The sequence below is a fragment of the Ranitomeya variabilis genome, chromosome 3 (genome assembly GCF_051348905.1).
Source record: "Ranitomeya variabilis isolate aRanVar5 chromosome 3, aRanVar5.hap1, whole genome shotgun sequence".
NCBI classification, from domain to species: domain Eukaryota; kingdom Metazoa; phylum Chordata; class Amphibia; order Anura; family Dendrobatidae; genus Ranitomeya; species Ranitomeya variabilis.
The window spans coordinates 628,567,036-628,711,214 of NC_135234.1; the positions used below are offsets into that span (position 1 = coordinate 628,567,036).

At 44.4% G+C, this 144,179-nt stretch overlaps 1 protein-coding gene across 1 annotated transcript; it reads right to left on the bottom strand.

The window, feature by feature from the left end:
* Positions 1–13,841: 13,841 nt before the first annotated feature.
* Positions 13,842–90,787, bottom strand: LMBR1L (limb development membrane protein 1 like). Its single transcript, XM_077297482.1, has 17 exons — positions 90,544–90,787; positions 61,573–61,657; positions 57,802–57,835; positions 34,111–34,250; positions 30,845–30,948; positions 30,545–30,671; positions 29,376–29,444; positions 29,109–29,173; positions 28,913–28,985; positions 28,735–28,818; positions 23,207–23,283; positions 22,501–22,578; positions 22,344–22,417; positions 22,085–22,175; positions 20,920–20,986; positions 16,849–17,010; positions 13,842–15,398 (listed from the first exon to the last, which is right to left on the bottom strand). Exons 1-17 carry the CDS (start codon positions 90,607–90,609, stop codon positions 15,343–15,345), a joined length of 1,452 nt encoding a protein of 483 aa, XP_077153597.1. The 5' UTR covers positions 90,610–90,787; the 3' UTR covers positions 13,842–15,342.
* Between the last annotated feature and the right edge of the window lie 53,392 nt (positions 90,788–144,179).

Consider the following 144,179-nt stretch of genomic DNA (forward strand, 5'->3'; position numbering starts at 1 on the left):
TGGGGATAGACAGAATATACCAGCCGCCAAGAGGAGGAGATTGGGATAGAAACATCCTACAAAGAGAAAGTAAATGGATATTCAGGCTACAAACTATTGCACCACAGGGTCTCAATGACCAACTCAGCTTTTCTTCCTTCTTATAGGAATGAGGTATCAATAGGGCATCTAGCTTACAGGGAGAGCCGTCGCCGAGTGGGGGCGCCAATGCGCAGGAATAGGTGTCAACCTCCGCGTGAGGCAGGGAAGAGCTGAGAAAGGGTAAAATAGGGCCAGAATAGTATGCACCCTAAGTCTATCATTCCTAATACATATAAGATCTGTCGTGTCACCATATTAGGAACTATTAAGCATCTATTAAGCACTCGATAAATAAAATGTCCTAGTTCATCCCGCTATATAATATAATCTAAAACTATCATGATAATATCTATAAGTAACCAAAGGCATGAAAAGGGAATATCACCATCTCATAGAAAGGCCAATGCATAGGAGGATTTATATAGGAGGCACGGGTATTACATCACTCGCGCACGATTTTTCATGGACCTGAGGGCCTATATATCGATAAGAAAAAGAGTGTCGGGAGATTAGGAACTACGAAGTACCCTTTAAATCTTTAACTTTATATATTAGGGTCCAACGTGCCATACAATTATAACTGGTTAAATGCTTTAGCTATAATTATAATCTTTACTAAGAATTCTGGTCTTTAAAGGTGACTTTCTGAATAGCATGATTTTGTAGAAAGGTTAGGGTCCATGATGGTGTATAGAAGATATGGATATTACTTTACCCGTACATACTTCCTATTGGCCTGAGGGTCTGAGTATTTACCCGACAGTTAATATAAAAAAAAGGAGAGTAAACCATGAAATGGGGTACCAGTAAATAGTGCCCAATAGGATATCTCCTAAATCAAGTCTTGCTGCAAAGATACCCGGCAAACCGGAAATGACGACGGACGCGTAGTAACAGCGTCTGGGTTGCCGGGGATACTATGCACGCAACAACATAGTGCACGTGCCATAGACACAGGAAATGTACAAGACTTACAGCGTGCACGCGCGTACACGAGCTACACGCGCGCGCGCGAATACCGGAAATGAAGCTGGCGTCCGGAAGTGCGCCGGCATAGAGACCGGTACCATTCTGCTATTTAAGGACGGCCACTAGTAAGTAAACTAGCGATTGCCCCAATAATGCCAACGATCCCCTGATGAACCCGCACAGGTAGAAACGCGTCGGGAGGCATAAGAAAAGCAGGAAAGCGTGAAGCGGATCCATGAGAGAACCGTGAAGGCATCCTGAAGTTACTCACCCTGCAAAGAAACTGCGACCGTAATGACGAGCAGTACAGGCAGATGAGTATACTGGGAATGGGTGGATATATCTTGCAAAACTGAGCAGGGGTCTGCTAACATGCGCACCTAGAGAAAGTACATATGGTATAAACGGTGTGACCATTAAAGCAGCCACTGCAACAGAGACACCCAACCCACCCAATATATAAAGCAGATAAGGTCCCTAGCAGATATATGTAATGAATGATATGAACTACACATTGCTAGAGGAGGAACCACTACTCACTGTATCCAAGACTCCCTGTATGGAAAGATTGTGATAGGTAATCTCAAGCACGTAGGAAAGAATTTTTGTGGTTGTTTTTGACGGAGGAACATTACTACATGAGTAACCGCTAAAGTGCTTAAAGAGATAGTTATATTCCTATATAGATAAATTACACATTAACCCCAAGAGGAGCAAGGACAGTGACGTTCCCTTTTATTAAGGTTGTAAGAGATTTATGTATTGTTCGTCAGCACCTGCACTTTATGTGACACCGTTTGTTATAGTTTTTAAACAAAGGAACTAAGTAAAAGTTATGTTTTAAGTGTAACATGATTTAAAAAAAGCCTGCTAATTGATAGTTATGAACCCTGAGGTTTTTTACATCTATTGAATACATAGAAGCCAAGCTGTTAGTATCTCTTTATAACCTTGCTCACTGATTCACAGCTTTCTGCCTATGCACAGTGTACACAGAAAGCTACCAGAGGTGTAGTTATATAGAACTCAGCATTCAAAGAACTGATAGATCTGCAGCAAAGAAAATTGTGATGTTGTAAAAAAAAATACAAAAAAAAGCCCATTAAAGCTTCGATAACATGGCAACTTTAAATGTCGAGCAACCACACTTTGCTAGGTGTTGTTGCATTGCGACCGAGTGTACTGCAGCAAGCAAGTGGTAAGAAGTCCAACATGGTATTTTTTGCTACTTTATGTCACAGTACCCTCAGGGTTACAATGCGACCTTATTCACTTGTATTGCACTGCAATGTAGCAGCGATACCTAGCACAATGTGGTCGTATGACAGCTTTTGGGGCCAAAGTAGCCGTAGTCTTAGTGATATATAGCTGGAATCAGGGTCTCTGCCGCTTGATTTCAGATCAGAAAAAACCTGATTGCAGATTCCCTTATTATTCTGCATTTCTTCTGAATAAACTGCTGAAACCTTCAGCATGGCCTTAAGGTGTCCATACACTTTAGATAGCTGTCGGACAATAGTAGAATACAACATAGTGGATGTGAACTACACCTGTAAAGGCTTCCAGGATATCATAATTTTGTGCATATTCTGTATATTTTGGGAATACAACTCTTTGAGCTGATTAATCTAAGAAGGAAAGGGTTACACTGACTAGAGTAACTTTCTATACAAAAAGAATCCACTATCTTAATCCAGATCTAGAAAACAATTACAACAAGGTTATTATGACCACTGATCAAAGTCTTGTTAGATAAGTGTTGGTTCTGTGTCCTGACCGAAGAAAAAGCCCAGTTCTTTCTGAAGGCAAGCAGGTCACAATGTCACAGGTCACTAAAACCAGCTGCTATGTACAAAGAGGTCACTGAAGCTGCTGCTGTGAACAAAGAGGTCACTAAAGCTGCTGCTGTGTACTAGGAGGTCACTACAGCTGCTCTGTACAAAGAGGTCACTAAAGCTGCTGCTGTGTACTAGGTCACTAAAGCTGTTGCTGTGTACTAGGTCACTAAAGCTGCTGCTGTGTACGAGGTCACTAAAGCTGCTGCTGTGTACTAGGAGGTCACTAAAGCTGCTGCTGTGCACTACGAGGTCACTAAAGCTGCTGCTGTGTACTACGAGGTCACTAAAGCTGCTGCTGTGCACAAAAAGGTCACTAAAGCTGCTGCAATGTACTAAGCGCTCTGCTCACTTATACAGCTCATTATAAAGCTGTGACTTTACCGCAGACTAGAAAAATAAAGAATATTATTTATTTATATAGCACATTGATTCCATGGTGCTGTACATGAGAAGGGGTTACATACAAATTACAGATATCACTTACATTATGCAAACTAACAATTACAGACTGATACAGAGGGGCGAGGACCCTGCCCTTGCGGGCTTACATTCTACAGGATGGTGGGGAAGGAGACAATAGGTTGAGGGTTGCAGGAGCTCCGGTGTTGGTGAGGCGGTAGCTTCAGTAGTGATGAGGAGGCAGCGGGGTCAGTGCAGGCTGTAGGCTTTCCTGAAGAGGTGGGTTTTCAGGTTCCGTCTGAAGGATCCGAATGTGGTTGATAGTCGGACATGTTGGGCAAAGAATTCCAGAGGATGGGGGATATTCGGGAGAAGTCTTGGAGGTGGTTGGGTGAGGAGCGAATAAGTGTGGAGAAGGATAGAATAGAACATATGGTATAGCAGAAAAAAGAAAACTATTTGAAGTTGCAATAAAAGCCACAAGTTGACGGATCAGAACCATGCTGATTATTTCCAGTTTCTTGTTGGCTGCACTGCTGCAGCCTAAATTTATCCAAGCTAGGATCTCGGTTACAGGAAAAGTGAACAAACGATGGTGCCAGTCAGTGAGGGGGATGCGGCTGGCATTTACAATTATTACGGCTGGTGAACAAACGAGGAGACCCTGCCAGGAGATTTCCACCAGAGGGAGGAATAAGACGCAGGGTCTGAGAGCGAGGCAAGATATTTTTCCCATTACATATGGTGTATGCAGGAAGGGGTGTAAATGATGCAAAGTATAACAGTATAACTCACGGGGAGCCGGATAATTCACGTATTCTTTTGTCCTGAGCTCTGCCACGTAACCAGTTATGTAATTTGGATTTCTCAAAAGCGAACACCGCAACTTATAAATGGAGAGGTCAAACTCGAATACACAGAGGGTCGAAATTAAAAACTTGGACAAAGTTGAGGGTAAACCTGGATATTAAAAAATATATATATATTTACCATTGAGAACATTTTTCCCTTATCAAATATAACAATGAACTTTTTCATATGGAAACAAACTTAAATGCTTTGTCCCACGAACAAATTATATTTTTATTAATAGATCTTAGAATAAAACAAACAATCACAAATGGGGCATACTGGAATAATAGAAAAAAAAGAAGGTTTATCTATGCAGTCCAGTTCGGAGCATGGATGGCGACTCTACATAGGCATGACAAGACTGTGATAAAGGAAGGATAATCCAGCCCCACAGACTTGCAACCTTCTTTATTAAGGGTGCTGCGGCATCTGAAACATGTAGATGTCATCTGTGATTTTAACATGAATGTTTTACCAGTCATCCTTTGTAAAATACTTACTTGAATAAAGAAGATTGCAGGTCTGTTGGGATGGATTATCCTTCCTATACTGGAATAATATATGTTATGTAAGAGTAATAAAAAAAAGTATATGGCATAATGGCCTAATTTAAACATGTATTTACAAAAGATAAAAAAACCCCTTGAATTAATAAATGATACACAAAGTATGATGCCAACAAAAGTTCCCCACAAACACAGAATGATACCCCCACACAGTATGATGAGCCTACTGTATGCCTCTCAGCAAAGTATGGCGACTCCAACACAGTATGATGCTTAAAGTGTGATCCCCACACACAGCTTTCTATACAGTATAATGGGTCCAACATAGTCCTCCATACAGTATAAGGACCCCACATAGTATTCCATACAGTATAATGGGCCCAACATAGTCCTCCATACAGTATAAGGACCTCACATAGTCCTCCATACAGTATAATGTGCCCAGTAGAGTCCTCTATGCAGTATAAGGACCCCACATAGTATTCCATACAGTATAATGGGCCCAACATAGTCCTCTATACAGTATAAGGACCTCACATAGTTCTTCATACAGTATAATGGGTCCAACATTGAGATTCCAATTATAATTATCAATCCAAAAATCAAAGTAAAACAATTTAATACAAGCAGATCCAGTTTGTGTGAATTTCATCACATCAACTCATAATGTGAGACAGTATAGTGTATGGCCCCCAATCTGCCTGATTGCTCTTCCAACAATGTCTGGGCATGCTCATGATGTCGAATAATATTCTGGGCAATCTCCTTCCAGATCTGGATCCCGTGCATTAGTGAAGCTCCTGGATAGTCTGTAGCACTACTTGATATACGTATACAGAATGTCCCAGAGTTTCTCAATTGGTTTCAGATCTGGGGTATGTGATGGTCAGTTGATGGCTATCATCCAGGAACAGCTAACACACTCTGGCCATTAAGGCTGAACATTGCCATACATCATGAGATCAGAACCCACTGTACCAGAGTAAGGACTGAAAATTAGTGATGAGGGAGTGTACTCGTTGCTCGGGTTTTCCCGAGCATGCTCGGCTGATCTCCAAGTATTTGTGACTGCTCGGAGATTTAGTTTTTGTTGACACAGCTGCATGATTTACAACTGCTAGCCAGCCTGAGTACATGTGGGAGTTGCCTGGTTGCTAGTGAATCCCCACATGTAATCAAGCTGTCTATCAGCTGTAATTCATGCAGCTGTGGCAAGGAAAACTAAATCTCCTAGCAGTCACAAATACTCGGAGGTCACTCGAGCGTGCTCTGGAAAACCCGAGCAACGAGTATACTCGCTCATCACTACTGACAATGTCTCTGAGGATTTTATCCTAATACCTAACAGCTGTCAGAGTACCGTGGGCCAACACTTGGAGATTTAATTGACCATCCAAGTATATGCTTCCCCACCAAACTAGCCAAGTTGGATGATTTTGCTGGCAGCATAAAGTGCACCATGGTGTTACCAGACTTTTTTTCACATCTGCTCTCATCTGTGAAAAGAAGTAGAAAATCTGGAAAGCAAAAAAAGTGCAAACAGAGTCTTAACTGGTTAAAGTGAACCTGTCAGCAGGATTGTGCACAGTAACCTACAGACAGTGTCAGGTTATACTTATTACAATGATACCTTGGGTGATGAAATCCGTCTTGTGGTTGTTGTTTAATCTTTATTTTCAGTTTTGAGTTGATATGCTCTTGCCCTGGGGCGGCTCCGATTAGGTTTTCATCTGTATGGCTTCTCACAGGTCACTGATCCCTTTGCCTACTCCACACTGATGAGGGGCAAATACCCCGAAACAGCTGTCTGTGGATGGATACCATGTTTTGGCATAGGTGGTTTTCCTTTATTGGATGCTGCCCTTCCCGTGGTTGTTCCTTCCTGGTGAAAGACCCGGCTATTCATTGCTTGTGTTGAGAAACACGTGGTGTCTCCGTGGCTTTTCTACATGCATTTGCATATTTCCCATCAGGGATGGGGGCAGTGTTCTGGATCACTGCGTTGAGAAACACGTGATGGTGTCTCCGCGGTGTTGGATGTTTTGATCTCCCCGAGGTCATTCACCCTTATGTTTATACTGATCCCTCACTGACCTGCACCCTATTTTACATAATGAACATCTGTACATACTGAAGAAAAAAAAAATTAAAAATGGTGCCCGCCGCACCTGCGCAGTAGCAGCTATCAGTGTATATAGGTGATCCGAGAGAGAGGTACGCTCACCTTGTTTAGTTGCAAGTAAGCAACATGTAAAACGCACGGATCAGCTGCTGCAGGACACGGGTCCAAAGACGGAGAATAATGGTGAAACCGGGTGTATGTGTCCAAATCTGGGCTGCTAATGATGGATGGCGGATGATATTCTTCAAAGCTTCATTTAAAATAAATTGTCAACGCGTTTCGAGGTCATGCAGGACCTCTTCCTCAGGACAAAACCTTACTAAAAAAGTTTTGTAAGGTTTTGTCCTCAGGAAGAGGTTCTGCATGACCTCGAAACACATCGACTATTAATGTTTGAAATAAAGCTCTGAAGAATATTGTCTGCCATCCATCTTTACCAACAGTGCAGATTTAGACACATACACCCGGTTTCACCCTCATCTGTGAAAAGAATGGGGAGCCAATGGCGGAGCTGACAATTCTGAGGTTATCTGGAAAATGCACAGTGCGGGGCTGTGAGCACAGTTCGCAATACAGAACATTCGGCTCTCATGGTGTTTTTTTTTTTTTTTAAACTAGTCAGAAACAAGCACATAAGCAGCCCACTGGTGGTCACTTTGTAGGAATTTGCCAGTGCTCAAAAGAACAAATAGCAATCTGTGGCCCTGTCTGGTTTTCCTCATGTAACGGCTGAGTTCTGGTATCTGCTCCATGTTCTTGAGACTCTGCTGGAAAACACAGCAAACCTTGTGATGCCATGTGAGCCATACTGGAAGGGCAGAGCTACCCATGCAACCTGATGCTACCAGGAATGACAAGGACCCCAGCAAAACTAGAGTAGAATCAGCCAGAAAGGATAAGGAGAATTACTATCTTTGGCTAGAATCTGCAAAACCATTCCATTGTGGGGTTTGTCCTGCTGTTACCTCTCCATACACCTGTTGTCACTTTCCATTGCACCAAAATAGGTGACATGACATTGAATCACAATCGCTTATGTTTCCTAACTTGACAGACTGATAACCCTGAAGTTTACCTGATTTAGGACAAATTCACACGTGTTTCATGGTCTGATACCCGACAGGCCACTGGTCTCCTGACCCAAACTCAACAACCTTATATATGCCTATAAGGCTGCTGCGTTCAAGTCAGGAGGCAGCGGGTGGTCTGTGCATCGCATTCTGTGACCTAATGGTTTGGCACTAGTGCTTGCCTCATGCATACACCATATAGTTATACAGAGCTGTAACATGGCACTGATACAACTGTATGAGCCCTTACTTTATCTCCATATGCCTCAGATTTCATCTGTAGGTGTATGAAAGGTTTTACCACCATCAGATCCCATTAAAAAGAAAATGGATTGTGCCTTAAACCTACCGGACTGCGTCCATATGCGGCAATGCTTCTAGGTGAGACTATCACTGTACATACAGAGGCAGAGGCCATTTGGCTTCATGCAGCCATAACTGCTCTCATTAGATGGCTCGGTCGAGGGCATCTGCTGTTAAGATTGTTTAGCACAAACTTCAGATTATCTTCTCATAATGACAGACCGGTATGAAACAGGCTCATGAATAAAGTCTGTGACCGGACAACATAATTAACTGATGACTTGGATGTATCCATGTTATCATTCCTTTTTCATTATTTATCCAGACCACATTTCATTTCATCTATGGAATACTAATTTTAAGTAAGAGGTTTGGCAGCAGCTGGGGCATACTATATCTTAGACTAAGCTGCTACTGGAAAACTTAATGAAAAGAAACAATCCTCTTGTGGACAGACAAGAGAAATCTAAATCAATAATTATTCATCATGTAATATCATCAGGGAGGCGTCTGATTAGCTCCAATTTTATTCTGCAGCAGGACGACCCTAAACATACAGCCACTGTCATTACGAACTATCTTCATGTGTCATGGACGTGACCATAAGGCCCCACAGAGCCCTGATCTCATCATAAAGTCTGTCTGGGATGACAGGAAGAAAAGGAAGGATTTGCACAGATCTGTGGTTAGTTCTCCAAGATGTTTGGAACAACCTCTGTGTTGAGTTCATTTGAAAAATTTGTGTAAGTGTATGAGAAGAAGTGATGCTGTTCTGATAGCAAAGAGCGGTCCCACCAAATACTGACTGGAATTAGATTTCGCTTTTGTTCCCTCGGTTTGCATTTTGCGAAATAAAAAAATAAACACCATTTATTTTTATTTTTGTAAAGCATTCTTACTTTTGCAGCATTTTTTTCCCCACACTTGCCAAAAAAAAGTTTGCCCAGCACTGTACATCTCATTGACCACTTTGATTCTTCAGACATAAAAAAATGAGCAACACCGCCATGTATAAAACAGGTGATTTAATTGGTTGAAAATAGTGTTTTATGCTTTTTACCAAAACAAAAACAAACATATATGAATACACACCCATACTATTTGCAGTATTCTCTACCTTAGGCATTTTCCAGCATGTTTAGCTCCTGGTGACTACAAATCCCAGCATGCTTTTCACATCACGTCTCTGTATAACAATTATATTGGTGTTAACATGTTTTGCACTTCAGTTGTATTTAATGCAATTTATTGCATCATAAAGGGAATCCTCAATGACTTTGCTTCTGGCCGTGCACCCCCCACTGCAAGGATTGGGTATCCTGAGGACATCTCTAAACCTAGATATGAAGTAGAGTAAAGTGACTGCAATATTCAGGTTTGGAAATTAACCTGTGACTTATTTTGGGAAACCCTGTACAGCATAGGTGCACAGCAAAAGGAAGTGCGAACGGAAACCCATTTAAGGTCTGGTACTATGCAATAAATACACTGCAGCCAAGAAAGGATAGACCCCAAGAGCCGGGTAGTCTGCAGACAGAGCTTTGGATATATCCAGATGGCCGACTCACCTATTTAAATATCCCACAGGCAGACATTGATACGTTGAGGACTACATATGTTTTTTTTTTTTCGTTTGCTTTTTTGTTAAATCGGAAATTGGTGCATAAAGGGTCTAAATCTGAATATATCCAAAGTCAGCAGAGGAGACATTTCTCATACAGCAATTTACAAGCAAACATTCTTCACATTTCACTGTACAGGAATATACATTCACATTCATCGCTACCTTATATCATCCAGACCTAACAGACTTGTCACGGAAGATCTTTCTGAGAATGGTAATACCAAGTTCATCCTTTCTGATTTTAGATTCTTTCTATTAAAAATAACAATTCTGTATAACTAAAAGATTTTAAAAAAATAGTTAATATGATTGTTTGACAAATCTTATTGCCAAAGGTGAATACACAGCCCTACAGCGTATGCCAGGCAGAAGTGAGGAATACACAGAGCACTGGTGGCAGGAAAACATTCCATGGACAGAAGATAAGCCAGGAAATGGATAGAGTGGTAGATCACATAAGATTGTTAGGTAAAGGGACAGTAATATGGAATTATAGGACCCCATTGGTAAGGGATAACATTTCTGACACGAATACAGGTGGCGCATTTAGTAACTTTTTGCACTTAAATCAAGATTTATCACAGTAGTGACTGGATCTGATAGTGAAATTTGTAGTTTACGCAAGAGATTGCAGTTAGCTAAAATCTCCACTAGAGGGCAGTAAGTAATCTTAAATTCCTGCTTGGATGCAAGCAATGATAGACAGCATATATCTCCACTGCTAACCAGCGCTGTCCACTACTGGACAATCCCTTATCAATTCAGGATCCCAATTAAAATAATTGCCACTCGCCTCAGCTAGTAGCGCCATTCCAGCGTTGTGCGAGCCGCTATTCTGGACAGGTGACGTGACATTGTTGTGTCATGTGGCCATTGTAGCCAATGAGCAGCCACTGATGGTCTGCAGCCTTAATTACTTTGCTGATGAAGACGTCCGCCCTGATGGTATATTGATGAGCTGCGGCAAAAAAGCATCCGCCCATTGGCTGCAGTAGGCACAACAATGTCACGTCACCTGCCGGGAATAGTGGCGCAGACATCCCTGGAACAGCACCATTGTACAAGGGGAGGATCAACTGCTTTTATTTGAATTGTGGACCTAAAATTGTCTAATAGTGGACAACCCCCATAAATACAACCTGATCTGTTAAAGAGTTACTAATTTTTTTTTTATAGACTTTTGTCCAGCATGGAAACATACTAAACTTTGCAAGACACTTTATTACGGAATCTTTTTTCACTTCTGTTAAAAGAAAAACTGTGTAAGAGGCGTCCACACACGGCTTCTCCCTGATCTCTCTGCCTTGGAGCTGCGTTGATACCAGAACGTGCTCATTTGGAGTACAGATGATGGAAGTGAAAGCGTCAGCTCAGCGCGTGTCTCAGTAAGGCTACTTTCACACTAGCGTCGTGTGACGCACGTCGCAATGCGTCGTTTTGGAGAAAAAACGCATCCTGCAAAGTTGCCCGCAGGATGCGTTTTTTCTCCATACACTTGCATTAGCGACGCATTGCGACACATGGCCACACGGTCGCATCCGTCGTGCGACGGATGCGTCGTGCTTTGGCGGACCGTCGGCACAAAAAAAGTTCCATGTAACTTTCTTTGCGCATCACATCTGCCATTTTTGACCTCGCATGCGCGGCCGAAACTCCGCCCCCTCCTCCCCGGACCTTACAATGGGGCAGCGGATGCGTTGAAAAACTGCATCCGCTGCCCCCGTTGTGCTTTTATTTCACAACGTGCGTCGGTACGTCGGGCCGACACATGGCGATGTCCCTGTACCGACGCTAGTGTGAAAGTAGCCAAACTCTGGAGGTAAACCTGCTGAGGAACATTGGACTGATGAGGTCAAAGGTCCTGACCCTTTCACTGCCATCATCTGTACTCCAAATGAGTATGTTCTGGTATCACTACAGCTAAACACAGGACAATAGACTGAGGAAATGCAGGGGTTTGGAAGCCACTTATATGCAACATATTTTTTTCCTTTTACAAGAAAAAAGACAAATCCCTAAAATAAAGTGATTTGCAAAGTTTCATAGCTTTCCATGCTGGACAATATGATGGTTTAGTTACTCATTAATAAATTAAAAATAAGCAAGAAATAAATGGATTCCGTATTGGATAGATAACAGTAAGATACATACAGGAGATGTAATCGGTTTTGTATATAGGAAGTAGTTTTTTTCTGCAGCACAATTTCTGTGCGCTACATTGTGACGAACAGAGCAAAGGCAAACTATTCTGCAATGATCAGTGTGAAAACCTGTGGAAGCAGGAGTCGGACTCCATAGATGTCGCTTACCAAATATAAAATTGTAAAAAGGACTATAGCAATGTAAAATGTCAACAGACAGAGGACATCTAAAAGATGCCCTGCTAAAGGGAAGCTAGTGGGTATCCTCGCACTAGTGCGTGGGAGCAGCTGGTAGAGGGATCACACTCATCCTCAGCAGTTACAACCACTTCCCTTCCCCTCTACGGACAGCTTTTGTATTCGTTGAGAGATAATCTTGTTCCTGTTATTCCTCCTAGAAATGTATCTTCCCATTTGCAAAGAGGAGATAGATTGCTTAATAAAGTTATACTTGAAAATAAAATTATCGAATAGCATGGTAAACTGCTTTGTAGCAAAAGAAAATACTCAGTGGCTTGAAAGAATATTAAAAAAGTAAAATATTAAACTCATCCGGTCTTCTGCCACCTTGTGGTGGAATGTGCAATGGTCTGATGGAAATGTTTTTTTTCTTTTTACAGAGATTAGTTGAAAGGGAACCTGACAGCTGATACAGGCTGCCCAATCCATGGGGAAAAAAAAACAGTTTAAAATTAGTCTGTGACCAATCCGTATAGGATACTAATGGGACAGGCGGGTTCCCAAAGGCTTCTCTCGCCCGCTGCCTTGGAGTGACAGTTCTCTCCCTGCGTGCGTGTGTAGCGAGTGATCTGCCACTCCAGGGCAGCGGGCAGGTAGAACACGGCTGTGGACCCGCCTGTCCGACTAGTATCCGTTGCGGATGGGTCCCCGGTGGTTTTTTTTATGTGACACCGCAATGTATCAGAATTAAATATATATGGCTGAAATCATACAGCCAGTATCTGACACATGCTGCTCGTAGATCGGGCAGCATGTATCAGCTGCCAGGTTCCCTTTAAGCATTACCTTTCACTTACCAAACGTTCTGCTTGAAAAATTGATAGATGAAATAAGAAGAAAAAATACTACGTTGTTTGCTAAAAAAAAGTTGCTTTCTAACATTGTCTACACAGAAGTCTCATCTCATAATGGCTTTTAGTTTATATGTCTCCTATCATCCTAACACTTATGTTTTATGCAAACGGCAACTTTTACTTAAGCTTTGTTTTTCCAGTAAACATTCATATATCGCAAACTCAGAATCTGACCTGAAAAGACAGACTAAACTAATACAATAAAATGAGAACAGTGGATTTACTAGAGCCCATAAAGAACTCTCTCTATTGTGGCATCTTGTCCCTGCTAACAAATAATATGGTGACAAGTGATGGGTACAGACGCCAGAGTGTGAACTACAGTCACAGATAGACTGCAACCCATGAAAACCTGTGTACGGCTATAGAAAGTGGACATCGTGACCTCCAGAAGTAGGATCTTCTGTAGGGTGATCAAAGGGCTGTCCGGTCTGAGAAGAAGAATCTGCAGTCACTTTGTGTGACTGCAGACTGATGTCTGGTGACAGTGTGTGATCGCACAGTGACACGATGCCCCTGTGTGCCCAGTGCCACGATGCCCCTGTGTGCCCAGTGCGAGGGCCAGTCACGTGTCCACGGCATTTGTGCTGCTCTCAATTCTCTTTCTATTGAGGAAAGCTGGATAAGAGAAGTCAATACATGTCTGCAACTATACAAATCACATACATGAGGTCTGGGTGTAAAAGGAGATCTTATGCAGAAAATGAGGAATACGGTGGTTCAGAGTCTGCGCTGCCCAAGGGTCAAAGGTGTAGTCACACACAAGGTTAAAGAATGAATGCGGTTTTTTTTGTATCAATGCGTTTCAATTGTGTTATCATTGTGGTTTGGTCCTGATGAAGAGGTTTGGAAACTTTGAAACAAATTGACAAAAAAAAAACAAAAAACGAATTGACGCTTTAACCTTGTGTGTGACTACACCTTTAAACCTTTGGCAGCGTGGACTCAACCACAGTATTCCTTATTTTCAGCGTGGCATTGTGTCGGTGGTCCGGCTGCTGCCTTTACATGCTTTTATAGGAGTTTAACAAACAGCCATTCTTGCATGTAATGCGGCTGTCGAACAGCGGTGAGACATGCAGCCGCGGGGACTAGAACATATTATTCAAGCACGCCCAAGACACCCGGTTAGCACCCGAGAGGGCCCGAATAACGCCTTATGAGAGCACGTTCGCTCATCACTATTTATCAGATAAGACCGTATTCGCGCTGTCTCTCCAGCTTTATTATTTGATTTAAAAGGGAATCTTGGGTGGTCACACAGGATTCAGCGTTCTTGTCTTTTGACACCGGACAGCCCACATAAGCATCTAAATGAGGGTAAGAGGTGGCAGGCAGCGATTTTAGGTATATTTTATGATAGTTACTGTGCATCAAGTGTTTAGTAGGTTCGTCCTTAACAAACATGGAGCATAGACTTTCTGTACTGCAAGTCCTGAACATCCTAAGAGGGATTGTGGCGCTAATAAATAGAGAAGGACGCAGCATGGGAAACACTCACAGGTTCACACTAACACAGCTATAGACAGAAGACGCGGGCTCCCTGGTATATTACACACATTCAGAACGGACGAGACCCAGGAAAAAACACATACAAATCTCAATGAAATGAGTAGAAAAGACACAGAAGACAATAAAGGAGCTGATCCCTCTTCACATGAGGGGCTGGAGCTTCTTGGTTTATGGGCTTCATAAAAAGCTGGTGAACTCTTATTAGTGAGTGGCACCAGCATCTGATGAGATGGCAACGAGACCCTTACGGGCAGGAGTGGCGTCCATGTAAACAAGCACAAGTGGAACGAAGGAGACTTCCGGCAGTTTCCTCCATCGGAGATGATATCATTGGTGTGCAAAACGTTCCAGCGATTATTCATCTTACAGAATAAACCCTCCAAGGCTCTTACTACAACCAAACAGAGGTGGCCCATGGCGTAATGCTGGGGCTGCATGTATCTCATCAATGAACAAACCCTGATAAGAAAATTAGATCTGTAAAAAAAGAAAAAAAAAAGGAAAACCAACACAAAGTCTATCTGTACTCCTTTCCTACTCTTTAGCAGCAGAAATCATATTCAAGCAACGTAAAGGGGCAGACTTCACCCCTGCAAGAACTGGCTCAGATTACTGTGGAACATTAGTTCCTCATCCTGATCAGGAGCTGGCAAGAAACTGCTAACAATCTCCTCCTGATAAATCCATTGCTCCTGTCCCATGAAGTCCATTCACGAGACGTCGTCCATCAAAGCTAGAATCGCCATCTGAGCGGACTGTCTGACCATCCATGATGCAAGGACCTGGATACCAGGTGCTCGGCACCCTGTAAGACAATTCCTTGGAGGTAAATCACGCCTTTCCTTGACTGCGAATCCTGTTCACAGGCAGAGATAATCTGTCTAGTCCTAGAAGGAGAACAAATAGGGGAATCAGACAAGAGCGTATATAGCAGAGCCATCTTCCATATTATATAGAAATAAGTCATGTATGTTTCCCACAGGTTTGCAAATAATGTTAAATGGCTGCCGTTTACAAAGGGTCTTCATATCTGTTTGATCTCTGCTTTTATGAAAGGTGTATGTTAGTGGGAATCAGTCAGGCTGCACATGCGCTCCGATCTGTGGATAGCACGATATAGAGAAGCGGAGCAGAAGGATATATAGGTTTGTGGGAAATGATTCAGTATAACTTGCATTTCAGTCATTGAAATCCAGTCCAGTGGGTGGTCCTATTCAGTGGCTGAGCTATATCTGCATGCAGGGAAGGCTGTCAATCACTGAACAGGACCGCCCACTGGACTCATACAAACACCAGGGACTTCACTGCACAAAATGCAAGGTCTGTAGAGAGCAGCTTGTAGAGACCTCTGGAGGAGGATTACCTCCCATGAGAACAAATAATAGGGCATATGCTCTCCTCCTGCGCTCCGATAGTGCTGCTATGGACAAGTCTGGAAATCCTTCTACACATCAGATGAAGGGCTCATCATGATAACGTTTCAAATTCAACTTTATTGTGATTTGTCCAATTTGAGTTTCCCTGTGGTTGTTATTTAATTGCTACAAACACAATGTATAATGATATAGTAGTTTATGATTGAAACAAGTGGCTGCAAAATAATATTGGAGCAGTAAAGAACTTCAGCAGTTACATGGAGATTAGGAAGGACAAGGTACAAGGACAAGGCACATAATATAAAGTTGCCCTTCAACTTATGAGGTTACGCCAGAGATAAATACAATTAACAAAATGCCTGATATCCTTACAGAATATAATCGTTAATGAGCAATGCTGACTAAAGGGTTATTCGCATCTTCATCTTTTACAATTTACTACACATTAGAATTGGCAGACGTTCATAACCTCTTTCATTTACAACTTGTTGTCTATGAGAACGTTCACTGCTGATGTCTAACTAGTAATCGTTGCGCTGAAGCTGGCCGGGATCTAGCGGTAACCGTGTGCTTCAGCGATCCGGGCCAGCTTCACAACGGTTACAAGCTCAATAGAAAAGAGCATATTCCTTTGTCTCATGGCAGTGGTCGGTCTCCAAGACAACAGGTGGTAAAACAAAAAAGGAAACTTAATATCTCAACAACGGGTGAAAATTTTAATAAGCAGTAAACTGCAAAACTACTTGTATTTACAAACCCTACGCAACATTCCCATCTGTAAAGATGGGAATAACCCTTTTCTGGAAAGTGGCAGGCACAAAAAATAAATTCTGGGTAATTTCCCGATGTACACAATAGGCCATAAAAATGCTAATGCTTACTCTAAGTTATTTTAAGTATTTCTAACGGCTATAAAATGGACATATTTCAAATCCAGTTCTTTTCCAGACATCACCCTTACCGAATGCACGGATAAGCTCAGCTTGCATGGCCCAGGTAAACTTCTTTACTAGGCAAAGTGTGGTGAGACCGGCAAACAAGATGTTGTACAGGAAGATCAGGTAAAAATTTCCCAGCCAGTTGGAACGCCCAAAGTCTCCCAGAAGGTCAAATCTAGTAATACCTAAATGTTACATGGCACAAAAAATCATAGACATATAAATAATCTAGTAATAATGACAGAAGAATGTTACATATCAAACACTGATTAGTATCCAATATCCTCTATAATCTCTTCTCTCCAGCTAGATGTCCATTTTTGAGTTTTTCACCAGTGATTTTGACATCAGTTCCCATGAATAAAACACATCCCAGGTCAATCCGCAAAACATACAGTAATAAGACACAATCAACCAGATGGAAATCGGCTTTGGCTTTTTAAAATATTTGTCAGGGAATGGATTTTTCTGTATTTTCATGACTATGAAAAATTATTTTAAAATCCGAACTGTTGGTCTACTGAAATGTATGTTCAGTAAATGCACTCAATACTTGGTCAGGGCTCCTTTGGCATCAATTACTGCATCAGTGCGGCATGGCATGGAGGCGATCAGTCTGTTGCACTGCTGAGGTGTTATGGAAGCCCAGGTTGCTTTGATAGCAGCCTACAGCTCGTCTTCATTGTTGGGTCTGGTGTCTCTCATCTTCCAATTAACAATACCCCATAGATTCTCTATTGGGTTAAGGTCAGGCGAGTTTGCAGGCCAATCAAGCACAGTGATACTGGTGTTTCTAAACCAGGTATTGGTACTTTTGGCAGTGTGGACAGGTGCCAAGTCCTGCTGGAGAATGAAATTTCCATCTCCAAAAAGCTTGTCGGCAGAGGGAAGCATGAAGTGCTCTAAAATTTCCTGGTAGACGGCTGCGCTGCCTTTGATCTCCATAAAACACAGTGGACCTACACCAGCAGATGACGTGGCTCCCAAACCATCACTGATTGTGGATAATTCACACCAGTAGTAAAGAAGCAATTTCTTAAAAAAATTAAAAAAAAAAAAAAAAAAAAGCAGGTTTTGCATTTTAATTTTATTGTGCATGCTGACAAAGTTTAGTGGGCAACTTCCTTAAAATTTTGGCACCAAACACCTGATATCTGCATTTTTGCGACATTTTTGCACTTACCATTACTTTCTATGGGTGAAAAAACACTGCAAAAACACTGAAAGAAGTAACATGCTGCAGTTTGCAAAAACACAGCAGTTTTCCAAATCAGTCAGAAAAAAAAAATGTGTGCATGAGATTTCAGAAATCTCATAGCTTTTCCCGGTACTGTAAAACGCAGCTTAAAATTTGCATAAAAAATGGCTGAGACCCCTACTGATATTAAGCATGGGACTTTGAAGACCCCATGGTAATGAAGCAGCGGTAAAAAATGTGCATTTCCCCTTCATTCACTGTCTCCGGCAGTTCCATAGGGTATGAATGGAGCCGAGATGCCCATGATCAACCTCCACTTCATTCAAGCGGGGCTCTTCACAGCCCATTTCTCCACATCGGTGATGGTCCCAGTGTTTGGAACCCAGAGATCAATAAAATTTCCTGTATCCTATTGAGGCAACCCTTTTATAGCAGAACTTATCTTCAATTGTTAAATTATAAATGTCTAATCTATGATTCTGTGAAAAAAAAGATTGTCCTGCAAGGACGAACGATGCTTTAGGCTGGATTCACACTTGCGTTTTGATCTGCAGCGTTTTTACAGAAAAAACGCATGCGTTTTTTTTCCCTATGTTTAACATTAAAAACGCATGCTTTTTTTGTACGCGTTTTGCCGCGTTTAACTACGCATGCGTTTTTTTGCTGCATGCGTTCATTCGCAGAAATGCAACATGTAGTAATTTCTAGAGGCGTTTTTTTTGCGGCAAAAAAAGTATTGTAGTCTATGTAAACGCATGCGTTTTTAAGCACATGCGTTTGCTTGCGTTAAAAACGCATGCGTTTTTATAGAAAAAAACAAGAATACACCCTGATAAGCCACCCCCCACCATCAAGGTGATAAAGGGATCCAAACCCTAACCCTAACCCTGACAAGCCACCCCCCACCATCAAGGTGATAAAGGGATCCAAACCCTAACCCTACCCCTAACCCTAACACTATGACAGTCAATACTCTACGAGTTTATATTTTTAGTACTCTATAGCAATACTGTATATCTTGGGGTGTCCACATTGAACAAAGCTTTTTATTAGAAAAATGTCCTGATCACCAGGTCAACATAATAGCCAATTCCTATGGATCCCTAGGGTTAGGGGTAGGGTTTGGATCCCTAGGGTTAGGGGTAGGGTTAGGGTTTGGTGTAGGGGTAGGATCCCTAGGGTTAGGGTTTGGATCCCTAGGGTTAGGGGTAGGGTTTGATCCCTAGGGTTAGGGTTTGGATCCCTTTATCACCTTGATGGTGGGGGTGGCTTATCAGTGACCTGGTGACCAGGACATTCTTCTAATAAAAAGCTACCCCTAACCCTAGGGATCCAAACCCTAACCCTACCCCTAACACTAACCCTAACCCTACTCCTAGGGATCCTAACCCTAACCCTAGCTATTTCTATTTATAGTGGGTTTTCTAGTTGATTTTGATGATTGGCATCTGTCACACACTTCTCTGTATGCGTTTCAAAAACGCAAACGCATGAAAAAACGCATGTAAGGCTGGTTTCACACTTGCGTTTTTGTCTGCAGCGTTTTTTGCACAAAAAACGCATGCGTTTTTTTTTCCTATATTTAACATTGAAAACGCATGCGTTTTTTTGCACATGCGTTTGGTCGCGTTTTCAAACGCATGCGTTTTTTGTCTGCATGCGTTCATTTTCAAAAATGCTACCTGCAGTATTTTCTTGCGCGTTTTTTTGCCGCGAAAAAAACGCATGCGTTTTTTCGCGGCAAAAAAAATGCATTGCTGTCTATGTAAACGCATGCGTTTTTAAGCACATGCGTTTGTTTGCGCTAAAAACGCATGCGTTTTTATAGAAAAAAACCAGAAAACACACTGAAAAGCCACCCACCACCATCAAGGTGATAAAGGGATCCAAACCCTAACCCTAACTCTACCCCTAACCTCACCCCTAACCGTTTAATGAACATTTTCTGACAGTCATATTGCCACGTATTTAAGTGCCACGTATCACGTATTTCAGTGCCACGTATGCCACGTGCCACGTATTTAAGTGCCACGTGCCACATATTTAAGTGCCACGTGCCACGTATTAAAGTGCCACGTGCCACGTATTTAAGTGCCACGTATTTAAGTACCACATATTTAAGTGCCACGTGCCACGTATTTAAGTGCCACGTGCCACGTATTAAAGTGCCACATGCCACGTATTTAAGTGCCACGTATTTCAGTACCACATATTTAAGTGCCACGTATTTAAGTGCCACGTATTTAAGTGCCACGTATTTAAGTGCCACGTGCCACGTATTTAAGTGCCACGTATTAAAGTGCCACGTATTTAAGTACCACATATTTAAGTGCCACGTGCCACGTATTTAAGTGCCACGTATTTAAGTGCCACGTGCCACGTATTTAAGTGCCACGTGCCACGTATTTAAGTGCCACGTATTTAAGTGCCACGTGCCACGTATTTAAGTGCCACATGCCACGTATTTAAGTGCCACGTGCCACGTATTTAAGTGCCACGTATTTAAGTACCACGTATTTCAGTTGCACGTATTTCAGTGCCACGTATTTCAGTCACGTTTAGGGTTAGGGTTTTCTTGTTTTTTCTTGTGTTTTCTTGTGTTTTTCTATAAAAACGCATGCGTCTAAAAAACGCATGCGTTTTACCGCGTTTACATGCGTTTTTCACACATGCGTTTTTTTTAAAAAACGCATGCAGATAAAAACGCAAGTGTGAAACCAGCCTAAACGCGTCAAAACGCCGTGTTTTTTTTACCGCATGCGTCTAAAAAACGCAGCGTTTGAACGCGTTTACATGCGTTTTTTCACCACATGCGTGTTTTTTTAAAACGCTGAAGATCAAAACGCAAGTGTGAAACCAGCCTTAGATAAAATCCATTTGCAGCTATAAGTCTTACCCAACGTTCTTGAGAAGACTGGGAGGGCAGAGCTGAGAACAAGCAAGGACACACAGTTTCCAATGATCTAGGAGAGAAAGCAAATGTCATTTGCGATGCAAATAATGTTCTTCTCTTTTTTTCCTGTTACAGTGCTATATCAATTGTTAGCAATTATATCAGAGGTAACCACGAAATGTTAAATGATCCTGTAGTGTCACAGCTGGAGGCAGAAAACATTACAAAAGTAATAAATCAATAAGATCGCCCTATGTAAGAGAAATCCTCCTCTGCCAACTCAAAAAAAATTGTATTTAAAAATGGTGTTTCTGGACTAACGAACCCTTTTAAGAACTAGATGAGTCAAGTACTATAATCAAGATTTTATCAGAACTTGAAAAAGCTGAACTTATTTTTTTTCGTTGATGACACGATGTACCCACAAAGGCTCAGATTCATCACCACCAGCGTTGTTCTGCACAGTCTTGATGAGGCGGAGGGATGTAGTATGAGGCACATGCCTCTTAATGAATCAAGCTAGGCGTGAAGTGACGTGTGCCTCAGTAAACGTCTCACCACAATTCTTACTCCAGTCATGGACTGGCGCAAGGAACACAACCGCTTGCAATGAATTTGATGAGCAGGAATCACCATACCCCAACACGACCCCGTCCCATGAACTCAGAGCAGAGTGGAAATGGCAAAAAAAAGCCAAAACTCATGAAATATACACGGCTTGACATTGTGCTAAAAATATGCAACCTACCAAAGCTTTCACATAGTTTTATGGTGTAAAAGCTTGGATGAATCAGGGACTAAATGAAGGACAGCACCCATCCTTTTCCCCCTCCGATGTCAATATAAATATATTACCATCAACTAGGGACACCGTTACACAACCCGAGCACCCATAGGTGATAAGCGTATTACTGTGGAGAAAATGATTACTGTAAAACCTGGCGTTCACAACACAAAGTCTTCAGGACATCATTTCTACCCTGCCAAGTTATAATCATCCTTTTTTGTATACAAAGGGCCCACACGGATTTCAGTTTGCATTGTGCGATGCCTTATTAACCCCAGTGCTAATAACGGCTGATCAGAATGGGCTTTCAGCTTTTGGCCAAGCCATTTTCTACAGACTGCAGTTACAGGAGGGATATGGCTACTTTATAGAACGTCATACTTTGGTCATGGTTGTGTTATGTTTCTGGGGCAGGAGGCGTATGAAGAATGGAGAGCTGTAAAACCCAACGACTGACGCGGCCATCAGGTAGCTGGTGAGAAGCTAAGGATTCATGTCCATCAACATTGCAATTTTATACTAAACCCCAGGAGCTGAGAATATTCATATTCAGCTTTTCCCTAGTTGGTATCTTACAATGTCACAGATACATGTAACCATCTATACATCTTCACAGATTTTACTTCCAAGCAAAGGATACAATATGAGGACGACTTGCACGGCTGCTCCAAAGGGCCCGAAGACCGAGAAAGAAACCTTCCCAAGGCGCGAGTCCTGTGAAACAACGCCAATTACTTCAGTTAATAAGACCCAGGGAAATAATAGTAACATTTCAGCTGTACTTTATATACAAGTACCTGCATTCCTTTTGGCATGGCGGCATCATCGATGAGAAGTTCCAAGATGTGGAAGCAGACGATCAGCACAGAGATGCCCTTGAGGAAAATGAATCGTCAATGTCACAGCAAGGTGGCATTTGTGTTGATACGTATCGTATTGTAGTTGAAATAATGGCAATCTATTGTTCAGCTTTGACTTGTAAAAATAAAACTTGTAAAATAGGAAAAAAAAGAACCTTAACAAAAACTATTGTTCCAGGTCCATCACCATCAGCAGCTAAGAGGGCTGTCCAGACCACTGCACATTGCTGCATCCTAACAATGCGGAATATTGCAGTGGACTGGACAACCAACTTTATCCCCTTTCCTGCCAGGACAATTTGTAGACTTTTGACATACCAGAAAAAAATCTGAATTTCACGTTAAAACAAAACCATATTATATTCCCATAACCATATATTTTCTAGCACATTGTGGAAATGCCGCCCCACAATTTATTGTCCTATATTTAACAGATATCTGAACTATATCTTCGCCCTAAACCTTATATTATATTCTCATTGTTTTATAATTATGGTGTAATTTGCCAGTAAAACAACTTTAAGGTGACGGCACAATACAAGGGCATGCATTTTACTGGTAACTAATATAAGCTAACCAGGTCAGTCATTTTACTGTATATAATGTCTGATTTGCAGTATCTTCCAATTTACCGGTCACCTACCGTGAGTGCGAGCAGCAGCAACATGGCCAAGGGGTAGACCAAATTACGCTGCCATGGTGAGGCTTTCCTTCTCATCTCTAAAATAAATAAAATTGTGATTTAAAGAAATAAAGTTATTTTAGTTAGTCTTGTGAAAAGCAGATTCAGAGATCTTATGGGAATTTCCTTAGCCATTTTTTACCACTTCAGACATATCAAGGGTTGCCACTAGATGGCGACGTTTCATTGTAACTCTTGGACTACTTGGCTTTATTCCTGTCTTTTGATGGGTTTCTGCTGGTTTTAGGAGTAAAATGATATTAAGGAGGATGCTGTCATTAACCCCTTTACCCCCATGGGTGGTTTGCACGTTAATCACAGGCCAATTGTTACAATTCTGACCACTGTCCCTTCATGAGGTAATAACTCTGGAACGCTTCAACGGAGCCTGATGATTCTGACACTGTTTTCTCGTGACATATTTTACTTCACGTTAGTGGTAAAATTTCTTTGCTATGACTTGCATTTATTTGTTTAAAAAAAAAAAACTAAACAAATTTGGTGAAAATTTTAAATATTTAGTAATTTTTCAACTTTGAATTTTCATGCCCTTAAATCAGATATGTCATAGAAAATACTTAAAGGGCCACTGTCACCCCCTCCAGCCGTTATAAACTAAAAGAGCCACCTTGTGCAGCAGTAATGCTGCAGTCTAACAAGGTGGCTCTTTTAGTTTTTGATTCATTTATTACCTCAAAAAAGCGTTTTAAAAATTGGCCACACATACCAGATATTATACCTGGAGGCGGTCCGAAGCGTCCTGTATGAATCCCCCAACTGCCGTCACTCATCTCTTCAGGGCCGATGGTCCCCGCCCCCTGAGCGCTGTTATCGTCTGAAATCCGGCGCCTGCGCTGTGCGTGCCTGCCTGGGGCCTGCGCAGTGTTCATTGTCAGTGCGGCCACCCTGTTACTGAATCCCCGCCCCGCACTGTGTTATTCATTATGCACAGTGCGGGGCTGGGGTTCCTGGGCATGCGCACTGCGCTGTTTAGACGCTCCCCAGCTCCGACGCTCCCCCGCCTTCCCAGGAACCCCAGCCCCGCACTGTGCATAATGAATAACAGTGCGGGGCGGGGATTCAGTAACAGGGTGGCCGCACTGACAATGAACACTGCGCAGGCCCCAGGCAGGCACGCACAGCGCAGGCGCCGGATTTCAGAAGATAACAGCGCTCAGGGGGCGGCGACCATCGGCCCTGAAGAGAAGAGTGACGGCAGTTGGGGGATTCATACAGGACGCTTCGGACCGCATCCAGGTATAATATCTGGTATGTGTGGCCAATTTTTAAAACGCTTTTTTGAGGTAATAAATGAATCAAAAACTATAAGAGCCACCTTGTTAGACTGCAGCATTACTGCTGCACAAGGTGGCTCTTTTAGTTTATAACGGCTGGGGGGGGTGACAGTGGCCCTTTAATAAGTAACATTTCCCACAAGTCTACTTTACATCAGCACAATTTTGGAACCAACAATTTTTTTTTTTGTTAGGAAGTTATAAGGGTTAAAAGTTGACCAGCAATTTCTCATTTTTACACCATTTTTCTTTTAAGGACATCATCACATTTGAAGTCACTTTGAGGGGTCTATATGATAGAAAATACCCAAGTGTGACACCATTCTAAAAACTGCACCCCCCTCAAGGTGCTCAAAACCACATTCAAGAAGTTTATTAACCCTTCAGGTGCTTCACAGGAATTTTTGGCATGTTTAAAAAAAAATTATTAACATTTAACTTTTTTTTTTTTTTTCACAAAAAATTACTTTAGGTCCAATTTTTTTATTTTACCCAAAGGTGTCAGGAGAAATTGGACCCCAAAAGTTGTTGTCCTGAGTATGCTGATACCCCTTATGTGGGGGTGAACCACTGTTTGGTCGCATGGCAGAGCTTGGAAGGGAAGTAGCGCCGTTTGACTTTTCAATGCAAAATTGACTGGAATTGAGATGGGACGCCGTGTCACTTTTGGAGGGCCCCTGATGTGCCTAAACAGTGGAAACCCCCAAAATTGACACCATTGTGGAAACTAGACCCCCTAAGGAACTTATCTAGATGTGTGGTGAGCACTTTGAACCCCCAAGTGCTTCACAGAAGCTTATAACGTAGAGCCATAAAAATAAAAATTATAATTTTTTTTTTTTTTTTTTCACAAAAATGATCTTTTGCCCCCAGTTTTTTATTTTCACAAGGGTAACAGGAGAAATTGAACCCCAAAAGTTGTTGTCCAATTTGTCCCGAGTATGTTGATAACCTACATGTGGGGGTAAATCACTGTTTGGGTGCACAGCAGAGCTCGGAAGGGAAGGAGCGCCGTTTGACTTTTTGAACGTAAAATTGGCTGGAATTGAGATTGGATGCCATTTCGCGTCTGGCGAGCCCCTGATGTGCCTAAACAGTGGAAACCCCCCAATTCTAACCCCAACACACCCCTAACGCTAATCCCAGCCTTAACCACAAATCTAACTCTAACACACTCCTAACCCAAACCCTAACCCTAACTTTAGCCCCAACCCTAACTTTAGCCCTATCCCTAACTTTAGTTATTGCGGGCCTTTTTTGTGGAGCGCCGTTTTTCGGGTTTCCAATACTATGGAAGAAGTATTGGAAAAAAAACGGAAGTCACGGTGCACCACAATAACAAGCTTCAGTTGTTTTTGCAGCCCCATTGATTTTCAACAGGGGTTGTGTCCGTAAGCCGTGAAAAAAGATAGAGTAGATTCGATTTTTTTTCACGGCCGTAAATACGGCCCTCACAGCCATACGGCGCACAATGGAATTATTGAGGGCCGCAAAAAACGGGCCACAAAACCACGGTTAGTGTAAAAGAAGCCTAAGGGGGTGATAAAGGGGGTTTGATTTACTATTTATAGCGGGTTTGGCTGCTGTCACACGCTAAAAAACGCTTTTTATTGCAAAAAATAGTTTTTGCATCACAACATTTTGAGAGCTATCATTTTTCCATATTTTGTCCCACAGAGTCATGTGAGGTCTTGTTTTTTTGCGGGACGAGTTGACGTTTTTATTGGCACCATTTTCGGGCACATGACATTTTTTGATTGCTTTTTATTACGATTTTTGGGAGGCAGAATGAACAAAAACCAGCAATTCATGAATTTCTTTTAAGGGGGGGCGTTTTTACCGTTCTGCGTGTGGTAAAATTGATAAAGCAGTTTTATTCTTCGGGTCAGTACGATTACAGTGATACCTCATTTATATCTTTTTTTTATGTTTTGGCACTTTTATACAATAAAAACTATTTTATATAAAAAAATTATTTTTGCATCGCTTTATTCTGAGGGCTATAACTTATTTTTTCACTGATGAAGCTGTATGGCAGCTCGTTTTTTGCGGGACAAGATGACGTTTTCAGTGGTACCATGTTTATTCATGATCGCGTGTTATTCCACTTTTTGTTCGGCGGTATGATGATAAAGCATTGTTTTTTGACTCGTTTTTTATTTTTTATGGTGTTCACTGAAGGGGTTAACTAGTGTGACAGTTTTATAGGTCGGGTTGTTACGGACGCAGCGATACTAACACAGTGTTTTTTGGGTTTTTTTTACATTATACAGTGATATCCCACCCTGGGACAAAGTCAGATCGCTGATCTGACACTTTGCAGAGCACTGTGTCAGATCAGTGATCTAACAGGCAGTGCAGGAGGCTTGCCGCCTCTGCTCTCAGCAGGCACTGACAAGACACCTCCCTGCAGGACCCGGAAGGACCCCGCGGCCATCTTGGTTCCGGGGGTCTGCAGGCAGGGAGAACCTCAGAACAACACGATCACATTGCGTTATTCTGAGGGTCTAAGGGAAGCAAGCAGGGAGCCCCCTCCCTGCACGATGCTTCTCTATGCCGCCAGACCACAAACGATCAGGTTTGATCGCAGTGTTCCGGGGTTAAAGTGCTGTGAGCGGTCCGTGGCACTTAGTGCCGGGTGACAGCTGTGAGAATCAGCTGACACCCGGCCGCACTCCCCCCCCCCCCGTGAGCACGGCTGATCACCTATGATGTACTATTCCATCCATGGGAATTAAGTCCCAGGTCACATGGAAGGAACAGCACGTCGGATGGCAGAGAAGGGTTTACGAGTAATGTTGTTTGTTTTTTTCTTGAATCAACAGTACACATGAAAATAAACTTTGTAACATAGGTTACTTGGAGAAATCTGCTTTTCTCTCCTCCTTGGAGGACTTTCATTCTCAAAATTGTCAATTCATGGGTAAAATCTGCATTCAGTGAAGACAGAATGTTACATTACCGAGATAAGAGATGACAGCTGCTGCCCATAGACTTCTATGTAGAAGGGAAGGAGGAGGAGGCAGCAGCTCTGCCCTTCCCGTCCCTTTTACACAGAATCTTATCAGTAGTAGCTGCCATCTCCTATGTCAGAAATGAAACAATCTGTCATCACTGAATACAGTGTTTACCCATAAAATAACAATTTTGAGACTGAAAGATCAGTATGAGTAGAAAGAAGCACATTTCCGTGATAAGATACATTACAAGGTTGCTTATTTTCATGTGTACCATTTATGAAATAAAAACTAAAAGAACGATTACGATTTAAGTGAACAAACCCCAGCTCACATCGCCTTTACAGGTAATATAAATGTAATTCCCCTTACCCTTAATTTTGTGCCCATTACTACACAATGATACAGGATACATGAAGATATTTACTCTAAGGCTACTTTCACACTAGCGTCGTGCACTGCGCGCCGCTATGCGACATTGCAGCGCATCGACACTAGCGTTGAAAGCGCCGCACAACGGGGGCAGCGGATGCAGTTTTACATCGCATCCGCAGCCCCATTGTGAGGTGCGGGGAGGCGGGGGCGGAGTTCCGGCCGCGCATGCGCGGTCAGAAAAGACGGGAACGACGCACAAAAAACATTACATGTAACTTTTTTTGTGCCGACGGTCCGACGCATTGCCACACGTCGCACGACGGTTGCGACGTGTGGCAATGCGTCGCTAATACACGTCTATGGAGAAAAAAAACGCATCCTGCAAGCACTTTTGCAGGATGCGTTTTTTCTCCAGAACGACGCATAGCGACGTGCAGTGCACGACGCTAGTGTGAAAGTAGCCTAAGAAAGTGCGCGCAGCCCTTCCAGTGATACAATAAAAATCTATTTTAGAAATTGCATCCTTAAGCTGAACATGTGAATGAGATAACTGTCAGACAAACTGTCAGCTAAACAGACAGCTAATCCTCCAAACTGTCTCCATACACAGCCAGGTGTCCAAGTGTTTTCAATGGCCAAGGTGGAGAAAGACGCTGCCAGACACATCTGGCAGTAACTTTGCGCCCCTAAAAGCACAAGATTCAGATGGAAAATTTCAACTACCTAATGTTTCTCTTTCCCGACCATCATCTGTCAGGGAAGAGTCAGGTGACCCCATTGAAATCGCTGGGTTTAAATGACGTGCATATATAATGTGAAGAAAGGACTTTGGACAATTCGCACAAACTCGTAAAAATCTCACCTAATGTAATTCTGTGGCTCTTTATAGCCAATAGTCTTTTCTGTAGAGCCTCCATGTTTAGGTTCAGCCAACAAGATGCCTTAGCTGTAAAGTAAAAGGCCAAAAATAAGATGGGACAAAAAAAAACAAACAAGTGTTTGTAAACCAGAAAACCTAACTTCACAGATCAGGAACCTACTTGAGATTTTACGGGATATAGCGGCTTCTTCAAATGCCGTACAGCTCAGGTGTTCCTCCAAGTTCTCCAAGAGCTGTGAAGTCAAAAGACACGTGGCGTTAAGACAGGTAAAATTATTTTCTTTCCAACTGAAATAAATTGTGAATGTGAATATAAACACACAAAAAAATAACATATGATCTGGATTTAAACCCACCCGAGGTTTGACAAGCAGCTTTCCAGTAACTGAGAACATCCGTGACAGTCCTAATGGAGTGCAAACTGTATAGAAAAAAAATTAGTGACCGAAACACAATAACGCCATTCAATAGATAACTGGGAGGAAGACCATAAATACAGCACAATACAAAGTCTTCATGTGACACCAATCCAGCAATTATAAAAGGACATGGTTGTCCTGAACTATGGCTGCTATGGAGCTGAAAAGTACAACCAACTCCTTCCCTAGAGGAAACATACGTACATAATAGGAGCAGGACACCAAACAGAGAGATGCCGGAGTACAGGTACGGGAGGTAGTATTCCCACAGGTCTGAAAGAGAAGAGGAAACCTGTCACCTGTCCATTAGGTCAGAACTTATATCAGGGTATTGGACAGCTGGGTCCAAACCATGGAAAAGCCTTACAGCCGCCCGCGGTTTTCCCATCATTGCAGCAGTTTTGTGGCGCAGCTATTACCTCTGGCGTTTTACAGGTCAAACAGTGACTAGTAGAACTTAAGGCCAGCTTATAGAGGGTCTCTACCTGAAAAGGTTACGCTTCTGCTTAGCTGCAGGCAGGCTACCTCCAAAGGAGCCTTTTATCGGTTTGTCTAGCTGCTGTCTGGGTAAAAGACAATACACGAACCACGGATGACCCAGGTGCTAGTTCACAGGAACGCTTATTTCGCAAGGACCAAGTGATGAAATCTGCAGCATGCATAAATCTCATTTGTTTTCCAAAATAGATTCAGTGGTTAAATGATGCCGATATCATACTGACACCATTGCTATGGGATCGGTTTCTAATGGATACATTGAAAAAGTTTACAATGACAACCAATTGGGTCCTTTATAATCTTTATTTAGGTAAAAAAAAGAAGCTACGAATGTCAAAAAACAAACAGATGTAAAAAAAATAGACATAAAATACAATACAGATGAAAAATTGCCTATTTTTGTGGCTAAAAAAATATTTTTTATTCAGATGCTTGTCTGTACCCATCCTAAATTAGATATATTTCAAGCTTTGGTGATCATTCTAGCTTCTAATTTACTATTTAAGGCCAATTTAGTGTTATATGTGGAAATGGAATTCCTCTATAGAGAAAGCCATACTAATGTTATGCTGCATATTTACAGTCCGTGGTTTACAGATTAGCCGCAGGGGCTCCAGACCAGGAGCCGACAGCCGCACGGCGGGTGTGTGGATATCTAGTATTTACACCATATGACGAAACATGGAAAATAAGGCTGAGCCAAGAGAACAACCACAAAGCGACTGTTTGGCAACAAACTAACACTCATGTACAAGCATCTATTGTAGGGAGGGATGAAAGGTATAGTCCCATTATCAAACTGGATTCATAGGTGTGACCATAATAAAACCCGAACCGTCCAGCTACCATCTAACTAAAAACACAAAAACACATACCATAGAGAGATTCCCTCCCAGCAGCGTCGTCGTCTACAATTGCAGATGCCACCCAAAGAATGCCGAAGACCAGGAGGGTGAGAAGCAGAAGAACTACAGAGGTCTCATATACTCTGGACATCACTCCCTGGGAGCAAGAAAGAAAAACACTTATAAGAAAAAATGATCCCATATCGTGTATAATTACGAACAAAATGGCCGACATCCACATCACATTACTACATTTTATTAGAGGACTACTCCTCGCTGTTTCACATTTATTGTAGGGGACATAGATGACCAACAAAACTACAGTTTTACCTTTTTTGATCCCGCAAATCCTTCTGCCTCAGTGAAGAAATAAGCAAATGGCATCAGAAATATTAGAGAGAGATTTGAAAACAGAAAGACCAAGTTCCAAAGGCCTGTAAGTAGAGAATAAAGAGTTAATCGGGGACGGACAGCACACATGATTTATGAACTAAGAACTCCGCATCTATTTCTTACAGGGGTGTTCGCTCACATATTTCTCAGTATATCTACAATCATGACATGTAGCCAGTTATGGGTTTATGTACAATGACCGGAACAAGTTTCCTTAGAAGGCGACCTGTACCTGCAGACATAGGAATAACCTGCAGGGAGCAGACATGTAGGGCGAGGTGCATGATTTAGGCCAAACACAAGGGATCTCAACCTTGGCATATTAATAGTTAACACCCGCAGCACAGCAGTGAGGCTGTATAAAGGCTGGAGAAGAGAGAAATGCCTACAGTACTCTATTACACCCGGTATTAAAGGGGTCATCTGGTCACAAGATATCCTGATGACACATCCTTACAGGGGTTATCCACTACTAGAACAACCCCATCTCATTCCCCATACTTGGCTCCAACAAACTATAACAAATCTTATACACACCTCCCGTGCTGGCGCCATTCCTGCGGTGTCAGCACTCGCAGTCCCAGGGTTCTCATGAGGTTGTGATGACGTGAGTCCGGTGCCCAATCAGCTCTGGGGTCACTGTCTCCGTGTTTGGGGAACGCCACCGACACAGGAGTGGAGCATAGGCTTATTTTATTATTTTAATCAGGGCCAAGCGTGGGGAATAAGAAGGGGTTGTCCTAGTAGTGGACAACTCCTTTAAGATAGGTCATAAAAATCAGCTTGGTGGGAGTCCAAAACCCTGTACCACCCACCAATCAGCTGTTAGAAGCTCCGGCAATGGAATGACAAACATTGAGCAGAATTTACCTCCATCTGTGACCAGAATTGCCAGCAGCTCAACAGTGGGGCTGCTTGCTGTCGGACCCCCATTATTCTGATATTGATGTTCTATCTTAACGATAAGTCATCAATATTATATCCAAAGAACCCTTGTAAGTGATTTCCACCTATAGAGGCATGTACTGTATCTAACCCAATCAGGCTGCATGACTTGTAGTAAATAAATAAAGGACTACAACAGCCACACAGCTCCACTACAACATACATATACATGTTCATCCCAGGGATGCTACTTATTACATGACAATATCAAACCAATTTCCTCATCCAAAGTAAATGAAGAAAAACGAGGTTTTTAGCATTAATTTAAAATATATCTTTTTATTAACAATACATAAAATAATAAATATAACAGAAAAACCTCTTCATTAAAACAAAGCTGGGAGCAATCACTCAGTGCGAGAAATGCAAAAAATAAGCATTAAGCTATAAAGGCTAACTGTACCAATATGCACACCCACAGCACTTATACCAATAAGAATAATAAAGGATTGGGAATAATGAATAATATCAACGGACTATAGTGGAAACATAAAATCTCCTACACGTTCCATGGCTGTGTAAGCCTATGTGTGAATGTCCCAATACCTAGATTGAGCTAGATAGAGCTGGAAAAAAGTGCATTGTGCTTGTAAAAACTGGACAGTGCCCAAAAGTAACGCAAAATAGTATAACTTACATGAATGTAAACTCGCAACAGGGAGTGTTCCACAGCGACCCCGACAGCGCCGTTTCGCCTGACTGGCTTCCTCACATAAGGGGCGCCCCTTATGTGAGGAAGCCAGTCAGGCGAAACGGCGCTGTCGGGGTCGCTGTGGAACACTCCCTGTTGCGAGTTTACATTCATGTAAGTTATACTATTTTGCGTTACTTTTGGGCACTGTCCAGTTTTTACAAGCACAATGCACTTTTTTCCAGCTCTATCTAGCTCAATCTAGGTATTGGGACATTCACACATAGGCTTACACAGCCATGGAACGTGTAGGAGATTTTATGTTTCCACTATAGTCCGTTGATATTATTCATTATTCCCAATCCTTTATTATTCTTATTGGTATAAGTGCTGTGGGTGTGCATATTGGTACAGTTAGCCTTTATAGCTTAATGCTTATTTTTTGCATTTCTCGCACTGAGTGATTGCTCCCAGCTTTGTTTTAATGAAGAGGTTTTTCTGTTATATTTATTATTTTATGTATTGTTAATAAAAAGATATATTTTAAATTAATGCTAAAAACCTCGTTTTTCTTCATTTACTTTGGATGAGGAAATTGGTTTGATATGATTATCGTGAGGTATGCACTTTACTATTTATGGGCACTTGATAATATTATTACATGACAAGACAGGGCCTTCCGCTAGCCAGGACCTGCAGCATTTGTGGAGCTTTAGAGAGGAGCAGATTTTGGTGGCTTTCTCTCCTGCCCTACACTGCTCAGATACATCAGTGTCGGGCAACAGAAGAGAGCGCATTTCTCTCAGTGACCAATAAGGATGAATCGTCAGTGTTGTCCTTAAAGGAAACTGCCTCCAAACTGGTAAACAAAAACTTTTTAGCAAGATTTTTTTTCTTGCCGATAAGTGCTTCTTAGAGTTTAAAACCTGTGGCATGTACTTGCTCTTCCATTGTTAATATCTGATACATCAGTGTATGTCATCACAACAAGGCTGCAAAACTGAAAGACTAGATATAAGCAGTGAAATTTATTTTTACCACAACTACCATTAAGACTAGTGTGCTATTACCACCCAAAAATGCTCCTCCAACAACTCTAAACCAGTGATTAGAAGAAACAGTCATTACATAAGCTGGAAAATGGCTGGTCTCACATGGCCTTTCACTTGGAATCCGATGTCAACCATTCATAAACACTGAATGGAGGAGTCATGCGTACTTTCCTTATTTTCTCTTATGACAAGGAAGTTGGGAATTTTTTTTTGGCTCGCTGACAGTTTTGTTGGTCCATATTTGCAGTTTACTTTAGATGGGGCACTGTATGGACGCTCCAATCTACCAAGTGTCTGCATTGGTGACTGGTTGTCTTTAAAGGTTGTACATAATAAATGATACAAGAAAAATGGAAAATTAAAACCACGACCCATAAAACAGGTTGTGTTGTAGAAAGGTGCTGCTGGATATCTCATTACACACATTCCTAGGAGGATGGCATTCCGATTATTTCAGGTATGGAAATAGAGATGAAAATTGCAAGCAACTCATTAAAGTATTTCGCTCCAAGCCATATGCGTGCGTCATTTACATTTTGATGAGCCAGAGTGTGGAAGTTGTTGCTTGTACTCACCATGGATGAGGGATCCATTCAGCCACTGGATGTAGTAGTTGTGTGGCAGAGAGAGTAGCACCTCATTACTGATGATGGAGAAGGGCAGCAGGAGGACGGCCCCCAGAGACACCGCCAGCGTAAACGTGCACATCCATAGCCTGCACAGAAACACAGCAATATCCATTACTAAGGAGCACAGCTACTATAGATGTGTGTGTTATTCAGAGGCAAATCAGCAATAAAACGTCCACACTTCAGCGGTGTCAGAGGTGGCGACAAGTGTGATCCCGTCATCAGCGTTCTGTTCCAGAGACAATAATTACAACCACAGTCTGGTGACAATAAATGTTCCTTTAAAGCTTTGAAAAACTTTCCAACCAGTTGTGACGATCACTCATATAAAGTGCACGTTTGCTACCAATGGGCCAGCACGTGGCCATGTCTCCAGTCTCCGCCAAAAAACAGGGACAGACTGAGGACGTGACAAACAAACATCTGAATGAGGCATCACCGAGTCTTGCGGTACCCATTATGTCTATGGGGCTATTTACAAGGCCGTGTTTCTGAGGACAGCGTGCCTCTGATCAAGAGTCACAGAACAAAATCTCCCATACAAACCGACAGGTCCGTGAAAATCACAGACAGCCCCTGGATAGCAGCAGTCGGCAGCCTGTGTGCTGACCGTCATTTACACTGGAATGGATAGGAGAAGCTTTGCAAATTAGTTTTTTCTATTTTTCATACAAGAAAAATCATAGATGAAATGGATGGTAAAAACGGGTATGCTGAGCAAAGAAAGAAAATCAGATCTGATTGAGGCTTAGAGATACTTTTAAAGTAAGACCTTAGATTCCATGTTTTTCTCTTTAGCAGCACATACTGCACCTAATTATTAGGGCATCTTTTCCCATGGGAGATTACAGTATTCCGTGACTGCTCCATACACTTGAATGGGTCTTGCAGAAATTCAAGGACATAATGCAGAAACAACTGCAGTCACATATATGGAACAAAATTACTGCAACAAACCTGTTGTGTGTGAACAGACCCTTCTGAACATCATATACAGAAATGCCACTGTATACAGGTCTGCACCATGAACACGGCTCTTCATGTCTATAAAAATACGGCGTTCATTCTCTACCAGTAAAGCAGGGATGGTGGATTAGAGGATGAGCGTCTGACTCAGCGCTAATCCTTCGTTCAGCCTCTGACAATACAGGGTGCAGCCATTTTTAGATCACCATGGTCGTTTACCATAATTACTATTAAAGCCTCCACACCATTGTACAGACGATTAATATGGATAACACTGGAGTAAATCACAAACATTGGATACGCACCCAATAGGTGCCTTTCCTCCTCGCTAGCTCAGATTAGCTTTGTAATAGGCGTATTCCTAGATTTGTGATAATCACTAGAGCACAAAACAAACAACTACAGTCGACCAATACAATGTCTGACGTAAAGGCCGGGATAAAGGACGTGAGTAAAGGCGACGAGCACAGGCATGAGCATTCAGACAACTGGGAAACCAAATAGGTTATTAATTTCATGGATAAACATCAAAATTGTGCTTGAACTAAACATACGGCACAATAGTGCAGGCGTCATGCCCACGTCATATATCCAGCATCGCCACTGTGGGATGTAGTGTATTATCTATGTGCAATCCTGTGGGAAGCGTTTCATTTATGCTTGTGAAAATATCACTGTAGAGTTATTACTTCGTTGATTTGCCAGCCTTGTGGCCATTCCGAGAGGAATATTTGGCATCTCATGGAAAGACATCCTGGATATTACAGAGTATGGCTCATGGTATGCGACAAAGGAGCACGTGTCACGGAGGAGAGTGATGGTGTGTGACCAATGTAGGTGCCAAACATAACAGGAAATGGCGGCACGCTGCAGGTTCACGCTGGGTGTCATCTGTGGCCCCGGGGACATCAGGAATCAGGATATTTTCAGTGTGACGTAGGCAGTGCAAGTTCAAGTTAAACTAGTAAAAGCAGTTCTGGCAATGTGTAATAACCCAACAAAATATTCAGAGAGAGCACACTCCTACACTTCTAACAAAGACCTGTTAAAACCTAAAAAGCGAAAATGTTACCAGTTAGTCATGACTATACGCAATGTTTCTGAATACAGTGTTTGGATTCCTATTTACTGGCCAATAGGGAGGGACCAACGCTGCTCTTCTGCAGCGGGATTAAAGGGGCTCGGTCAGCACTAAATGACTGTTCAAACCAAGCTCAGGCACTTAATGCATCCTTGGCTTGGCTGAGCAATTCAGTACCCCTTCACACCTACTTTGTTTGTACCCATCTCTTCCCCCTATTTCTTGATTGACAGCTAAAACCTTAAAAGGAGCCAGAGGAGGGAAAAAAAGATAGAAAAAAAAGTAGGCAAATAGGTGCACTGAACGGCTCGGCCTCATCAAGGGGGCACTGAGCACCTGTGCATTATTTAACAAGTCCACCACTTCACCTTCCAGATATCCGGTTCTACAAACTTCAGGGACAATCTTCAGTATACTGTGCGGCTATGTGGTTAGCCTTGCATTAAAGACGTTCTGATTTGTCATTCATTAGCAGCATTCCTTTGACTCCAAAAATAATTGTTTGAATTAAAAAAAAAACCTTAAATACATTTCTTATATCCATCGGTTGTTCTTCAGTAGATATTACCTTTATTGGTGGCGTTTTACTTATGGCAATACTTCCATAAGGCACGGCTGTCACTAGAGTAGTCATTAAACTATGGCGGCTCCTTTACCAAAATTTCAGTGACAGCAATTTTCAGGAAAACAGTGTTTAAATGTTGTGTTCAGCGACAATTTGGGGGACTTCCAGAGAATATGGCATTAGGAACATGATTCTTTTATTATTATTATTATTTATTGTTATAGCGCCATTTATTCCATAGCGCTTTACATGTGAGGAGGGGTATACATAATAAAAACAAGTACAATAATCTTAAAAAATACAAGTCATAACTGGTACAGGAGGAGAGAGGACCCTGCCCGCGAGGGCTCACAATCTACAAGGGATGGGTGAGAATACAGTAGGCGAGGATAGAGCTGGTCATGCAGCGGTTTGGTCGATCGGTGGTTACTGCAGGTTGTAGGCTTGTCGGAAGAGGTGGGTCTTCAGGCTCTTTTTGAAGGTTTCGATGGTAGGCGAGAGTCTGATGTGTTGTGGTAGAGGGTTCCAGAGTAGGGGTGATGCGCGAGAGAAATCTTGTATACGATTGTGGGAAGAGGAGATAAGAGGGGAGTAGAGAAGGAGATCTTGTGAGGATCGGAGGTTGCATGTAGGTAAGTACTGGAAGACGAGGTCACAGATGTATGGAGGAGACAGGTTGTGGATGGCTTTGTACGTCATGGTTAGGGTTTTGTACTGGAGTCTCTGGGTAATGGGGAGCCAGTGAAGGGATTGACAGAGGGGAGAGGCCGGGGAATAGCGGGGGGACAGGTGGATTAGTCGGGCAGCGGAGCTTAGAATAGATTGGAGGGGTGCGAGAGTGTTAGAGGGGAGGCCACAGAGCAGGAGGTTGCAGTAGTCAAGGCAAGAGATGATGAGGGCATGGACTAGGGTTTTTGCAGATTCTTGGTTGAGGAATGTACGGATTCGTGAAATATTTTTGAGTTGAAGTCGTCAGGAAGTGGAAAGGGCTTGGATATGTGGTTTGAAGATCAGTGTCAAGGATTACCCCGAGGCAGCGAGCTTGTGGGGAGCTTGTGGGACTGGGGAGAGTGGGCAGCCATTTACTGTAATGGATAGGTTTGTTGGGGGGGTCGCGTGGGATGGGGGAAAGATGATGAATTCTGTTTTGTCCATGTTAAGTTTCAGAAATCTAGCGGAGAAGAAGGATGAAATAGCGGACAGACATTGAGGGATTCTGGTTAGTAGAGAGGTGATATCTGGTCCAGAGATGTAGATCTGTGTGTCATCAGCATAGAGGTGATACTGAAAGCCATGAGATTCTATGAGCTGTCCCAGGCCAAAGGTGTAAATGGAGAAGAGCAGGGGCCCTAGGACTGAACCTTGTGGGACTCCGACAGATAGGGGGCGAGGTGAGGAGGTGGTGTGTGAGTGGGAGATGCTGAATGTCCAGTTTGTTAGGTATGATGAGATCCAGGATAGGGCCACGTCTGTGATGCCAAGGGATGAGAGGGTCTGTAATAATAGGGAATGGTCCACTGTGTCAAAGGCAGCCAACAGGTCAAGGAGGAGGAGGAGGAGGACAGAGTAGTGTCGCTTGCTCTTGGCGGTTAAGAGGTCATTGGTGACCTTAGTTAGGGCAGTTTCAGTGGAATGGTGTGACCGGAAGCCAGATTGTAAGCGGTCAAAGAGGGAGCAAGAAGAGAGATGGGAGGATAGTTCAAGGTAGACGTGTTGTTCCAGTAGTTTGGAGGCATAGGGGAGAAGTGATATAGGGCGATAGCTAGATACAGAGGATGGGTCAAGAGAAGGCTTTTTGAGGATAGGTGTGATGGAGGCATGTTTAAAGCTTGAGGGGAGAACACCAGTTGTTAGTGATAGGTTGAAGAAATGGGTTAGGGTTGGGATGAAGACTGTGGTGAGGTTTGGGATGAAGTGGGATGGGAACGGGTCAAGTGCACAGGTGGTGAGATGCGATCTTGAGAGTAGAGTGGAGGGTTGATCTTCTGTAATGGTGGAGAAGTTGGTTTTGGAGGTGGAGGGCTGGGAAGTCGGGAGGAAGGGCTCTGGGGGTTGTTGACCAAAACTGTCTCTGAGGTTATCAATCTTCTGCTTGAAAAATGAGGCAAAGTCTTCAGCTGAGATAAGTGGGGAGGGAGGAGGTGCTGGGGGACGGAGGAGAGAATTGAAGGTGTTGAATAACTGTTTAGGGTTGTGAGACAGGGAGGATATGAGATGAGAAGTAAGTTTGTTTAGCTGTGGCGAGTGTGGTCTTGAAAGTGGTGAGGGACTGTTTGAATGCAATGAAGTGCTCATTGGAGTGGGATCTTTTCCATCTGCGCTCAGCAGCCCTGGAAGCTCGCCTCAGTTCTTTGGTCAGGCTGGTGTGCCAGGGCTGTCTGTTGATTTTGCGAGCTTTGGTATGTGTAAGTGCAGCAGCAGATTCCAAAGCTACAGCTATTGTGGTGTTATATAGAGCGGCAGCATCATCCGTATTGTGTAAGGAACTTATATCTGTGAGAGGGAGGAGGGATTCAGAGAATGAATGTAGGTCAAGATGTTTAAGATTTCTGCGAGGGTGTGAAAGTTTGTGGGGTGGGGATTGTAGACATGGAGTGGAGAGGGAAGAGAATGTGAGAAGGTTGTAGTCAGAGAGAGGAAGAGGTGAGTTAGAGAGGTTAGATAGGGAGCAGAGGCAGGTGAAGATGAGGTCCAGTGTGTGACCATCTTTGTGGGTGACTGTAGAAGACCATTGAGTGAGGCCGAAGGAGGAAGTGAGAGATAGAAGTTTGGTGGCAGCTGAGAGGGAAGTGTCAATGGGGATGTTGAAGTCACCCATGATGATAGTGGGGATGTCCGCGGAAAGGAAATGAAGTAGCCAGGTGGAGAAGTGGTCAAAGAAGGTGGTGGCTGGCCCTGGGGGGCAGTAACTGACAGCCAGTTGGAGGTTGGAGGGGGAGTAGATGCGCACAGAGTGCACCTCAAAGGAAGGGAGGGTAACAGTGGGTGGCAGTGGGATTGGGGTGAAGGAGCAGTTATCTGACAGGAGAAAACCAACTCCTCCGCCATGTTTGCTGCTGGGTCAATGCAACTTCATGTTAACATTGACATAAGGTCACAGTCACATGAGTTGGATGAGCCACAGATATTGGTATGGATTCTGCACAAAAATCCACATCAAATACAACAATAATCCGCAGCTTAAGCATGCAATTAGGGTTTCCGCAACCTCATCCACATACAGTGGAAAATTTGTTGCCAACACAAACACCACTTCAGGTCACCACACATCTGCAGATCAACAATAATACACGGCAGCTTGTGGGTGAAAGTGGTCAGGTACATAAGATGTCATTAGGCAAAAATAGCCAATAATCAGTGGAAAAAAATAATTGGTTTGGAATTTTTTAAAACGCAATCAGACAAAAAAGAACAAGTGGAGGACATGAATGAGACCTGTGACAGAGTGTTAGCTAACTGTTAAGTTACCGTAGCTATTCACACAACCAGTCAGTATTTGAGACTTTAAATGCCCCAATGTGCAACATAACTATTTATTTTTTTTTAATTACTCATTTGGCACTCTGAGCTCTCTCCTTACGCCATACTGTGACTTTATGTCACATAAGTGCTGCTGATGCGTGGCAACCTCCACAGCTCAGTCACAGGTGACCCAGTGACCTAATAGTTATCCTTTATTTGACAGATAGGGAATAACTTATATACTCAGCATAACCTCATTAAAATGAGCAGGACTATAGCTGCACTCATAATATGCTCATTTTAATATCAGGTTGGAAAAGTTTCAAAAAAGTATTATAAGCAGGCCTGTCAAGGAATTTAATTGCAAGTACTCTAGTCTTATCAGGTCCAAGATCTATTTATGAAACTATGCAGTTTATATTGTGAAATCTAGGGACAGATCTGCTTTAAAGGGGTGGCCACTTACCTCACAGACAGTCGCAGCTCCTCCACTGAGCCCTGTGTGTGTCCCCCTAGTGTTCACGTGACATTATGTCACAATGCCACCAATTGCTGACTGCCACAGAGCACAGTGTGGAGAGGAGCGGTGCTCACACGGGAGATTTTTAAAAATAATTAGTGTATGTACCACATCAGGGACACTCAAAAGCGGTTTTGGACAACCCAATAGTAGACAATTCCTTTAACATTAGCTTGGCAACGAGACATAAATTTACCTGGCCTTTCCCTTTGTATTTTAAGGTTATGTGAACACATTGCGGATTTGGCTGCGGATCCGCAACAGTTTTCCATGTGTTGTACAGTACCATGTAAACCTATGGAAAACCAAATCCGCAGTGCCCATGCTGTGGAAAATTCCACGCGGAAACGCTGCGGTTTATTTTCTGCAGCATGTCAATTCTTTGTGCGGATTCCGCAGCATTTTACACCTATTCCATAACAGGAATCCGCAGGTGTAAAACCGCAGGCAAAATCAGCACAAAAACTGCACCAAATCCGCAGTAAATTGGTGGGGAATCCGCAGGTAAAACGCAGGGCAGAATCCGCAACGTGTGCACATAGCCTAAGGGTCTTCTATGGAAGACTTGTGTTGTAGTTACAGGAGACAGACATGTTAATTGCTAGCATTATAAGAGAAACGGAGGACTCCGGGTATATTTACTGTGTATTGCCCAACTTAAATGGAATGTGGCAAACAGGTAACAAAAATGTAACACTAGTCTTACCTGTATGCATCGTATTAGCGGTCTTGTTGTTGATCAGCGCTGCTTTATTTTAATGGAGAAACGATCCAGAGACGGGTTTGAATGAATGATCGTTCATACAATTGTTTGATCCCAATCCTTCCATACAATTTACATTTTTAGCAGCAGGACAACCTGAATACATGAGGGGATGTGCTGCTGGTGAACAATGTCACAGAGGAGACCAAGAGCCGGCAAGTGTTTGCCATTTGATTGCTGGGCATGTATACTCTACGAAGTGATCATTGCATCTGGTAGATTGTGAGCCCTCGCGGGCAGGGCCCTCTCTCTTCCTGTACCAGTCGTGACTTACGGTATATTGTTTAATATTATTGTTCTTGTTTTTATTACGTGAACCCCTTTTCACATGTAAAGCTCCATGGAATAAATGGTGTTATAATAATAAATAATAATCATCATGTAGAAGGTAAAGTCTCTCATTACATTGAGTAACCAACAAATCAACACAACACGACTGACATATGGCAGTCAATAGCCCCATATGGCCGCCTTATGGCTTGTACACAACAGATGTCTGACTTAATGGCGTCACAGAGATATTTTTTTTGGAGTCCTCAGCTCTGCCAAGTGTTCAATAAGACAATTTTGTAAGCGTCCTCCACAGAGCCACACCAGCCTCCTCCGTGCAGCTATTACTGCAGAGCGGGTGACAGGGCAGCCATCGCATTTCATCACAGTCTTGTACATACTAAGGAAATGTAGCAACACAATTATGCCACTTTTTTGGTGTAATCTGATAGTAATATACATAAAAAATATGCATATATTAGAATATATACATATATATAATATAAAATATATTATGGGGATCCATCACTGTCAATCACCTAAGAGGTTCAAGTAAGAGGATGCCAGAACTATGTGAACCTATAACCTATCCGGCCCATTAACTTTGCCATTTCTCTACTCCCAGACCTTTGTTCCTTGCAGGGTGAAGTGAAGAAGATTGCAGGAACAGATCACATTTCAAAGGCATCATAAAAAGCCAAGAGCCAGTGAAAAGGATTCATGCAGAGGAGGATCAGGACAATGACAACTCAAGAAAGGATCACGGATCACAATGAAAGGGAACAAAGAAGAGGTGCCCTTTATATAAGCTACTAACAAATCCAGAAATAAATAGTTGTCTAGTGGCTGGTGATGGGAAGGCCAGAGGAATTATAGAAAGCACACAAAAAAAGCCAGAATTTCATAAGGGTATGTGCACACGCTGCGGATTTTGCTGCGGATCCGCAGCGGTTTCCCATGCATTTACAGTACCATGTAAACCTATGGGAAATGCAATCCGCAGTGCACATGCTGTGGAAAAAAACGCACGGAAACGCAGCGGTTTATTTTCCGCAGCATGTCAATTCTTTGTGCGGAATCCGCAGCGGTTTTACACCTGCTCCAATAGAAAACTGCAGGTGAAAACACACAGCGGAAATCGCAGTAGAAACCGCGATAAATCCGCAGGAAAAACTGCAGCGGTTTTGCACTGCGGATTTATCAAAACCGCTGCCGAAAATTCCGCAATGGAATCCGCAGCGTGTGCACATGGCCTAAGGGCGCATGTATAATACAGCCTTGCTGTGGGCAATATCGAAGCGTGATGTTTTAACACATGCCGTACCATGACGTATTTCTACCTTTCAGCATTGTTTCTAGAGAGAACAGGGTCTCGCATGTTGTTAGTGTTGACCTCTAAGGTGTGTTCACCCGTGACAAAAAAGAAACCTGGAGTTTGTTACAGATCCATAAAAGTAAAGTACGTAAAGTAACGTATGTGCCTTTCACCTTATGTACTGCCACAGTAAAATTCTGCAGATTTTATGAGGACCTGCCACCAGCCAGTTTCTGCTCTTTCATTACGATGCTCCACCCGGCATGCAGCTTTTTAAATCCGCCATATGGTTTTAAAGGTATGGGCTTTTTTCCCCCTTTTTTAAATTACTGCTGCTTTTGAATGTCTTTACTAAGGGGCCATTGCTCATAGTGTAATAATGCAGAGCTGCCAAAAGAGACGTCCCCAGAGAACCCTGTAAGCAGCACCCCACTGGTAAAGATCTCAAAAATTACCGCTAAATAAAGAGACCCAGATTTCTGGCAGCGCACTGCAGATTCTAAAATAACAAAAAAATTGAACACTTGGAAACAGCTTGAATAAAATAAGAGCAAAAACGGCCCACTTTTGTCCTGGCGACAGGTCCTCTGTGAGGAGCCACAATGCAGGTCAGTTTCTGTAAGTGAGATCTTTTTAAAATCTTGTTCCCTGTTGGTACTGTAGCCCCCTGCAGCTGCTATGCCCTAAATGTTGGAAGAAAATCTTCAAAATATGAGCAAACCTTAGGGTGAGGTCTTAGGACTGGCTGAAGTCCTGACACCGTGTGGAGTACACCTCAGCAACATGAAGGTTTGTAACAGATCAGCAGCATTTTTGATTTATTGATGAACTGCGTCTGCAAAGTCTTTGGGTAAGTTCACACTGGGCGTTTTTGCTGCTTTTTTATGCCACTTTTCAGCTGCTTTACACAGTACTAGCAAAGCCTATGAGATTTCAGAAATCTCATGCGCACACATTGGTCTTTTGTTTGATCAGTATTTTGTGCTTTGTTGTGTTTTTTGGACATGGAGCATGTCACTTTCAGCGTTTTTGCTGCGTTTCTTCACCCATTGACTTGAATGGGTGTTGAAAAAAACGTAGCAAAAACACCGGATTACGTACCGGTAATGCTCTTTTATAGAGCCACGACAGCACCCACTGAGAGAGGGGTTCCGCCCCTAGGAACAGGAAACCCTATGGAGAGATAAAAGGGGCGGTCCCCCTCGCTCCCACAGTTTGGGTTACAGAGATTGCGAGGAACCGCCCACCAGTATTAGTAGGCAATTATTATCATTTTATCTTAAACTACTAATATTTACAAGAACCAATCACCCTTATCCGTGCTCATATGCAAACTAATATATAAGGGAGGGAAGTGAAGGGGTGCTATCGTGGCTCTATAAAAGAGCATTACCGGTACGTAATCCGGTGTTTTCTCTTCGCCACGACAGCACCCACTGAGAGACTTTCAGAGATAGTCATTTGGGGGGGATTATTGTGTTAAGAACTGATCTACCGAAACACAGGTCAGTGGAGGCAGATAAATCTAGTCTATAGTGACTATAGAAGGTAGTAGGAGACGACCAGGTTGCGGCCTTACATATGAGTTCTATCGGAACCTCTGCTCACTCTGCCCAGGATGATGCTATCGCCCGAGTGGAATGTGCCTTTACAGTCTCAGGTGGATCTTCCCCTTTAGACGAATAGGCCAGGTATATCGCCTCCCGAATCCATCGGGATAATGTGCCTTTAGTAACACCAGCTCCTTTCCTTTGACCCTGGAAGGAAACAAAGAGAGCCCTGCTCTTCCTCCAGGGACTAGTCCTGTCTAGATAGGTTATCACAGCCCTTCTCACATCTAAAGTATGGTACTTTTCTTCTTCTTGATTTGTAGGGTTATTATAGAAGGTAGGAAGAAGAATTTCTTGAGATCTATGGAATTTAGTACACATTTTAGGCAAGTAGGAAGGGTCTGTTTTTAGGACAATCCTATCTGGCAATATTGACATGAATGGAGGATCTACTGATAGCGCCTGTATGTCACTTACCCTTCTTGCCGATACTAAGGCGACAAGAAGAGCAGTCTTGAGGGAGACATGTTTAATGTGAGCAGAATGTAGAGGCTCAAACAGGTGGTCTGTCAAGGCTTCAAGGACCAGATTAACATCCCAAGGAGGTGAGTGGGGAATTTGGACCGGTTCTTCTCTCTGGCAGGCTGAAATGAATCTGGATATCCACCTATCTCCCGCAACGTTGTGACTATACAAGGCCCCTAGTGCAGAAACTTGCACTTTTAAGGTATTAACCGAAAGGCCTAAGTCCCGTCCTTTCTGGAGAAATTCGAGAATGATAGAGACTGGAATTTCCTTTGACAGGGCTGAGGGATAGAGGCTTAAAAATTTTTTCCATACTTTTACATAGATCGATGTAGTGGATCTTTTCCTACTCAGCAGTAGGGTATCAATTACTCTATCAGAGAAGCCCCTTAGTTTTAATAGCTGCCTCTCAAATCCCAGGCTGTCAACCGCAGACCCTTCACATGAGGGTGGTTGAAGGGCCCCTGGAAAAGCAGATCTTGATTCTCTGGGAGAATCCATGGATCCGAGATGGACATGGCTCTGAGCAGAGAAAACCATGGTCTCTTTGGCCAGAACGGGGCAATTAAGATCACATTCGCTCTGTCCTCTCTTATCTTCCTGATTACTGTTGGAAGAAGAATCATCGGGGGAAAGGCATATGCTTTCTGAAATGTCCACGGAATCTGGAGGGCGTCGAGAACATCGGGGTTGTCGGCTCGGAACATTGAGGCGAATGTTTTTACTTGCCTGTTGTCTCTTGTAGCGAAGAGATCTATGTCAGGTACACCCCATTTTATAGTTATCATTTTGAATATCCGATGATTTAACACCCACTCCCCCTGATGGAGGGTATGACGACTGAGAAAGTCTGCTTTTGAGTTGTCTATCCCTCGGACATGTAGCGCTGATAAGGACAGAAGATGATTTTCGGCTATAGTCAAGATGTCTTCGGTTAAAGACATGAGAGTGCCTGATCTCGTTCCTCCTTGATGATTGACGTAAGCCACTGATGTCATATTGTCTGAGAGTACCCTGGTATGTGTTCCGTGTAGCTGTGGGAGGAATTTACATAGGGCATGATAGATGGCTTTTAGTTCTTTTTTATTAGACGAGTCGTCTAACTCCGTAACCGACAACCGCCCCTGGACAACCTGGTCCCTCAAATGTGCCCCCCAACCATGAGGGCTGGCATCCGTAAATATTATGTTTGAGGGTTTAACCTCCCAGGGAACCCCGATAACTAGATGGTCTGGTTGTAGCCACCAGGTTAGAGATTGGATTACGTCACTAGAAAGGGAAATTTAATCGCCCTTGTAATTTTATCTCCTCATGTAAAATTGCATACTGTAAGCACCTCGAGTGGAACTGGGCCCATGGAACCGCTGGGATACATGACGTGAAGGAGCCAAGTAAGGACATACCTTCCCGAAGGGAAATTATAGGTTTATCTAGTATAGATTGAACTTTATTCCTCACCGTTATCTGTTTAGATTCTGGGAGAAAACATTTTTGACTTATAGAATCTAATATAATCCCCAAAAATACTTGCCGAGTCGTTGGGATCAGCCTAGATTTTTCCCAATTTATTATCCATCCTAAGTTCTGCAAGGATGAAATCATGTGACTTAACCTTTGCTGACATTGTGAGGGGGATTTTCCTACCACTAAAAGGTCGTCTAGGTATGGGATTATGAGGGTGTCTTTTAATCTTAGATATGACATGACCTCTGACATTAGTTTAGTGAATACCCTTGGAGCAATTGATAGTCCAAAGGGCATTGCCGTGTACTGAAAGTGCCGTATATATCCTTTTATCACAACCGCCACGCGGAGATATTGTTGATGTTTTTTAAAGATTGGGAGATGGTAATACGCATCTTTCAAGTCCAGAACCGTCATAAAGCAATGGGGAAACAGGAGTTTTATGGTGGATCGGATAGACTCCATTTTAAAGGTTTGATTTTCTAAGAAGGTGTTTAATTTCTTAAGGTTTATAATGGTTCTGAATGATCCATCCGGTTTTGGTATTAGAAATAAAGGGGAGTAAAACCCTTTGCCCTCCTGAAGAAGTGGAACTTCCACCAAAACCCCCTTGGACAGAAGACTCATTACTTCCTGCTCCAATGCCTCCTGTTGTGATTGAGATTTTAATGAAGTCAATAGAAATGAGTCCGGAGGGACTCGGGAAAATCTTAATTTTAAGCCGGAGGTGACAAGATCATTTGCCCAACTATTTGATGTTATCAGCCGCCATTTATCTGAGAAGGAGGATAATCTACCTCCCACAGGTAGATCCGCTCTAACGGGGTTTGTCCTCAGGTTTGAAAGGGCGCTTCCCAAAGAATGCACCCCTTTGTTTGGTGGCTCTAGAGGCCCAGCGGTCTTGGTTTTTAAAATCTTTCCTTCTATTAAACACGGGCTTCCGGAATGCTCTCCTATAGGATGGAAGGTAATTAACGTTAGGGAAGCCCTTCTTCCTCTCTCCCGCTTTAGTTAAGATCTCGTCTAGTTTAGTACCAAACAGGTACTCACCCTGACATGGGAGGCCACACAATTTAGATTTTGTTTGGGGATCACCCTTCCATCCTTTAAGCCACAGGGCTCTGCGTGCTGCATTCGTGAGTCCTGCTGACTTAGCCGCCAAGCGTATAGAGTCAGCAGATGAGTCCGCCAGGAAGGCTGTAGCCCCTCTGATCAGGGGTATAGAGGACATTAATTTGTCTCTAGAGAGACCGCTTTTTAGTCCCTCCTCCAAATCATTTAGCCAGACTAGCATGGACCTAGCGGTGCATGTAGCCGATATTGCCGGCCTAAAGGCTCCCGTACATGACTCCCAGGCTCTTTTTAAAAGAGTCGGTTTTACGGTCCAGTGGGTCCTGCAATGAGCCCGAATCCTCCACGGGCAGTGAGGATTTTTTGGATGTGGATGCCACTGCTGCATCCACCTTCGGGGCTTTTGACCATAATGAGAACTCTTCATCATTGAAGGGATAACGTCTTTTTGAGGTTGGTGGTAAACCCCTTTGCCCCTGGCTTTCCCACTCTTTCTTGATTAGATCTTTTACCGCTGCTATTACAGGAAAGGAGGGCCTTCTCTTTTCCGACAGACCAGCAAACATTATATCCTGCTGCGTTTTAACAACCTTAGAATCTTCAATGCCCATGGTGTTGCAGACTGACTTTACCAGGTTATCAATGCTATCTGTGGGAAAGCACGTATCTTGATCCTCATCTGAGGAAACGTATTCACGGGAAATGTCAGAGTCTGCATTTTCTCTATCAGACGACTGGTCAGATATAGGGGAAACGTACCCCTTTTTCCCTTTAGTACGCGGCTCTTTGTCAGAACTATGTAAGGCTCGTAATTCTTCTCTAATCATGCCCCTAATGTCCTCTGATCTAACCGAGGCTTCTTCCCGTAAGGTAGAGTCAATACACGGTTTACAAAGCCTCTTTTTATGACTATCCGGAAGGGGCTGGAGACATAACGCACACTGTCTGTGTTTCGTTTTTTCAGTCCTTTTGGCCTAGGGTGTGAGGGAGAGGGAACAGTAATCAGCCTAAATAGGGTAGATATACACTCACCCAGTGAAGCTGTCTGTGAAGGTACCGGCTGATGATGAGGAGACTGAGACACAGGTTGAGGAATAGCACGATCCGACTTGCTCTTCCTAGAAGATCCGCTCTGCTTAGAGCGGCTGGTGCTGGCATGGCTGCGTGGAGTGGATGCGGTGGCTTCTAAGGAAGACATCACAGCGTCCTGCGCAGAATCCATAGTGGACGCCAGAGCGACATCGCCGGCGTCCTTTCATATGGGGGCCGCCATCTTCTTCCGGTTGTACCCGGAAGCGCTAGTCACTTCCGGGTCGCGGCCATATTGTATGCGCCTGCGCTGCCGCCGGTGTCAGCGCAGGCGCTGTCCTCCTCCTCCATCACCCCGGAAGTTTACCTGTACTTCCGGGGGAATACACTGGGGCTCCATGCTGTGTATGCGTCCGCCGAGGACGGCGCGACGCTGACCGCACTACAGCGCTGCTCCCGCAGACGAATCCGGCTGGTATCCCGTGAGCCAGCAACCACCCGTCCTGGCCTCACGGCGTCTGCCAGCAGAGGGGGGAAACTGAGCCAGGACCCCCGACGCTGCTTCCAGCCCTGGAGCCCTTGCCGTCCTCTAAGGTAAACCGCGCAAGCGGCATCCAGGCTGGGTATCCTCTTCTCTCCATGGATTCCCGTAGGAACAGGAAACCAAACTGTGGGAGCGAGGGGGACCGCCCCTTTTATCTCTCCATAGGGTTTCCTGTTCCTAGGGGCGGATCCCCTCTCTCAGTGGGTGCTGTCGTGGCGAAGAGAAAATACAGGTATCATTATTTGCTGCGTTTTTGCTGCTGAAAATCCAAGGACATTAGCCTGGACAAAGAGAAAAAAAAAAACACACCAAACACGCTACAAAAAACGCACCAAAATCGCACCTAAACCTGCATTTTTGACGCAGCTTCTATCCTGCCAAGAAGATCAGGTTTTGCTGCAGAAAAAGAAAGCAGCCAAAACGTCCTGTGTGAACTTACCCTTGGGCTTATGTTCACACACAGCATTTTTACAGCTTTTGTTTCGCTTTTTTATTCAGCTTTCTACAGTACCAGAAAAAGCTAAGAGACTTCAGAAATCTCATGTACTCGCAGAATGTGAGAACTGCAGCGATATTTAAATCTGCAGCAAGTCAATTCTTTCAGCATTTTTGCACCCATAGAAAGCAATGAGAAAGTGCAAAAACGCTGCAAAAAAATGAAACTTTTTTTTGCTGCAGTTTTGGTGACTAAAGGTACTGTTACACTAAACGACTTACCAACGATCACGACCAGCGATGCGATCGTTGGTAAGTCGTTGTGTGGTCGCTGGGGAGCTGTCACACAGACAGCTCTCTCCAGCGACCAACGATCAGGGGAACGACTTCGGCATAGTTGAAACTGTCTTCAACGATGCCGAAGTCCCCCTGCAGCACCCGGGTAAACATCGGGTTACTAAGCGCCGGGCCGCGCTTAGTAACCAGATATTTACCCTGGTTACAAGTGAACACATCGCTGGATCGGTGTCACACACACCGATCCAGCGATGACAGTGGGTGATCAGCGACGAAATAAAGTTCTGGACTTCTAGCTCCGACCAACGATATCACAGCGGGATCCAGATCGCTGCTGCGTGTCAAACACATCGAGATCGCTATCCAGGACGCTGCAACGTCACGGATCGTCGTCGTTCTCGCTGCAAAGTCGCTTAGTGTGAAGGTACCTTAAAGCTAACTTTATTAAACCTATAGTGTAGAGAGATGACATGTAATCTAAAACAAAAAGACAGCTAAAAACTAAAAAAAAAAAGCAGAAGAACCTGTCGAGAGCGTTTGCGCTACATAAAAAAAACACCACAAAAATGGTAGAGATATAGTCAATAACTCCGGTTTCATTTATTTCTCTACAACATCAACATGTCAAATAGCAAGTCAAGCAGTACGGTACCCCCAGAGGACCATATATTATTGGGCAACCTGTGCAGCTGCCCAGTTCTAAGAAAGTGAAGGGGCCCAATTACCGTACACCTCCAGAGCAGGTACCTTGATGCGTTGTTATTCTGCAGAGGGCCCACGCAATGTTTTTGCACAGGTCTCTCTACATGCAGCAAAGCATAGCTACTGTGTGTTAGAGGAGCAAAAACTGGATATTTATAGTTGTCATGTTAGGAGGTACATTCAGGGTTAATGTAACATCAGCTGGCTAAGGAGTGAAAAGAGAAGCCAAGCACAGCACAGCAGCCAGATGAAAGTCTAATCTAATCACCTAGCAAGTAAGGGTTGTGCCTGGGTCCTAGGACAGCGTGGCAGAGCAAAGGCCAGTCACACAGGAAAAGATCTCCAAATCTACTTGCTAAAACCACAGTCCATGATTGCATTGCAATACATAGTAATCTTTTGGATTTAACCCCTTAATGACCGCCAATACGTCTTTTAACTGACCAGAGATATAGGAGAATAGCCTCCCCATACAGGTGACAATCCAGCAGCTGTCGGCTGTACACTGTAGCTGACAATTTGCTGCATCAGCCACGATCGATGTTTGCACCGTCCAAATCTGTTTAACCCCTTGGATGCTGCTGTCAATAGTGACTACATCATATAAATGGTTAACAGAGTGTGGCTTCTTCCTCTTTATCCCAATTGGTGCCCTCAGATTATGATTGTGTGGTCCTGATGTTTGCCATGGCAATTCATAACCAAATAGCGGCCTTAGAGTCTGACGGCTGTTGTAACCTGTTCAGAAGTAAAGGCATTAAGGTGGTAAAAATACACATTTTCATTTCTGTCATGCCACTTTGTATTAATTCCTGAAAAGCACCTGAAGTGTTAATAAACTACCAGACAGCAGTTTTCAGTATGTCAGGGGGTGCCGTTTTTAAAATGTTATCACACATGGGGGTTTCCCAATATATGGGAACCCTAAAGTCACTTCAAATCTGGATAGGTCCCTAAAAAATAAATTTTGTACATTTCCTTGAAAAAATGAAAAAATTCCTGCTACAAAATGTTATTTATTAAAGTTTGTCTATGGTATGACTATCTGGATTAAAGGGATAATCATTAAAAGTTTGAAAATTGCTAATTTTGTAACATTTTTCTCAAATTTCTGATTTTTTTTTTTTTTATAAATAAAACACAAAACATATCGACCTAAATTTACCATTATCATAAAGTAAAATGTGTCACGAAAAAAGGGTCTCAAAATCAATGGGATTTGTTGAAGCGTTCCAGCGTTATTACCACATAAAGTGACACTGGTCACATTTCAAAAAATTGGCTCCGTCACTGAGGGGTTAAATTTGCTGTATTTTTGAGCGGAGTCAAATAAAAAAAAAATAAAAAAAGATTTACGGTAAGTGAGCAGTGTACCTCCTCTTCCCAATCCTTACAGAAACATTAAAAACCAAACAGCTATTAAACCTAAAGAACAGAATAATTAGGACAAACAGAACTTGTGTTTACGCCTATTGTGCACCATGGACAATACATACACACTGAGCAGGACACTACAAGCTGATCGTAAGATTATCGGTCATAATGACAATCCAACCACAGACATTGGAAAACTGCAGAGGACAAGACTGACGTCATTCCCAAAATAGAAGCGTAGTTGATTTGATGATAATTTAGTAAATGCTGTAGCTCCTCTCCGACCACTGGACACTCAGCGATACAGAGAACATGGCCCTGGAGCCCAGTAAGGGAGCGCAGCACAGCCTGCATCGATAGGAGTGAAGGCGCCATCGGACTTCTGGAGAAAGCACAGAACTGCGCTCAGCTATTTCTGGCAGTCAGACAGAATAAAGTGAAGGTACGCGCTAGTCAAGATGGCGCTCTACAGAGCCAGGACCTTTTGGATAGGGGATACCTTTTTATTCCAAAAACAATCCTACAAAAATGTTAAATCTTCCAGGAATCCAAAATGTCAGTCTTTATAAGCATAGTTAAAGATTTCTTATTTTTCATTAAAGCAGTTGTAAAGTCATATGCTATGTTAATATACGATGACCTGACAATCCCTTTATGAGATATCCAATTTGCCACCATGTGCCAGCAGTGATAATTCATAAATGTCTCTGGCATCACATGATGGGACAGAGTGACTTCTGTGTGTTGCCAGGCCAGAATAAGCCCTCCATAGCCAAACTGGTTCTTGGTGACGCAGAATGAATAGTAACGTTTTACTGTACAGCTGATGCACTAAGATAATTGATCGCAAGATTTCAACGTCTCGACTGCTCAGCAGTTGCAGCAGCTAATGTTCACTTCTGATGTATGGAGCTTTCATGTCATTAAATATCAATGACATACACGTGATTGATGAACTGTAATATCCTGTATTCCTAGAGGAGTTATGACTAATTAAAAATGGGTTACCAGGTATATGTGGGGTTTTTAATCTATAGGGTTGCAGCTGTTGAAAATAAAAGGCAGCATTCCTTGCCTTCCCCCATTTTCCCTAGGGTAGCCAACCATCCAGAAATAACCACTAATGATTTTAATGTCTTATTAAGGTTTTCCATTGTGTCCATTAAAAATATTGTCTGTCTGTGATACTTTGATAAACTGCCCCCAAAAAATAAAAATGTCAAGTCGGCAACCCTGCTTTCCCTGACAGGCTGCAATGGTGACATCGCCACTAGTGAGCTGCAGCTAATCACGGAGTGCAGAATCTCGTGCTATCTATTTGGTGTACCCACAGAGCATAATAAAAGAGGATCCTTTTCTTACAAATGTCAGGTAGAAGTGACGCAATGCATCCATCTGATCAACCACCATTTATATCAAACCTGTCAGGTGCCCCGTGCCCCCAGAACAAACAGCAGTTGGGTCTATATAGCCAAATCCCCTGCCCACCAGTCCCTTTATTACTTTACCCATATAAATAGATCTTTAGAGAAAGTATTTCTAAAATCCGTTCATGATATGTAAGCGACGGCTTTGACTAGTTTGGGGGAGTTCGTGTCCTCAGACTAGTCGGCCCATGATAACATGTGGGCATGATAACATTTTACTAACGTCATCGCTAGCGCCATACTTACATAGAGCATGCACGTGACCTCTTCCCCTGTCATTATTGATCCTCTGAAGACGGAGGGACGCGTGATGGCTTCATAGAGGCGCATAGCATATGATCAGAAGAGAGACGTCCGATCATGCACAGTGTGCCTCTCTGAAGCCAGCATACCTACACCGAGCTTCAGAGGACAAATGATGAGAGGGGAAGAAGCCACACGCATACGCGATGCAAGTATAGTGATAGCGATGATGCCAGCGTTTGTAAGTTATGTTATCATGCTAACTGAGGCGTGATAACATGCTTAGTGGGCCGAACAGCCTGGAGAAACCATTGCCTCCTCGACTAGACAAAGCTCTCATTTACATATCATAAACCAACTTTAAAAATGCTTTTTCTAAAAATCTATTGTATTTGTGTGTGTAATGTAACAGAGGGAATGTTACGCAGGGTGTTATATATATGCAGACAACTGCTGGTGGTTCAGGGGGCACAGGGGACCTGACAGGTTCCCTTTAAATCCTCATGGATTCTCATATTTATGACATCCTATAGCTGCAGGTGAGAATAGGACAATGTGAAGGAGGACAGCCACTTCACTCCGTGCAGCCATTTATGAGATACGTTGTGCTCAAAAGTTTACATTCCCTTGGCAGAATTTTTGCTTTCTTGGCCTTTTTTCAGAGAATATGAATGATAACACCAAAACTTTTTATCCATTCATGGTTAGTGGTTGGATGAAGCCATTTATTGTCAAACTATTGTGTTTTTCTCTTCTAGCAGTGGCCGGGCGGTCATGCATGCCCATTACTTAAGAGAAATGAATATTCACCTCTCTCCACTCGCATTGTCTTAAGTAGCGTTGACACGTGACCGCACAGCGGCTGCGACTGACACTGTGCGCGCTACTTAAAAGCAATGGATACTCACTGACCTCCACGCACATAGTCCTGGCATAGAGAGCAGTTAGTATTCCACAGCTCTGCTCTGACATCACTGCCATGCGTTGCTTACAAGCATAAATCAGCTGCATCAGAACAAGACGCAGAAGCTGCGAGGGAGCGCAGGAAGTGTAAGTAAGATGTTTTGGGTTTTTTTGCAATTATTTTTGATGGGAGCCGTGCATACCAGGATGGGGATGGGGATGAGGAGGCCGTGCATACCAGGATGGGGATGGGGATGAGGAGGCCGTGCATACCAGGATGGGGATGGGGATGAGGAGGCCGTGCATACCAGGATGGGGATGGGGATGAGGAGGCCGTGCATACCAGGATGGGGATGGGGATGAGGAGGCCGTGCATACCAGGATGGGGATGGGGATGAGGAGGCCGTGCATACCAGGATGGGGATGGGGATGAGGAGGCCGTGCATACCAGGATGGGGATGAGGAGGCCGTGCATACCAGGATGGGGATGAGGAGGCCGTGCATACCAGGATGGGGATGAGGAGGCCGTGCATACCAGGATGGGGATGAGGAGGCCGTGCATACCAGGAAGGGGATGAGGAGGCCGTGCATACCAGGATGGGGATGAGGAGGCCGTGCATACCAGGATGGGGATGAGGAGGCCGTGCATACCAGGATGGGGATGGGGATGAGGAGGCCGTGCATACCAGGATGGGGATGGGGATGAGGAGGCCGTGCATACCAGGATGGGGATGGGGATGAGGAGGCCGTGCATACCAGGATGGGGATGAGGAGGCCGTGCATACCAGGATGGGGATGGGGATGAGGAGGCCGTGCATACCAGGATGGGGATGGGGATGAGGAGGCCGTGCATACCAGGATGGGGATGGGGATGAGGAGGCCGTGCATACCAGGATGGGGATGAGGAGGCCGTGCATACCAGGATGGGGATGAGGAGGCCGTGCATACCAGGATGGGGATGAGGAGGCCGTGCATACCAGGATGGGGATGAGGAGGCCGTGCATACCAGGATGGGGATGAGGAGGCCGTGCATACCAGGATGGGGATGAGGAGGCCGTGCATACCAGGATGGGGATGGGGATGAGGAGGCCGTGCATACCAGGATGGGGATGGGGATGAGGAGGCCGTGCATACCAGGATGGGGATGAGGAGGCCGTGCATACCAGGATGGGGATGAGGAGGCCGTGCATACCAGGATGGGGATGAGGATGAGGAGGCCGTGCATACCAGGATGGGGATGGGGATGAGGAGGCCGTGCATACCAGGATGGGGATGGGGATGAGGAGGCCGTGCATACCAGGATGGGGATGGGGATGAGGAGGCCGTGCATACCAGGATGGGGATGGGGATGAGGAGGCCGTGCATACCAGGATGGGGATGGGGATGAGGAGGCCGTGCATACCAGGATGGGGATGAGGAGGCCGTGCATACCAGGATGGGGATGAGGAGGCCGTGCATACCAGGATGGGGATGAGGAGGCCGTGCATACCAGGATGGGGATGGGGAGGCCGTGCATACCAGGATGGGGATGGGGATGAGGAGGCCGTGCATACCAGGATGGGGATGGGGATGGGGATGAGGAGGCCGTGCATACCAGGATGGGGATGGGGATGAGGAGGCCGTGCATACCAGGATGGGGATGGGGATGAGGAGGCCGTGCATACCAGGATGGGGATGGGGATGAGGAGGCCGTGCATACCAGGATGGGGATGGGGATGAGGAGGCCGTGCATACCAAGATGGGGATGGGGATGAGGAGGCCGTGCATACCAGGATGGGGATGGGGATGAGGAGGCCGTGCATACCAGGATGGGGATGGGGATGAGGAGGCCGTGCATACCAGGATGGGGATGGGGATGAGGAGGCCGTGCATACCAGGATGGGGATGAGGAGGCCGTGCATACCAGGATGGGGATGAGGAGGCCGTGCATACCAGGATGGGGATGAGGGGGCCGTGCATACCAGGATGGGGATGAGGGGGCCGTGCATACCAGGATGGGGATGAGGGGGCCGTGCATACCAGGATGGGGATGAGGGGGCCGTGCATACCAGGATGGGGATGAGGGGGCCGTGCATACCAGGATGGGGATGAGGGGGCCGTGCATACCAGGATGGGGATGAGGGGGCCGTGCATACCAGGATGGGGATGAGGGGGCCGTGCATACCAGGATGGGGATGAGGGGGCCGTGCATACCAGGATGGGGATGAGGGGGCCGTGCATACCAGGATGGGGATGAGGGGGCCGTGCATACCAGGATGGGGATGAGGAGGCCGTGCACACCAGGATGGGGATGAGGAGGCCGTGCACACCAGGATGGGGATGAGGAGGCCGTGCATACCAGGATGGGGATGAGGGGGCCATGTATACCAGGATAGAGATGAGGGGGTCATGCATACTAGGATGGGGATGAGGAGGCCGTGCATACCAGGAAAGGGATTAGGGGACAATGCATACCCGACTTATACTCGAGTCAATACGTTTTCCCAGTTTTTCCTGGCTAAATTAGGCACCTCGGCTTATACTCGGGTTGGCTTATACTCGAGTATATAGAGTACTTGATTTTATATAAGTGAATGAAAATATATTTTTGATATATATCTATCTGTACAGAGTGAAACAGCCATCATCCTTCCCAAGGTCCTGTTCTCACCTGCAGCTGTAGGATGTCATAAATGTGAAAATCCACAAGGGTTAAATAGATATTCTTGGTGATCACTTCTATCTGGCATTTGTAAGAAAAGAATTATCAATATTTTATTATGTTTAGTACTAGTCCAGGTTGCCGTGCTGGCAGCGTGCTAGCCTTAGCAGTTTAGTATTTTTGTTTGGTGACTCAAGTTTCTGATAACTGCCCTCCAACACACAGGTCATTCTTTCTTATGGTCTGAAAAGTGAAATATATATTATATACACGCACAGATATGCCTCCAGCATTAAAATAACGCTGCGCCAACTATGTTATTGAGAGTCATGCTAAAACAAACAAAAAAAACTTGTCACACACACTTCTCTAGAAAGGGCAGACATTCATTAAACCACAGAAGACACTTTTGTAAATGTTTGATCAGAGTAAACATTACATATTAAGCATTATTGCAAACTCTTCATTAAAGAGTTAAAAAAGCACTTACGCAATTCTGTTAACGGCAGCATCTTCGAGATCAACTGTAAGAGAGCAAAAAGCAGTGATTAACCATAACGAAGCACTGATAGTCATAGGCACAGCTGAAGTTTACTTTCGAAAGGTTGGTGCTCTCCATGAGGCAGATGTTTCCTTGTGAGGCTGAAACAACATTGCGAAATATGTCTCTGGTAATGGGATGGATTTTTTATTTCAGTCCACTTTAGGGCATCTATCTAGAGTGAAACCCACCTCCATAAACATGTTTATAAAGTAGAGCAGTCCAAGTGACTAACACTGAGAACAGACATAATGGCAACAAAATACTGTCCGTTTGACCAATTACAAAAAATGGAAAATGTTTCATATCCGGTACATGGACATTACGGATTAAATGCAATTGTGAAGGAGGATCTATAAAGGGCTAGATTTCTGTACATTGTCATGTCGATAATGCAGATGTTATTGTGTCTACATGTAGTATACTGTACTCTATAGATATATGACATTTGTGCTGTAAGATCTGACTCACTGCTGATCTATAATAAGAAATGCTGAGCAAAACAATATCCAGCTCCGAATTACAACTGAAGGTAGAAGAGTCTCAGATGGAAGAACACGACTAATATTACTGGACCGCAATAAGTCAAACTCAAATACACAGAGGGACAAAATTAAAAACTTGGGACAAAAAGTCGCGTGCCAACCTTGATATTTATAAAAAAAAGTCTACAATTGAGGACGTTTTTCTATATCAAATATAACAATGAACCTTTTCATATGAAAACAAACTTTTCAAAAACAGATTGTCCCACGAACAAAGTACCGTATATACTCGAGCATAAGCCGTCCCGAGAATAAGCCAAGACCCCTAATTTTGCCACAAAAAAAACTGGGAAAACTAATTGACTCGAATATAAGCCTAGGGTGGGAAATGCAGCAGCTACTGGTAAATTTCAAAAATAAAAATAGATACCAATAAAAGTAAAATTGATTTAGACATCAGTAGGTTAAAGGTTTTTGAATATCCATATTGAATAAGGAGCCCCATATAAATGTTCCATACAGTTCATGATGGGCCCCATATAATGCTCCATACAAAATACGCCCCATATAATGCTGCGCAAAGGTTAATAATGGCTCCATAGAATAATATTCCCCTTATAATGCTGCACAAAGGGTAATGATGGCCCCATAAGATGTTCCATAGAATAATATGCCCCATATGCTGTTCCATAAAGGTTGATGGCTCCATAAGATGCTCCATAAAATAATATGCCCCATATGCTGCTGCGATTAAAAATATGGGGGTGCGCAATGGGGGCCAGGTTCAGGTGTCGCCGCTGGCTCAGGCCCCCAGCACTTGCGATATTCACCTGTCTCCGTTCCACCGCCGCTGTGTCTTCCGGCTCTCTGCAGTGACTCTTCATGCAGAGGGCGTGCACTAAACACGTCATCACGCCCTCTGACCTGAACGTCACAGTCAGAGGACGCGGAAGACACAGCGCGGCGGTGGAACAGGTGAATATCACATGGCTCGCCCTCTCCTGTCATACTCACCCCCTCCTGACGCATCTCTGCAAGTCCCTGCTTCTCCGGTGGTCTCCGGCGCGCGCCAGCAGCTTGTTCCTGTGTTCAGCGGTCACATGGTACCGCTCATGAAAGTAAGGAATATGCTCGCCATGCCTATGGGAGTGGAGGCGCGTCCATATTCATTACTTTAATGAGCGGTACCACGTGACCGCTGAACACAGGAAGAGCTGCAGGCACCAGAGACCATCTGAGAAGCAGGGACGTGCAGAGACCGCGCCGGGAGCAGGTGAGTATGATGTGACAGCTGCCACTCCTGCTGCTCCCCCGCCGACCCCTGAGACAATGACTCGAGTATAAGCCGAGCGGGGCACTTTTAGCCTAAAAAAATGGGCTGAAAATCTTGTCTTATACAGTATGTTCTATTTTATAGATCTTAGAATAAAATAAACACAATAGGGCATACTGGAATAATATAATATGTTATGCAAGAGTAAAAGCATACAGCCTAATGGTTTAATTTAAATATGTAATACAGAATAAAAACCTTGAATAATACATTTAAAGTGTGATGCCAATAAAAGTGCCCACCAAACATCGTAGATACCCCCACGTTACCCTCCACATGCACAGTATGATGACTCTATTGTAACCCTTCTCGGCAAAGTATGGTGACCCCCATCTCAGTAGGATTCCCCAACCTTGATCCCCAAAGTATAATGAGCCCCACAGAGTATAATAGGTCCATATAGTCCTCCATACAGTATAAAAGCTCAACATTAAAAAAAAAAAAAAACTCACCTCTCCCATTGCGGGCCATATACACTCACCCTGCGGGTCAGAGTTTCACATGTGTTTAACAAATGAATACAATTTATACCTAGCTCATCCAAGATGGCACATCAGTGCGAGCTGTAGCAAGAAGGTTTGCTGTGTCTGTCAGCGTAGTGTCCAGAGGCTGGAGGCGCTACCAGGAGACAGGCCAGTACACCAGGAGATGTGGAGGGGGCTGTAGGAGGACAACAACCCAGCAGGAGGACCGCTACCTCAGCCTTTGTGCAAGGAGGAACAGGAGGAGCACTGACAGAGCACTGCAAAATGACCTCCAGCAGGCCACAAATGTGCATGTGTCTGCACAAACGGTTAGAAACCGACTCCATGAGGATGGTCTCAGTGCCCGACGTCCAAAGATGGGGGTTGTGCTCACAGCCCAACACCGTGCAGGACGATTGGCATTTGCCACAGAACACCAGGATGGGCAAATTTGCCACTGGCGCCCTGTGCTCTTCACAGATGAAAGCAGGTTCACACTGAGCACATGTGACAGACGTGACAGAGTCTGGAGACGCCGTGGAGAGCTATCTGCTGCCTGCAACATTCAGCGTGACCGGTTTGGCAGTGGGTCAGTAATGGTGTGGGGTGGAATTTCTTTGAAGGGCCGCACAGCCCTCCATGTGCTCGCCAGAGGTAGCCTGACTGCCTTTAGGTACAGAGATGAGATCCTCAGACCCCTTGTGAGACCATATGCTGGTGCAATTAGCCCTGGGTTCCTCCTAATGCAGGACAATGCCAGACCTTATGTGGCTGGAGTGTGTCAGCAGTTCCTGCAAGATGAAGGCATTGAAGCTATGGACTGGCCCGCCCGTTCCCCAGACCGGAATCCGAATGAACACATCTGGGACATCATGTCTCGCACCATCCACCAACATCACGTTGCACCACAGACTGTCCAGGAGTTGGCGGATGCTTTAGTCCAGGTCTGGGAGGAGATCCTTCAGGAGACCATCCGCCGCCTTATCAGGAGCATGCCCAGGTGTTGTAGGGAGGTCATACAGGCACATGGAGGCCACACACACTACTGAGCATCATTTCCTTGTCTTGAGGCATTTTCACTGAATTGGATCAGACTGTAACTTCATTTTACACTTTGATTTTTAGCATCATTCCAACTCCAGACCTCCATAGGATATTAGTTGTGATTGACGTCGATCATTTTCAGGTTTTATGGTTCTCAACACATTCCATTATGTAATTAATAAAGATCTACAACTGGAATATTTCATTCAGTGATATCTAGGATGTGGGATTTTACTGTTCCATTTATTTTTTTGAGCAGTGTATATACTTTGAAGACTGTCTTATATTAGAACCTAGCATGTTAATAGATCATATGTATTGTCAGCCTTATTTCTCTGCACAGGTACAGAAACTAGACTCAGTTTTGCACGGATACCATGAGATTGTCACTCACCAGTGGTGAAATCAGCATGTTTCTTGAACTTGGTGATAATCATGTAGGAGATGAGGTAGAGGGCAGAGAAAAGCAGGGTGCAGATCTGAAAAAGAACAGGAAGAGGATGTTAAACTGTTTTCCTATTAGAGCGGGTAACTAAACACCATTCGTGCAAAACAGGATGCAAACGACCATACAGAACTGTAAAAGATATTCATCAGGTAGGCAGTTGCCTAGTTATTTATTTAGTATGCCCACTTGCACAGCATCCACATACCCTGCAGCACCATACATATATTGTAATCACTGTCCCCATTGGGGCTCACAATCTAAATTCTCTATAAGGTGGTCTTTGAAGTGTGTAATGAAACCCACGCAAACACAGGGACAACATATAAACTGCACGCAGCCATCGTGCTGGTTGAGAAGGCAGTAATTTGTGCTATTAGGATATTGTGCACAGGAACAACGACAAATATAACCAAATCATTCAACAGGATTGCAAACATACATATCCAGGAGTGCAGTGTTTCAAAGGAGAAGACTGTCCTTAGCTATTTGTAGGATGCTAAAAGGAAAATACAGAATCATATTATCTCGTAGCAGTGGGTGGCAAGGAAAGCTTGGGGAGCGAAAAACAATGGAAAGCAAACACCAAGCCTTGCTCCAACTTGATCTGTCCTTCCATATGATGATGTACTTTAGCCTGGTTTGTTTCTTACAGAGAAAATCAAGCCTGAGATTTAGTTTTACTACATTTTAAGTTAGCTTTTCAAACTAAAATTGGCTACATATCTTAAAAAAGCCAAAAGCCTGTTTATCTGACCGCTATTCCTCCCAACCCTCCAAAAAAACATGCGGTCTCTGCCGAGCCTACCTGTGTCCGTAATAGGGAGAGTGGAGAAAGCCACTGCCAGACAAATTTTGTTGCTTGTCTAACTGGAGAACAAAAGGATCACACACTGAAATGTAATAAGGCCCCTTTCACACATCAGTTTTTTGCCATCAGTCGCAATCCATCGAATTTTGAAAAAAAACGAATCCAGCGACTGATGCCGCAGAATCCGTTTTTTTCTCATAGACTTGTATTAGCAACAGATGGCCTCACGCTTCATCAGCCGCTTGCCGGGTCTGTCGAAAATTGTTTGTCCGGCGACCAGAGACAATGGATAAAGTAACTTTTTTGTCTCCATCGACAAAAAAGGACAGCGACAGATCCGTCGCCATCTGTCATTTGCTAGAATGAAAGCCTATGAGCGCTGGATCTGTCAAATGACGGATCCCGGAGACAGATTCTGTTTTTTGTTGTTTTTTTTTAACTGAGCATGCTGCGATTTTTTTTAGGATCCTATAGCCAGCCCCCCTAGTCAGATCCGTCGAAAAAACGGAACCGTCGCAGCAGTTTTTCACAATCTGTGACGGATCCGACGCAGCAGTTTTTTCACAATCTGTGACGGATCTGTCGCAGTAGTTTTTCACAATCTGTGACGGATCCGTCGAGCCAACGGATAGTGACTGACCGCAAAAAAGTGATGTGTGAAAGGGGTAACATGTCTGACCCTCCATTCTTCTGACACCACTGGCTGGCAGAGAATCAAGGAGGCCACAATACGCATAAGGTACTCTGCTCTAATGGGTATGGGCAGAGTAAGAGCATGTGCACAAGGGATTTGCCCCATATTTCACCCTTCGCATACCAAAATGTGGAGTTTGCAACATACATTTACATGCTGCAGATTTATCATCCAAAATGTTGCTACTGTAACACAGCAGATTCCAGTCTAAAGATCATCAAAATGGCCTCTGATGTAAGGCAGACAAGATGCAGGATAGCTTAGAACTACCGTACGTCTATACAATATAGGTAGAGTCTGATGGACATTAAAGTGGATGGGCATAAAATGAAGAAAATTGGTTGGAAGCTGCATAGGATCACTGATCGTTGATTTCTATCCATGCTAATTAGAATTATAATAATTTTATTTCTATAGCCACAACATATTCAGCAGCACTTTACAATCCAGAGGTGACATGTACAGAATATGAAGATATAACAGAGTAACAGATAATTCAACAGACACCAAGAGGAGTGAGGGCCCTGCTCGAGAGCGTAGAGGCTAATGAACTGCAGGAAAATTAGGAAGTATGAACTGGAGTTTATCCAAGATACACGAGGACCCTATTCCTAGCATAGTGTGTATCGCATCCCGTACAATGTAATACTGCAGCTACGTGCATCACAAAGTATCGGCTAAGTTCCACAAGATGTTTCCTTTTTCCTGGTACAGATGTGGAAACATGTTTTCCTATGGGAACAAGGCTTTTGTCTCATTGTTTTTACAAAAGACTCCAGCACCGTTATTGTCAGGAACAACATCAAAGAAAACTGACAGAAAATAAAATCCTAAATTGGATTATAATTGGAATTCTGCAGTAAGGGAACTTCCTCTTGCATGTTAGAAAATTGAATTGCAATATATCCACTCCACAGTAACTAAGGCGTTTATATGGATTTATCTTTTTTATTTATAGATTTCCCCTTTCACGCTTAAATAATAATAATAATAATAATAATTAAATACTGTTTAAATACTGACTTTATGAAAATATATGGTATCCTCTACAATAATCTAACCGGACAGTTGTTGGGAATCAATATTTTACTTTTCAGTTCCATGCATAATATTGACATATAGCTTTGTAAAGATTATATTAACCCAAACTATTGTAAAGATTGTTATCCGTATAAAAAACACAAAAAAAAACCCAAACTTGTAATGACCTGGAGAATCATAATGGCAGGTCAGTTTTAGCATTTCGTGAATATGGTTAAAAAAAAAAAAAAAAAAATTCTGGAATTGCACTTTTTATGCAATTTCACTGCACTTGGAATTTTTTTTCCTGTTTTCTAGTACAAAATATGGTGAAACCATTGGTGTTGTTCAAAAGTACAACTCGTCCACAAAACACAAGCTCTCTTACGGCTATATTGACAGAAAAATTTAAAAAAAAGTTATGACTCTGGGAAGCAAAAAACAAATGCAAAAACAAAAATGGTCTGCAGTATGAAGGGGTTAATCTAGATAGTCATACCACACAAACATTAATAAATAACATTTCCATCGTGTCTGCTTTACATCAGCACTATTTGTAAAATGTTCTTTTATTTTGTTACCATCTTAGAAAGTTTAAAAATGTTGCAGCAATTTCTTTTTTTTTTCCCAAGGAAATTTACAAAACTTATTTTGTTTAAGAGACCTGTTCAGTTTTGAAATGGCCTTAGGAGTCCTACATATTGGAAACCCCCAAAAGTGATACCATTTTAAAAACCGCACCCCTCATCGTATTCAGGCGATGTGCACACGTTGTGGATTAGGCTTAGGAATTTCTGGTGTGGATTCTGCATCTCTTGGCAGAAAACGCAGGTGCGGATTTGCTGCGTTTTTTACCCCTGCGGATTTCTATAATGGAATTGGTACAAAAACGCTGCAGATCCACAAAAAACAAGTGACAGGCTACTTCTTTTAATCCGCAGCGTTTCCGCACTGAATTTTCCGCACCATTAGCACAGCGTTTTTTTTTTTCATATTGAATTACATTGTACTGTAAATCACTTGCGGATTTGCAGCGTTTCTGCACCACAAAAAACGCTGCGGATCCGCAGGAAATCCGCAACGTGTGCACATACCCTCAAAATTGCTTTCGGGTAATTAACCCTTTGGGTACTTTTCAGGAATTAATGCAAAGTGGCATGACTTGAATGAAAGTTTCTTTTTACCACCTAAATTTTGATAACTATTGAACACACCACTACAGCTGGTAAACTTTAAAGGTACCGTCACATTAAGCAACGCTGCAGCGATATAGACAACGATGCTGATCGCTGCAGCGTCGCTGTTTCGTCGTTGTGTGGTCGCTGGAGAGCTGTCACACAGACAGCTCTCCAGTGACCAACGATGCCGAAGTCCCCTGGTAACCAGGGTAAACATCGGGTTACTAAGCGCAGGGCCGCGCTTAGTAACCCGATGTTTACCCTGGTTACCAGTGTAAATGTAAAAAAAAAACAAACACTACATACTTACATTCCGGTGTCTGTCGGGTCCCCCTGGCGTCCGCTTCCCTGCACTGTGTAAGCGCCGGCCCTAAAGCAGAGCGGTGACGTCACCGCTGTGCTCTGCTTTACGGCCGGCCGGCGCTGACAGTGCAGGGAAGCGGACGCGGGGGGACCCGACAGACACCGGAATGTAAGTATGTAGTGTTTGGGTTTTTTTTACATTTACTATGGTAACCAGGGTAAATATCGGGTTACTAAGCGCGGCCCTGCGCTTAGTAACCCGATGTTTACCCTGGTTACCAGTGAAGACATCGCTGAATCCGCGTCACAAAGACACCGATTCAGCGATGTCAGCGGGTGATCCAGCGACGAAATAAGGTGCTGGCCTTCTAGCTCCGACCAACGATGTCACAGCAGGATCCTGATCGCTGCTGCGTGTCAAACACATTGATATCGCTATCCAGGACGCTGCAACGTCACGGATCGCTGTCGTTATCGTTGTTAAGTTGTTCAGTGTGAAGGTACCTTAAGGCCATTATTTGCCTGTGAATTACCATGGCAAACATCAGGACCACACGATCAAGATATCAAAGTGCCAATGAGATTGAGGGTACCTTCACACTAAACGATATCGCTAGCGATCCGTGACGTTGCAGCGTCCTGGCTAGCGATATCGTTGTGTTTGACACGCAGCAGCGATCAGGATCCCGCTGTGAGATCGCTGGTCGTTGCTGAAAGTCCAGAACTCTATTTCGTCGCTGGATCTCCCGCTGACATCGTTGGATCGGTGTGTGTGACACCGATCCAGCGATGTCTTCACTGGTAACCAGGGTAAACATCGGGTTACTAAGCGCAGGGCCGCGCTTAGTAACCCGATGTTTACCCTGGTTACCATTGTAAAAGTTAAAAAAAAAAACACACTCACATTCTGGTGCCCGGCGTCCGCTTCCCTGCACTTCTCCTGCATCCTGTGTAAGTGCCGGCCGTAAAGCAGAGCGGTGACGTCACCGCTCTGCTCTGTGGGAGATGCCGGAGATGTTTGGCGCTGACACAGGATGCAGGAGGAGTGCAGGGAAGCGGACGCCGGGCACCGGAATGTGAGTATGTTTTTTTTTTTACTTTTACAATGGTAACCAGGGTAAACATCGGGTTACTAAGCGCGGCCCTGCGCTTAGTAACCCGATGTTTACCCTGGTTACCAGGGGACTTCGGCATCGTTGGTCGCTGGAGAGCCGTCTGTGTGACAGCTCTCCAGCGACCACACAACGACTAAACAGCGACGCTGCAGCGATCGGCATCGTTGTCTGTATCGCTGCAGCATCGCTTAGTGTGAAGGTACCTTAAGGAGGAAGCCCACACATTCTGCTAACCATCTAGATAACGTAGTCAATCTTGACAACAGTATTTAAGGGGTTTAAGTCTTTGCCAACACTGATTGTGGCTCATGCAGTACGTTGTCAGCTATAGTGTACAGCTGACAACTACAGGATTGTCACCAGTCGAGGTATGCTAGTCTATTACATTGCAGGTCAGTAAAAAGAAGTATTGGTGGTGTTAATCAGCATTTTGACATCAGTATGTGTAAGCCAAAACCAGCAGTGGAACAAATAGAGGAAAAGTGTAATAGAAACACGTCCCCACTTCTGTATTATCACACGCTTCTGATTTTGGCTTACACATACTGATGTAAAACACTGATCAAATATGGAATCTGTGAACGTGGCATATACACAGGGTGGGGGAGGTAGGGAATCAGGGCTGCTCATCTGTTGTGGAGAATCCCAGCAATCAGACATTTAGCACATATCCTGCATATAATGAGTCTCCAATATGATGCAAATCCTTTAAAATGGCTTTTATAGTATTGATATTGATGACCTATATCTAGAATAGGTTAATAATATTACATAAGTGGAATCCAACATCCAGCAACTTCCAACAGTTAAATGGTCCATCTCTGGCAGCAGCCAGATGTAAGTGAATGTAGCGGAACAGCACAGCTCAGTACCTGTGTACTAGCCGCTCCTGGGTCCTGCAGATCAGCTCCTAGTGAAAAAAATAGGAGCTGAACTAAGTGGAGTTATGCCGTTTCACTCCATATACTAACGGATATTGTAGCACTGTGTATGTATATATACGATATATTTATTTATATACATACACACATACATACATATTCTGGGACACAATATACTTAATACTGGAGAATTGTGGAAACATTGCTCAATCCGATTAAATTAAATTCTTGTCAGTTCACACTAATGCCAGGATTACAACAGAGAAAAAGACATATGTCAGCTCTTCTCATTAAGACAACGAGAGAGAGACATGGAAACACATGTATTTACAAATCTGAGAAATGGTGTCAGACAAGATGTATAATAACCACCACTTGTCAATAAAGCTGATGGGCGCGTATCAGTGGTTTGTGAATGATCTCTCTGCAAAAGAATGCAGCATATACAACACTGTGAAAGGTTTTAGGAAGGTGAGGGAAAAAAATGCTGCTAAGTAAAAGTGCTTGTCAGGGAGGTTGTCCCAAACATCTTGGAGAAGTAAACCACAAGTCTGTGGCTGTAGGCTCACACAAATCCTTCTGTCTTCATGTAATCCCAGACAAACTCAATGATGCTAAGATTTGGGCTCTGAGGGGTCATATACTCACTTCCAGAAAGTAACCACAACATGTCTATCATCTGCTGTAACAAGGTTACTTAGACAAGCACTGTGTCTACAGACTTGAACATTGTTAATTCCTTGATACTTCTTCACATCAGCTTAAACAGAATATCTGGAAAACCTTGTCTGCTTTGAAATCTTTGCCTGGGAGAGACCTTGATGATGCAGTATAACTACCTTGTGCCTTTTTGTGTGCTCAGTCTTGCCATGGTATGCATGAATATGACCTTCGATATGAAACGGCCTTCCACAACCTCCCCTTTGCAGCATGGAGTATGGCTGTTCCTCACCCATTTTTAACCCTCTTACACAGTAGTTTCCGATAATGACTGCTTACATCTACATATGACAATGATGATCATTGTCACCTGGTTGGTATATTTGGCTACTCGTACACATGACTATAATCCTACAAAATCCCTAACTGTGCAAGAGTACCTATGAGGGTATGTGCCCACACTGTGGATTCCATTGCGGAATATTCCGCAGCGGAATTGATTAAATCCGCAGTGCAAAAAGTACTGTGGATTTATCGCAGTTTTTTGTGCGGTTTCCACTGAGGTTTTAGACACCTGCGGTTTTTTGATATGGAGCAGGTGCCAAACCGCTGCGGATTCCGCACAAAGAATTGACATGCTGCGGAAAATAAACCTCAGCGTTTCCACGCGTTTTTTTCCGCAGCATGTGCACATCGTTTTTTTTTTCCATAGGTTAATATTGTACTGTACACCGCATGGAAAACTGCTGCGGATCCGCAGCGTCAAAAACGCCGCGGATCCGCAGCAAAAACCGCAACGTGTGCACATAGCCTAAAAGTACCGTCACACTCAGCGACGCTGTAGCGATATAGACAACGAGCCGACCTAAACTAGATCGCTGGAGCGTCGCTGTTTAGGTCGCTGTAGAGACGTCAAACACAGCAACTCCACAACGATGCAGGAGCGATCCTGTGACGTAACGGCGACTCACTTATCGTTCTCACAGGTCGTTAGCTCCATGTAAAACATTGCTGACATCGTTGCTTTTGCTGTCAAACACAACGATACACGTCGACCTGACGACCAAACAAAGTTCTGGACTTCTAGCTCTGACCAGCGATATCACAGCGGGATCCAGATCGCTGCTGCGTGTCAAACACAACGAGATCGCTATCCAGGACGCTGCAACGTCACGGATCGTTGTCGTTCTCGTTGGAAAGTTGCTGAGTGTGAAGGTACCTTAAGAATTGATGATAATTTGAAAGAAAAGGGCAGGAACACCAAATATTGATTACATAAACCACTAAATTACATTAAATTGACATCTATACATAAACTGCGCATAATAGTCAGAATTTAATCAGCCAGAAAATGTTAGGTTGCACACCGACTGCTATTATTGCTCAGATGGAGCAGTGATATGGTCATTGAAATTCAGGTCCATCACAGGCTGTCTTGGACTGTGAACACTTCAGAGGATTACAGCCAGGGAAGGAAAGTAGCAGATATGCGATGACCTCCAGCTAAGGCTACGTTCACATTTGCGTTGTGCGCCGCAGCGTCGGCGCCGCAACGCACAACGCAAATAAAAACGCAGCAAAACGCATGCACAACGCTGCGTTTTGCGCCGCATGCGTCGTTTTTTTCATTGAATTTGGACGCAGCAAAAATGCAACTTGCTGCGTCCTCTGCGCACCGACGCGGGCGCCGCAGCGACGCATGCGGCGCAAAACGCAAGTGCGCCGCATGTCCATGCGCCCCCATGTTAAATATAGGGGCGCATGACGCATGCGGCGCCGCTGCGGCGCCCGACGCTGCGGCGAGGACCGCAAATGTGAACGTAGCCTAACTGATAAGGGACACAGCAATGCAGCAAGGCAAAGACCAATGGGAAAATATACAGCTCTTCAGCTCCTTAACTGTATCTCTCCCTTCCCTATTCCGCCTACACATCATTCAGAAGGTTTTCTAAAAGGATTACTACTAAGGCGTTTCCCATTATTACTTAAAGGGGTATTCCCATCTCCAAGATCCTATCCCAATATGTAGTAGGTGTCATAATAATAATTATATTAGCATATACGGTACCTCCAATTAGAAACGTATAGTGCATCTTATTTCACTATGCCCATATGCAGGGCATTGCTGTAGGATACCGGTATTCATGGTTATGACCACTAAAAGCTAACTGTCATTATATAAGTGGTGGTAACCATAGATCCCTAAGCTACTGCAATGCCCGGCACATAGGGTAAGCACATAGTGAATCAGAATAACTATACTACAGTTGGAGGTATTTGCTATTACAGCTACTACATATGTGACTGTTCACATGTCCACAAAATAAAAACACAGAGACATGTCAGTTTTTGATCCTATTCATGGATCAAAAATCAACCTTACCAGTCTATGGTGCCATGAAAAACAGACAGCCCACTGATCCATTAGTGTGCATGCCATGTGCAGCCCATTTTCAACACTATGATGAGGAGAAACTTTGCCAAGCTGTTTACATGGCATATGAGAAATTGACTTTATAGATTAAAAGACACATTGAGCATACAAAGATGAAAATTGGTCTGTTTTTCACATATGAGAACTATAAACAAACAGGCATCTGGATAAGACTTAACAATCCAATGTTGCCCAAAATGTTCATGCAGGATTTCATACAGCAGGTTGGTGATGGTGCCCGGGCTTTTAAAACGGTCTATGTCTGCAATCTTATGCATAACAATTTAAGGTGTAAAATATTTACAGTTCCATTCATTTCAACGCGTTGAAACTGCATGTTTGTATACGTTCAGCACACAACTTTCAGTATGCGCTAAACACAACACATATAGGAATATTGGATGGCAGACACTAACACAGCAGGAAAAATTTGTGCTTGGACTGCATTGGCAAATGTATACTTTTTGTAATAAAGCAAAAGGTGAATCATAACCTTATTAAAAAGAAAAACAACATCCCACACAAACTAATGCTTTTTCACATATGAGATATCAGTCTCATAGGTACAGAAAACAGATACAATCAATTACAAAACTAAAGGTACCTTCACACGAAACGACTTTACAACGAGAACGACAACGATCCGATCGCTGCAGCGTCGCTGTTTACATCGCTGTAGAGACGTCAAACACAGCAGCTCCAGAACGACGCAGGAGCGATCCTGTGACGTAGCGGTGACGCACTTATCGTTCTCACAGGTCGTTAGCTCCATGTAAAACATTGCTGGCATCGTTGCTTTTGCTTTCAAACACGACGATACACGCCGATCTGACGACCAAATAAAGTTCTGAACTTTAATCAACGACCAGCGATATCACAGCGGGATCCAGATCGCTGCTGCGTGTCAAACACAACGATATCGCTATCCAGGACGCTGCAACGTCACGGATCGTTGTCGTTCTCGTTGTAAAGTCGTTTCGTGTGAAGGTACCTTTAGAAAAGGATTCAGGACTGAGACAGCACAAATGTGAAAACACAGTGTAACATGAAAGGTATGCAGAGAATGTGACAATTCAGCATGCATTATCCCACCAGTAATCTGATCTTCATGTCTGAACCACTGCCCATTACTTCATCAGTGAAACAAACAACCCAAGCAGATGGGACAGGAGAGGAGGCAAAGCTTGTAGGAAGGAGGTGAGATTCTGCGCCCACACAGCTGTACGTTGTATCTCGCATGTTCTGCTCTGGATGGACCATGATTTCGCCCATGCACTCCATGAAAGGGTCTAATTTTCTCTTACTGACTTATAAAGAACGAATGCAAAAAAAATATTCCAACAAGCATTCAGTACCAGCCTCATAATAGAACCTGCATAAATGTTCTGAGGTGTCTCGTAAACCATACTCAATAGATGGGGTCACTGCTATACCAGTTTTGTACGAGGTCGATTACTATACCGTTTACAGGGTTTTCACAACAAATCATCAATGTAAGTAGTGATAATGTGATATATTGTTCTGATGTCATCACTCTATAATAAATATCAGAGCTATAATTACAGGCACAAGACTCACAGCCAAAAAAACACCTGGGCACTTCCTCTTCTGCCAAGCGCCAGTAAACAATATTACAGGGCGTATACAGCTTGTGTACCACTGCCAGAGCTGACAAAAAATGCCACACTGCAGCCATCACAGATGTGAGTGCCCACAGATGAACAGCCGGAGATGCTCTGAGGAATCCTCATTTCTGCAGTAATTTATCCCATGGATTGAGACTTCTGGAGTGGAGAAAATGTTTCCTATACATTAGTAATAACTAATTTTCCTTTAGATGCACAGTCTACGCTTCTATTAATGGCTACTCTAAACAGGAGGACACACCAGGTCAGAGCTCACATCATCTCAAGCAGGTTATAAGAATGTAGCAACGAGTAAGACCCAGGATGTGGAAGGAAAATTGCAGTATGAACGTGTTGTCAACAAATCTGAAGCAACTATGTGATGGCAAGTCAAGATGGACTAGAATCTCTAGGAATATTTCCAGTGTCTTAGTTAAATCCATGACCCCAAAGAGCTGCCTTTTGTGCAGAGTACTCAAAACTTGAAAGGAAGCCTTGCCACATTCACACATTCAGTATTTGGTCAGTATTTTACCTCAGTATTTGTAAGCCAAAACCAGGAGTGGGTGACAAATACAGAAGTGGTGAGGTGTTTCTATTATACGTTTCCTCTGATTGTTCCACTCCTGGTTTTGGCTTACAAATACGGAAGTAAAATACTGAGCAAATACTGCTAGTGTGAAGATCTTCAGCTGCTTAAACTTACCACAAGTGGTGCTTATTTTGTCATGCTAAAAGGGTTGTTCATCCCGGCCCCTCTCTTTTGTGGTGCCAATAATATGTTGTGTGTACAGGTATGCACAATACAGAAGTGAGAGGGCCCAGACAACGCCTCTGAAGCGTTACATGCCTGTCCACCAACGCTTCTTAAACTGACAACTCAAAAGACTACACAGAGAGCAGAAATCCAGCCTGAGGCCTCATTCAGACGTACATTTTTTACATACTTGTTCTTCTAGCTAACTTGTGTTTTTCACAGAACGAATATGTAACTAATAATCTTATGTAGCTGTTCACATGTCCATGATATTTGGGGGACCAAAGTTCTTTAGTAAAAAAAGAAAAACGGAAACACATCAATCTTTGAAACTTGCTTAGGCCATTATGATCCTGGGCATTTTATGTAGCAGAGAGGTCTCAATCATATGTCAGTTTGTCACATAAGTGTCCTATCCTTGTTTTCTCTGATATATAATGCATGAGGCTGTTTACATTTAATTTTTTTTGAAGATCATGTGTCGGCAGAAAAAATTAAATAATCATCACAGAGACTTGTCAGTCATGGATTCAAATTACCCATACAAATGTATGGGTCTGAAAAATCCTAGACCGCTCACAGATGCCCTTTGGGTGCAAATTGTTTGCCATCAGTGAAGAATACTGTAGTGAAGGGGAGAAGATTAACAATATATTCATTTTTCTATACAAGAAAATTAGTGATGAATCACTGATTGTAAATACTGAAACACTGATGCAGGAAAGATATATATCTTGGTACCGTGTTAGCCAGTAGATAGAAAAATATTTAGAATTGAGAATTGAGTGTTTCAATTCTGAAACACTGATGAAAATCTGATACAAACCATAGATGAAACTCAGACCGATATTTTGTATACAAGAAAAATCATTTGACGCTTGAATAAAAACTGGGTTAGCCGTAAGGCTTCGTTCTGATGCCAGTGATGAAAATGTGTGCCACCAGTGATTTTGACGGACCCAAAGACTTGTGTGGGTAATATTGATCCATGTCTGCCCTAACTAAGGTCACCAATTACCTATTAACCGCCAAGAGCAAGTGACACTACTGTATCCTCCTCCTCCTGGACCTGTCCCTCTGCCTTTGACACAGTGAACCATTCCCTATTACTACAGACACTCTCATCCCTTGGCATCACAGACTTATCCCTTATGGCCCTATCCCGGATCTCGTCATACCTAACTGACCGAACATTCAGCGTCTCCCATTCACACACCACCTCCTCACCTCGCCCCCTATCTGTCGGAGTCCCGCAAGGTTCAGTTCTAGGGCCCCTGCTCTCCTCCATTTACACTTTTGGCCTGGGTCAGCTCATAGAATCTCAAGGCTTTCAGTATCATCTCTATACTGATGACACACGGATCTACATCTCTGGACCAGATATCACCACCCTACTAACCAGAATCCCTCAATGTCTATCCGCTATTTCATCCTTCTTCTCCGCTAGATTTCTAAAACTTAACATGGACAAAACAGAATTCATCATCTTTCCCCCATTTCACGCGACCCCACCAACGAACCTATCCATTACAGTAAATGGCTGCCCACTCTCCCCAGTCCCACAAGCTCGCTGCCTCGGGGTAATCCTTGACACTGATCTCTCCTTCAAACCGCATATCCAAGCCCTTTCCACTTCCTGCCGCCTTCAACTCAAAAATATTTCATGGATCCGTTCATTCCTAAACCAAGAATCTGCAAAAACCCTAGTCCATGCCCTCATCATCTCCCGTCTTGACTACTGTAACCTCCTGCTCTGTGGCCTCCCCTCGAACACTCTCGCACCCCTCCAATCTATTCTAAACTCAGCTGCCCAACTGATCCATCTGTCCCCCCGCTATTCTCCAGCCTCTCCCCTCTGTCAATCCCTTCACTGGCTCCCCATTACCCAGAGACTCCAGTACAAAAGCCTAACCATGACATACAAGGCCATCCACAACCTGTCTCCTCCATACATCTGTGACCTCGTCTCCCGGTACTTTCCTACACGCAACCACCGATCCTCACAAGATCTCCTTCTCTACTCCCCTCTTATCTCCTCTTTCCACAATCGCATACAAGATTTCTCTCGCGTATCACCCCTACTCTGGAACTCTCTACCACAACATATCAGACTCCCACCTACCATCGAAACCTTCAAAAAGAGCCTGAAGACCTACCTCTTCCGGCAAGCCTACAACCTGCAGTAACCACCGATAGACCAGACCAAACCACTGCACGACCAGCTCTGCCCTCACCTATTGTATCCTCACCCATCCCTTGTAGATTGCGAGCCCTCGCGGGCAGGGTCCTCTCCCCTCCTGTACCAGTTGTGACTTGTATTGTTCAAGATTATTGTACCTGCTTTTATTATGTATAACCCACACATGTAAAGCGCCATGGAATAAATGGCGCTATAATAATAAATAATAATAATGTCTCAGATAAAAACAAGAACATGTCTCCTTTTTTTTTTGGTACACATTGTCAGGAAAAATAGGGACTCATGAAGAGCCTCATACAGTATATCGGGTACCTGTGATATGTGAGAAAACACAGATAGAAAACTTATTTGAAAAAAATGGACGTCTGAATGAGGCCCAAGTGCTACACAAAATGACCAAGATAAGAATATCTTTTTCACAGTACAAGCAGGTTTCAAAGGTCAAGCGAATAAAGCACCCTGACCAGTGGAGGATTTCTTTGAAAATCATTACTCAGTTTGCAAATAGATTATAATAAGCTGATGCTAGAGGGCAAAAGTTCAATCTAATAAACCACACGGCAGCCACCAAGAATTAGAGGCCAAGGTGCAGAATACTGAGGACACGGTGTTGTGCAACCTCCCGTCCTCCTATATATAGAATTGCATGTAAACACAAGTATTGCCGTATCCTGAGCCGAACATTCAGGGATAATTTGGCTGCAATTTACAAAAATGCCATAGATTTTACATTTTGTTTGTTGAAACAAACAAAAAAATTACCTTCCGGTACATTTGTGCACACACATGTATCATAAAAGGCTGGTCACTGTACAGTACAACTAGGGTGAGCGCATCACCCAGAATTGAGCTTTCTGGGGTAAAGGGCTCCATAAACAAGAATATGGCCAGGATGCATTGTACAGTATATGTAAGGCTGGTTTCACACTAGCGTTCGGCAGGGCTGCGGATGCCAGCCTTCTTCCTCCGTTAAGCCCGCCCATTGCCACACCTCTTCAGCTCCGCCCATGTCTACATGCGTCCTGGGTACCCTATCTTTAACATTGGGTACGCAGGCCATGCGGATGTATGAGGATGCCTCCGCGTGCATCGTTTTGACGATGTGCTGAGCTGCGTCGAACGCAACATGTTGCATTTTGCTGCTGTCGGCGCAGCGTCAAAAAAACGCATACAGAGGCATCCGCATGGCCTGCATACCCAATGTTGAAGATAGGGTACGCAGGACGCATGCAGATGTAGGCGGAGCTGAAGAAAAAGGCGCGGCAGTGGGCGGGGCTTAACGGAGGAAGACGGCTTTCATCCGCAGCCCTGCCGAACGCAAGTCTGAAACCAGCCTAAATCAGTAAAAAAAAAGGCCAGGTTCAGACAGCTGTATTTCACAGTCTGTACATGGACCACAAAACGCCAGACCCAAACTTAGAATCTTGTATATACAGTTACATCCATATATATTTGGACAGAGACAACATTTTTCTCATTTTGGTTATAGACATTACCACAATGAATTTTAAACAAAACAATTCAGATGCAGTTGAAGTTCAGACTTTCAGCTTTCATTTGAGGGTATCCACATTAAAATTGGATGAAGGGTTTAGGAATTTCAGCTCCTTAACATGTGCCACCCTATTTTTAAAGGGACCAAAAGTAATTGGACAATTGACTCCAATGGACAGGTGTGGGCAATCCCTTCATTGTGTCATTCTCAGTTAAGCAAATAAAAGGCCTGGAGTTGATTTGAAGTGTGGTGCTTGCATTTGGAAGGTTTTGCTGTGAAGTAAACATGCGGTCAAAGGAGCTCCTCATGCAGGTGAAACAAGCCATCCTTAAGCTGCGAAAACAGAAAAAACCCATCCGAGAAATTGCTACAATATTAGGAGTGGCAAAATCTACAGTTTGGTTCATCCTGAGAAAGAAAGAAAGCACTGGTGAACTCATCAATGCAAAAAGACCTGGGTGCCCACGGAAGACAACAGCGGTGGATGATCACAGAATAATCTCTATGGTGAAGAGAAACCCCTTCACAACAGCCAACCAAGTGACCAACACTCTCCAGGAGGTAGGCGTATCAATATCCAAATCTACCATAAAGAGAAGACTGCAAGAAAGTAAATACAGAGGGTTCACTGCACGGTGCAAGCCACTCATAAGCATCAAGAATAAAAAGGCTAGACTGGACTTTGCTAAAAAAAAAAATATCTAAAAAAGCCAGCACAGTTCTGGAAGAACATTCTTTGGACAGATGAAACCAAGATCAAACTCTGCCAGAATGATGGAAAGAGAAAAGTATGGCGAAGGCGTGGTACAGCTCATTATCCAAAGCATACCACATCATCTGTAAAACACGGCGGAGGCAGTGTGATGGCTTGGGCATGCATGGCTGCCAGTGGCACTGGGTCACTAGTGTTTATTGATGATGTGACACAGGACAGAAGCAGCCAAATTAATTCTGAGGTATTCAGAGATATACTGTGTGCTCAGATCCAGCCAAATGCAGCCAAACTGATTGTCTATCTGTAGTGTGAAACGACGACCAATGACCCAAAACATAAAGCCAAAGCAACCCAGGAGTTTCTTAAAGCAAAGAAGTGAAATATTCTTGAATGGCCAAGTCAGTCACCTGATCTCAACCCAAATGAGCATGCATTTCACTTGTTAAAGACTAAACTTCAGACAGAAAGGCCCACAAACAAACAGCAACTGAAAACCACCGCAGTGAAGGCCTGGCAGAGCATCAAAAAGGAGGAAACACAGCGTCTGGTGATGTCCATGAGTTCAAGACTTCAGGCAGTCATTGCCAATAAAAGGTTTTCAACCAAGTACTAGAAATGAACATTTTATTGAAAATTATTGAATCTGTCCAATTACTTTTGGTCCCTTTAAAAACAGGGTGGCACATGTTAAGGAGTTGAAACTCCTAAACCCTTCATCCCTTTTTAATGTGGATACCCTCAAATGAAAGCTGAAAGTCAGAACTTCAACTGCATCTGAATTGTTTTGTTTAAAATTCATTGTGGTAATGTCTATAACCAAAATTAGAAAAAATGTTGTCTCTGTCCAAATATATATGGATGTAACTGTACTTATGAGGCTGTAAGTTTGGGTCAGGAGATTTGCGTGTCAAACCATGCTTAGCAGGCTAGTGAAACACGGCCGTCTGAACCCGGCCTTAAAGAGGACCTGTCATCAGGTCAAAGTAGCCAGTTCTTCCTCTCATTTTATTCCCATTGCTCTTACAATTATTTAATCTTTAAAAATAAAGTTGTTTCACAGATATGGGCCATCTTATAGAATGCTAATTGTTATGGTCTTTACCAAAAGAGAATTGCTCACAGGATTATCAGTGGGCATATGTCTAGGCTCCTCTGCATTATTACCTTTTGAGCCAAGCACCATTCATTAGTAAGGACTCTTTCACACATCCTGTTATTTCTGGCACTGGAAAAACCAGTAGCAGAGATATCCATGTCTGTATGACTGGGTGTTTAATACATGTGTAACACGTGTGCCGCATAGGTATCACACGTACCAGCGCCTGGGAATCAGCGGTACAGTTCACACTGTTCCCCAGCGTCGGTTGATGAAGACAACTCACATCACTGTCCCCTGCTCGAACTGTGATCAGCTCTAGCAGGGGAGAATGTAGAGAGATGTATTCAGCTGATAACAATGAGAGAAGATGGCGGCTGATGGTAGTATTCATCAGCCCCCACTATTTGTGGGGTTGAGGTCACCTTTCTATTGTCTGGTGACATATCAAGTCTACAGGTTAAGGTACCTTCACACGAAGCGACGCTGCAGCGATAGCGACAACGATGCCGATCGCTGCAGCGTCGCTGTTTGATCGCTGGAGAGCTGTCACACAGACCGCTCTCCAGCGACCAACGATGCCGAGGTCACCGGGTAACCAGGGTAAACATCGGGTTGCTAAGCGCAGGGCCGCGCTTAGTAACCCGATGTTTATCCTGGTTACCAGCGTAAAAGTAAAAAAAACCAAACAGCACATACTTACATATGCGTCCCCCAGCGTCTGCTTCCTGACACTGACTGAGCTCCGGCCCTAACAGCACAGCGGTGACGTCACCGCTGTGCTTTCACTTTCACTTTTAGGGCCGGCGCTCAGTAAGTGTCAGGAAGCAGACGCTGGGGGACGCATGTAAGTATGTGCTGTTTGTTTTTTTTACTTTTACGCTGGTAACCAGGGTAAACATCGGGTTACTAAGCGCGGCCCTGCGCTTGGTAACCCGATGTTTACCCTGGTTACCAGTGTAAAACATCGCTGGTATCGTTGCTTTTGCTTTCAAACACAACGATACACAGCGATCGGACGACCAAATAAAGTTCTGGACTTTATTCAGCGACCAGCGACATCACAGCAGGATCCTGATCGCTGCTGCGTGTCAAACGAAACGATATCGCTAGCCAGGACGCTGCAACGTCACGGATCGCTAGCGATGTCGTTTCGTGTGAAGGTACCTTTAGTAATGGAGACGCCTACCCATTACTAATCCTATAGTTGTATTGTAAATAAACACACAGCAAGTATAAAGGACTGTCATTTTTAGGCATGGGGGGCCCAATATCCATTGCCCCTTACCAGCCTGAGAATACCAGCCCCCAGCTGCCTGCTTTAACTTGGCTAGTTGTCAAAAATAGGGGGTGATCCCATGCTGCTTTTTTAAATTATTTACCGTAATTTTAATAATTTAAACATACTTGATAACCAGCCTTGCTAAAGCTGTCAGCTGAGGGTTGCAGCCCACAACTGTAAGTTTTGCCTGGCTGGTTATAAAAAAAAATATATAGAGGACCCCCACGTCATTTTTTTTTAATTTAATTTATTTATAGCGCAAGCGGCGGCTGATGAGCCATCTGCTCTCGCTGTTGGAATACAATTTTTCAACATTCTCCTGTGCGAACGCTGATCGCTGCGCGAGCAGGAGACAATGATGTGAGCTGTCTTCAACACCTGGCTTCAGAGAGCAGTGCGAACTGTACCGCTGATTCTCAGGCGCCGATACGTGTCACACTGATGACTCACATATGTCATCTATGTGTCATCAGTGTGCACATGTACGGGAAGATTGGCAGCCTGTGCTGCTGTTAAAAAAAAAAAACTGACATCTCAGCGTGCCCTGTTGGCGGACACACTGTCCGTGGAAACACACTGCCATGTCACAGACAGGTACAGGAAGAGAGAGGACCCTGCCCGCGAGGGCCAATTGCCTGCATCCTAGAATATGGGAGAGCTGATGACCGATTACGCATTCTGATTACTGATCTTTTCAGTCACCCCTCCAATTCATTCGGATGGCTGTCATAGTGTTAATCTCTTAGAACCCTATAAGTAGCTTATAAATTATTTCAAATCGGAAATTCCTCATTCTAATCTAAATGCAAATACTTTTATGCCCAAAAATGACAAAAGTATTCTAAGAGTCATACCTTTATTGGCTAGCCAGAAGAATTATGTTTGCAAACTTTTGGGCAGAGGCTTCTTCTTCAGGCAAGTTTACAAATGAATTACTGAGACAAGAGCACAACATTTCAGAGATATTACAATTTGGCATTTGTGCATAGGGTGGATGCTTAAAGGGAACCTGTCACCCCCAAAATCGATGGTGAGGTAATCTCACCGTCATCAGGGGCTTATCTACAGCATTACAGAATGCTGTAGATAAGCCCCTGATGCTGGTGGGCTTACCTCACCATCGATTTTGGGGGTGACAGGTTCCCTTTAAAATTAAAGTTTTTGCTACAAATGCAGGATGTTCAACTCTTTGACAATGGAACTTACCACATATATTCATTATTCATGTATAAGCCGAGTTTTTCAGTACATTTGTGTGTTGAATTCGCCCCCACGGCTTATACATGAGTCAATTGTCCCACAGGGCCGGCAGGGGAGGGGGATCGGCGGAACAGCAAGTCACAGGAGGCAGCGGGTGTCACTGTGCCCACAGCGACACTCACAGCCGCCGACTTCCTGAAGACATCTTACTCACCCTCCTGCGCGCCTCTCCATTCCCATAGGCGTGCATATTCATTACCTTAATGAGCAGGGCCACGCAGGAAGAGCTGATGGCGCCGGAACGAGATGCATCCAGGGCACAACCAGGTGAGTGGGATGTTTAGTTTTTTTTAATATGAAACATGCATCCAAGGACAGGGGAGCCATGCATACAACGACAGGGACCGGGGAGCCATGCATACAACTACATGGATCGGGGAGCCATGCATACAACTACATGGACCGGGGAGCCATGCATACAACTACATGGACCGGGGAGCCATGCATACAAGTACAGCGATGGGGGATAAGGAGCATGCAGACAAGGATAGGGACGGGGGAGCCATGTATACCATGACAGCGATGGGGGATAAGGAGTCATGCATACCAGGACAGGGTTTGGGGATAAGGAGCATGCAGACAAGGATAGGGATGGGGGAAACATGTATACCAGGACAGCGATGGGGGATAAGCAGCCATGCATACCAGGACAGCGATGGGGAATAAGGAGCCATGCAGAGAAGGATAGGGACGGGGGAGCCATGCAAACCAGGACAGGGATGAGGCGACAATGCATACCCAGCTTATACTCGAGACAATAAGTTTACCCAGTATTTTGTGGCAAAATTAGGTGCCTCGGCTTATACTCGAGTATATATGGTAATTTAACACCTGGATTTATGACTCACTACAAGGACACAGTTCACACCTCCAGCAGACCTACTCTACATCACTAAGCTGTCACTACCATCACCTGTCCATTTGCAATAAAAAAAAAACTCAATTTGATTTCCTTGGCTTATCTTTAGGAAGCATCACCCCATCCACCCTATGTACAAATGGCCTATTTTAATTTCTCTTGAATGTTGTTGTCTTGTTTCAGTAATTCATAAGTAAACCTGCCTGAGGAAGGAGCATCTGTGCTCTGAAAGATTGCAAAACTAGGTATCACTCCTAGGTTACTTTTGTGATTTTTGGCCATAAAAGTATTTACATTAGTGATGAGCGAATGTGTTCGGATAACGTTTTATCGGCGCATGCTCAGATGTTATCCAAGTATCTAACAAACAGGCAACTGTTTAACAGCCGCAAATCATGCAGCTGCAGGGACTCGAATATATTATCTGAGCACGCCCAAGATATCATGTTCTCCGAACACGTTCGCTCATCATTAATTTACGGAGATTTTTCTGGCTAACACGGTGCCACAATATAATTTTTTATTGTACATCCTTTTAATGTAAAGTAATTTAAAGATGATTTTCAGGTCTACTATATAAATTTGCTACAGAGATCCCTTGTGATGCAGATGGTGTTAGATTGATAAGGTGTTATACCTCTACTACTGCTAAAAATAAAATACTTTATCCCTGTATTTACATAGACAAGATAATAAACTGAAGACTGCAGGCCGACAACCCCGTCCTGAAGTAAGTTGTGAGGCTGAGTGACGTCTGTGGAACATTCCCAGCTGACTGACGGCAGACCCCTAACTACAGTAATAGTATAAGCATCCCACCAGCACAGAGCACTCAGATAAGATCCAGGAGGATACACAAGATTCAAATATATATATATATATATATATATATATATATATATATATATATATATATATATATATATATATATATATATATATATATATATATATATATATATATATATATATATATATATATTGGAGGAGGTCACAACATACACCAGGTACAGATCAGGGCTCTTTATCAAGATATATATGCAATTTGTTGTCTTTTTAAATCCTGGCATAATGGCTGAAATCCGACAGCCAATACTTCCGATCCCCCCCCACCATACACACTGAGCTAAGTATGCAGTGTGTTCTTGAAACAGAGGGAAGAAACCACAACAAGGCCCCACTGACAGCGGCTTATCTCCCTTGAGATATCCCATCCTCACAGATTCACTTACGGTACATTACATTGCGATATAGCTATGGTAATTTCAACTCCAATATCACCCCAGCCCATATTCCAAATGCTACATTATTTTCCCTGTACTTTATTTCTGCAGGTGTTTGCACCAAAATATGCAATGGCAATCTGCTTTGAATATTACGTTATTTTTATGCGTCTTAGCTGCAGATTTGACAGAAGTTAAACACGTTTTAATGCAGTAACGCCTAGATTGTACATCTTAGGGTACATTCTCATGAAAATATTTTTTTGATTAGAGAGAAGGGCATGTAAAAAATTCTGACATCACAAGGACAACTCACTAGGATCAATATGGGCTGTCCAGATGAATGTCTGTTTGTTTACACAGAAAAAAGACGCAGTATGCATTAGTCTCTTCCCAATTTCAGATACAGATAGGATCTCATGCCGATCAAAGGTAAAGCATCTGGTTTTAACAGATACATTGCCATTAGTAAGAGAGGAAACGATTTTTTTGGGGTCTTGTAAATTATATTCACAGCTGATGTATGAAAACAAAAGCCAAAGGATTTGGATATGTATGGCACATGAATTACCACAATGGTGAAAGTCATCTGATATTTCTGGATGAAAATCATGTGTTATGTGCTCATGTGAGCTTAGTTTTAAAAAGGGAATAGTGTTCCTTCTGCTATGTTTTTTTGTTGGGGGTGGGATGGGGGATTCAGCTGCTTAAGGCTATGTGCACACGTTAAGTAAATGGATGCTGAAATTTCTGCACCATTTCTGCATCTCTTGGAAGGAAAAATGTTTGTTTTTTTACTGATTTGAGTGAGGTCAATGGTGAAAAATGCAGAGAATTGACATGCTGTAGATTAGTTTCTGTACCAAATCTGCAAGTCAAAAATACTAAAAAACATATTAGGGTATGTGCACACATTGCGGATTTGGCTGTGGATCCGTAGCAGTTATCCGTGAGTTGTACAGTACCATGTAAACCTATGTAAAACCAAATCAGCAGTGCACATGCTGTGGAAAATTCCGCACTGAAACGCAGCGGTTTATTTTCCGCAGCATGTCAATTCTTTATGCAGATTCCGCAGCGTTTTTAACCTATTCCATTATAGGAATCCGCAGGTGTAAAAACGCAGGCGAAATCCGCAGGTCATTTTACCTGCGGATTCTGCAGAAAAATCTGCAATGGAATCCGCAACATGTGCACATAGCCTAAGAAGAAAAATAAGCATAAACCCTGCGGTAACTAAATAAATAAAAAACAAAAGTGCATCTAAATAATACAGGGTTCTTAGTAATACTGTTTTCGATCAAAAATAGCATAAAAGCCATCCCACTGTTGACAAGGTCAAAAATACTCAACATGTGCATGACACTCCAGGTTTCTCATTCACTTTGCTGGCATCAGGTTTTGCTAGCAAATCTGCATGAAAAAAACGCACCAAATCTGCAACGTGTGCACAAGCCCTCACAGTTCAAGCAAAGAGTATATGATGTCAAAACTCATGCTCACTGTGCAATTTAGATGACTTGTCAACAGGTCAAAACTGACCAGATTTTGCTCTTATTTTATTCTCGCTGCTCCTGAAAATTCATTTTTTTGTATTTTTTTTTACCTGGATCTTTTAAGTTAAGGTACCGTCACATTTAGCGACGCTGCAGCGATCTAGACAACGATGCCGATCGCTGCAGCGTCGCTGTGTGGTCGCTGGGGAGTTGTCACACAGACAGCTCTCCAGCGACCAACGATGCCGAAGTCCCGGGTAACCAGGGTAAACATCGGGTTACTAAGCGCAGGGCCGCACTTAGTAACCCGATGTTTACCCTGGTTACCAGTGTAAATGTAAAAAAAAAACTAACACTACATACTTACATTCCGGTGTCTTGTCGCGTTCCCCGGCGTCCGCTTCCCTGCACTGTAAGCGCCGGCCCTAAAGCAGAGCGGTGACGTCACCGCTGTGCTCTGCTTTACGGCCGGCCGGCGCTGACACAGTGCAGGGAAGCAGAACGCCGGGGGACGCGACAGACATCGGAATGTAAGTATGTAGTGTTTGATTTTTTTTACATTTACACTGGTAACCAGGGTAAACATCGGGTTACTAAGCGCGGCCCTGCGCTTAGTAACCCGATGTTTACCCTGGTTACCAGTGAAGACATCGCTGAATCCGCGTCACACACGCCGATTCAATGATGTCAGCGGGAGATCCAGCGACGAAATAAGGTGCTGGCCTTCTAGCTCCGACCAAAGATGTCACAGCACGATCCTGATCGCTGCTGCGTGTCAAACACAACGATATCGCTATCCAGGACGCTGCAACGTCACGGATCGCTATCGTTGTTAAGTTGTTCAGTGTGAAGGTACCTTTAGTGCAAGTTTTTACCGTTTTTATCAAGGAAGCGTTACTCACAGGGTAGCAATGTACAGTAGCCTAATGACATTTCCGCAGAGAATCTTGTGGATTATTTTTTCATGCCACATTATACTTAATGATAATAGTAAATTTAGGTAGATATGTTTTGTGCTTAATTACAAAAAAAAAAAAAATCTGAAATTTGACAAATGAAAAAAAAAAAATTAGCAATTTTCAAACTTTGAATGATTATCCCTTTAAGGGTCCCTTTCCACTTGCGAGAGAAAAAACGGTCTGTAATCTGGACCGAAAAAACGGATGTAACGTATGCGATTGTCATGCGAGTGCAATGCGATTTTTCATCGCATCATCCGTTTTTTGTAATCGCATCATCCGTATGACATCCGTATTGCTGTCCGATTTGTACGCACCGGTGTCCTTTGAAAAGCCATATTTTAATTAAATAAACACACAGGTTGTTGTAATATTTTATTGCTCTCTCAAGCCACCTGAAGACTCTTGCTTGGAAAAATAATAAACCAACAATATACATACCTTCCGTAGATCTGTGACGTCCCACGATGTAAATCCATCTGAAGGGGTTAAAATATTTTACAGGCAGGAGCTCTGCTAATGCAGCTGTGCTCCTGCCTGTAAACCCCGGGGAATGAAGGTGATGTAGGTCAATGACCTGTATTTACCTTCATTCGCGGTGAGGCGCCCCCTGCTGGATGTCCTCATGAACTGCAGCCTGGGAACTTTTTCCCACGCTCGACATCATATGAGGACATCCAGCAGGGGGCGCCTCACCGCGAATGAAGGTAACTACAGGTCATTGACCTACATTACCTTCATTCCCCGGGGTTTACAGGCAGGAGCACAGCTGCATTAGCAGAGCTCCTGCCTGTAAAATATTTTAACCCCTTCAGATGGATTTACATCGTGGGATGTGACAGATCATCTGAAGGTATGTATATTGTTGGTTTATTATTTTTCCAAGCGAGGGTCTTCAGGTGGATTGAGAGAGCAATAAAATATTACAACAACCTGTGTCTTTATTTCATTAAAATACTTTGCAATATTGTGTTTTTTTTAACCCTTTCATACAATTGGATTAATAATGGATAGGTGTCATAATTGACGCCTCTCCATTATTAATCTGGCTTAATGTCACCTTACAACAGCAAGGTGACATTAACCCTTCATTACCCCATATCCCACCGCTACACGGGAGTGGGAAGAGAGTGGCCAAGTGCCAGAATAGGCGCATCTTCCAGATGTGCCTTTTCTGGGGTGGCTGGGGGCAGATGTTTTTAGCCAGAGGGGGGGGTCCAATAACCATGGACCCTCTCTAGGCTATTAATATCTGCCCTCGGTCACTGGCTTTACAACTCTGGCGGAGAAAATTGCGCGGGAGCCCACGCCAATTTTTTCCGCGATTTAACCCTTTAATTTCATAGCTAGAGCCCCCAAATTTGACACACAGACACTTCTTACATTACTGAAGAGGAATATTATGTAATAACAGAAGGGATATGAGATGGTTTACTGTATGTAACCATGTCTCATATCCTGTCGGGTTTGTGAAGGAGAGAGCAAAAGCCGGCAATTGAATTAGCGGCTTTTATGCTATCTAGCGCTGCATTAAATATAAATATACATATATAGATGTCTCACTGACATATATATATGTATATATACACATTCTATGTGTATATATCTACTCTATTCTAACCTGTCAGTGTTATTTTACTGTACACCGCGCTGAATTACCGGCTTTTCAAAGGACACCGGTGCGTAAAAATCGGACAGAACTCGCATGGTGCGAGTGCTGTGCGATTTTTTTCTCGCACCCATTGACTTGCATTGGCGAGTCTCGTCCGAGAATCGCAGCAATACGCAGCATGCTGCGATTTTTTTCTCAGCCGATCCAGATTTTTCTCAGTCCAATTTCGGCTGAGAAAAAAACCGCAAATGAAAAGACACCTACTGAATAACATTGGTCCGAGTGCAATCCGATTTTTTTATCGGATTGCACTCGTCCGTTTTCCTCGCAAGTGGAAAGGGGCCCTAAAGGCCAGGATCACACATGCGAGAAATATGGGGCGAGTCTCGCATGTTACTACCCGGCATTGCCACCATCACTCAGGAGCGGAGCGTGCAGCCGCATAGCAATACATGGAGCCGCACGCTCCGCTCCTGAGTGACGGCGGCAATGCCGGGTATTAACATGCGAGACTCGGCCGTATTTCTCACATGTGATCCTGGCCTAATCCAGAAAGTCATACCACACAAAAACATTAATAAATAACATTTCCCTCATACCTGCTTTAAATCAGCACCATTTGTAAAATGTTATTTTATTTTGTTAGCATTTTAGGAGGTTTAAAAAAGTAGCGCCAATTTTTCATGGAAATTTTTTTTTTTTTTTTTTTAAAAAAAGAAAAGATGTTTAGAGACCTAACCAGGTTTGAAGAGACCTTACGGGTCTTATATATTGGAAAACCCCCAAAAGCGATACCATTTTAAAAAAATGCACCCCCTGACATACTGAAAACTGCTGTCAGGTAGTTTATTAACCCTTCAGGTGCTTTTCAGGAATTAATACAAAGTGGCATGACAGGAATGAAAAAAAAAAAATAAATTTTACCACCTAAATGTCGGTAACTTCTGAACAGGCCACTGTAGCCGGCAGGCTCTAAGCTGCTATTTGGCCGTGAACTGCCATGACAAACATTAGGGCCACACGATCATGATCTCAGGGTGCCCATGGGGAGAAAGAGGGAGCCCCCACACTCTGTTAACCATTTATATGATGTAGTCACTATTGACAGTAGCATCTAAGGGGTTAAACAGATATGGATGGTGCCGACACCGATTGTGGCTGATGCAGCAAGTTGTCAGCCCACAGCAGCTGTCACATGTATGGGGATGCTATTCTCCTACATCCCAGGTCATAAAGATACTGATGAACGGAGTTTTCCGTGTGCAGTTTTTCCATATAGGCTTCTATAGGGAGCCTGGATAAATGCATGTAATAAAAAAGCTATTGTGTTTTGTTAATGAACGATACCAGTATTTCTGCACACAAAATAAATTAAAAAAACCTGCACCAAAAATGAATTGAAAAAAAAAGGGGGGGGGGGGGGAGAATGCATAAATAGCTGTCAAAATTCAAGAATTAGAGCAGATTGCTGTTGTATATTTTAGTGAGACACCACAAAAAAAAAGCGTTGATGCACGTGGGAACATGGGCTAAAATGCAGTTGATTTTCTGCATTAGATAAAATGCATTTTTTACACTATGCGGGAACACGGCCTTAGGATATGTTACACGTATGTTGACATAAAGTGACAGCAGATTCAGATTTTGAAAATAGTGAATACAAATCCTACAAAAGAAATAAATTTGCAGATAATCATTGAGCAATAATTACATATCATGTACATAAAGCCAGAAAACAGTGAACGTGAACCTACATACACAGAACTTATTTCTGGACACAAAAAATGTATATACTGTTCTGGGTGAGTGAGGAGCTAAAAAGCCTGAAAATGGGAAAAAAATGCAATCGAGTCCAGACTCAGAGTGATCTGACCTAGTTTAACATCCCTCCCAACCAATCATAGCAGGTCAATGTAATCAGTGGAAAATTCTCCATACGTGGCGTCTTTCCGGGGTTAAAAGGACAGATGATTTTGTGCAACCTTCATTTTGATAATATCTCTACATGTAAAAATGACAGTTCAGACCATGAATAATGCCATAGAATAGGAAGCTCCTGGGCTTCTGTCTCTGCCTACCCCAGGGAGGCCAGGAGCCTAGCCTTCCTCAGCTTCAGAGATATTTGCCCAAGTCGGATTACGTCTACAGGAGAACCGAGCTGTCAAAGTAACTTGTCACACGTAATAGTGGCGTGGCACAACACTGACGGCTGGTAATGAGCCGGCAACAAGTGGAAGTAACCAGGATGTCAGAAGAAAGCCGTGTAGACATAGAAGTGACTGATGGTGGAGCAGAACCTGCAGGTTGTAGGTGCAGGGTATATCCATTCCTGGATTTGGCTTACAAATACTGATCAAATACTGAACGTCTGAACGTAGCTTTACACTCTCTGCTCCTGCAGCAGCAGGATCATCACTGGGTGAAGGTCATTGTGTTAGTAAACAACTATAGGGGGGATAGATGTCTCTGCTGCATAATATTACCAATAACAAAAGGCCAGAACATTATTTGGGGGAGACAAGTATTTCGTCATTTGCAAGCAATCATTCCATGTATATCAGATGAACTTCCTGATCACAGAGGACCCACCAGCCCGGTAGGACCCACCAGCCCGGTAGGACCCACCAGCCCGGTAGGACCCACCAGCCCGGAAGGACCCACCAGCCCGGAAGGACCCACCAGCCCGGAAGGACCCACCAGCCCGGAAGGACCCACCAGCCCGGAAGGACCCACCAGCCCGGAAGGACCCACCAGCCCGGAAGGACCCACCAGCCCGGAAGGACCCACCAGCCCGGAAGGACCCACCAGCCCGGTAGGACCCACCAGCCCGGAAGGACCCACCAGCCCGGTAGGACCCACCAGCCCGGTAGGACCCACCAGCCCGGTAGGACCCACCAGCCCGGTAGGACCCACCAGCCCGGTAGGACCCACCAGCCCGGTAGGACCCAGATTCTCAATCCCCCAATGCCCATTCTGCAGAAAATCAATAGGGCAGACCCTTCAGAGATTCATCAGTCACAGGCAGACACAGATCCTACCTGCTTACACCTTGACAGTAGGGTAATACCATGGAGAACTACAAGTCCCAGCATGCACTGGGTCTGAGGCTCCATGGAAGGGAAGCCACAGGTTTGACCGGTTAAGGAGGCAAAGCCTCAGTGACCCCCTCTGCACTCACAAACTGGGAGCTGAATGGGTTAACCCAAACCCCTCCCCCCGTTTAACCGTTTACAGCCCGCACTTACGATGCATTGCCGGACCCACTCGTGGAAAAGCTGCTCTCTAAGCGACACATCTTGATCAGCTTCCATCCTCCGGCAGCATGGCGCCCACCCAAGCTGGTTCCACACCCTACGGAGAATGACTAGAGGGAGGCCGGTGCTCCCCGTCCGCTGGCCGCACTTCGCCTCAGCGCGTCCGTGTCCCTGTGCCTGCACTGCCTGCAGCTGAGGGCCAGTATCTGGTTACATTGGATCTCCTGGAGGCTTCACACGCCCCGCCCATTTCTCCACCTATGGGATTACCCTGAGACTGGGAACTTCACCGTGATTGGTTGAGAAGTGCAGTGACGCAGTTAGTAACGGCTGAAACGCGAACATTCAGGTCGCCTCCAAAACCTGACAGGAATTTCAGTGGTTGTGTCTGTGGTGGCTGCGCTGTGCAGGCAGAAGTGACCTGCGGGCGGCGAGCATGGCGGAACCTGACAGAAACGGCCTCCAAATGTCTCCATTACCTTCCACATCTTCCAGGGCTTCTGTCCGGGCTACGAGGACCCTGAATATTCACTGAAATCATTAAGTGGGCGAGTGACTGTATAATGGGTCACTACTACAGCAGTAGCCTAGTCCCAGAAAGGGACACTGTGGCCGGGACATACTAAAAAGAATGAAGAAAAGGAATAAATAAAAAGAATGAACATAATAACTTATAGCTCCAAAGACATGGATAGGTGTTACAGATTTCTTATGCATCTTGTAGATGAAATGAACTTGAATTATATGTAGACAATTAGGAAATCAACATAGATTCCATATAAACAGGTGTATACTATATTTTCTGTGCTATATGGGTGGGGAATGAAGATGGAATACTTGTAGATAATAGAGTAATGAACACATATCCCATATAAACAGGTATATATTATATTCCCTGTGCCTGATAGGTGGGGAATGAACATGAAATATATGTAGAGAAGAGAGGAATGAACACATATCCCATATAAACAGGTGTATATTATATTCCCTGAGCCTGATAGGTGGGGAATGAAGATGAAATATATGTAGATAATAGAGGAATGAACACATATCCCATATAAACAGGTGTATATTATATTCCCTGTGCCTGATAGGTGGGGAATGAACATGAAATATATCTAGAGAATAGGGGAATGAACACATATCCCATATAAACAGGTGTATATTATATTCCCTGAGCCTGATAGGTGGGGAATGAACATGAAATATATGTAGAGAAGAGAGGAATGAACACATATCCCATATAAACAGGTGTATATTATATTCCCTGAGCCTGATAGGTGGGGAATGAAGATGAAATATATGTAGATAATAGAGGAATGAACACATATCCCATATAAACAGGTGTATATTATATTCCCTGTGCCTGATAGGTGGGGAATGAACATGAAATATATCTAGAGAATAGGGGAATGAACACATATCCCATATAAACAGGTGTATATTATATTCCCTGAGCCTGATAGGTGGGGAATGAACATGAAATATATGTAGAGAAGAGAGGAATGAACACATATCCCATATAAACAGGTGTATATTATATTCCCTGAGCCTGATAGGTGGGGAATGAAGATGAAATATATGTAGATAATAGAGGAATGAACACATATCCCATATAAACAGGTGTATATTATATTCCCTGTGCCTGATAGGTGGGGAATGAACATGAAATATATCTAGAGAATAGGGGAATGAACACATATCTCATATAAACAGGTGTATATTATATTCCCTGAGCCTGATAGGTGGGGAATGAACATGAAATATATCTAGAGAATAGGGGAATGAACACATATCCGATATAAACAGGTGTATATTATTTTCCCTGTGCCTGATAGGTGGGGAATGAACATGAAATATATGTAGATAATAGAGGAATGAACACATATCCCATATAAACAGGTGTATATTATATTCCCTGAGCCTGATAGGTGGGGAATGAACATGAAATATATGTAGATAATAGAGGAATGAACACATATCCCATATAAACAGGTGTATATTATATTCCCTGAGCCTGATAGGTGGGGAATGAACATGAAATATATGTAGATAATAGAGGAATGAACACATATCCCATATAAACAGGTGTATATTATATTCCCTGAGCCTGATAGGTGGGGAATGAACATGAAATATATGTAGAGAATAGAGGAATGAACACATATCTCATATAAACAGGTGTATATTATATTCCCTGAGCCTGATAGGTGGGGAATGAACATGAAATATATCTAGAGAATAGGGGAATGAACACATATCCGATATAAACAGGTGTATATTATTTTCCCTGTGCCTGATAGGTGGGGAATGAACATGAAATATATCTAGAGAATAGGGGAATGAACACATATCCTATATAAACAGGTGTATATTATTTTCCCTGTGCCTGATAGGTGGGGAATGAACATGAAATATATCTAGAGAATAGGGGAATGAACACATATCCTATATAAACAGGTGTATATTATATTCCCTAACACTGATAGGTGGGGAATGAAGATGAAATATATGTAGAGAATAGGGGAATGAACACATATCCCATATAAACAGGTGTACATTATATTCCCTGAGCCTGATAGGTGGGGAATGAACATGAAATATATGTAGAGAATAGGGGAATGAACACATATCCCATATAAACAGGTGTATATTATATTCCCTGTGCCTGATAGGTGGGGAATGAACATGAAATATATGTAGAGAATAGGGGAATGAACACATATCCCATATAAACAGGTGTATATTATATTCCCTGTGCCTGATAGGTGGGGAATGAACATGAAATATATGTAGATAATAGAGTAATGAACACATATCCCATATAAACAGGTGTATATTATTTTCCCTGTGCCTGATAGGTGGGGAATGAACATGAAATATATGTAGAGAATAGGGGAATGAACACATATCCCATATAAACAGGTGTATATTATATTCCCTGTGCCTGATAGGTGGGGAATGAACATGAAATATATGTAGATAATAGAGTAATGAACACATATCCCATATAAACAGGTGTATATTATATTCCCTGTGCCTCATAGGTGGGGAATGAACATGGAATATATGTAGAGAATAGGGGAATGAACAAAAATCCCAAATAAACAGGTGTATATTATATTCCCTGTGCCTGATAGGTGGGGAATGAACATGAAATATATGTAGAGAATAGAGGAATTAACACATATCCCATATAAACAGGTGTATATTATATTCCTTATGCATGATAGGTGGGAATGAACATGAAATATATGTAGAGAATAGGAGAATGAACACATATCCCATATAAACAGGTGTATATTATATTCCCTGAGCCTGATAGGTGTGGAATGAACATGAAATATATGTAGAGAATAGAGGAATGAACACATATCCCATATAAACAGGTGTATATTATTTTCCCTGTGCCTGATAGGTGGGGAATGAACATGAAATATATCTAGAGAATAGGGGAATGAACACATATCCTATATAAACAGGTGTATATTATTTTCCCTCTGCCTGATAGGTGGGGAATGAACATGAAATATATGTAGAGAATAGGGGAATGAACACATATTCCATATAAACAGGTGTACATTATATTCCCTGAGCCTGATAGGTGGGGAATGAACATGAAATATATGTAGAGAATAGGAGAATGAACACATATCCCATATAAACAGGTGCATATTATATTCCCTATGCATGATAGGTGGGGAATGAACATGAAATATATGTAGATAATAGGGGAATGAACACATATCCCATATAAACAGGTGTATATTATATTCCCTATGCATGATAGGTGGGGAATGAACATGAAATATATGTAGAGAATAGGAGAATGAACACATATCCCATATAAACAGGTGCATATTATATTCCCTGAGCGTGATAGGTGGGGAATGAACATGAAATATATGTAGAGAATAGGAGAATGAACACATATCCCATATAAACAGGTGTATAGTATATTCCCTGTGCCTGATAGGTGGGGAATGAACATGAAATATATGTAGATAATAGGAGAATGAACACATATCCCATATAAACAGGTGTATATTATATTCCCTGAGCGTGATAGGTGGGGAATGACCATGAAATATATGTAGAGAATAAGGGAATGAACACATATCCCATATAAATGGGTGCATATTATATTCCCTGAGCGTGATAGGTGGGGAATGAACATAAAATATATGTAGAGAATAGGAGAGTGAACTGTGACGGGGTGTACGGCAGAGCAAGAAGGGACAACAGGCCAAGGGATGATTCAACAGATTTATTATCAAGAACGCTGGAACAACACATGCAGGTAGATCTAGAGAGTCCACAATTAGTCCAACGGAACCGGTTCGGGGGCACCTACCGATAATCCTTGTGCCAGCTAACAAAACAATAGTCCACACGAGTCCAAGGGATCTCAAAACAATCCCACGAACGACGAGATATGTCCTCAACTCAATTCTCGCCCCGTTCGCTTCCGCAGTCCCAGATGGTCATGGGGTCTTGCCTCAGCTAAGAATTCCCACTCCTTCTCTTCCAGTCTCCAACACACATCTGATCTCAAAATAAGAATGTACTGTCTTGAGCTCCTGGGATCCGCCCCTGAAGGGGGTAGGGGTCACACCTTCTATTCAATGGCTGAGTCCACCAGAAGATTCTATTCTGGTCGGCTCCACTTAGTCTAGGTCGTATGTACATTTGACTAGCCCCCTGCTGAGAGGAAGAATGGCTATTCCTTCACTAGTGTTGAAAAAGCTTAATTACATTATAGGTTAGGGCTGCAAGTATTGGGGGAAGGAGACATTGTTACAGGTGACTCCCAGCACAAGAAAATACATATATTACAGCTAATAGAAACCAGAGAACAGTTACATACATCAAATGGCATATTATTCAAATACAGGACAGGGCAAAAGTACATATCATGACAATATTCCCTGAGCCTGATAGGTGGGGAATGAACATGAAATATATGTAGAGAATAGGAGAATGAACACATATCCCATATAAACAGGTGTGTATTATATTACCTAAACTTGATATCTCTTCAAATGTAACATGTTTGGCAAGAAAAAACACAATACGACATGCCAAATTATCCCCTGTGTATAATGGCCAAAGTAATGGCACCTAGCCCTTTTAAGATACAACACTAAAGGTACCTTCACACAAAAAGACATCGCTAGCGATCCGTGACGTTGCAGCGTCCTCGCTAGCGATATCGTTTCGTTTGACACGCAGCAGCGATCAGGATCCTGCTGTGATGTCGCTGGTCGCTGAATAAAGTCCAGAACTTTATTTGGTCGTCCGATCGCTGTGTATCGTTGTGTTTGAAAGCAAAAGCAACGATACCAGCGATGTTTTACCCTGGTAACCAGGGTAAACATCGGGTTACCAAGCGCAGGGCCGCGCTTAGTAACCCGATGTTTACCCTGGTTACCAGCGTAAAAGTAAAAAAAACAAACAGTACATACTCACCTGCGTGTCCCCTAGCCTCTGCTTCCTGACACTGACTGAGCGCCGGCCCTAAAGTGAAAGTGAAAGCACAGCGGTGACGTCACCGCTGTGCTGTTAGGGCCGGAGCTCAGTCAGTGTCAGGAAGCGGACGCTGGGGGACGCGCAGGTGAGCATGTACTGTTTGTTTTTTTTACTTTTACGCTGGTAACCAGGGTAAACATCGGGTTACTAAGCGCGGCCCTGCGCTTAGTAACCCGATGTTTACCCTGGTTACCCGGGGACCTCGGCATCGCTCCAGCGCCGTGATTAACGACGCTGGAGCGATAATCATACGACGCTGCGACGTCACGGATCGTGCCGTCGTAGCGTCCAAAGTGTCACTGTGTGACAGTACCCTTACAGTAGTGTTCAAAATTATAGATGAGCGAATATTTCAATGTTCGGTTCAGATAGCGCTTGCAAAATTTGCAATATACGCCGATAAATTCTTTGAATATTCGCTGAACATAGCCAAATGCCATTCGCGTCAGTGGCAGGCAAAAACAAACTCATGCACAACACATTAGAACGGCCCCAAGGACAGACACCAGGAAAGTGGCCTCAATTCACCCACAGTACAAATTGCAGCATGGAACTGCAGCAATCTGCCAGACATGAGGTATAAGATCTGGGATAACATTTAAAGCTTTCCAATGAAAGTAACAGTAAGACGAGGTGGGTGAGGGATTGGTGTAGGGCCCCTTTTCTGGGAGACCTGACACCACATTCATCACCTCAACCTGCTTTCATGCTAAGCCACACTCATGTGGACCAAATATCAGTTTTCTAGACTAACATTGTCAGAAAAATGTAAGGATAGTAACCAGGGTAGTTAAGTCCAAGGAAGTGGGGGCCTGACGGTCTTGGAGGCCTACTGCTACTTAAAAATGAGGGCTTGACACCACCGAAGTGGCATCAATTTCACCACAGTAGAAATAGTAGAATAGGAACCAACAGGTTTTTCTCTACACCCAATCCAGCAGATGGACGCTCAACCATGAGTGTTCACTAGTGATGAGCGAATATACTCAATGCTTGGGTTTTTCCATCGGGTGATCTCCATTTATTTGTTAGTGTTCGGAGATTAAGTTTTCATCGCGACAGCTGAATGATTTACAGCTACTAGCCTGCTTGATTACATGTGGGGATTCCCTAGCAACCAGGCAACCTCCACAAGTACTCATCCTGGCTAATAGCTGTAAATCATTCAGCTGAGGTGATGAAAACTTAATCTCCAAACACTAAAAAATACTCTGAGATCACCCGAGCATGCGCGGGAAAACCCGAGCAATGAGTATATTCGCTCATCAGTAGTGTTCACATTTCCAAAAATTATTGTCAGACACCACTCAGCTGTGTGCCTCTATGTTCACACCAACTGGGATTTAACACATCATCATCATCCCCTGGGTTATCACATTCCTTGCGATTGAAGTCACACTCCTCCTCTTCTTGCCCTGACAGCAGAGTACAGTCCGCGTGAGCCTCAGATATCTGAGTCTCATAAGGATCACACGCCCCCCAAGGGGTTAACGTCTGATGAGGAGGGTCAGGAGTCTGTTCGGACCGGACTTCTTCCTGCCCCGTATCCAAGCTAAAAAAAATTTAGGCATCGGTGCAGATTTCCTCCTCTTGACTCTGCAAAGCTTTTGTGTACACTTCTGATGAACATGGCATAGAATATGTGAACAGCTCTTCAGACTCACCCATCTGTGGCTCCGTACAGTCAGTTGAACGTTTTGATATTTGGGACGCAGGGGGAAGCAAGGGGAATTTGGGTGCCACATCTGTAGACTGTACTGGGTGTGATGTTGAGGTGGAGGAAGAGGAGGAGAGGCCACTTGAAGCTGCATTTGCCATCTATTCGAGTACATGCTCTTTTGGGGCATCATCGACATGGTGTACCGCTGTGTGCTTGCCAAAGAAAGGTAGTGGTGTAACCTGTCCAGTAACATAAGTTGTCAGTTTTCTTTGCATAGATGTTGCTTCTCTGGTGCTTTCACAAACATTACCATCTACCCCACGTTCAGCAAGCATAATTCCCCTTCCACCACGACCTTGCTTTTTCCCAGTCATGTTGATCAGATACTGTAGTTTGGTAGGAGCACAGTATTAACAACCAAAAATTATATTTTAACCCCTTCATGACCCAGCCTATTTTGACCTTAATGACCTGGCCATTTTTTGCTATTCTGACCAGTGTCCCTTTATGAGGTAATAACTCAGGACCGCTTCAACGGATCCTAGCGGTTCTTTTTTTCGTGAAATATCGGGCTTCATGTTAGTGATAAATTTAGGTAGATAATTTTTGCATTTATTTGTGAAAAGAATGGAAATTTGGCAAAAATTTTGAAAATTTCACAATTTTCAAATTTTGAATTTTTATTCTGTTAAACGAGAGTTATGTGACACAAAATAGTTAATAAATAACACTTCCCACATGTTAACTCTACATCAGCACAATTTTGGAAACAAAATTTATTTTTGCTAGGAAGTTATAAGGGTTAAAATTTGACCTGCGATTTCTCATTTTTACAACAATATTTACAAAACTATTTTTTTAGGGACCACCTCACATTTGAAGTCATTTTGAGGGGTCTATATGGCTGAAAATGCCAAAAAGTTACACCATTCTAAAAACTGCACCCCTCAAGCTGCTCAAAATCACATTCAAGAAGTTTATTAACCCTTCAGGTGCTTCACAGCAGAAGAAGCAACATGGAAGGAAAAAATGAACATATAACTTTTTAGTCACAAAAATGATCTTTTAGCAACAATTTTTTTATTTTTCCAAGGATAAAAGGAGAAACTGGATGGCAAAAGTTATTGTACAATTTGTCTTGAGTACACCGATACCCCATTTGTGGGGGGGAACCACTGTTTAGTCGCACGACAGGGTTCGGAAGGGAAGGAGCGCCATTTGAATTTTTCAATGAAAAATTGGCTCCAATCTTTAGCGGACACCATGTCGCGTTTGTAGAGCCCCTGTGTGCCTAAACATTGGCGCTCCCCCACAAGTGACCCCTTTTTTGGGGTAGCACACATGGTTGAGTCTGTAGAGCTGTTTACGCATACTATAGCCTGGGAATCAGAGGTGTGCTCCAGAGCTTCTGTGAATCCAGACGAGGAAATGATCTGCACTGATGCCCAGAATCTTTGTGAGTCTGATCCAGGCCCAGATGAAGAAGGTTCTGAGTATAATGTAGACCCTCGTTCCCAAACTGTAACTCCTGTTGGTGGAGACAATGAGGAAGATGATGATGAGACTGAGATACCTGATTGGAACGAAAACTTGACTTTTCGGTCGGGGCAGAAAGAGGTTGGCTCAGAGGACGACGGGTGTGAGAACACACAGGATGATGATGACGAGGTTGTAGACCCCACTTACTGTCAACCCCCAGTCTGCCAGTCCATGAGGTCAGCAGAGGAGGTGGAGGAGGATGCTAGTGACGAGTCTGACTACGAGGTAATGGTGCGCCTTCCTGGACAGAGACGGAGTACTGGAAGCACGTCAACAACTGCATCCTCAACCCCAGTTGTGCCTCAGACCAGAAGTCGTGGTGGCTCTTCAGGTCGCACGGGCTCAAAGCCTTGCATAGCCTGGGCATTTTTTGACATCGCAAAGGATGACCCAACTCATGTTGTCTGTAAGATTTGTCAACAAAATCTCAGTAGAGGCCAAAAAATCAGTATCTTGAGTACTTCATGCATGAACCGTCACATGGATATGAGGCATAACTTGCAGTGGGAAGCTCACTGTGCTACAATGTGGCCTAGTGGGCCGGGTCAACCACCGTCTGCCCCATCAAGTGCATCCGTGTCCTCTTCATCCTCCGTGACTGTGGGGACAGCAGTCGCACATGGTTTTGGAAGCAGACCTTCCACCTCTTTACCCACAACAGCCAGTGTGATTGGCAGGTCATCAGGACATTTGCAAGTGGAAACACCTGCTGGTGTTGAGCGCTCTCCGACATCGACACCACATTTTGATCAACGCAACAAAACATATCCGCCTGCACCTTCCTCACAGACCAGCAGTTTGCCAGGGACACCCTACTCAACTCCGTCTAAGCACGGCAGCCAGCCCTCAGATGTGGACAAGTAAAAGACCATTTCATCCTATCCATGACAAAGCTAAGAGATTGAATTTATCCATCTGCAAGCTGTTGGCTACAGAAAAGCTGCCTTTCCACCTGGTGGACACAGAGGATTTTTGAGACCTTATGTCCGTCGCAGTGCCCCAGTACCAGATGCCCAGTTGCCACTACTTCTCAAAGAAAGCTGTGCCTGCGCTACACCAGCATGTCGCACACAACATCACCGCTTCCTTGAGAAACTCTGTGTGTGACAGGGTGCATTTCACCACAGACACTTGGACAAGTAGACATGGACATGGGCGTTACATGTCGGTGACTGGGCACTGGGTAACTACGGCGACATCAGGAGAAGAGGCTGCTGTCCAAGTCTTGCCGTCCCCACGAGTTGCTCGTTGCTCATCGATCCTCTGTATCTAGAAGTTCCTCCACTGCTTCTGCCTCCTCAACCTCCTCTGCCACCCGCGTTGTAACTGCGCAGAAGGAATCCTGCACACCTCCTCACTATGCTGTTACCAGGGATCAACGGCATCAGGCAGTGTTTACATTGAAATGTCTGGGAAATGTGAGTCACACAGCTGAGGAGTTGTGGACAGCTCGGGAGACCGAGTTCCATCAATGGTTGTCTCCACTCAACCTGCAGCCAGGGAAGGCCGTGTGAGACAATGCTGCAAACCTGGGTGCGGCCCTTCGCCAGGACAATGTCACACATGTGCCTTGTATGGCTCACGTTCTGAATCTGGTTGTCCAGCAATTTTTATCCCACTATCCCGGACTAGATGGGCTTCTGCAGAGGGCACGGTCGCTATGTGCTCACTTCCGCCGTTCTCATCCCGCAGCTCGACGACTTGCAACTCTACAGAAGTCGTTGGGCCTGCCAGTTCACCAGCTGAAATGCGATGTACCCACACGGTGGAATTCGACTGTGCACATGTTGCAGCGACTGTGGCAGCACCGACGAGCCCTGGTGCAATACGTTATGACGTATAACCTGGGCCAACGAGATCAAGAGGTGGGGCAAATCACACTGCAGGAGTGGTCTCAGATCAGGGACCTATGCACCCTTCTGCACAGTTTTGAAATAGCAACGAAGATGTTTAGTCGTGATGATGCCATTATCAGCATCACCATTCCCGTGATTTACATGCTGGAGCACACCTTAGGCTGGTTTCACATTTGCGTTTGTGGCTGCAGCGTTTGTACCGCATATAAACGCATGCGTCGTGTATTCCTATATTTAACATTAAAAACGCATGCGTTTTTTTTTCGAGTTTTGCCGCGTTTGACGACGCATGCGTCGTCTCGTCGTTTGCGGCTTGGTGCGGAAATGCAACATGTAGTAATTTCTAGAGGCGTCTATTTGCCAGCAGGAAACGCATGCGTTCGATTGCGCAAGGATTGTGACAAAAAACGCATTGCTGTCAATGTAAACGCATGCGTTTTTAAGCACATGCGTTTTGTTGCGTTTTTGAACGCATGGGTTTCAATTGAGAAAAACATGTCTAGACACTGATAAGCCACCCCCCACCATCAAGGTGATAAAGGGAGGGTGTGGACAGTTGCAGGTCACTTCTCACCAGACTCTGAAGCAGACAAGACACAGGCTACATCTTGGAGGAAAACAAGACCCTGAACAATTTGAGTATATCCTAGCCAATGCCTTCATTTTCTATTTTCTGTCTCTACATGTCCTAATTTCTGCCATTTCTTTCTTTCTACATGCATCAGAATGTGTTCGGATTCTTCACCTGGTGAGGAGTTTCAGCCAGGACAGTCGGAAGTGGAGCATGTCAGTGAGGTGAGTATTTGCCTCGTCTGATTGGAAAGTATTCACTGTCACATCGACACATGTGACAATTTGATTTTTTCTTTTTTTTAGAGCCCTTCTACTGCGGCAGAGACAGGGCAGGAGCAGCAGAGTCAAGGTCCGGTGGAAAGACGGCAGCGGGTACGTATACAAGGCTGACTGTCCTCAATGTAATATTCTTGAATCTTCCTTTCTTTCCACTTGTATTTCTTTACTTTTTTCTTATGGAATCCTTTTGTATGTTGACTTTCCTATTCATGCCATTTCTCGGCATCTTTTTCTTTGTTTTCCTTATGTTAATTGAGCAAACTTTAATGACTTTCTTTAATTTTTATGTTTCACAACGGGAGGATGATCTGATAGAGAATGACCTCCTTATCACCCTGGATCAGGAGCGAGTCCCGTTGTGGGACACCCGGGATCCACTGCACTCGAACAACATCACGATCCGGCGGTTATGGAATGAGGTGGCCCAAGTGATGTGGGATGGCTGGGGCAACGCCCCGACACGGGTCCGAACTGCATTTGATAAGTATTGCACTGCAGTGTGAAGTAGCAGAGACCTTGGCCATGCTCACTCGACTGTGTGATGAAAGAAACTCTCTGGAGTTTCTGTCATCACACACAGTTGTGTGAGCACGGCCAAAAGTACTTTTTCTGATGAAAATTTTTTTTAAACAGTATCCAAAGTCAAAACACGTTGGCGTTCGATGAAGGACCGCTTCAACAAGGACCTGCGTCAAGAGAGCCGTGTTCCCAGTGGTTCAGGAGCAAGGATCAGACGCTACAAATACCATTGCGTTCTGTCATTTTTAAGACTGGTCCTTGCCCAGAGAACGTAAGTATTTATCACGTGCATTAGGTTGTATTGTATTGTCATAATCTGTATTTTTACATTCCACAGGATTTTGCGTCTGGTAAATTTTTAATAGTAATTTTCTTTTTCCTTTTTTCACAGCACATACAGCACTACTGTTGGCCCAGGTTCTGGAGCGGTCCTTCATCCGACAGCCACGGACCTTCCACACTAACTGGAGACCAGGGAGCTGGTCCATCAGGTCTTCCCCTTTCGCAGTCCTCTTCCACTGCCCCTTTTTTTTGGGCTCATCCCAGCAGCGGCAGAGGGCTTCAGACAGGTCACTCATGCCCGAGTTTTTGCACTTGAACTCGGTTTTACACGACACAATCAAGGATTTGGGTGACCGGATGGATGTTTCACATAACCTCTTAAATGCACGTATCCATGAGGTCAGCAAAAGCCTTGATCAAGTGAAAGCCGACCTCCAGAGTCCAGCAAATCATTTTTTTAATCAAATTGACCAGGGCATGTTGGAACACCTTACTCCTGATCTCCAGCTGAGTGTCATGCAGGCCTGCAATGCTGCTTACGTGCAGGCTATGCAGCAGAGTCGGTATTTCCAGCAGACAGTGGGGGCATATCCACTTGTGCCTTCACTGTCACGATTGACCTCAATGTCGACCTCTGCTGCATCCCACTGCACGGCCACCTCAATTCCTTCCACAGCCGGACACCACTACAGCACCACCACCATGCCGACTGCAGTTGGATATCCCACCGCCACCACCATGATATCCATTGCTCCTGCTTGGACCTCCTCCACTGACACCACGATGCAGCAGGACCCTGGCATGGCCTTCCGTACCGCCACCACCACGATGCAGCAGGACCCTGGCATGGCCTTCCGTACCGCCACCACCACGATGCAGCAGGACCCTGGCATGGCCTTCCGTACCGCCACCTCCACGATGTAGCAGGACCCTGGCATGGCCTTCCGTACCGCCACCTCCACGATGCAGAAGGACCCTGGCATGGCCTTCCGCTATACAAGCGCTATGGACTCTGGCATGGCTGCACGCTCTACGAGCGCTATGGACTCTGGCATGGCTGCATGCTCTACGAGCACTATGTACTCTGGCATGGCTGCATGCTCTACCACTGCTATGGACTCTGGCATAGCTGCATGCTCTACGAGCACAATGGACTCTGGCATGGCTGCACACTCTATGAGCACTATGGACTCTGGCACAGTGCAGCCGGACCCTGACAGGTCACCCGCCACAACGCCATATGAGCCCACCAAGACCTCCCACAACCAGGCAAACCAAAAAGAAATTACAAAAAACAAAACAAAACAGAGGACTCTTAGCATTCCTCCCCCTTCACCTCCCAATGTGTCTGTAATGTCAGGTTTGTCTCATCCTTCCAGTGCGTCTCAAGCCTCTCATGTGTCAAGCCCCATCCCCGAACTTCCAGACCCTTCTAGTTTCATTGCCCCTTCTCCGGCCACCTCTGCGTCGTCCACGGTTAGCCAGGTCTCAGTGCTTCACACCCCCCGTTTACATCACTCTACCCCAAGCCGGTGCAGTAAATAATATTTTGGGTTGTTACAAAATAAAAAAAGTTTGATTTGCCACAATTATGTTTGGTTTATTGTGTCTTCCGCCGCCGGCAACATACACCGTGCGCCAAGAAACTTCGCCACACACTTACTTTTTGGGCCACATCATATCTCCAGTAGTTAAAAATAAAAAGACTGCAGCTTTGTGTGTCTTTAGTATACATATATGAGGTGGGCCAAAAAATATTACATGTATCTCCATAATCTCTTTTTGTCTGTGCCTAGTGTGGCAGTCTGAAGAGAAAATGGTGGAAATACAGTGCAGACCTCTACTGAACAGGTCAGGTGTCAAAAAACTCATTAGTTATGACACCTGACCTGTTGAGTAACACCTGACCTGTTGAGTAGAGAACTGCCTTGTATAACCACCATTTTCTCTTCTTCATACATAATCTAAACACACAACTGGAGGGACAATGGTGGTCACGCACTACATATCTATGCTCACCTGCACAGGTGACAGAAATAGTGAATTCATGAACCTGTATATGTTTATCATGAATTCATTATTTCTGACACTTGACTTGATGAGTATAGATAGTGTGACAGTGATTGTCTCTTCAGTTTGTGTCCAATGGATACAGGAGAAGAGAATCATGACGCAATGACGTCAACAAGCTTACCAATAAAGCAACATGGCTGCCATTACAAGCAGTATGTGGCCAGTGTTTTATATCAGTATTTGTAAGCCAAAACAAGGAGTGGAACAATTAGAGGTAAATTATGATATTAACATAATAAGTAGCACCTCTACTTTTATCACCCACTCCTGGTTTTGGATTACAAAAACTGATATTAAATACAGATCAAATACTGCCAGTTTTCGGACAGCCTTGGTTTGGAGAGGAAAAAGATAGGAGACACGGTCAACACAACCAAAACTAAAGTTTATTAATGAGAAATATTATAAAGTTTTTTAATGAAAAATATTATTATCATTGTAGAAAATTACTGGTACAGATCGAATTACAACAGGACCTTTACACAACATTGTCCTGCCATGATGACACACGTCCAACATCTGAATAGAAAAAGGCAGCAAATTGGTCCCGCATGTGACCAACAGCTGCAGTTGACCGCAGCGGGTGATGCTGGAAATCGGGCAGTGGGTGTGCAACATGTTCATCCAGTTCAATGTTGGGTTGCTCCTTAACCATTATATAATTGTGCAGAACCACACAGGCTTTGACCACCTCGTCGACTGTTTCCACTTTTAGATTATGGCTGATGCAAGAATGCGCCATTTAGCGACCAGGATGCCAAAGGTACACTCTACAGTTCTTCGGGCCCTGGTCAGTCTGTAGTTAAAGATCCTTCTAGTGTGGTTCAAGTCCCGACTGGAATAGGGCTTCAGTAGGTTTTCACACATCTGAAAGGCCTCATCCCAAACCATAACAAATGGCATTGGTGGACCTTGAGTGTTGGGGAGAGGTTGTGGAGGGGGAAAATTGAAATTTTTGCCATACACACGGCGGCCTATATCAGAGTTCTTGAAAGTTTGGGAATCGTTGCCACGGGCAAAAGCTCCAATGTCCACGGCGATGAAGCGACAGTTCGCATCGGCTATTGCCACGAGCACAACAGAAAAATATTTTTTGTAATTGAAGTACTCCGATCCTGTTCTGGCTGGTTTGATAATGCGAATGTGCTTTCCATCCACCGCTCCTAAACAGTTGCGGAAATCACACACACTCCAGAGTTTTTCCGCAATTTCAAGCCACATGTCCAAGGTGGGTAGGGGTATAAACTCATCCCGGAGTACATTCCACAAAGCCCGGCAGGTGTCCACAACTATTCCGGACAGGGTGGATATTCCAAGCCGGTATTGGAAGTGGAGGGATGATAAACTCTCTCCAGTTGCCATAAATCTGTATGGTGTAGTTACGCTAAAGAAAGAAAGGAAAATACCCCCCAAAAAATGTCAGAAAACACTAAATTTGGACTGTCATTGGTTTAGATTTTGAACGTACCTTAATGTAACCAGCAGACGTTCCTCCGGTGGAATTGCTCTACGGAGCTGGGTGTCCTGTCGCCGTATGGCTTCTTGGACACGAGAAAGCAAATCCCGGAACGAGTCTTGCAACATCCTAGTGTATTCCTGGAATGTCTCTGGGTTGGCATTAAGCTCAGCATACAGCATATGATAGGCTCCACGGCTCTCACGTAGTTCAATTATGGGGTGCCTACAAAAACGCCTACGTTGTCTCCTTCTCCATCTTTCACGATTTCTGTCTTGCTCCCAAGCAAAAGCACAGTCAAGAAACAGCTTGAAGCTGAAATCCAGGTTGAAATAAAAGCTCTCCATGCGAAGATCCATCATGACACAGGATACAGTAGCAAACTGTTAAAATTTCAGTAGCCCTAGGGTCTATATATAGAAATCCCATAATACACGCCCTCTGTAGTCCCATTGGCGGTGTCTGGTTATCTTGATTTTTCTCTTGTGAAATTTCTCATGATGCATACCAAAAACGCAAATGCAGGAAAAAACTCATATAAACGTGTACAAACGCGGCGTTTTTTTAACCGCATGTGACAACGCATGCGTCTATAAAACGCCGCGTTTGTACGCGTTTATATGCGTTATTTCCACCACTTGCGGATGCGTTTTAAACGCTGCGGATTTAAACGCTAATGTGAAACTAGCCCCACACAGTGTTCGGAGTCAGGTGGTGCAACAAGAGGAGGAGGAGGAACAGGAGGAGTCGTATGCGGAAGGGATCATATCTCCAAGGTCAAGAAGGTTGGCAGCACCAATGCGGCCGGCATTGGAGGTGTCATGTCGGACGCCGTTCAGACCAGGTCGTCTGACAGACAGCGGTAGTTCCGCTTTTGACCACTACGTGCTCATTGGCGTTGGCTAGATTTTGTCTAGCTGTTCGGGGGTTAATTTACCTGATCCTCGGATTGGTAGCTGGGCCTTGCCCATTGACTTTAAATATTTCTCCTGGTCATTGGGTGTCGCCGATTATAGCTTCTGTCTTGCGCATTTGTTATCTCGCTTTGGAGTGGAGAGCTGGTTGTTGGAGAATCGTTGCTGGTGGTGTATTTTCCTTTGTCTTATTTACTCCTTCCTATATTTGTGTCTATTTTGCCCTGCACATTTATAGTGTATTCATGAGTGACTGCAGCGTGGTGTATATTTTCCTTTATCCTTGTCTGTGCTAACTGTGGGTATTGGTGTATTGCATTCACTGGGTGGAGGGGGGAGGTTTCCAGCTCAGGGTTGAGTCAGGAGGCAGGGTGAGGTTCGAGGCCTGAACATGCACACCATCAGTGTAAACTTCAGGTAGAGGGTCAGTCAGTATTCCCCTAGTCTGAGGGAAATTGCAGGGGCCCGGGTTATTAGCTCTCGCTCACCTAGTCCCCCATTACAGGAGGCTGGGGGAGAGGGATTACCGAGGGCGCATGGTAGCAAGCCAAACTGTTGAGGAAGGTGCAGGAGGCGAGGAAGAAGTGGAGGACGAACTGGCGCTGGGCATGGAAGACTCATCAGATGAGGGAGACCTTGATCAAATTTACCCTGGTTACCAGTGTAAATGTAAAAAAACCCAAACAGTACATACTTACATTCCGGTGTCTGTTTCCCGGCCTCAGCTTCCCTGCAGTGTCTCAGCGCCGGCCCTAACAGCAGAGCGGTGACGTCACCGCTGTGCTTTACGGCCGGCCAGCGCTCACAGTCAGTGCGGGAAGCTGACGGCGAGGTGACAGACACCGGAATGTGAGTATGTACTGTTTTTTTTTTTTTTACATTTACAATGGTAACCAGGGTAAACATCGGGTTACTAAGCACGGCCCTGCGCTTAGTAACCCGATGTTTACCCTGGTTGCCAGTGAAGACATCGCTGAATCCGTGTCACACACACCGATTCAGCGATGTCTGCAGGAGATCCAGCGACGAAATAAGGTGCTGGCCTTGTAGCTCCGACCAACAATTTCACAGCAGGATCCAGATCGCTGCTGCGTGTCAAACACAACGATATCGCTATCCAGGAAGCTGCAACGTCACGGATCGCTAGTGATATCGTTGTTAAGTCGCTCAGTGTGAAGGTACCTTAAGGAAAGGGTTCTGAATGGACCCGCTGCCATTCTACCTAAAGATATATATATATTTTTTTTTTCAAGACGTCTGGGTGTTTAGATTTTTACTCCAGCCTTTCTTAACTTTAGAAGGGCATGACATGCCTATATCTGTGTCTCCTCTTCCTTTCACTCCTCCACCTCTTTTCTTTTCGCATGACTATGTGTAGTTGTGACTTTTCCATGTGTTTGTTGTGTCTTCTGAGCAGTTTGTCAGCTTTTAGACACCTTTTAAGGTGTTTTCTATGTGTTTTCCATGTGTTTGTATGTGTTTGTGTTTGCCTGCCATTGGTTTCAATGGGGTTCGATGGTGTTCGACGAACAGTTCGGCGAACATCTCCCTGTTTGACGAACCGAACCCGAACACTAGGGAGGTGGCTCATCTCTAATCTTAACCCTATTTCTAACCCTAACCCTAATTGCAACCCTAATCCTAAGGCTATGCCCACGTGTAATAATTATAGTGGATAACTTAGGAGACTCTTTGCGTGGAACAAGAAAACTACAGGACACAGTTTTATAAGTGGTAAAGTCTATATTATCACATGGTGATTCAAACAGATGCAGAGAGAAACTCAAGTCCACAACACTTGGAGCAAATATGAAATGCAGCTCAGCAGTATATAGGAAACTTCAGAGGAAAATGCAATCAAGCATAAAGTCTATGAAGCACAATTATTCTAGAGGATACTTGACACGAATAAGTCCTTGCTTAGTCCAAAACACAGATAGATATGCTTATAAGGCAGTTCAAATAATATCTTAGCTCAACCAGAGAGGTCTGGGTAATAGTCTCAGGTTCTTGAAGAGCAGCAACAGCTTACATGTCCAGCAAATGCAGATGGAAGTGAACACGAGTAGCAGATGAAGGAGGATTACTGGAACTGGTGTATGCAGCAGGAACTCAGAGCAGAGTAGCAGGATAACCACACAGGTTCACAGGAGCAGGTATATAGCCAGGGAGTCACCAGAGGTCAGGAGCTGGATGCAAGGCAGAATACTCTACCACAGACTGAAGGCTGGGGTGGAGTTTTATAGCAGGAATACACAGTGCACATGAGACCAAAGACGCCATCTTGGAAAAGGGCAGTAATGCACAAAAAGGTACTAAAAATGTTCAGAGTCCTGACACCACATTGCGGATTCATGTGAGGATTTTCCCGCACAGTTTTTAAAAAATCCACAGGTAAACTGCACTGCTCTTTACCTGTGGATATACCATGGATTTCCATAGTGTTTTGTGCAGATTTCACTGGTGGATTCCTATTGAGGAACAGGTGTAAAACGCTGCGGAATCCGCACAAAGAATTGAGTGCAGAAAATACAACGCAGCATTGCCGCGTGGTATTTTCCGCACCATGGGCACTGAGGATTTGGTTTTCCATAGGTTTACATGTTCCTGTAAACGTGATGGAAAAATGGAAAACTGCTACGAATCCGCAGAGGCCAATCCGCACAGTTTGAACATAGCCTAATTCTAACCGTAATTCTAACCCTAGCCCTAACCTTAGCCCTAGCGCTAACCCTAGTCCTAGCCCTAACCCTAACACTAACCCTTACTCTAACCATAACCATAGTTCTAACCCTAACCCAAGTTCTAACCCTAACCCTAGTGGAAAAATAAAAGTAAATATTTTTTCTTTATTTTATTATTGCCCCTACCTATGGGGGTGATAAAGGAGGGGGTTATTTATTATTTTTTTATTTTGAACGCTGTGATAGAACCTACCACAGCGATCAAAATGTACCTGGAACGAATCTGCCGGCTGGCAGATTCGGCGGGCGCACTGCGCATGCGCCCGCCATTTTGGAAGATGGCGGCGCCCATGGAGCAGATGCACGGACAGCGGGAGGGACACCGGAGGTCGTTAAGTATGAGGGGGGGATCTTACAGTGGGGGGGAAATCAGACTGCAGGTGGAGCGGACAGGAGGACGGGGGAGCGGAGGACGGCAGATGACTGGATGTAGAACGGTGGGGAGACCGATGGCGGGGGGCAAATCGTGATCTCCAGCCATGGCTGATGCTATTGCAGCATCGGCCATGTCTGGATTGTAATATTTCACCAATTTTCATTGTTGAAATATTACTATCGCTCTGATTGAAAGTGAAAATGAAATGTCACTTTCAACAGCCAATCAGAGCAATCGTAGCCAAGGCGGGGGGGGGGGGGCGAAGCCACCCCCTCTGGGCTCAAGTACCACTCCCCATGTCCCTGCAGGTCTGGTGAAATTACAGTTAACCCTTTCATCCGGCCTGCAGGAGCGCAATCCGACCATGACACATATGCTGCGTCACAGGTTGGATTGGCACAGGTTTTTATGATGCATATGCTGCGTCAAAGGGAAGGGGTTAAAGTCTTTACCACCTCTGCAAACAGCTGATTTTCAGAGACAATAAAATCCAAAGTAAATTCAAAGTAGAAATATGGCGTGCTGTATCATGTTAGTCACAGAAAATATATTTTATTTTTGGACGAAGGATCAGGCCTCTATAACACACTAGATGCTACAAACTATTTTTAAAACTCATGTCCCTTACTGTAGGATGTTACTAACAGAAGAATTTGTTTTTGGCCTATGTATCAGGACTCTATAACACACTAGATGCTACAAACTATTTTTCAAGTCAGGACCCTTACTGTATGACATAAATAACAGAAGAAATTGTTTGTGGCCTATGTATCAGGCCTCTATAACACACTAGATGCTACAAAAAATGTTTCAACTCAGGTCCCTTACTGTATGACGCTAATAACAGAATAATTTGTTTTTGCCTCCTGAATCAGGCATCTACAGCTTAATCTCAACACAAACAAATGGGAAATTGTGTGATACAGTGGGTTGTCTAAATTTTTGCAACTGAAAAAAAAAATTTTTTCAATGTGCCTTAGGTTTGCAGACAGTTTCATATCACCGCCACAAAATGGCTACGTAGGATACAGCAGGCTGTTTCAAATTTCGCAACCGAAAAAATTATAACTTTTTTTTTTATGTGCCTTAGGTCTGCAGACAGCACCACAGCACTAAATTACAAACGGGGATACAGCCGGTTATTTTTTCACTAGCATCATAGAATTAGAATGCTATATTCATGCATGGATCACAATAGAAACAGTGCACAACACGTGCCCTGCTGTATTTGTCTGGCAACCTCAGTATGACCCCCCCCCCCCCCCCCCGAAAAAAAATATTTTGTCAAATATTATTTTTTGTCTACTTGTAGCACAGATGCCATGATGACATTTCACGCCGAGAGCTCATCTCTGCAGCCTTCCCTCTTCTCCAGTCTTTTGTAGCACTTCCCATCATGGTGCCCTTAAAATAGAAATATTGTTAAACTGCCCCATGACATGAATTATAAATAACATTATTATAACATTTTAAATAATATTATTATTATAAATAACTCCCATGCTGTGCCCCTGAATAAATAATTGTCCCTCACTGTGCTTCATGCCCAAAATTTCCCCTCACCCTGCCCTACTCAAAATATCCTCTGCACAATGCATGTCTGTAAAATATTGCATGCACTGTCCCTTCCTAAAATATTCTCCCACCATCCTTCTCCCAAATATCCCCCACACACAAACATACTGCCTCTCTGAATAAAGTAACCCCCATCACCACTGCCTCTCGCAAAACTGTGCCCCCTTTCACAATTGTCACCCCATTATGTGCTCTCACAGCAACATTAATCCCCTCCCCCTTATCCACAACGATAACTCATTTAATCTTCAGATCCTTCATGGACCGCTTAGTGTTGCCCTTGATGTCTCTACTTCTCTGCAGCCCGTCGGTGCCGGCAACAGTGTGATAAAGTCAGCAGCGTGCTGACCTCATCATGCCTCTGCAAGTTGGGGCCAGATCAGACTTACGCTCCTTTGCTCCAGTTCCCGCACCACAGTGTTAAAATGTATTCACGTCCAAAACATGTGAATAGTGAATACATTTGAAGAGAGGAAAAAGGGACCAGGGCATCCAGAACAGCTCCGCAGGCAGCACGGCATCCTTTGCAGGTCACATGTAGACTGCAGGCCATATGTTGTACATGCCTGCTTTAGAACTTCATTCCAGTGATTATGACATTGTGCTCCCCCTACCCCAGAATCCTTGGTGGAAAGCTTGGCTGCCCCGATCAATGCCATTATGGCTTGTAAGTTTGAAAGCCTGAGGTTCAAAGTGGTCCAATAGTGTTGACACTGGGGTACTTTAATCTACTGGCCTTGGAAACACAAGAACTAAGGCACATTCCCACAAGCCTTTACTTAATACTTGTTTTGCACATACCCTTAATCCGGACCTCCTGGCAAGGTTCAGGGAATGTTTAAATTCCCATTTGCAAGGTACAGCCAAAATTACCATACTTTGGAAAATTCGTTATTTTTTTCACTATTTTGCATGTTTCACTTTTCCCTTGTGTCCGTTACTAGTACTTTTCATATGCAGTCCCCTTATGGATTCCCTCTGATGGTCTAGGGGTGTACTGTGTGGCTATCAGGTTCTGTTCCCCCCATGACCCCTAACTCTTCTATCTCAGTGGTGGAGTCGACAGTCGATGGCTCCTAGTTTTCACTCAGGTGGCAGCTCAAGCAGATGCTCGGATTAAGATTGGGTCTCCCTTGGTTTTGGCTAGGGGAAGCTACTTGGCTCTGACACTCACTGTGGCCTTCTGGCTTGGAGAGTCAGGGAATGGTTTTTGGAGCCCTTTTCCTCTTGGAGAGGGTTTCAAGTGACTTCATATTAGTGCACTTTTTTAGTGGCACCATTAGTCTCCTTTTCAGAACGGGTGAAGAGCATGATCTTGGTCTTTAAAAAAAACAAAAATGGGGATCATTGGCCACGTGATGTTATATGGTCTTGCCCACCCTGCTGGATTTGGATTACCAGATGGTACCCCTGGACTTGTGAATGGCACAGGGAATATAATATACACCTGTTTATATGGGATATGTGTTCATTCTCCTATTCTCTACATATATTTCATGTTCATTCCCCACCTATCAGGCTCAGGGAATATAATGTACACCTGTTTATATGGGATATGTGTTCATTCCTCTATTATTTACATATATTTCATCTTCATTCCCCATCCCCACCTATCAGGCTCAGGGAATATAATATACACCTGTATATATGGGATATGTGTTCATGTCATGATATGTACTTTTGCCCTGTCCTGCATTTGAATAATATGCCATTTGATGTATGTAACTGTTCTCTGGTTTCTATTAGCTGTAATTTATGTATTGTATTTTCTTGTGCTGGGAGTCACCTGTAACAATGTCTCCTTCCCCCAATACTTGCAGCCCTAACCTATAATGTAATTAAGCTTTGTCAACACTAGTGAAGGAATAGCCATTCTTCCTCTCAGCAGGGGGCTAGTCAAATGTACATACGACCTAGACTAAGTGGAGCCGACCAGAATAGAATCTTCTGGTGGAATCAGCCATTGAATAGAAGGTGTGACCCCTACCCCCTTCAGGGGCGGATCCCAGGAGCTCAGACAGTCCATTCTTATTTTGAGATCAGATGTGTGTTGGAGACTGGAAGAGAAGGAGTGGGGATTCTTAGCTGAGGCAAGACCCCATGTCCTTCTGGGACTGTGGAAGCGAACGGGGCGAGAATTGAGTTGAGGACATATCACGTCGTTTGTGGGATTGTTTTGAGATCCCTTGGACTCGTGTGCACTATTGTTTTGTTAGCTGGCACAAGGATTATCGGTAAGTGCCCCCGAACCGGTTCCGTTGGACTAATTGTGGACTCTGTAGATCTACCTGCATGTGTTGTTCCAGCGTTCTTGATAATAAATCTGTTGAATCATCCCTTGGCCTGTTGTCCCTTCTTGCTCTGCCGTACACCCCGTCACAGTTCACTCTCCTATTCTCTACATATATTTTATGTTCATTCCCCACCTATCACGCTCAGGGAATATAATATGCACCTGTTTATATGGGATATGTGTTCATTCTCCTATTCTCTACATATATTTCATCTTCATTCCCCACCTATCAGTGTTAGGGAATATAATATACACCTGTTTATATGGGATATGTGTTCATTCCCCTATTCTCTAGATATATTTCATGTTCATTCCCCACCTATCAGGCACAGGGAAAAAAATATACACCTGTTTATATGGGATATGTGTTCATTCCCCTATTATCTACATATATTTCATCTTCATTCCCACCTATCAGGCACAGGGAATATAATATACACCTGTTTATATGGGATATGTGTTCATTCCTCTATTCTCTACATATATTTCATGTTCATTCCCCACCTATCACGCTCAGGGAATATAATATGCACCTGTTTATATGGGATATGTGTTCATTCTCCTATTCTCTACATATATTTCATCTTCATTCCCCACCTATCAGTGTTAGGGAATATAGTATACACCTGTTTATATGGGATATGTGTTCATTCTCCTATTCTCTACATATATTTCATGTTCATTCCCCACCTATCAGGCTCAGGGAATATAATATACACCTGTTTATATGGGATATGTGTTCATTCTCCTATTATCTACATATATTTCATCTTCATTCCCACCTATCAGGCACAGGGAATATAATATACACCTGTTTATATGGGATATGTGTTCATTCCCCTATTATCTACATATATTTAATCTTCATTCCCCACCTATCAGGCACAGGGAATATAATATATACCTGTTTATATGGGATATGTGTTCATTCCGCTATTATCTACATATATTTCATCTTCATTCCCCACCTATCAGGCACAGGGAATATAATATACACCTGTTTATATAGGATATGTGTTCATTTCCTTATTCTCTACATATATTTCATGTTCATTCCCCACCTATCACGCTCATGGAATATAATATACACCTGTTTATATGGGATATGTGTTCATTCCCCTATTATCTACATATATTTCATCTTCATTCCCCACCTATCAGGCACAGGGAATATAATATACACCTGTTTATATGGGATATGTGTTCATTCCGCTATTATCTACATATATTTCATCTTCATTCCCCACCTATCAGGCACAGGGAATATAATATACACCTGTTTATATGGGATATGTGTTCATTCCCTTATTCTCTACATATATTTCATGGTCATTCCCCACCTATCACGCTCAGGGAATATAATATACACCTGTTTATATGGGATATGTGTTCATTCTCCTCTTCTCTACATGTATTTCATGTTCATTCCCCACCTATCAGGCTCAGGGAATATAATATGCACCTGTTTATATGGGACATGTGTTCATTCCTCTATTCTCTACATATATTTCATCTTCATTCCCCACCTATCAGTGTTAGGGAATATAATATACACCTATTTATATGGGATATGTGTTCATTCTCCTATTCTCTACATATATTTCATGTTCATTCCCCACCTATCAGGCTCAGGGAATATAATATACACCTGTTTATATGGGATATGTGTTCATTCCCCTATTATCTACATATATTTCATCTTCATTCCCACCTATCAGGCACAGGGAATATAATATACACCTGTTTATATGGGATATGTGTTCATTCCTCTATTCTCTACATATATTTCATGTTCATTCCCCACCTATCAGGCTCAGGGAATATAATATACACCTGTTTATATGGGATATGTGTTCATTCTCCTATTATCTACATATATTTCATCTTCATTCCCACCTATCAGGCACAGGGAATATAATATATACCTGTTTATATGGGATATGTGTTCATTCCGCTATTATCTACATATATTTCATCTTCACTCCCCACCTATCAGGCACAGGGAATATAATATACACCTGTTTATATGGCATATGTGTTCATTCCTCTATTCTCTACATATATTTCATGTTCATTCCCCACCTATCACGCTCATGGAATATAATATACACCTGTTTATATGGCATATGTGTTCATTTCCTTATTCTCTACATATATTTCATGTTCATTCCCCACCTATCACGCTCATGGAATATAATATACACCTGTTTATATGGCATATGTGTTCATTCCCCTATTATCTACATATATTTCATCTTCATTCCCCACCTATCAGGCACAGGGAATATAATATACACCTGTTTATATGGGATATGTGTTCATTCCGCTATTATCTACATATATTTCATCTTCATTCCCCACCTATCAGGCACAGGGAATATAATATACACCTGTTTATATGGGATATGTGTTCATTCCCTTATTCTCTACATATATTTCATGGTCATTCCCCACCTATCAGGCACAGGGAATATAATATACACCTGTTTATATGGGATATGTGTTCATTCTCCTCTTCTCTACATATATTTCATGTTCATTCCCCACCTATCAGGCTCAGGCAATATAATATGCACCTGTTTATATGGGATATGTGTTCATTCCTCTATTCTCTACATATATTTCATGTTCATTCCCCACCTATCAGGCTCAGGGAATATAATATACACCTGTTTATATGGGATATGTTGATTTCCTAATATTCTACATATATTTCGTGTTCATTTCATATCCAAGATGCATAAGAAATCTATAACACCTCTCCATCTCTTTGGACCTAAAAGTTATTATGTTCATTCTTTTTATTTATTCCTTTTCTTCATTCTTTTTAGTATGTCCCACTGTGGCCTCCAATTATCATTGCAGGATTCTTTTATGACACCTGTAGTATTCATTGCTGGTTTTTGTGCCAAATTCTTCAGAAATCTGCATGCGATTCATGAATCTTTAACAAATTCTAACATGCATGGCCGCCTCTAGACCGCGGAGGATTTTTAGAGGATGATAATAATTTCCACTGGATCAAGCAAATTTCTTTGGGTCCCAGTTGGAAATTGAGTGCAGCCCTATTACAGTAGCACAGAGGTCCTATGGGGCCATAAAAACTAGAACCAATGAACAAAATGAGAATTTGTGAATTTAAGAGGTGTAACCAGTACAGAGGAGCGAATTGAGTCGGAGGACCCAGATCACTATTCTGTGGGAGCCCTGAGTACTGCCTCTCGCCTGCCTAATCCTCAGCGCCTCCTTACATTAGTAGGCTCAGACTACGTTATGCCACAATGATGACATCGCACCAGGTCTACAAACCAGAAAAGCCATCGAGGATTTGGTCGGGAAGAGTGCAGTTTGCAGGGCTCCCGTCCATGGACCAAGGACTACTGACATGGCCACTGGACCACAGTCCTTCAAATCGACTCGCTCATCGCTAGTAACAGGTTTCTCCTACTTGTTAGATAGGGAATGACAATGGAATATGTGCAGATTAAAGTGAAATGAATGCCTATTCTATCTAATTTACACTGGACAATTGTTAGAGTTTCTTGTCGTTAGTGTATCACAGCATTAATGGGTAGGTGTTATTACTTTTAAAGGGAACATGTTAGCAGGATTGTGCACAGTAACCTACAGACAGTGTCAGGTCGGCGCCATTATACTAATTAAATTGATACCTTGGTTGATGAAATCCATCTTGTGGTTGTTGTTTAATCTTTATTTGTAGTTTTCAGTCAATGAGACTCGTGCTCCGGGGCAGCGTATAGGGGGCGATCTTTATCTGGTGCTCTGCTTACATATTAGTTTGTATGGATTATGACAGGTCACTGATCCCTCACATTCAGCAGGCAGGCACCTGCGCTGTAGCATGATCACATCTATAATTTCCACTTAATTATTTTATTTCATAATATAAACTAATTCAGAAAAAAAATTCACTCTCAAAATGGCACCGGCCATGCCTGAGCAGTAGCATCTATCGGCGATCCGATAGATGCTACTGCGCAGGCGCTGCCAGCGCCATATTGCTAGAGGAAAAATTGTCTCCACCAAGATGGCGCCTGCGCAGTAGCATCTATCGACGATCCAATAGATGTTACTGTGCAGGCACTGCCGACGCCATTTTGCTAGGGTAAAAAAAATTGTCTCCATAAAGATCTCCTTTTACTCCCTCTTTGACCTCTCACATTCCGGTTTTCGACAGCACCATTCCACTGAAACTGCCCTGACTGTCATGAATCCCCAATGGCTAGGGATAGCACAGGACAAGCAAAGTATAACAAATATCGGACGAGCTCTAGGGTGATGGAACCTGGGCTGACCGCTGCCCTACGCCTGACAAACGCAACTAGAGATAGCCAGGGAGCGTGCCTACGTTGGTTCTAGACGCCACGCACCAGCCTAAGAGCTAACTAGTACTGCAGAGAAAACAAGACCTCACTTGCCTCCAGAGGAATTAACCCCAAAGGTATAGTTGCCCCCCACATGTATTGACGGTGAAATGAGAGGAAGGCACACACATAGAGATGATGTATATAGCTTTAGCAAATAGAGGCCCGCTGAAAACTAGAAAGCAGAATGATACAAAAGGGGACTGAGCAGTCAGCAAAAAACCCTAATCAAAAAAACCATCCTGAGATTACAAGAACCCATGTGCCAACTCATGGCACATGGGGAGAACCTCAGTCCACTAGAGCAACCAGCTAGCATAGAGACATTCTAAGCAAGCTGGACCAAAAACCAAACAACTGAAAATCAGCACTTAGCTTATCCTGAAAGATCTGGGAGCAGGTAGGCAGGAACCAAACAGAGCACATCTGAACACATTGATAGCCGGCAAGGGAAATGACAGAAAGGCCAGGTAAAATAGGAAACACCCAGCCTCTGATGGACAGGTGGAAACCAAAGGCCGCAACCCACCAAAGTCACCCAGTACCAGCAGTAACCACCAGAGGGAGCCCACCAACAGAATCCACAACAGTACCCCCCCCTTGAGGAGGGGTCACCGAACCCTCACGAGAACCCCCAGGGCGATCAGGGTGAGCTCTATGGAAGGCGCGGACCAAATCAGTCGCGTGAACATCGGAGGCGACCACCCAAGAATTATCCTCCTGACCATAACCCTTCCACTTAACCAAATACTGGAGTTTGCGTCTGGAAACACGAGAATCCAAGATCTTTTCAACAACATACTCCAATTCTCCCTCCACCAGCACCGGAGCAGGAGGCTCGACCGAAGGAACAACGGGTACCTCATACCTCCGCAACAACGACCGATGGAACACATTATGAATAGCAAACGATGCTGGGAGATCCAAACGAAAAGATACAGGGTTAAGAATCTCCGAGATCCTATAAGGACCGATGAACTGAGGCTTGAACTTAGGAGAAGAGACCTTCATAGGGACAAAACGAGAAGACAACCACACCAAGTCCCCAACAAGAAGTCGGGGACCCACGCGGCGACGGCGATTAGCAAACTGCTGAGTCTTCTCCTGAGATAACTTCAAATTGTCCACCACCTGATTCCAAATCTGATGTAGCCTGTCCACCACCACGTCCACTCCAGGACAATCCGAAGATTCCCCCTGACCCGAGGAAAAACGAGGATGAAACCCCGAATTACAAAAAAAATGAGAGACCAACGTGGCAGAACTAGCCCGATTATTAAGAGCAAATTCGGCCAGTGGCAAAAAAGCAACCCAGTCATCCTGATCAGCAGAAACAAAACACCTCAAATAAGTTTCCAAGGTCTGATTAGTTCGCTCCGTCTGGCCATTCGTCTGAGGATGGAATGCAGACGAGAAAGACAAATCAATGCCCATCTTGGCACAAAACGTCCGCCAAAATCTAGACACAAACTGGGATCCCCTGTCAGAAACGATATTCTCCGGAATCCCATGCAAACGAACCACGTTCTGAAAAAACAAAGGAACCAACTCAGAGGAGGAGGGTAACTTAGGCAAGGGCACCAAATGAACCATCTTAGAAAAGCGGTCACACACAACCCAGATAACGGACATTTTCTGTGAAACCGGGAGATCAGAAATAAAATCCATGGAAATGTGCGTCCAAGGCCTCTTCGGGATGGGCAAAGATAACAACAACCCACTAGCCCGTGAACAGCAAGGCTTAGCTCGAGCACACACTTCACAAGACTGCACAAAGGTACGCACATCCCTAGACAAGGAAGGCCACCAAAAAGACCTGGCCACCAAATCTCTTGTACCAAATATTCCAGGATGACCAGCCAACACAGAAGAATGGACCTCGGAGATGACTCTACTGGCCCAATCATCCGGAACAAACAGTCTTTCTGGTGGACATCGATCCGGTTTATCCACCTGAAACTCCTGCAATGCGCGTCGCAAGTCTGGGGATACGGCGGACAATATTACCCCATCCCTAAGGATACCAGCAGGCCCAGTGTCTCCAGGAGAGTCAGGCACAAAACTCCTGGAAAGAGCATCTGCCTTCACATTCTTTGAACCTGGCAGGTATGAAACCACGAAATTGAAACGAGAAAAAAATAATGACCAACGAGCCTGTCTAGGATTCAAACGCCTGGCAGACTCAAGGTAAATGAGATTCTTGTGATCAGTCAAGACCACCACGCGATGTTTAGCACCCTCAAGCCAATGACGCCACTCCTCAAATGCCCACTTCATGGCCAAAAGCTCCCGATTACCCACATCATAATTGCGCTCGGCGGGCGAGAATTTTCTAGAGAAGAAAGCACATGGCTTCGTCACCGAGCCATTAGAACTTCTCTGTGACAAAACCGCCCCCGCTCCAATCTCGGAAGCATCAACCTCCACCTGAAAAGGAAGTGAAACATCTGGTTGACACAACACAGGAGCAGAAGAAAACCGGCGCTTAAGTTCCCGAAAGGTCTCCACGGCCGCAGGAGACCAATCAGCAACATCAGCACCCTTCTTAGTCAAATCAGTCAAAGGTTTAACAATACTGGAAAAATTAGCAATGAACCGACGATAAAAATTAGCAAACCCCAAGAACTTCTGAAGGCTCTTAACAGATGTAGGTTGTGTCCAGTCACAAATAGCCTGAACCTTAACGGGATCCATCTCAATAGTAGAAGGAGAAAAAATGTACCCCAAAAAAGAAATCTTCTGGACTCCGAAGAGACACTTTGAGCCCTTCACAAACAGAGAATTGGCCCGCAAAACCTGAAACACCTTCCTGACCTGTAGAACATGAGACTCCCAGTCATCAGAAAACACCAAAATATCATCCAAATACACAATCATAAACTTATCCAGATATTCACGGAAAATATTGTGCATAAAGGACTGAAAGACTGACGGAGCATTGGAGAGTCCAAAAGGCATTACCAAATACTCAAAATGGCCCTCAGGCGTATTAAATGCGGTTTTCCACTCATCACCCTGTTTTATCCGCACCAGATTATACGCACCACGAAGATCTATTTTAGTGAACCACCTAGTCCCCTTAATGCGAGCAAACAAATCAGTAAATAATGGCAATGGATACTGGTATTTGACTGTAATCTTATTCAGAAGGCGATAATCTATACAAGGCCTCAGGGAACCATCTTTTTTTGCCACGAAAAAAAAACCTGCTCCCAGAGGGGACGAAGATGGACGAATATGTCCCTTTTCCAAGGACTCCTTAATATAATTCCGCATAGCAGTATGCTCTGGCAGTGACAGATTAAATAAACGACCCTTAGGGAACTTACTGCCAGGAATCAATTCTATAGCACAGTCACACTCTCTATGAGGAGGGAGCGAATTGAGCTTAGGCTCCTCAAAAACATCCTTATAATCTGACAAAAACGCAGGGATCTCCGAAGGAGTCGATGAAGCGATAGAAATCGGAGGTGCATCATCATGAACCCCCTGACATCCCCAGCTTAGCACAGACATTGTTTTCCAGTCCAGGACAGGATTATGAGTTTGTAACCATGGCAGACCAAGCACTAGTACATCATGTAAATTATACAGTACAAGGAAGCGAATCACCTCCTGATGAACGGGAGTCATGCGCATGGTCACTTGTGTCCAATACTGCGGTTTATTCATAGCCAATGGTGTAGAATCAATTCCCTTCAGAGGAATAGGAACTTCCAGAGGCTCTAGACTAAAACCGCAGCGTTTAGCAAATGACCAATCCATAAGACTCAGGGCAACGCCTGAATCCACATAGGCATCGACGGAAATGGAAGACAGTGAAAAAATCAGAGTCACAGACAAAATGAACTTAGACTGCAGAGTATCAATGGCAAAAGATTTATCAACCCTTTTTGTGCGTTTAGAGCATGCTGATATAACATGAGCTGAATCACCACAATAAAAACACAAACCATTTTTCCGCCTATAATTTTGCCGTTCACTTCTGGACTGAATTCTATCACATTGCATAGTCTCAGGTGCCTGTTCAGAAGACACCGCCAACTGGTGCACGGGTTTGCGCTCCCGTAAACGCCGATCAATCTGAATGGCCATAGCCATAGACTCATTCAGACCTGTAGGCGCAGGGAACCCCACCATAATATCCTTAATGGCCTCAGAAAGACCATTTCTGAAGTTTGCAGCCAGGGCGCACTCATTCCACTGAGTAAGCACCGACCATTTCCGAAATTTCTGACAATATATTTCCGCTTCATCATGCCCCTGAGAGAGGGCTAATAAAGCCTTTTCAGCCTGAATCTCTAGGTTAGGTTCCTCATAGAGCAATCCCAATGCCAGAAAAAACGCATCCACACTGAGCAACGCAGGATCCCCTGGTGCCAATGCAAATGCCCAATTCTGAGGGTCGCCCCGTAGGAACGATATAACAATCTTGACCTGTTGAGCAGGGTCTCCAGAGGAGCGAGATTTCAAAGAGAGAAACAATTTACAATTGTTCCTGAAATTCAGGAAGGTAGATCTATCTCCAGAAAAAAACTCTGGAATAGGAATTCTAGGTTCAGACATGGGAGTGTGAACAACGAAATCCTGTATGTTTTGAACCTTTGCCGCGAGATTACTCAGGCTGGAAGCCAAACTCTGGACATCCATGATAAACAGCTAAGATCAGAGCCATTCAAGGGTTAAGAGGAGGTAAGAAGCAGCTAGACAGCAATTAAGGGCTAGGCAGCAAAACTCTGAAGGAAAAAAAAAAATAAAATAAAATAAAATTTTCCTTGAACACTTCTTTACCTCCTGCTTCAGCCCAAACAATTAACACTTTGTGGGCCGGCTATACTGTCATGAATCCCCAATGGCTAGGGATAGCACAGGACAAGCAAAGTATAACAAATATCGGACGAGCTCTAGGGTGATGGAACCTGGGCTGACCGCTGCCCTACGCCTGACAAACGCAACTAGAGATAGCCAGGGAGCGTGCCTACGTTGGTTCTAGACGCCACGCACCAGCCTAAGAGCTAACTAGTACTGCAGAGAAAACAAGACCTCACTTGCCTCCAGAGGAATTAACCCCAAAGGTATAGTTGCCCCCCACATGTATTGACGGTGAAATGAGAGGAAGGCACACACATAGAGATGATGTATATAGCTTTAGCAAATAGAGGCCCGCTAAAAACTAGAAAGCAGAATGATACAAAAGGGGACTGCGGTCAGCAAAAAACCCTAATCAAAAAAACCATCCTGAGATTACAAGAACCCATGTGCCAACTCATGGCACATGGGGAGAACCTCAGTCCACTAGAGCAACCAGCTAGCATAGAGACATTCTAAGCAAGCTGGACCAAAAACCAAACAACTGAAAATCAGCACTTAGCTTATCCTGAAAGATCTGGGAGCAGGTAGGCAGGAACCAAACAGAGCACATCTGAACACATTGATAGCCGGCAAGGGAAATGACAGAAAGGCCAGGTAAAATAGGAAACACCCAGCCTCTGATGGACAGGTGGAAACCAAAGGCCGCAACCCACCAAAGTCACCCAGTACCAGCAGTAACCACCAGAGGGAGCCCACCAACAGAATCCACAACACCTGACTAAAGTCACCAACAACCTACTAATCGCCACATACAAGCAACACTACCTTGCACTTCTACTGGAGGACCTATTATCTGCCTTCGATACAGTGGACCATTCCTCTTACTACAGACTCTCTTATCTCTTGGCATCACAGACTTGGCCCAATCTTGGATCTCCTCATACCTATCAGACAGGACATTCAGTGTCTCCACTCACACACCACCCCCTTGCCACCTATCTGTCAGTGTCACGCAAGGTTCAGTTCTAGGACCCTTTGTCAGGGAGAGACTAGGTGAGCGAGAGCTAATAACCCGGGCCCCTGCAGTTTCCCTCAGACTAGGGAAATCCTGACTGACCCTCTACCTGGAGTTTACACTGAAGGTGTGCATGTCCAGGCCTCGAACCTCACCCTGTCTCCTGAGCTCAGCCTTAGGCTGAAACCTCCGCCCACCACCCAGTGAAGATGTTATTCCCCAATACCCACAGTTAGCACAGACAAGGATAAAGGAAAATATACACCACGCCGCAGTCACTCGGGAATACACTATAAATGTGCAGGGCAAAATAAATACAAATATAGGAAGGAGTAAATAAGACAAAGGAAAACTCACCACCAGCAACGAATCTCCAACCACCAGCTCTCCTCACCAGACCGAGATAACAACGCACACGACAGAAGCTATAATCGGTGGCGCCCAAAGATCAGGAGAACTATTTAAAGGCAGTGGACATGGCCCAGCTTCCAATCCAAGGATTAGGTAAATTAACCCCGGAACAGCTAGATAAAATCTAGCAGACGCCAATGAGCAAATAGTGGTCAAAAGCGGAATTACCGCTGTCTGTCGGACGACCTGGTCTGAACAGCGTCCGACATGACACCCTTTCTCTTCTCCATCTACACTTTCGGCCTGGGACAGCTCATGGAGTCTCACAGCATCACATCTGTGCTGATGACACACAGATCTATTTCTCTAGACCTGATATTACCTCCTTACTAACCAGAAGCCCACAATGTCTGTCCTTATTTCATTTTTATTCTCTGCTAGATTTCTAAAACTTAACATGGATAAAATCATCTTTCCACCATCTGATTTAACCACCCCAACTGACCTATCCATCAATGTCATTGACTGCCCACTTTCCCCAATCTTTACTCTGATCTCTCCTTTGACTGACATCCAAGCCCTTTCCACTTCTTCCCAACTCCAACTCAAACATACCATATATACACGAGTATAAGCCAAGATTTTCAGCCCAAAAAAATGGTCTGAAAGTGAAATTCTTGGCTTATACTCGAGTCATGGAAGGCGGGGGGGTTGGCGGGTGAGGGGGAGCGACGACGATCACATAGTCACCTGCTCCTGGCGCTCCTGACGCGGTCCCTGCATGTCCCATGGTCTCTGGCGCCGGCACCTTCTTCTTCTGTTCAGCGGTCACGTGGTACCGCTCATTAAAGTAATGAATATGGACTCCACTCCCATAGGGGTGGAGCCGCATATTCATTCCTGTAATGAGCGGTACCAGTGACCACTGACAGGAAGAAGCTGCGGGCGCCGGAGACCATGTGTCCGAGAGAAGCTGCCAGGGACCGCGCCAGGAGCAGGTGAGTATTTCATATTCACCTGTCCCTCTTTCCAGTGTCGGTGCCGCTCAGTAGTCCGCGCGTCCTCTGCAGTGACTGTTCAGGTAGTCTGCGCGCCGCCCTCTGCCTGAACAGTCAGTGCGGAGAGACTGGACGCTGAGGAGCAGCGACGAGAGGTGAGTATGTCATTATTTTATTGCAGCAGCAGCATTATATGTGGCACATTGTTATATGGAGCATCTATGGGGCCATACTGAACTGTATGGAGCATTATATGGGGCATATTTGTATATGGAGCGTCTATGTGGCCATAATGAACTGCATGGAGCATTATATGGGGCATATTTGTATATGGAGCATCTATGGGGCCATAATGAACTGCATGGAGCATTATATGGGGTATATTTGTATATGGAGCATCTAGGGGGCCATAATGAACTGTATGGAGCATTATATAGGGCATATTTGTATATGGAGCATCCATGGGGCCATAATGAACTGTATGGAGCATTATATGGGGCATACTTGTATATGGAGCATCTTATTGGGCCATAATGATCTGCATGGAGCTTTATATGGGGCATATTTGTGTTATGACCCCAATGGCGAGGGTCTCAGAGGAACGTGGAAGTCTGCAGAATACAAAAATCCAGCTCATAGGGCAGTGGTAACTGGGTTGACCATATATCTACTCCTAACGCCAACACTAGAAGTAGCCGGGGATCATTCCTACGTTGATTCTAGATGACACGCGCCAGCCGGAGAATCTAGCTACCCCTAGTAGAGGAAAACAAAGACCTTTCTTGCCTCCAGAGAAGGGGACCCCAAAGCTGGATAGAAGCCCCCCACAAATAATGACGGTGAGGTAAGAGGAAATGACAAACACAGAAATGAACCAGGTTTAGCACAGAGAGGCCCGCTTACTGATAGCAGAATTAAGAAAGGTAACTTATATGGTCAACAAAAACCCTATCAAAATCCACACTGGAAATTCAAGAACCCCCGAACCGTCTAACGGTCCGGGGGGAGAACACCAGCCCCCTAGAGCTTCCAGCAAAGGTCAGGATATAGATTTGGAACAAGCTGGACAAAAATACAAAACCAAAACAAATAGCAAAAGGCAGACTTAGCTGATATAACTGGAACCAGGATCAGTAGACAAGAGCACAGCAGACTAGCTCTGATAACTACGTTGCCAGGCATTGAACTGAAGGTCCAGGGAGCTTATATAGCAACACCCCTAACTAACGACCCAGGTGCGGATAAAAGGAATGACAGAAAAACCAGAGTCAAAAAACTAGTAACCACTAGAGGGAGCAAAAAGCAAATTCACAACAGTACCCCCCCCTTAGTGAGGGGTCACCGAACCCTCACCACGACCACCAGGGCGATCAGGATGAGCGGCATGAAAGGCACGAACTAAATCGGCCGCATGAACATCAGAGGTGACCACCCAGGAATTATCCTCCTGACCATAGCCCTTCCACTTGACCAGGTACTGAAGCCTCCGCCTGGAGAGGCGAGAATCCAAGATCTTCTCCACCACGTACTCCAACTCGCCCTCAACCAACACCGGAGCAGGAGGCTCAGCAGAAGGAACTATAGGCACAATGTACCGCCGCAACAAGGACCTATGAAATACATTGTGAATAGCAAACGACACAGGAAGATCCAGACGAAAAGATACAGGATTAAGGATTTCCAATATCTTGTAAGGCCCAATAAAACGAGGTTTAAATTTGGGAGAGGAGACCTTCATAGGAACAAAGCGGGAAGAAAGCCACACCAAATCCCCAACGCGTAGTCGGGGACCCACACCGCGGCGGCGGTTGGCAAAGCGCTGAGCCTTCTCCTGTGACAACTTCAAGTTGTCCACCACATGATTCCAGATCTGCTGCAACCTATCCACCACAGAATCCACCCCAGGACAGTCAGAAGGCTCCACATGACCCGAAGAAAAGCGAGGATGGAAACCAGAGTTGCAGAAAAAAGGCGAAACCAAGGTGGCGGAACTAGCCCGATTATTAAGGGCAAACTCAGCCAACGGCAAGAATGTCACCCAATCGTCCTGATCAGCAGAGACAAAACACCTCAAATAAGCCTCCAAAGTCTGATTGGTTCGCTCCGTCTGTCCATTAGTCTGAGGATGGAAAGCAGACGAAAACGACAAATCAATGCCCATCCTACTACAAAAGGATCGCCAGAACCTGGAAACGAACTGGGATCCTCTGTCTGACACAATATTCTCAGGGATGCCGTGCAAACGAACCACGTTCTGGAAAAACACAGGAACCAGATCGGAAGAGGAAGGCAGCTTAGGCAAAGGAACCAAATGGACCATCTTGGAGAAGCGATCACATATCACCCAGATAACGGACATGCCCTGAGATAGCGGAAGATCAGAAATGAAATCCATGGAGATATGTGTCCAAGGTCTCTTCGGGACAGGCAAGGGCAAGAGCAAACCGCTGGCACGAGAACAGCAAGGCTTAGCTCGAGCACAAGTCATTCCGGCGCCTATGAATTTTCCGCTCATTTCTAGTCAGGATTCTATCACATTGCATTAAATCAGGTGTCTGTTCAGACAACACCATGAGGGAATTTGCGGTTTTTCTATCACATTGCACCGAATTAGGTGTCTGTTCAGACAACACCATGAGAGAATTTGCGGTTTTGCGCTCCCGCAACCGCCGGTCAATCTGAATAGCCAGTGCCATAGTATCATTCAGACCTGTGGGAATGGGAAAACCCACCATAACATTCTTAATGGCTTCAGAAAGGCCATTTCTAAAATTAGCGGCCAGTGCACACTCGTTCCAATGTGTCAGCACGGACCATTTCCGAAATTTTTGGCAATACACTTCAGCCTCGTCCTGCCCCTGAGACATAGACAGCAAGGCCTTTTCTGCCTGAATCTCAAGATTGGGTTCCTCATAAAGTAAACCGAGCGCCAGAAAAAACGCATCAAGATCAGCCAATGCCGGATCTCCTGGCGCCAGCGAAAAAGCCCAATCCTGAGGGTCGCCCCGTAAGAACGAAATAACAATTTTTACTTGCTGAGCAGAATCTCCTGATGAACAGGGTCTCAGGGACAAAAACAATTTACAATTATTCACGAAATTCCTAAACTTAAACCTGTCTCCGGAAAACAGTTCAGGAATCGGTATTTTAGGTTCTGACCTAGGATTTCTGATAACATAGTCTTGTATGCCCTGCACACGAGTAGCCAGCTGGTCCACACTTGTAATCAAGGTCTGGACATTCATGTCTGCAGCAAGCATAGCCACTCTGAGGTAAAGGGGAAGGAGAAAAAAAAAAAACAACTCAGAATCTTCTTTTTTATAATCCCTCTTCTGCAATGCATTAAACATTTAATACTGGCCTGGCAAACTGTTATGACCCCAATGGCGAGGGTCTCAGAGGAACGTGGAAGTCTGCAGAATACAAAAATCCAGCTCATAGGGCAGTGGTAACTGGGTTGACCATATATCTACTCCTAACGCCAACACTAGAAGTAGCCGGGGATCATTCCTACGTTGATTCTAGATGACACGCGCCAGCCGGAGAATCTAGCTACCCCTAGTAGAGGAAAACAAAGACCTTTCTTGCCTCCAGAGAAGGGGACCCCAAAGCTGGATAGAAGCCCCCCACAAATAATGACGGTGAGGTAAGAGGAAATGACAAACACAGAAATGAACCAGGTTTAGCACAGAGAGGCCCGCTTACTGATAGCAGAATTAAGAAAGGTAACTTATATGGTCAACAAAAACCCTATCAAAATCCACACTGGAAATTCAAGAACCCCCGAACCGTCTAACGGTCCGGGGGGAGAACACCAGCCCCCTAGAGCTTCCAGCAAAGGTCAGGATATAGATTTGGAACAAGCTGGACAAAAATACAAAACCAAAACAAATAGCAAAAGGCAGACTTAGCTGATATAACTGGAACCAGGATCAGTAGACAAGAGCACAGCAGACTAGCTCTGATAACTACGTTGCCAGGCATTGAACTGAAGGTCCAGGGAGCTTATATAGCAACACCCCTAACTAACGACCCAGGTGCGGATAAAAGGAATGACAGAAAAACCAGAGTCAAAAAACTAGTAACCACTAGAGGGAGCAAAAAGCAAATTCACAACATATTTGTATATGGAGCATCTTATGGGGCCATAATGAACTGCATGGAGCATTATATGTGGCACATTTATATATGGAGCATTATATGGGGCGTATTTTAATATGGAGCATCTTATGGGGCCCATCATGAACTGTATGGAGCATTATGGGGCTCCTGATTCAATATGGATATTCAAAAACACGTAACCTACCGATGTCTCAATTAATTTTACTTTCATTGTTATCTATTTTTATTTTTTAAATTTACCAGTAGGCTTATACTCGAGTCATTAAGTTTTCCCATTTTTTTGTGGCAAAATTTGGGGGGTCAGCTTTTACTCGGGTCGGCTTATACTCGAGTATATACGGTAAATTCTGTCAAGTCTACAACCTGCACTAACCATTGCTCCACCATACCGCTGCACAAGCAGATCTACCCTTACCTGTGGTATCCTCACTAGTGATGAGCGAGCATACTCGTTGCTTGGGTTTTCCCGAGCATGCTCGCGTGGTCTCCGAGTATTTCAGCGTCCTCGGAGAGTTAGTTTTTGTCGATGCAGCTGCATGATTTGCGGCTGCTAGACAGCTTGAATACATGTGGGGATTGCCTAACAACCAGGCAATCCCCACATGTATTCAAGCTGTCTAGCAGCCGCAAATCATGTAGCTGCATCGACAAAAACAAAATCTCCGAGCTCGCCGAAATACTCGGAGACCACCCGAGCATGCTCGGGAAAACCTGAGCAACGAGTATACTCGCTCATCATTAATCCTCACCCATCCCTTGTAGACTGTGAGCCATCACGAACAGGCTCTTCTCTCCTAAAGTACCAGTCGGTGATTAGTATTGTTTGAGATCATTGTCCTTGTTTTTATTTTATATATCCTTTTGCACATGTAAAGCGCCATGGAATATATAGTGCTATAGCAATAAATAATAATAATACCGCTGTGCAGCTGCGAAAGGAAGGGAGCTGAGTAGACCGTACAGTAACAGACTTTTAAAAAAAAAAATGCTCAATTATACTATTTCTACTCTGGGGAAATTGATGACACTTTATTGGTGTGTGGCAATAATTTTGGGAAATGTTTGTACTCCAAGTTGGGTCTACTTCATGTGTGTTGCCTGAATTTTTCAGGGCTCCCAGCACAGCAGGCCTACACATGTCCTTCAACTACCTCTTAATTTCAAAGCTGTAAATGCTGGCCCACACCCTGATACCTCATGCATGACCCATGGCTGACTGCTTCTGTTCCATTATAAAATGTTCTACTGTGGGTCAATTGATCAGTCAACTACCTTTGTTACTATCCTTAAATTTTTCAAACATTGGTGGTCTACCAAGATGATAGTTGTGCCATCTGAGTGTGGCAGAGCAAAAAAGCAGTTTGAGCTGTTACATGAGGTATCAGGGCTCCCAGCACAGCAGGCTTACACCAGTCCATCACGCACCTCGTCTAAATTTAAACTTTAAAAGCTGTAAATGCTGCCCAGACCCTGATACCTCATGCATGGCCCTTGTCTGACTGCTGCTGTGCCATTATCAAATTTCTACTGTTGGTCAATTGATGCCACTTTTCCTGGTGTCTTCCCCTAATTTGAGTTGTTTTGGCAGCTTTTTGGCCCCCCTGAAGGTGTTGTCTATGCGTTTGGTTTTGCCTCCCCTTGAATTTAATGGGGTTCGGGTACGTTCGGCGAACAACTAAATCAGTGTTTCCCAAACTCCAGTCCTCACGGACCCCAGCAGGTCATGTTTTCAGGATTTCCTTAGTATTGCACACGTGATGGAAGTATCAGGAATTCTCTCACTTGTGCAGCACTATGGAAATCCTGAAAACATGACCTGTTGGGGTCCGTAAGGACTGGAGTTTGGGAAATACTGATCTAAACGCTTGGCGAACCGAATCTTGGAAGGTTTGCTCATCTCTACTCCTGAGTACGTCGATACCCAATGTCAGGATTTGAACCCAGCAGCTCTTGTGCACCAAACGTCAGCTCTTCCCTCTGAGCCATACAGTTCACTGGACAGTTCCTTGCTAAATCAGATACTAGTACCTGTGTTGTTCCTAGGTTTGCTCATCTCTAGTGTTGAGCATTCCGATACCGCAAGTATCGGGTATCGGCCGATATTTGCTGTATCGGAATTCCGATACCGAGATCCGATACTTTTGTGGTATCGGGAATCGGTATCGGGATCGATATTAATGTGTAAAATAAAGAATAAAAAATATTGATATACTCACCCTCTGAGGCGCCCTGGTTGTAACCGCCAGCCTCCGTTCATAAGAATGAGCGCTTGAAAGTCCTTAGATGACGTCGTGGCCTGTGATTGGTCGCGTGGTGGTCACGTGACCGCTCCGCGACCAATCACAGGCCGCGACGTCATCTAAGGACTTTCAAGCGCTCATTCTTATGAACGGAGGCTGGCGGTTACAACCAGGGCGCGTCAGAGGGTGAGTATATCAATATTTTTTATTTTTATTCTTTATTTTACACATTAATATGGATCCCAGGGCCTGAAGGGGAGTTTCCTCTCCTTCAGACCCTGGGAACCATCAGGATACCTTCCGATACTTGGTGTCCCATTGACTTGTATTGGTATCGGTATCGGCGATATCCGATACTTTTCGGGTATCAGCCGATACTATCCGCTCAACACTACTCATCTCTACTCCTGAGTACGCCGATACCCAATGTCAGGATTCGAACCCAGCAGCTCTTATGCACCAGACGTCACCTCTTCCCTCTGAGCTATACAGTTCACTGGACAGTTTCTTGCTAAATCAGATACTAGTACCTGTGTTGTTCCTCATGTCTCCAACCTGAGTTCCTGATGTGTCCACCCCAAGTTCCTGATTGAGCACACTACTTAAACCTGCCACTGCACTTCCTTCATTGCAAGATTATTGAGCTCCCAGCCTTTAGTCTAGCTTCTTGCCACCTGCTGCTTATCCTCCCAACTACACTGCTGCTCCGTGTACCGACCTCTGGCCATATCATAACTACGATTCCCACTTATCCTCAAGATCCTACTGCTGCTCCATGTACCAACCTCTGGCTATATCCTGACTATGATTCCTGCTTTTCCTGCCAACTACACTTATTCTCCGTGTACCGAAATCTGGCTATATCCTGACGACGCTACCTGCCGGTGCTGCGCCTAGTGGTTGCAATATCACTACTCCAACTCCGGTCAGTCCTTAACAGAATAATCTCGCACACAAAATTGAGTCTGTTGCAGCCCAATTGAGGTATCAAGTTGCTAAACTTCAGAATTTTGGAGCCACATACCAAGAAAAATTTTATAAGTTGCAAACACAGGTGTTGGGTCAGCAAAAGGAAATGATTGAGTTGCAGAGGCAACTTCTGAATTTGCGCAACTCAGGCTCAGACACACACGCATGCCGCTGCCCACAAAATTCAGTGGGGATCGTTATCATCATGGATTCCTTAATCAATGTTGTGTCTATTTCCAGATGCAACCTTCTCCGTTTACCAATGATAGGAAGAAGGTTCTTTTCTTCATTAAACTCCTGACTGGTGAAGCTCTTGCATGGGCTCACCTTATGTGGAAAAGAACTCTGACCTCCTAAATGACTTGGTTTCCTTCATCACTGCTACTGATCAAGTGTTTGATGACCCAAATCGTTGTGCTACAGCTGAAACCAAATTACATAACGTACATCAATGGTGGCGCTCTGTAGCTGAATATACCTCAGAATTCCACTGCTGGTGGCAGACACCACATCGCATTTAGCTGCCAAGAGGACTCACTTTCAACGAGGATTATCAGAGCTAATTAAGGATGAATTTGCAAGGGTTGGGACCCCTGATAATTTAGAGGATGAAGAAAGGAAGACTGCAAGGATATGGAAACATCCCTAACTAGGGATGAGCGAGTATAATCGTGGATATTCGGTACTCAGCGAGTAATGAAGTACTCGCGGTACTCGGAACATAGCGAGGACTTCACTACTCGCCTCACACTATTCGGATCTACCACCCAGCATATGGCAATCACAGTAATGCCGCAGCCTTCTTGGTTGTGGGCAGCATTACTATGATTGACTGGCCGCCCAGCATCATACATAGCCTGGCTCTATATAAGCCCTGCTGCCGCCCTTTTCTGCACATTGCATGCAGAACACAGCTAGTGTAGGGAGAGTGTGAGCAGCTGCTAGCGAGAGTTCTGTATTTTTGTGCAAATTGTCCAGAAATCCTCTCTAAAACACAAAACCTCTTTTCATAGCTGAAAGTATAAGGTCAGGGACTGAGTAGTGACAGTTTTTCCAGCTATTTTTGGGGTCACATTTACCCCTGCGGGGCACTTTTTTTGTGCTGTTGCGGTGCTGTGTTCACAGCGAATAGGACGCATGGTACTGCACAACTGACACGCAGCCAGCACCGCTGTCTTGTGTGGTGACTGGGGTGCGTAATCTCACCTTAAACCTCAGGGCAATTTTTTGTGGCAGCACCGCTGTCTTGTGTGGTTACTGGGGTGCGTAATCTTGCCAATCTCCCCAACATCTGCATCTGAACATCTGCAACTATGGAAGAAAAATCCAAAATTCCTAAAAAGGCTGTTGTGAAGGGACGTGGACGTGGGGTTGACATTGGTGCCCAACAAGGCACAGAGTCTGGGAGACCGAAGAAGGTTGATGCATCTAGGTTCCTGGCTAAATTTCCCGGTGTGGAACGTAAACGGGTCTGGAAGCCAGAAGAACAAGAGCAGATACTGTCTTGGATGGCTGATAAGGCCTCAACAAAATTTTCTAGCAGCACCCAATCGTCCATGACAAAACAGTCTCCTGTCCACACAGAGAACGCGGGGTCATCCTATTCTCAACCATTTCCTAGTTCATCACCCCATCAGGAGTCACAGGGAACATTTGACCCCAACCTTGGCCACTCCGAGGATCTGCTTCGTCCACTTCCTTTCGTTGCCTCTGGCCTCTCACCGCGCGACATTGAAGAGGAACGTGAGGAGGTATCGTCTGTTGATGATGGCCAAATATTTGCAACCCCACGGCCAGAAGAAAACCACTTTCATCCACGTGATATACCCAAAGAAGAGGTGGAGGCTGATGGTCATGACACGCAGTTGCCATTTGACCAGTCGACAATATCAACACGGAAGGAGGATGACATGGACGACAAGGTGGTCGATGATGAGACCACCGATCTGACCTGGACCGTTGGCACACATAGCCAGCACAGCAGCACAGAAGAAGAAGGTGGATACGGAGCACCAACAAAGGCACCGAGGGCTACTGGTTTGAGCAGAGTGCAAAGTGTGTCAACTGTTGCCAAGAGCAATCCCTCTGTGCCCCAAGTCAAGGCAAGGGTGCATTCAGCCGCTGTCTGGAATTTTTTTTCCGATAGTCCTTTTGAACCAAATGTATTGTCATCTGTAGCATCTGCCATACGAAGCTGAGCAGAGGCCGGGGCCAAGTCAACCAAAGCACCACCAGTATGCGGAAACACATGGCAGCAAAGCACCCTAGTCGGTGGGCGGAACATCAGGGTACCAAAATCGGTGTCTGCGGGTCAAACCACTGCCATGTCGCCTGTGATCCGTCCTTCCCAATCTGCAGGGCAGGAAGCAGGTGATCATCATACCTCTTGCTCACAAGCTGCGGTTACACAGACAAAGGACACAACAAGCTCATCCACTTGTTTGTCCCAGCCAAGCGTTCAATTATCCGTGCCCCAGATGTATGAAAGGAGGTGTAAATACCAAGCTACGCACCCACAAGCACAAATACTGAACACGCACGCACCCACAAGCACAAATACCAAACACGCATTGCCAAGTTGCTAGCTGTGGAGATGTTGCCGTTTAGGCTTATGGGGGACACAGTCTTTCTGTGATCTGTTGGCTGTGGCTGCCCCACGATACTCGGTTCCCAGCCCACACTATTTTTCCCGATGTGCCGTCCCCGCGTTACACCAGCACGTCTTAAATCTAAAGCGTGCTCTCACCAACGCCGTAAGCGGGAAGGTCCACCTTACAACAGACACGTGGACAAGTACTTGTGGCCAGGGACGATACATCTCTGTCACGGCTCACTGGCTCAACCTGGTGAAGGGTGGGACAAGGTCTGAAACTGGGCCATCACATATCCTACCCACGCCGCGAATAGCAGGCCCAACCTCACTCAGGGTTTCTGCCTCATCATATACGTCCTGTCTCCTCTCTTCCTCCTCCTCCTCTGCCTCGTCATCCTCTGCTGAATTACCCTCTACATCACTCCCAAGTTGGGAGCTGTGCAGCAGCGCATCGGCAAAGCGGCAACACTCTCTGCTGAAACTCATCTGTTTAGGTCAAACACCACACACACTGCAGCAGAGCTGTGGCAAGGAATAAAACAACAGACAGATCAGTGGCTCTCCCCACTGCAACTCCAACCCGGTCTGGTTGTCTGCAACAATGGGCGTAACCTGGTGGCGGCTTTAAAGCTCAGGAAGCTGGAACACGTGCCATGCATGGCTCACGTGCTCAACCTAGTGGTTGCTGCGGCTGCGACCACAAACGTGGCCGAGCCGACACCTCCACATCGCCAGACCATGACGGGCGAGCGTCCCAAAAAGGAATGCAATGTGGACCCACTGGACCACAGAGTAACCTGGACCTACCCAGACTAGGGAACGGTAGCGAGCAGGGTCTGTGGCAGCTGAGCATGTGAACAAGATGTAGATATGCAGAACTAGACTACACCGCACAACTTCAGGTATGAAGAAACAAAGTTTACTTAAATGATAGCACAGTTCATAACAAAACATAAAGATGTCAGGATCCCGATTCCACATGACAAGGAAAGGTACACGACTCAGACGTCAGACGATGGCAGGAGTCATCACGGGTTGATGCAGTCCAGGTTCATCTGGCACGGGCATACTAGGACGGCCAATCTCTCAGGCCTCAGACATAGCACAGGCTCAGCAGGAGAACATCAGACACCGATCCCAGAAGGACGTCATCTCAGGGTGGACCTCAGGATCACAGGCGGGACATCAGGATCACAGGCAGGACATCAGGATCACAGGCAGGACATCAGGATCACAGGCAGGACATCAGGATCACAGGCAGGACATCAGGATCACAGGCAGGACATCAGGATCACAGGCAGGACATCAGGATCACAGGCAGGACATCAGGATCACAGGCAGGACATCAGGATCACAGGCAGGACATCAGGATCACAGGCAGGACATCAGGATCACAGGCAGGACATCAGGATCACAGGCAGGACATCAGGATCACAGGCAGGACATCGGGACCACAGGCAGGACATCGGGACCACAGGCAGGACATCGGGACCACAGGCTTAGATGGACGTCTGAAGATGGCAGAAGTCATCACGGGTTGATGCAGTCCCGGGTCATCTGGCACGGGCATACTAGGACGGCCTCTCTCTCAGGCCTCAGGCGTAGCACAGGCTCGGCTGGAGAACATCAGACACCAGGCAGGTGTCATCACGGGGTGATGCAGTCCAGGGTCATCTGGCACGGGCTTACTAGGACGGCCTCTCTCTCAGGCCTCAGACGTAGCACAGGCTCAGCAGGAGAACATCAGACACCGATCCAGAAGGACGTCATCTCAGGGTGGACCTCAGGATCACAGGCAGGACATCTGGACACAGGCAGGACACATGGACACAGGCGTAGCAGCCCAGGGAATCAAGACATCGGACAATGAAAGGACATCAGGAAAACCGGAAAGACATCTGGGACACTGGCGTGGCAGCCCAGGTCATCGGCTGGGACGCTGACGTGGCAGCCCAGGAATCAGGACATCGGATAATGAAAGGACATCAGGAATACCGGAAAGACGTCTGGGACACTGGCGTGGCAGCCCAGGTCATCGGCTGGGACACTGACGTGGCAGCCCAGGAATCAGGACATCGGATAATGAAAGGACTTCAGACACAGGCTGGACACTGGCGTGGCAGCCCAGGTCATCGGCTGGGACACAGAGGGCACAGGACCAGGTAGCGGAGGTCATCAGGTTCATAACTTCGGCCGTCAGGCTCCGGACATCAGACCTAGGAAGGAACTCAAGCGTGATGGTGCTAGCTCCGCTGGACTGGAACCGGGCCAGACAGGGTTAGCACCGCATGGAAGACTGAGCACAGAATAGTAAGCGCTCAGCAAGAACACCGAACTCCATCTTTGAAAGATGAGCCCGGAAAGTTCAGTCACAGGGTGCGGGGTGCCAGACACAATAGGACTTTAAGAAACATAACAGAGACAGGTTCAGACAGGATCAGGTACTGGATATTCAGCCTCCAGGATAGGCGGATCTGGGTACTCTGCCCCCAGAACAGGCGGGTAAACAAGACACAAACAGATCTGGATATACAGCCTCCAGGATAGGCGGATCTGGGTACTCGGCCCCCAGAACAGGCGAGAGACAGGCATCAGCTCTCCCAGAACATACTGCAGACAGAACGGGAGCTGGATACCTCACAAGGCAAGACACAGAAACACAATGCAATGCTCTGGCAACGCCCAGTAGCAAAGAGGAAGTTTATATAGGAGCTGCTCCTCAGCAATAGGCTGAGGAAGCAACACAGGTGCACACTCAAACCCTGATAAAAGCAGGGTAGGTGTGGCCGCGCGCACCCTAAGCACAAACAGAAACCATTATAGCACTGATAGCACAGGAACTGTGGCCTAGGGCACCTGGCAGCGGCTGCTAGCCTGGACACACGTGAGAAGCCATGCACCAGCTGCAGAGGACCTCGCAAGCCAAGGCTAGCTTCCAAGCGGCAGCCAGGGACCGCACATGCGAGTGGCCATGCAGCAGAGCAAAGTCATCACAGCACATGTACAGCTACGCAGCGGTGGCAGGGAACTGAGCAGAATCCATACAGGTAACAGACAACAGTATCCCTGCACATTAGGGGGAGAGGAGCAAGGGTTAAAGCAGAGAAATGCAAAAGTAACGCCGAAGAAACGAGGTATAAACCCAGCGGCGTTACAGTGGTGCAGAAGTTTATAAAAACATACCCTGACTTGCCGCACCTACTTGAGATGGTGCACCATATTTGCGCCCATTTCCGCCATTCCTCAACCGCTGTTGCTGGTGATTATATATTTATTGTTTGCTATATATTTTCTTATTTAGAATGCACCCTTGATAAAGGCTAATTAAGCCGAAATGTTGGGATGTTCGCTTCTGCTAAGAAATTCTCCTATGTTTATCTTTGGCTGTGAAATCCCGGATTTAAATTTGATTAAATAAACTTTTTTTCAACTGCAACCTGACTTCTCTACTGAATGTGTGCCCGAGGTTACTATATGAACATTATTCAGTTTTTTTTCCTCGGTGGCACCAACTACGTTTATTGAGTGCAAATCTAGATCCTTACTTCCAGTTATCATCCCTATGCTATGTCTGCTGAAAAAATCGCTGCACAATCTAAAAATGGAATCTTTGCGTGCCCAACAGCTGGGTATGGAGCAAGATTTCACAATGGGTGATCCTACCCAGCCCAGCCAATATCATCAGGCAAGATTGGGGGATGATGATGATGACGAAAGCGAGGAGGGAGAGAACTTCTTTTTCAGTGGTACCGAGGGGACACCTCATGCTACAGAGGGGAATCCCAACCCCGGCTTCATGTCTGCCCAGCCTGGGTGGGCTGGAGAGGAGGAGGTGGAGGAGGAGAGTCAGTGTGAGGAGACGATGGGTATTGTTCCTCCTTCTGGGGACACAGAAGATTTGCCTCTTTGCAGCTTGGCACACTTCATATCTGACTGTGCCAAGACCCTCGCGTAATCCACATTTTTCAATAGCAACCTATACTGGTTGGACACCTTCCTAGACCCACGGTACAAGGAGAAATTTCCTTCGCTACTGTTGCAGTCACTGAGGGGTTTCACAATTGAATCCTTCAAGAGGGCCGTTGTCGATCATTTGATGACAACAGCACCCTCAGACACCGCTGCTAGCAAAGGTACTAGCTCTGTGCAACAGCATGCAGTAATGGGGAGAGACACGCCAAGCAGGTCCAAAAGAGGTGTGGTAAAATGTCCATGTGACGCCCCAGGGTCCTGGTCATCACAGTGACATTGCTTTCCTCACGGGGAGAGTGATGTTACGCTTGGAGACAAGGAAGCATAACTCTCACCAGGTAAACACAAACATGCAACATGTTCACACTCCAGGCCACAAGGGGGAGCTTTTGATCCTATTCCTAGGTGACTCCCCTATATATATTGTGGTTTGGAGGGGAAGGAAGGAGAGGGGCCGTGCAGCCATGAGAAAGTGCTGCAGCTCCTGGACAGAGATAACACTGAAAGCTGAACAGATTGCAGTGAGCGTGTAGGAGAGCAAAGCACAGGAGAGTGACATCAGGGGAGGACAGCTGCGAATGAGCGATCCCCCTCTGCAGCGCAGATAACCGGTAGCCGGAACACTGAGGTTGTAATTTACTCTAAGACTTACAGCAGAGACCGGCAGGACAGCTGAACTGCAAATTACCTGTCCACCTCAATACCCAGGAGGCACAGTGACACATAGAGCCCGGATCCTGATAGAGACCCTGTAATAAGGCTCGAGTCACCTGTCATACGGGTTTGTGTCCTATCCTACATGGAGCACAGAGAAGAACTGTGAGGACTGTTGTGGATTCTGTTGGTGGGCTCCCTCTGGTGGTTACTGCTGGTACTGGGTGACTTTGGTGGGTTGCGGCCTTTGGTTTCCACCTGTCCATCAGAGGCTGGGTGTTTCCTATTTTACCTGGCCTTTCTGTCATTTCCCTTGCCGGCTATCAATGTGTTCAGATGTGCTCTGTTTGGTTCCTGCCTACCTGCTCCCAGATCTTTCAGGATAAGCTAAGTGCTGATTTTCAGTTGTTTGGTTTTTGGTCCAGCTTGCTTAGAATGTCTCTATGCTAGCTGGTTGCTCTATTGCACTGAGGTTCTCCCCATGTGCCATGAGTTGGCACATGGGTTCTTGTAATCTCAGGATGGTTTTTTTGATTAGGGTTTTTTGCTGACTGCTCAGTCCCCTTTTGTATCATTCTGCTTTCTAGTTTTCAGCGGGCCTCTATTTGCTAAAGCTATATACATCATCTCTATGTGTGTGCCTTCCTCTCATTTCACCGTCAATACATGTGGGGGGCAACTATACCTTTGGGGTTAATTCCTCTGGAGGCAAGTGAGGTCTTGTTTTCTCTGCAGTACTAGTTAGCTCTTAGGCTGGTGCGTGGCGTCTAGAACCAACGTAGGCACGCTCCCTGGCTATCTCTAGTTGCGTTTGTCAGGCGTAGGGCAGCGGTCAGCCCAGGTTCCATCACCCTAGAGCTCGTCCGATATTTGTTATACTTTGCTTTTCCTGTGCTATCCCTAGCCATTGGGGATTCATGACAGTATAGCCGGCCCACAAAGTGTTAATTGTTTGGGCTGAAGCAGGAGGAAAAGAAGTGTTCAAGGAAATTTTTTTTTTTTTTTTTTCCCTTCAGAGTTTTGCTGCCTAGCCCTTAATTGCTGTCTAGCTGCTTCTTACCTCCTCTTAACCCTTGAATGGCTCTGATCTTAGTTGTTTATCATGGATGTCCAGAGTTTGGCTTCCAGCCTGAGTAATCTCGCGGCAAAGGTTCAAAATATACAGGATTTCATTGTTCACACTCCAATGTCTGTACCTAGAATTCCTATTCCAGAGTTTTTTTCTGGAGATAGATCTACCTTCCTGAATTTCAGGAACAATTGTAAATTGTTTCTCTCTTTGAAATCTCGCTCCTCTGGAGACCCTGCTCAACAGGTCAAGATTGTTATATCGTTCCTACGGGGCGACCCTCAGAATTGGGCATTTGCATTGGCACCAGGGGATCCTGCGTTGCTCAGTGTGGATGCGTTTTTTCTGGCATTGGGATTGCTCTATGAGGAACCTAACCTAGAGATTCAGGCTGAAAAGGCTTTATTAGCCCTCTCTCAGGGGCATGATGAAGCGGAAATATATTGTCAGAAATTTCGGAAATGGTCGGTGCTTACTCAGTGGAATGAGTGCGCCCTGGCTGCAAACTTCAGAAATGGTCTTTCTGAGGCCATTAAGGATATTATGGTGGGGTTCCCTGCGCCTACAGGTCTGAATGAGTCTATGGCTATGGCCATTCAGATTGATCGGCGTTTACGGGAGCGCAAACCCGTGCACCAGTTGGCGGTGTCTTCTGAACAGGCACCTGAGACTATGCAATGTGATAGAATTCAGTCCAGAAGTGAACGGCAAAATTATAGGCGGAAAAATGGTTTGTGTTTTTATTGTGGTGATTCAGCTCATGTTATATCAGCATGCTCTAAACGCACAAAAAGGGTTGATAAATCTTTTGCCATTGATACTCTGCAGTCTAAGTTCATTTTGTCTGTGACTCTGATTTTTTCACTGTCTTCCATTTCCGTCGATGCCTATGTGGATTCAGGCGTTGCCCTGAGTCTTATGGATTGGTCATTTGCTAAACGCTGCGGTTTTAGTCTAGAGCCTCTGGAAGTTCCTATTCCTCTGAAGGGAATTGATTCTACACCATTGGCTATGAATAAACCGCAGTATTGGACACAAGTGACCATGCGCATGACTCCCGTTCATCAGGAGGTGATTCGCTTCCTTGTACTGTATAATTTACATGATGTACTAGTGCTTGGTCTGCCATGGTTACAAACTCATAATCCTGTCCTGGACTGGAAAACAATGTCTGTGCTAAGCTGGGGATGTCAGGGGGTTCATGATGATGCACCTCCGATTTCTATCGCTTCATCGACTCCTTCGGAGATCCCTGCGTTTTTGTCAGATTATAAGGATGTTTTTGAGGAGCCTAAGCTCAATTCGCTCCCTCCTCATAGAGAGTGTGACTGTGCTATAGAATTGATTCCTGGCAGTAAGTTCCCTAAGGGTCGTTTATTTAATCTGTCACTGCCAGAGCATACTGCTATGCGGAATTATATTAAGGAGTCCTTGGAAAAGGGACATATTCGTCCATCTTCGTCCCCTCTGGGAGCAGGTTTTTTTTTCGTGGCAAAAAAAGATGGTTCCCTGAGGCCTTGTATAGATTATCGCCTTCTGAATAAGATTACAGTCAAATACCAGTATCCATTGCCATTATTTACTGATTTGTTTGCTCGCATTAAGGGGACTAGGTGGTTCACTAAAATAGATCTTCGTGGTGCGTATAATCTGGTGCGGATAAAACAGGGTGATGAGTGGAAAACCGCATTTAATACGCCTGAGGGCCATTTTGAGTATTTGGTAATGCCTTTTGGACTCTCCAATGCTCCGTCAGTCTTTCAGTCCTTTATGCACAATATTTTCCGTGAATATCTGGATAAGTTTATGATTGTGTATTTGGATGATATTTTGGTGTTTTCTGATGACTGGGAGTCTCATGTTCTACAGGTCAGGAAGGTGTTTCAGGTTTTGCGGGCCAATTCTCTGTGAAGGGCTCAAAGTGTCTCTTCGGAGTCCAGAAGATTTCTTTTTTGGGGTACATTTTTTCTCCTTCTACTATTGAGATGGATCCCGTTAAGGTTCAGGCTATTTGTGACTGGACACAACCTACATCTGTTAAGAGCCTTCAGAAGTTCTTGGGGTTTGCTAATTTTTATCGTCGGTTCATTGCTAATTTTTCCAGTATTGTTAAACCTTTGACTGATTTGACTAAGAAGGGTGCTGATGTTGCTGATTGGTCTCCTGCGGCCGTGGAGGCCTTTCGGGAACTTAAGCGCCGGTTTTCTTCTGCTCCTGTGTTGTGTCAACCAGATGTTTCACTTCCTTTTCAGGTGGAGGTTGATGCTTCCGAGATTGGAGCGGGGGCGGTTTTGTCACAGAGAAGTTCTAATGGCTCGGTGACGAAGCCATGTGCTTTCTTCTCTAGAAAATTCTCGCCCGCCGAGCGCAATTATGATGTGGGTAATCGGGAGCTTTTGGCCATGAAGTGGGCATTTGAGGAGTGGCGTCATTGGCTTGAGGGTGCTAAACATCGCGTGGTGGTCTTGACTGATCACAAGAATCTCATTTACCTTGAGTCTGCCAGGCGTTTGAATCCTAGACAGGCTCGTTGGTCATTATTTTTTTCTCGTTTCAATTTCGTGGTTTCATACCTGCCAGGTTCAAAGAATGTGAAGGCAGATGCTCTTTCCAGGAGTTTTGTGCCTGACTCTCCTGGAGACACTGGGCCTGCTGGTATCCTGAGGGATGGGGTAATATTGTCCGCCGTATCCCCAGACTTGCGACGCGCATTGCAGGAGTTTCAGGTGGATAAACCGGATCGATGTCCACCAGAAAGACTGTTTGTTCCGGATGATTG

Coding starts and splice junctions, on each gene's coding strand:
- LMBR1L (XM_077297482.1), bottom strand. CDS start 90,609: ATGGAAGCTGATCAAGATGTGTCGCTTAGAGAGCAGCTTTTCCACGAG. Junction 28,986..29,108: donor AGCTGCTTGTCAAACCTCGG/GTGGGTTTAAAT, acceptor TTGACTTCACAG/CTCTTGGAGAACTTGGAGGA. Junction 23,284..28,734: donor GAGCCACAGAATTACATTAG/GTGAGATTTTTA, acceptor TATTTATTTTAG/AGATGAGAAGGAAAGCCTCA.